At 36.6% G+C, this 144,179-nt stretch overlaps 3 protein-coding genes across 3 annotated transcripts; all 3 read right to left on the bottom strand.

Moving 5' to 3' along the window:
* Positions 1–26,247: 26,247 nt before the first annotated feature.
* Positions 26,248–71,229, bottom strand: LOC140144313 (E3 ubiquitin-protein ligase rnf213-alpha-like). The gene is made up of 51 exons (XM_072166139.1): positions 71,210–71,229; positions 69,939–70,024; positions 69,573–69,674; positions 67,687–67,839; positions 65,022–65,240; positions 64,478–64,635; positions 63,831–64,053; positions 63,049–63,219; positions 62,549–62,718; positions 61,998–62,129; positions 61,620–61,803; positions 60,762–60,838; positions 58,813–58,966; positions 58,360–58,553; positions 57,400–57,612; positions 57,067–57,187; positions 56,446–56,646; positions 54,864–55,000; positions 53,599–53,816; positions 52,669–52,938; positions 51,509–51,688; positions 50,917–51,345; positions 50,068–50,224; positions 49,507–49,889; positions 49,057–49,244; positions 48,362–48,580; positions 46,453–46,658; positions 46,243–46,339; positions 44,657–44,757; positions 44,017–44,214; positions 43,565–43,807; positions 42,928–43,045; positions 42,420–42,653; positions 39,661–39,896; positions 39,356–39,428; positions 39,020–39,145; positions 38,666–38,776; positions 37,922–37,972; positions 37,545–37,742; positions 37,096–37,206; positions 35,981–36,170; positions 34,398–34,501; positions 32,808–33,071; positions 32,042–32,156; positions 30,734–30,823; positions 30,401–30,584; positions 29,976–30,210; positions 28,873–29,073; positions 28,358–28,447; positions 27,055–27,244; positions 26,248–26,548 (listed from the first exon to the last, which is right to left on the bottom strand). The coding sequence occupies exons 2-50, from the start codon at positions 69,951–69,953 to the stop codon at positions 27,182–27,184; spliced, it is 8,307 nt and encodes a 2,768-aa protein (XP_072022240.1). The 5' UTR covers positions 69,954–70,024; positions 71,210–71,229; the 3' UTR covers positions 26,248–26,548; positions 27,055–27,181.
* Positions 71,150–101,408, bottom strand: LOC140144312 (E3 ubiquitin-protein ligase rnf213-alpha-like). Its single transcript, XM_072166138.1, has 26 exons — positions 101,394–101,408; positions 100,633–100,771; positions 99,742–100,041; positions 93,970–94,391; positions 93,139–93,312; positions 92,400–92,568; positions 91,619–91,827; positions 90,370–90,501; positions 89,784–89,957; positions 88,606–89,363; positions 88,207–88,340; positions 87,465–87,539; positions 85,959–86,071; positions 85,078–85,216; positions 84,051–84,246; positions 83,675–83,921; positions 81,269–81,415; positions 79,102–79,297; positions 77,944–78,121; positions 76,172–76,355; positions 75,111–75,499; positions 74,573–74,806; positions 73,467–73,589; positions 72,566–72,701; positions 71,760–72,084; positions 71,150–71,343 (listed from the first exon to the last, which is right to left on the bottom strand). Exons 1-26 carry the CDS (start codon positions 101,406–101,408, stop codon positions 71,150–71,152), a joined length of 5,502 nt encoding a protein of 1,833 aa, XP_072022239.1.
* A 13,770-nt stretch (positions 101,409–115,178) lies between these two features.
* LOC140144311 (uncharacterized) lies at positions 115,179–138,913 on the bottom strand. The gene is made up of 7 exons (XM_072166137.1): positions 138,592–138,913; positions 122,296–122,386; positions 119,858–119,917; positions 118,824–118,988; positions 117,086–117,270; positions 115,818–116,140; positions 115,179–115,421 (listed from the first exon to the last, which is right to left on the bottom strand). The coding sequence occupies exons 2-7, from the start codon at positions 122,358–122,360 to the stop codon at positions 115,179–115,181; spliced, it is 1,041 nt and encodes a 346-aa protein (XP_072022238.1). The 5' UTR covers positions 122,361–122,386; positions 138,592–138,913.
* Between the last annotated feature and the right edge of the window lie 5,266 nt (positions 138,914–144,179).

Below are 144,179 nucleotides of genomic sequence, written 5' to 3'. Positions count from 1 at the left end.
TAGTTCTCCTTGTGAAGGCATTTGAGTCTCTATCGAGTAATTTGGCCCCTCCCAGTCGATGACATGATTTTCTTGCGCTGCGTGGTCATATCAGTAATATTGCCGATTTGTGCTGTTCTGTGGTGGAAAGCTTTCTGCTAGCTCTTGTAAAGTTTTTAGTTGCAAACTTATCTGCTTCTTTCTTAGGCTCCTTCTTCCTTACCCCCAAATGATCTACCAGTCTCTTATATGTAGGATTTATTACATCCTTCGCAAGGGATGTCATACTTCGCTGGTCTGATCAATATCCTATTTCATATTCATATTCATATTTATATTTTATTAACATTTATCAAAAAGTGACCCGAAGGTCAAATTACATGATACATTTACAAAGATAAAAAACAACAATCATCTATTTGTCTTTGGGGTGTACAAGCACACTTTTTAGTGTGTTGGTTGGTTTCAAGGCCGTTGTAAAACCATGTTTCCGGAAGACTCTATGAAGTTTCTCAGTCGTACCCTCCACTAACAACCATGCCTCGTTTGTCTTCTTCTGAGGTGTTGTTGTTGTTTTGTCCTTCATCTATTGTTAATGTCCTGATTACACCCAGTTTCAGGTGTAATGGGTGTTGAGATTTGAAACTTAAATAATGGTCGGTGTGGTGTTTTTTTTCGCACAAGCAGTTTGACCGTGCCATCTTATTTACGAATGAGCAAAGTGTCCAGGAACGGTATTTGACCCTCTTTCTCTTCTTTGTAGGTAAACTGGGTGTTCTCAGATTCATCGGTAGTAGTGTTGAGGTGGTCAGTATGCTTCTTTGTACTGTCTTTGTTGATTATGTCCAAAATGTCATCGACATATCTCCTCCATAGCTTGAGCTTGCAATCTAGCGACGCAGTTGCTATTGCTGCCTGCTCCAACCATTTCACCAAAAACCTGGCGATATATCGACCCACGAAAGCTGAAGTATGTGGTAGTTTTAAATTGTAGAAGCTGTATGATGTCATCTGGAGTGAGATTTGAGTTCCGTGAGTAATAAAGTTTTGATTTGGCTATCAAAATTAACGATTACAAACTTAATTATGATCTCAAGAATCCTACTCAATGAATCTCCTTGCCGTATATAATTTGCTTCCATTGTTTTTATTTGAGCTAATTATTGACCTCTTGTAGTTTAAATGAGATTAGAGTAATATCGGCATGTGAATAGATAATAGTAGTGTCGTCTGCAAACAAAACAAATTCTAGAATAGACTTAGTATTTATGATATCATTGACATACCCTTTCAGCAAAAAGGTTCTAAATATCTTTGAAAAAGCTTTTTTGTCCTCTATATGGCACCAACCGTTGTAGGTTCATTAAAGGGTTCTTTGGCCTTTTGTAGAACCATTTTGGCCTATTTTTTGAACATTTTATAAAACCTTGCTGGTTTGTTACAGAACCATTGAGGGTTCCATAGATGACCAATTTTACAATATGAATGATAATGGGCCTAAAATCGACCTCTGAGGTACACCACGTGAAATGTTCATACAACTAGATTTACATTAATTTTAACATAATACAGTTTCCTATTGGGTAGATAGTCTATAAACCAGTTTAATTCAGTTTTAAGGCATATGTTAGCCCTGGTTTATAGTCAACATCAATATATTGCTTACTTAAAGTAAACATAGACCATGTAGACCCGGACATAGGGCCTATGCCGTTTAAAATTGGTTAGTCGCCCTCATGTGACCACATGCTGCACAGTGTCCTGACCTGAGATGTACAGCATCACCATGCGGTATGAACGCACGAATAAAGGAATAAATGAACGAGCGCAAATTTATTTATTTATTTATTTATTTGTTTATTTATTTATTATTACTTATGTACTATACTTATAATTTTATGAATATTATTTGTTCCCCTTTACGGCTAGGCAAAACCCACCCTCCCCCTTTACACTCATAAATTATTTTTTTTTGCTAAGTTTCCCCTCCCGTGTAAAGTAAAACTTTATAAGCCATTTGAACCAAACTGAACAAAATTGACGTATACAATTACAATATATAATACCATGACAATAATGTGTATGACGATCTAAGGGTGAATAAACCATCCATCACATACGTGATTGTACGTCAAATTGTCATATAACGTATGAGCGTGATGTATAGTATACGAGTCTTCCTCAACATTTTCCAGCCGGGATGATTAGATCATGTACAGTCATCTACGTGTTTATACTCCAAATTGTACGTCAAAGGGTGTACAGATTATCGATTTAGCATGGGGACACAAAAGGTGCTTAAAAACGCATTTTGAATTAGTTTTTTGTCCATTTTGATACTTAATTGAATGTGAACGAGCGAATGAGTAAGTTAGGGTTGAGCAGGTCGGGCGAGGACATCTATCTAGCTTATTTAGTTCGAGAGGGTAATTATTCCGAAAAGGGCTAAAGTTATATAGTTTCGTCAATTTACGTTAAAATGAGAGTTAAAATTAGGGTCAGGGTTATGTTCAGTGGCGGCACTACAGGGGGAGGGAAAATATTTCTCTTGACTCCCAAATAAATAAATCCATGACCCATTCCTTCCGAAGAAAATGACAGCCCCCTAAGTTCCCTAGTATCATCGCGTGCAAAAATGATCAAATAACATCATCGGCAGCTACTCAGTTCTGACCTTAATGCCAGTAAGAATCACATTTCGTCATCAATATGGCCAATTGCCACGCCCATTTAGCACGGAAATAATGAAATATAAGTTTTTAAATCAGCTATATCTAGCTTTTCCGTCATTAATTTTTTTTTCCGTAATGGAAAATCTAAATAAAGAGTTTATGTTTTGGGTCAAATTATTTTGCCCTTTGCAATCAATGCCACTATTTTGCAAAAGCAATTTTCCTTGTAACCTGTCATTTTCGCCTATACTTTTGCGTGTGGAATTTGTGTACATCCGGGTACCTTACATCGTTGAACACGGTATGGCGACTAGTAGGTGTCACGTGCGCATTTATAAAAGCGCATTTATATATACCCGAAGTCCACTGTATTAAAATGGTTCCACTGAGATGAAAGAGATTACGAGAAATCAAGGACACGTTTAAATCAGTCTTCACAAGTTTAATATACATCAAAGTCAATGCATACCGTCAGTTTTTCTATCAAGGATTGTGGCTTATCGTACTAATCGGTACGTTATTGGTGCTGTATTTTGAACGGTTATGTTGATCTCCAACCACTCTGCGGCAACAAAATCCGAGTAATACGCTAGCAAATGCACGGCGATAACGTTGATTAGTGACGCAATAAATCACAGGATTGATGATACTGTTTAAGGTTACAAGACATACCACTAGCCAATCAACGGCTCCCGTTTGACTGGTGGTTAGTTTGAATCCATACTTGCGCTGCGTGAGTGCCAATAACGCTCTATTAAACCGAACTATGTAGAAGGGAGTGTTTAGGAAGAAAAACGCAACTCCGTTGATGATTAGAAGTCGTGCGACTTGATTACGAGCCCGCCGGTTTCTTTCTTGCATCTTGTTGGTAAACCGAGAAACTCGTTTGTGAAGTTTCTTAATAATGAGCCCGTACATGACTGTATTGCAGATAATTACCAGAATAAACGGTATGGCTTGCAGAATATGTGGAATAGTCTGATAGAATGGGTGAATTGGCGTGCCAACCTTAAGCACATTCGGTAAACCTTCATACTGTTCATCATCTGGCCACATTACACACGTTTTAGCCAAGACCCACCATATGGGAGTAATGAATGCACATGAATAGACACAGCCAAAAACCCAGGCAGATATGATCAATGTTAAAGTGCGTCCCTTCCCGATAACCATACGATGTGATAATGGCCTACAAATACATAAATAACGTTCTATCGTCACCAGAAACAGCAGTGCGATCGAGGTAATATGACAAGTGTATTGAATCGTCACATTAACACCATACCCTACAGAAGATTTGTATCCCAAATTTTTTACTCTTGGAGATAAAAAATAAAAGCCTAGAAATTGATAGTCCACGCTACTTATCAATATGAGGTCGGCTACTGCCAGATTACCGAGATAAGCATTTATCACGCTCCTCATTTCGGAGATTTGAAACAAAACCAAGAGAAACAATCCATTTGCTAAGACGCCAAACAGATATGTGATAGGATAAAAGCTCAAGACGACGGAAGTTTCTCCCGTGCTCCAAAAGTAAGGAGCTAATTCTTCTTCATCAAAAGTGCGCAAATCCAGAGTAGAATTGACATCGCAATAACTTGGGAGATCCGGTGAAATCGTTTCAACTTCAGCCATGACTATCAGCTACAAATTTTGTGTCAGTAATTGGCTTCCCACTTATTTTCTGTGACTACTGATGGAAGTGGCGTTATAATGACTATGGGCAAGGATGCAAAACAAGTATTTTGTTCCTTCACTCAGAGCGCATGCGTAAGCGAGGCAGAATTTGTAATAAATGCTACAATCCAGGAAAAAAATAGTTGGCACACTTGCACTAATGGAAATGCGTGCCCTATCAAAACTGGAGAGGCGAGTGAAACATGCATGCAATATATGTGAAGTACAGCCCCCCCCCCCCCCCTATATCTCACCCTTCCCCACTCCCCATCTTTCAATGTTGGAGGGTCTCACGGATCTGTTGACAACATGGCTTGGTCCAACATTGAATTGGGGGAGCGGGGGAAGAGATATACCAAAAGACAGGCAAAGTGTGCCAACCTTTTTTTCCTGGATTGTAGCTGTCTGTGATGTTGATTTTGGATGACTCCACATCGTTAGTGTAATGGTGATGTGTTCGTGCTCATATTTACACCTCCGCATTTCTCCACATTTATCAGTGTTCCCCCAATGCGTATAATATAATTTATATCGAACACAACACAAAAAGTCTTCATTTATGTAATCACAAATCTTAACCTGCTTATGTTTTGACAATTTGATTGATACGGTCGTGTACAGAATCTCTTAAAGCTCCAATTTCATACCACATTTGTGACGTGTAATGTCAAAAGGACACACTTTTGGGCAGGATCGTAAGTGGAGAAATAGCTTCACAATTTGGGTTTGTTGCGAATTTGTGATGTTATTAATTTTTAAAATATTGACTGATACTTTCATATTTTTTGAGACATTGAGACAGTAATTCCTACTCTCAACATTGTCAATAATATCTTTAAAGGCCGATATCTCAATTTCCAATACCATATCTTACGAACTCAATATATTCGCTTAGGAATGTCCGATTTCATTGGGGAAAACGGCGTTGTGGAGCAAAATATCTCTTTATTTAAGATATGTAAAAAGGTGTCTACTTTTGACATGACACGTTACATTTGCTGAAGATTTGACAAAGATAGATACTAGTATATGAAGTTTGATGCATTTGTAAAAGTTGAAAATTAAAAAGGGAGCACGACTAGCTGTAGAGGCAACAGCAAATCATTATAACAATACATGCGTTTTAAATTAACAATTGAATACACCGGGTACTTGGGATATAGTCAACAGGGGCTCGTTGCGGGCAAGCTAGTTTTGCCATGCCTTGAATTGCATTATCGTTTTTTATTTGCAACATTTGAAAATGCACGAAATGTTTGATATATTGTTTCAATCTTTGTCAATTTAGAGCTTTTAGCAGCAAATACGGTACAAAATTGGAGCTAAGAAGATGCTACACACGACCAACATGAAACGGTTTAGATTTATTACGGAGTGTGTAAGTGAGGACTTTCTTTTTGTGTTGTGTTGTGATTCGTCACCAGCAGCAATGACCCTAGCTAGGGGTTGTGGCCCCCAGGTCAAGGATACAAAAAGACCCTCCCCCTTCCTAAAACAATTGCTCGCGGAACACGCGGAACAGGCGAAAAGTTTCATAAATACCACTAATTTGGTTGTAATCAAGTTGAATTGTGATCTTAAAATGGTTGTTCAAGTGACAATTTACTCAACATTGAGCTACGTTGAGTAATTGTTTACTCATTAGTTGAGTTGTGACTTATATGAGCTCAATGTTAAGTAATTTTTTACTCAACTGTTGAGTTGTGACCTTTTTACTTAATGTTGAGTAAAATACTTTTGCAGTGTATTTGGGACAACTTCTTGTTTGACGTTATCAATATCTATGACGTCATCGGAGGTGCATGGGCTATTTTAACGTGCCTCCTGGCACGTTCGTGCAGTGAGATTAAAAATCCGTGCAGTGAGAATTAAAAATCTGTGTTTAAAATATTTCTTTTCCATTCAAATTTAAACTCGTCAAAAGACCATGAAATTAATTTCTTCCGCGAAGTAAGGTCGAGTCCCAAATCCTATGTTCAAATAATATTTAGTAGTTTTCCTCTCAGCAGTAAAAAGTACTTTTCTTATTCGACCAAAAATTGCCTTACAACGCTTCTGGTAAAGTCAAAACTTTCCGGCGACCCCGGCGGTTGCTCTGCTTCTCCCTGCGTTTTTGGTTATGGTATGCCTTACCGATCGGGGGCAGGAGGTGCAAGTTTCCCTGACTCGAAACCCCAGGACAAAATTTACCAACAGTTGATGTGCATCATAGGCGGTGGAAGCGAGTGGGGTGGTACTGGGAGACACGTCCCTAAATTTTCCATGGGGACAGTACCCTCCTAAAAATCCTAATTGAAGTAAAATTCAACCAATAATTGCTCCGAAATAATTAATCCGAAAACAACGTGAGCTGGTAGTAAATTCCAATTTTTTTTTTTCTTTAATTGTTCGGCTCTAAATCAAAAGAGTATATTTCTTTCATTGTTAGCTAATATTTTTAGTTGCAGAGAAAGAAATATTAATCTATTTTATATGAAAATAGATTATAATATGGTTTTAAGTAATTTTAGTACATAATATAGAAGAACTGTATTCACAAGTATAGGCCTGATAATGAGGCAACTTGGTAACCGCTGTGGCTCAATATCGGGTGAAAATCTACAAAAAAATATAGTGCAGTGTATCTGGGCCTCTTCTTTTAGACTCACTTGTAACACAATTTACTTTAATTAAAAATTGGCTTTACAAAACAGGCTTGACAGTGGCGAAAGTGCGCTTTCCTCTGTCCCGTTTTAGGCCAAAATAATTATCCTCGTGTGGCACATTTTAGCATTGAAATTGAATACATGAATCCAAAAGCCACCCAAGTCCATGGGAAGTGATTTTGAGAAAAAAACGTGTGTATCATTTTAATTCCTTCAGTTAGATTTACCTGGTCAATATGGTAAGTTTTACGTGCAAATGGGTGAGTTAAACTGTATTAGGTATGACGATTAGCATTTCAGGGACTTCGTGGGGTTTATTTTAAATTCTGGACTTGGGTGGTTTTTGAATCATATACAAAGACAATAATGTTGGAATGAGATTACCACTAGTAAGATAATACAAAATAAAGCACACAGTTATGTATAATGTTGATAAGCATTCTGCCATGTAATATAAACCACACACTTTCCTTGATTAAACCCATTTTTTTTTCAAAAGTCACTCTCCAGCAATGAATATGTTACAAGTGGACTTTTATACATACTGGATTTCAATCAATGTGTTACAAGACTCAAATCATGGACTTCGGCTGATTCTTTCATACATGCTATTTTTCACATGCTCAATAGACACAGAGGTTGAATTTGAGTTGTTCTTTCATACATATGACAGGCCTATGTATAGCAACACTTTCCCATGCTTAACTCAATTTGGCCAAAGTATGGACTTGGGTGGCTTTTGTATTCATATATTCAATTGTTAATTTGTCCCGATTAAGTATAATTTTAGTAGCGGGCTAGTTTGTGTCACAGTTATCCAGGTATATGAAATATCAAATTGATAATTAAAGTCAGTGATTCCAGCGCAAGTGTAAAAAAAATTAAAATTATTTATAAATTGCTTAAAAGTGAAGGATAAGTCATTCAAATTGTCATTTAGTGTTTTTAAAATGAAAAATTTGGCACAAAAAAAAAGAAAGAAAATAGCAGTATTGACGAAGTTGAAGCCACATTCAAATACATGTATCTAATTTATATATTGTCAGTATATAAATTACAGATTCTTGTAAATGCCTTATTCTGTCTTAAATACACAGCTTTAGGTACCAAAATCTGAATTTTGATGATTTTTACGATCGTCCGTATGAGCAAATCACTGAATGGGCCTTTATTTAGTAACGGATTAGCCAAATAGTCTACATAAGGTAACAAATGTGTCACCAAAATGGGTGAATTCAATATAATAATACAGGGTGTCCAAGAATGATCTATACCGGGAAATTTGAACTTTTTAAAGTATGAAGAGCATTACTATTGGTGGTATTGTTTTAAATCCTAAGATCTACATATATTTAGCTTTCTTAAGAATTTTAGATTTTAGAAATTTGTAATATGTAGAAGTTACAGGATATTGCGTCAAAATGGTGAATTCTAAGTTTTGACAAAACAACCTATTTTGAAACCCTGTCAAATTACTAACCGTTCAGGACAAAGTTATTTGGAATATGTTATGCAGGTGCATTAATTTTGTTGTGCCCCGCTCTTCTACTAAATAGTCGATATATATCGATTATTTATGATATTGCGAAGCAATCCTTGTATGGAATAAAGGATTTGTTACGCTTGAGAAACCATATACTATTGGCAAACCCACAGCTGCGTAACGGAGAAGATTAAAGTTACTGCAGAGGAGCCTTGAGGAAGTTTTATTCTCTGTAATAATGACATTTTTGGGTAAAAATTGTGGTAAAAATCAGCTAAATATATGAAGTCATATTGAAATGTACTTTCAGTTAATCCCATATCAAGAATTATTCAGCGTTGTAAGTTCTGTGCCAAATTTGGTGTACTTCCTATAAAAGAATGTAGGATTTCTCCAATATATTGCACAGTGCGGCTCTACGGATGATGATAAAGCATCCATGTGTTATGATGCCTATGCAAGCAAGTTCACAAGTATAGTGTATTGTATGGGACTATTTTGGAAGCGGGAAGTCCTCAATCGCAGCTGGGTGAATTTCAAAATGCAACAAAATTAAACAAGAAAAAGCAATATCAAAACGCAGATACTGTGAAACAAACTAAATCAGGCGAAACAAACAACATGTGCAAGGTAAAGCTTAAGCAATATCATTTAAAAATACAACAAAATGAAACAAGAAAAAGGCAATATCAACATGCAAGGGACCAAACTGCAGGAGCAAAGATAATTAAAATTCGGAAAGTAACGTCAGTTCATAGAGTTAAATAAAGACTTCAAGGCTCCTATGAATCAGTAAAATCAATTTCGAACAAATATGTTTTGGGCTGACTTTTGCAGTGTGCAAGAGATGAAGATGATTTTAATATGTGAAACCGAAGTTTGTTCCACAGAAGGGGTGTAACATTACAGAGAGCTTGCCATTAAATTTAGTTTTACCTTAGCAATGTCGCACTGAGGAAGGCCAAATATGAAGACTCCAATTACGAAGACGTACAAAAGTATGAACTAACCGCTCTGTTGTGAAGGAGGCAGCCTTAGTAACATTTTTAAGGTGATCTTTCATGTCAAGGCTTCCATCAATGACCACACCACAAGATCATATGCTGCTTTTGATGTACTAATGGCCAAGTCTCCAGTGGCAAGAGGTGGCAAAGAATTAGGGGGTGTATTCCTAAAACGAGAACAAAAATGAATAACTTCCGTCGTTTTAGATTCATTTAGCATTAATTTAACGCGTGATTCAGTTTAAAAATCTTAGAAACTCAAGGGGAAACGCTCGACACCCCCCTCCCCCCAACTTCGGTGCTCACTGCGACAAAAGTAAAAATTATACACTTGCCAACGTGCAATGACTTTTTCTTCGTAAAATCTTCAAAGCAATAACATCCGCTGCAGACATCCGGTTGACACGATGAACGCGCTCCGGTGAGTGTATTTGAGTAGCATAGATAATATTGCTTTAAATTAATCTATATCATTGCTGCACACTGAAAGTCAAAAATGAGATTTCTGCTTACGAGGGTGGTCAAAAAGTTCGTAGCACGGTTTGTCGCACGGTAATGAATTTGATCTCATTTGAAAGCGTGTTTCTTCAAAACATTATTACAAAAATATTTTTGCATCACTGTATATGGCTAGGACACCCTGCAGAAGAAGCCTACCTCCTTGAATTCACATGTATTACCAGAAGTGAACAAATGGTCATCGTGTGATTTGCTCCCGACGGAGGTGAAAACTTAAATTAAATTTAACAAGGTACAGTTGCTGTAAAGAGTAATGAAGTCCTTGATATTCAATGATAGCGAACTTGTGGCAAGCCATCAAGTGAAGAAGATTGGTGGTAGGAATGGGATTGTTCTCGGATTGAATCCTGTACACTATTCTCAGTTTGTCAAGCTGCCATTCAAAACAGAGGGATCAGATAACTAAAGCAACCAGGATGTGGTCCAGGCATGGCCTATAGTTAGGGAAACCTATTTCAGAATTTTAAGTCCTACCTTCATAATATCAGGTTTGCTGGTGATCAATGCTGGTGAGCCTTCACTGAAGAGTGGCTTAAGGAGTAATCGGAAGACTTCCATTTTGTTGACATATAAGGTTTCAAGAGCATTTATGTACGCAGTGACCATGTTAAAGAGTGAGATAGAAAGATTTAGCTAGTACTCTTTCAAGTACCTTGTTCTACAAACTTATTGACCGCCCCTCGTATATAGCTTGTTATGTTCAAGCGATTTTGAGCATTTGTAAGCCGTAGTAATCAATATTATTTTCGTGAACGGGGAATTAGGTATCACGCACATTAGACATGGTGAGAAAGTGCTTTCGACTACTTTGATCGCGGAAGCGACTTTTGTCGAGAGGCACCCGAAAGTAGCTTAGTTTTAGACAAATCGATAAAGGGCCGGACTTCTGATTTTCTAGACAACGGCAAGAGAGATTTGAAGTAGGCTATATCGGATAGAATGAACACTCCTAAATAAGCTCAAAGTAATTTTGAGGAAATAAGGGGACACCCAAATAAAGTGTAATTATATGCATGACGGTTAAGGTTTCCACCTCTTTCCGAACCCGTGCAAACAAATTTATTAGAGAGATTGCGAAGAGGCGTTCACGGCAAACGCCATACGGGTTACGGATTTCTGCATTTGCGGTAGAACGTCATAGTCCCGTTCACATCCAAATTAGCCTCCTGCACAGCCAGTTTGTGTTGGTCCTAACCCTCGTCGTTCCTAGTATGTTCGTGATAGCCGCATAGAGTCTGAACCAAGACTACGTGTAAACGCAATTCCAATCATGATGGCGCTATGCTGAGACAAATAATCTAAAGATAATAGGAAGCACCCATTGATTCACCTTGGGTGCATCGAACCAGAGAAGATTATCTTCTTTCATCGAACTACTTTCCTCGGTATTGATATGCAAATACGACTGGCTGTATATAATGCTCTAAGCATTCAGTCCAGATTAGCGATATTTGAGTTTTGCGGGCTATTGGAAAATGAGTATAGGCCTATGTTCACACGTGTATGCTATTTGTCTAATTAATCTAAACAGAGTTTGATGTTGGATGCCTAGGAAGTCGCCTTGGTGTATATTATTCAAATAAAAAGAAACAAACTCCATTATCATATAAATAATACCCTGTTTACTTTCTAAAGCAAAATAAAATTGGATACTATAATCTAATGTGCCTAGTTCGATTACTACCCAGCAAACACAAATATATTGTAGAAAACGTTAAATGTCGGGTTAAAGGTTATGTGAGGGTCAAGGGCATTAAAAGTTTTAATAACATTCAAAAAACCTTTTGTTCAAAACTTGCTGATAAACATTCTAACACAATGGACACTTAAATATGTTTGCCAAATGATATTTTACTATAGCATTTCGAATTTTGGCTTAAAATGTTGTTGTATTATTTTTTCAGTATAACACGAGTTTTCATGATTTTTATATAAACATACATCGATATGTTATCAAAATGTTTTAACCAAAACCAAAAACACATGCATTATCATGTTTCAAAAACATTTTGGTGTTTGCTGAATAGTATCCATAAGCAAAACACGTTGACAGCTGTTTAATGCACAACGAAAAAGCAAGGCGAAAATAGTGTTGGTTGCACGAACTTCTGTTCCCCGTCCCAAACAGACAATTATACCGCATTTATGCGGTAACACGACACGATCTTGCCTAAAACACCTCTTCGCAAGCTGATTTTTGGACGGCATTTTCCACACACAAATGAATAGGCAATCTGCCCGTTCGAATTCGCGTCGAAAAAAATCGAAATTTCTTCTTGTCTATACGAGATCAATTTTTAACCCCCAAAATGGATTTTATTACATGTCGGACTCTACTTGTTCTATTAGGATACTTTGATTTGCTTCATAACATGATAAACATAACATTTTTCTGCATTTTATAATGCGTTTTTTTGTCATTTTGGAACGTAATTTTTGCTACCAACCGCAACGTAATCGCCTTACGGTAATTCCACGATTGACCAATTCACAATAGATTTCACCCTCTAGAGGGCATACTAACCGATTTTCGACTAATGTAGCTTGCCGTTGGCGTTCCCGTGTCACGTTTCACGTAAATTTCGCAATCTCTCTAGTATTATCGTGTCGGAAGGTTATCCAGACTTAGGTGCCCCTTAGCCTGGGCGCATAGGAGTTACGCCACTGCGTAACAGATGATTTGCTTCCCTAAATGGCGTAACTGTGAAAAAAAATTTGATACCCTATATCCCCTAATTTGATTTAAATTCGGGTAGTTTTTCAGAATCAAGCCGCACATTTCCACCAAACCATAGTTGAGAGGCGTAGAAGATGCTTCACTGCGTCGCTCTTACTGGACCAGATAACCATCAAACTAACCTCTTCTACGAGCTCTTAATACGACGGTTTAATGCTTATTTCAATAGAAGAGATACCCAATAAATGTAGCGTAACATAATATTATTAGGGATGTCTTTTGTCAATACATTGTCTGCTAAAACGGTTTCCTACTGACTGTGGGGGTGCACTCAGCCATGTATTGTCTATGTAAACACATCTCCATGCACCAAGTCCAAGCACTGGTCCAATTTATAGGCCTAAAACGGGGTGTTTTAAGAAATTCCGATTCCACCAGAAAACATTAACAAAACTCTTTCCTGATTGGTCAGTAAATAGAGAGGACCTTCCTTTATCAAGGGATCAACTTTCTTTAAAGCAAAAAATTAATGAGATGAGAACAACAACAGGTTGAAGTGACACCATTCTGTTGTTCTGCAATGTTTTTTTTTCACACAACGTGAATTTTGAGCGTAGCATTTTTGTTGCCCTATTGCAATTTTGACTCACCCTGTATATCTATTAAAATACAAACCTGTCTAGCTAATCAACTGCTGTGACATGCGTGTATGGAAGGGGGAGGATATGGTACTATTTTTACTATTATGTTCTATAAAAGATATGTAATTGACAATACACGAGTTAGAAAGTTATATTTATTTCTTTACTTCGATTTATGAGTCATATGAAAACGTCAGTTCCCTGTCAACTATTTTTAGTTATGACAGGAGACTTTTATAATCAATATTACTATTAGTTATTTGTTCAAACTTATGCAAACTTTTACTAGTTTTATATGAGTAAATTGGCGCCGTATTTAGCGTTAGCTGTGAGTATTTAATTATTTTCTTTATTTCTCACCCTGGTAAGCTGGGTGAGTTTTTGAGTTATGAAGAAAAGTGAGTCGGGTTCTTGAAATGAATTATAAAATGCGCTAAAAAGTTTGACTGAAGTTTTATGTTTATAAATTATACTGTTCGAGGAAATATGATAAAACTTACATTGCTTTACCTTTATGGAACACCGCTGAAGTTTGGAATAAGTAAAATATGTTATACTTAGGGAAAATTGTGTTGTAACAATGCGGTGGTCATATTTACTTGATTAAGTGAAGACTGTGTGAACAAGTTTAGTGATAGTTTAAAATGTATCCATCCGATAGCCCCACCGATAGCATGCATAAAGGTTTATTTGGCTTTAGTAAACTGAACAGAATTATGGTCAAAAACTCTCGGCCATTGGGTATGTCATTATTTAAGGTCTTGGTATACTATTGTAACAATAGGAAGATTTGCAGTCGTATCTCAAAATCAATATTTCCGAGTTCCGACTGATTTTGCTTGATCGCATCACATATGTTGCTTGGGTTAAAAGGATAAAAGAAAAAGCCAAAATCCCAAATTTCAACTCAAATCCTTAATATCTCATGTTTACAGTCTTAGAATGTTATGGAACTATTTTATTTTACCTTCGAATTATATGAAGATATCGGTTAACAAAAATGTGCACCACAAAAAATTGGTAATACATTAAACTGACTAACCATGTGTCCCAAAATGACCAAACTCTATGACTGCCTTTGAAAAAAAGGATGAAATGACACAATGAATCCATGTGTCATTATGGTCATAGTATACAACTTCTAAAACTTCAAAGGGGCTTGTATGTTCATTGAAACATGATGATCAAAAAGTGTACTTGAGTCCAAAATGACGGCCAAAGTCGCAAACGGGTCAATCCATGCTAATTTAATACTTACCGAGTGTACACCCAACCTCTTGGATATTGTTCTGTTGTTTTGATGACAACCAAACCTTTCGACTTTGTAGAAAGTACTAAGAAAGATGATGCTACAAAGTTGAAAGGTTTGGTTGTCATCCCATATGTGGAGGGTGTGTCGGAGCGTATTTCCAGAGTTATTTTAAAAATCGTACAATATCGCCACCGCCATGAAACCACAATGTACCTTGCGCAATCTTCTAGTCTATCCTAAGGATAAGCAAGAGCCCCATAACTCAACAGACGTCATCTATTCCATTCCATGCAAGAACTGTGAATTGTCATATATCGGGGAGACGGACAGGAAGTTCGGAAAGCGTTTGGTTTGGACGAACATAAAACTGAGGCAGAGAAAATCTGTGATAACATAAAAACTAGAGCCACCAGAAAGGCATCTCAGTCAGTTGTCTAAAAGATGGATCAAGGAAGCAATCACCATTAGGAAGCCGGGCAACACCATGAACAGAGACGAGGGGCAATACAACTTAAGTCACGTATTTCTGAAGGAAAATCAACTGGCAACTCCGTTGCTAAGCAGCAGAAAACATCAGCTGTACACAGATCGTCAGTGCAACAATAGCATTGAAAAAGTAAACTGGTAGTTTATGAAACGTCTGCATGTAAGTGTAAACTGGTAGTTTACGAAACGTCTGCATGTAAGTGGAAATTAATTGGACTAGTTGTATGAATTTACAAATAATAATGCACAAAATTGCACATTAGCATTCCCCCTTATACAATGACGGGGGAGGGTGGTGCATGTGCATGCGTTCCCATAAACTCTTGCGCAACTTTAATGTGTATCGAGTTTATTACATAGCATGTAATTTAAAGGAGGAGTAGCATTTTTAAAGATTAAAGATTAAAGATTAAACCCCTATATGACCTTGCCATTTATCTGTGTGTAACTTATATTAAGCTTGGGTCAGTATTTCTTGTCGCCAAGTTTGGTTAAAATCGTTGTAAGCGACTGACACTACAGTAGTAGCATTTTATGGACCTAAGAAAGAAGAGAGATTTTGGAGCTTCACAAGATACAGGCGGTGTACACTGCCTGTATAACACATAATCGATAAATGAATGCAGGGCCTCTATTACATAACTTAACCAGCGTATAGAGGCCCTGCATGAAATTATCGATTGGCTCCAAACAAAGGATTTGAGCCGGTGTCCTTCACCGTAGTTATGGCGGAGTGCAGTCCATTCAATCAAATGTTGTCATTAACCTATTTGATCGTAGTGAAGGATTATGTGTGTGAGACGAACTGTCACGGTAGATTGCAATCATGCTTTTGTTGAATGCATTTGAGTAGTCCGCCATATTTACGGGATGATACGTCACATGCAAGGCCTCTATACGGTTTGATCACGTGATTCTATTGAGCAGGCTATAATAGACTGATACACTAGTTCGATTCCTTTGTTCGGAGACAAGCATGCAGATATGCTCCATTGCTTAGTACTTATTGCACTGGTACCAGGAAAGTTGAAAAAGAAGGAGGGGGAACGGAATTATATCCTTGAGATAATCCCGTAGGTAATCCTGTCGCACCTATTTATAGTCCTTTATTCTCAAGTAGTTACACATCTACTTGAAAGTAGCCTTTGATGTGATGTGTGTTGCCGACTACGGTTGATTAATTTTCACTCCAGAATTGAAACCATATCCAATGTTTCTATAGAGAATATCTTGAAAGTATGACACGTGTGTGTTAAGTACCTGATGTTGCTCTGAAGGGATGCCACACGTGGATACTATAAGAAACAATTGTAGTTTTGTAAAGATTCCAAAAAAATCCGCCCATTTTGGAACATATGTTAATTATTTAGGAGGGTGTTTTAGGATTTTGTTAGAAAAGGGATGATTTTTGATCATCTATATTTTATTGTTTTATGTATTTTCCTGTCATTTCCTGCAAACCTAATAAAGATATTTTGATAATTGAAAATAGGCTGTATCATAAATCGTAGAGGTTGAAAGCGTAACCAAGCGTGCAAAAGTATTATTTGCCATGGAACTTCGGTCATATTTTATTTAAAATAAACTGGATGTTAGGATCTGCATGCACGGTATGCATAGTATTGATGGTATACAGACACTGACCTTTCCCTAAAACTAGTAAGCAGCAACTTGTGTATCACACCCGTCATGGGTTCGAACCCTTTTGTTGTATTTTATTGTTAAACCTAAATAGCGTGATTGCTTTTGCATGAGCGGCAACACACATATTTTGTTTGAGGATAGCTGGATCTATCTCCTTTCTTTACATCTTCTCTGACTGGTACGTTCCCTTTGTATACTTTTGGGCGGAATTTATCACCGTGTCTCAATAAAAGCAGTTTATGACGTTTATAGAAAATACATAATTTAGAAACCACGAGTGAATTTTGACATGTAGTTCGCCTGTTAGTTAGCTCGTACCACTTCTAACATGTCTAATATCATGGCAAAAGTAATCACGCTAATAATGCTATCGAATGAATACACGTTTGAACACATCATCTACGGAAAATACTACATTATTTGAGGAGGACTTAGTAATCGTAAGTAACAATTATATAAAACGACGTAGCGAGTATTCCGATTCCATTTGTGCCAAATTTTATATATACAAGTTGATTGACAAGTTTGTAATCCACTGTTTTATACCAAAAAGCTCTGTAAAAACATTTCGGTTGGTGGATGCTAAATGCAGCAACCCATGTCCTTGGCGCAAGTATTTTGACAGGAAACATGTAACATACACACATGAATTTAGTGTACATGCTTATCTGAATATTCGCAAAAGTGGGATAATTTGTGAAATTAGATTGACAAAATATCAAATGAATATAGACGTTTCCGAGCGTGTAAAATCATGTCGAATTGTCTGCATTAACACGATTCATTAAGGCATATGTTGTGCTCAGAAGTTGGAAATAAGCATCATAATTCTTTCTTTAGAGTTTTCAACACACAAATGTACAAATAAGAGGAAATCGGCCAGCGGGAACTTAATGAAATCGCGTCTCAAAAAAAAGTGCGTGAGCTGAAACGCAACATCACATATACAAGCCTATTTAAATATTTTCCCATGAACTTACATAAGTGGCCATGCTCAAATATAAAACTAGAGAATTTGGTCATTGATGTGCACCATCAATTTTGAACCTGTGATCAATATTGCTAGGCAAAAATTCACAGCAAACATGGCAGATTCCTCTCATTTCTGGGCAATTTAAAAAATATTCCATCACCCCTTAAAATGGTTAATAAAACATTTTATGGTGGGAGGTTTCGAACTTGAACGAAAAATCATGACGTCGCGATATAACAACGTGTGAAAGTGGATTATTTTTTAATATGAGTGTGTGTTGTGGTCCGGAAAGAATAAAAGAATTGTGAAAAAATCTTTTTTGACGAAGGGTCCAGAATTTGTATGTAGGGTATCCAGGAAAATGATACGGTATATTTGAAAGTGAATCTCTAAAAGTAGTGCGACAGTGACTGGCATGTAGGGCTGTAGCAGCGTCGAAAAATTGTAGATATCATTCATATCAGTATGATTTGCCAATAATTTGGCTATGAAATACCGCGTGAAACGAAGCAAGAATGTTTGTTTATTATCAAACAATCGGATTGACTGTAGGATTGGTGTCACTTTTTTGAATTAATGAGTTACACTTGGGACAGTAAAATAAGATTTAGCATGGTTTTAGATATATTTTGTACCCAGCGAGAACAATAGCGGTTACGTGTAAGTGTTACAATGTTACGTGTAAATATAGTCTCGCGGAGCATCTGTTTCTAAGTTGTATTTATCAGTTTTTTTTTTTTAAACTTGCTGCTCTAATAATAATATTATTGATGATATAATATAATATAATATAATATAATATAATATAATATAATATAATATAATATAATATAATATTATTATTATTATTTATATCAGGCTTTTGAGCGATACAACTAAAACTATATATTATTGTATAGTTTTTGCAAAATACCCGGATGCAATACAATATTGTTTTTAATATTGTACGCGTTGCGAGTACGCCATCGCGCGTCACCATGGTCACGGCACCTGGCAGCACAGGCTCACAGGAGATTTTATAAACAAGTAAAAATACCAATTTAATTTGCGGCAATTCTGGATGATGAATAACCTAGGAAATATAATCCACATCTACAAATTCTGCATGTCTATGAAGGGGGGGGTCAAACGTAGGACTAAATGTCATAATAGTTATTCACAGGACACGATGCATTCTAATTTTAATGAAGTCAATCGGCTCAATGTGATGATAAACATCTCGTAGATTCACGCACTCAAATAGACATTTTAGCCATAAGCATGTTCGAAGAATATTTCGATCGTATAGATTAAAATACAGCATCTTCAGTATATTTTTGGAGGAGTATGTTAGTTTATTACAATCGTGTAAAATCAGAAATGTGACAACAAAATGAAGGCGTCCTCCTTTATTATAATAGCAAATGTCCCAGACAAACTAGGGCAAATTTTACAATAATTATTGCTTTCAGCATACAGTTCATTCAAACTCTTACACTTGTATTGTTTTCCGGAGTAGTTAAACAATTGGTCAAAATAATACTTGGTCTTAAAGATTGATCAAAATATTTATTAACATAATACAAAAGACAGTTTTTATGAATTTGCACAGATTCCACTTCGTCATTGCTGCAAAGTTTCTCTTCTCAATGTTTATTAAAAGAGCATGGTCCAATCAGCACTCAGAAGCCCCAACATTAGCTGCATTTTCAACACCAAACTGCATATTTTTTTGTATCAGTGGAAGACCCTTTTTTTTCTTTTGGATTTTGTAAGGCACAATATGTCTAAAGTGGATTATGATATTAAACAAGATACACGATAATTTTATAATTTTGAATTAATTATTTACACGGTAAACATATCACATTTTGGCTCTCATATCAAAAGGTATAAGATATATGGATTGGGTGCTTAAAAAATGATAATAGCATGTTGGGAAATAGGCAAATTGTGTCATCAACAAACTATCGGCAAACCATTGGAGGAGCTATTTCTTAAAGGTACAGTTTATACAACTCTATGTTTGCTATGGTGATTTGTAATTATAAACAATTACGTTATAGCTCCCAAACTACATGAACTACTGTATTTTTCTGAGTAGTATGAAATATAGAATGGTCAGTGGTTATTGGTCCTAAGGCATACATAATTAAAAACAAAGTTAATTATGACGATGAGACCTAAACATTTACGTCTTACGCGCCACTGTGTGTTCAGAATAACAGAATAAAATATATATCGGCACATATTTTTTCATTCATTGTATGTATAGAAAACGTATAGTATAAGGGAAACCTCAACGATTTCAAAACAACCAACAATTCTCATTCTTGTGCAAAATTTGAGGGTGCCCATGCACATTTTGACAACTCTGGCTATATACGAAAGTATAGGCAAAATGGATTTTTGCCGAAAAATTCTACAAAACTGCGATTTTCACCTAAATATAAAAGGAAATTACTATTTCACCCTACAGTAAGTCAGTAAAAAGTCAGTAAGTCTTGGAATAAGTTTACAATAGCGAAATGAAAATCGTTGAGTTTACTGTAGAAACTCATGGTGGGCCTCAGCCCCCCCCCAAAAAAAAACCTCTATGGTCATCTTTGATGGCCGGTCCTTCCCCTGGGTAAGGTGCTGGGGGATAAAACTGTTATCATAATATGAGCGCAAAGGATGGATATACGATTAGCTTAGGTCGTTTGATCGTAAACGCGTGCGTTTTTTTATGACGGATAAAAAATCTCAGGGGACACCCAACCCCTCCCCTTCGTAGTTCTAGGATAACATTGAATTATATGTACAACCCAAGGCCTACAACCAGTGCCTACAACCTAATATTCTGCAATAATATTCTCTAACTTCTAATACTAAGGGCAAATATTATAATATCGACTTCCAAAAACTGTAATGGACTGCGTTTATATATTGTTTTTATCAAATACATAATGACAAAACATTAATATTCTAAATTAGAAGAATTTGTTGACTTCAACAAGGTTCTTTTTCCAGCACATTTACGTTTTCCCAGTCTATTTGATGGGTGTTTTTGCTCCTGGAGATATTCTCATGTACAGCAGATTTGGAACCGGCAGCCTTTGATTTATGTTCAGATAGCCGTTTTTCCAACTTTCTATCTGTTTCACCAACAGGGGCGTAACCAGACCTGACCTTCCGGGGGGGCAAGATTGAAAAATTTCCCAATTCTTGACCAAAAGTCGCGAGCGGCTTGCCGCGAAGCGTTAAATGGGTGGGGTCCAGGGGCCCGCCTTATGGGCCCTGGTGGGGTCCATGGGCAAAGCCCCGGCGGGGGTGAAGGGGCGGAGCACCCTGAAGCTCCTGGTTTTTGGCATATTAGAAGCTAAAAAATCAGTGTTTCAGAGTACAGAGTCGTTTCGATCTTCTTCCCTCTTTCTTTCCCTTTTCTCTTCTCCTTCCCTTTTCTCTTCTCCTTCCCTTTTTCCCTCTTTTTTCTTTTCTTCTTTCCCTTTCTCTTCTTTCCTCTTTCCCCCCCTTTTTCTCTTCTCCTTCCCTTTTTCTTCCCTCTTTTCTCTCCTTCCCCCTTTTCCCCTTCCCAATTTTTTGCTCTTCTTCCCAGTTTTTTTTTGTGTCCGGGGGGGGGGGGGCAGCTTGCCCCCCCCGGCCACCCCACTGGTTACGCCACTGTTCACCAATGTACATAGCATCACCATCTAAACAGGAGATTTCATAGACGGTCCCTGACTGTTTTAATTTGTCTATTTTATCTTTCGGTGACACGAGTGTTTCCTGGAGTGTGCGGTATGGTTTGAAAGCTGTGCGAACACCTGCTGTTTTAAATGCTCGGCGAAGCTGCTCTGAAGTTCTGGGAAAACGTAAATGTGCTGGAAAAAGAACCTAAAGAATTTTTCAGAAGGGTCCTAGAAGCCATTCACATCAGGAAAAAAGTACCGAACTTGAACCGAGACACTGGACTGGACTTAGATCCAGTTTGGGACAACCTACTCATACCCAAGACCACCAGGGGGACGAGGGCAACACCTTTGACGTCATCTTCTAGTGTGACGTCATCAAAGGTTGTCAACAAGCCATAAATCATCAGAGCCATAGCATCCGGCTGAGGACGCAGTTGGTACTGTGAAAGCGCACCCGGTAAGCGATAAAAGTAGTGTTGAAGTCAAAAAATTCTTCTAATTTAATTTATACCACTACGTATGAATATTCAATTTTATACTAATATTCTAAATATGTACTTAATAAAACATGAATTTTTGTAATAATATACACATAATTATATTGAAATGTACTATAATTTATGTATGTACAATATAAATTACACTTATCATTAATTTTACGTATAGGACCTACTGCTTATAACAAAACATACGTCTATGTTCTGCAATAATCTTTATTTTATCATACCCATATGTTAGAAATATGAAATGTCGACGTTCAAGAGCGATACTGTATTTCTATCTTAATTTACCGTGGACACATTATTGTTGGAAAAAAAATCAAACATCCAAAGTATTACTACAGAGGATGATTTAAGGAAGCCCCATCATGCACTGCAAACGTGTTATCACTAGAGTTTCAACTGCCACTTTACTTTTCAAATCCCATTGAATTCTGTGCAAAAGATGTTGTTTAAGAATTGTGCGTGTGTCATTATTACTTGGTCGATTTCAGAACAAAAGTGATGTATGATCATGCATAAAGGATAATTCACACCTTCTGTAGGTAACATAAAATGTGAAATCGACTAGCATTTTGAATGCGTTTTTATTGTAAATATATCAGTCCAAATTCAAATTTAACCATGCCCGTCAATGCAATGTGCGAGCAGTGGTGTCATGTTCACTCACACAGCTGTGCTAACCGCAAGTCAACACAGTGGCGTGGTGGGAAGTGCTTAAATCATCCCCTGGTATTACTACAAGTCTACGTCTAATTCTGTACAACAAAATCATGAACTGATATATTTTGGAAAAAATATGAATACCTATTTGTGACCGTCCACGGCGAATGAGCCGTAAATTCCTCCCCCGGTCAATTTAGTTTTATTTCGTGTTTAAAAATAAACATCATAAACTTAAAAATGGTATATCATTTGACTTCAAACGATATCCAGAAGCGGGATTATGGTTAGTTAAACTTTGCTCCTTCAACAAAATTATAGCTTTTTCGTTTCTACGTGTGTCTCTTTTTCCACATTGCTGGCAATAAATATCAAATAGTCATAATTGGCGGTCATTTCAAATCATCCCCAAGTCAACGAGGTTTAAGAAGGTTCTCTCATTGTTAATTGTTGGTTATGCATACCTATACGAAATACAATGCCTGGTAAACATAGGCGTAGATCCCGGGGGGATGGGGGGATTTATCCCCCCTCCAATATTTTGCCAGGGGGGGATGCTCCATACAATCATCCCCCCCAATGTTGACGCCTGAATATAGGTTTCTGACCAAATTAACCTCATATTTGCCCATTTTAGCCCCAAAAGTGCAAATTTTCGCGCGCTTCGCGCCCATTTATTCCACTTTTGCACCATATTTCATCAGTTTAGCTTCAAAATATTAAATTTTTTGGCGCGCTTCGCGCGCATTTGTAACATCAACTTATTTTGTCGCCAAAAGGTGCTGGATTCACTATTCTTCAAGAATTTTTTCAACACCATCCCCCCCCAATGTCAAAAAGAAATCTACGCCACTGACTTGAAAAGGATTTAGCAAAAGCAAACAAAGACCAGAGCTATTAAACGGTCTATAGTAGCCATCTAGGTAGAAGCTTATTATCCACTTCAATAATAGGATTATTGATTGGTGTTGTGACTATCAAAATAAGACAGATGTCGCGCCAGCTTAAGTGACCGATGAATACGACCTTCGTACACATTTTACACCATAACTCAGAATACAATATAGGGAATTTACGGCTCGTTTGTGCTGCCGGGTCACATTTGACAAAAGCCACTATAATAATATTGTATACGTCTTATATTAATAAGTGGTATATACCTGTATTGTGAAAGACCTATACCTTTAGCATAATACAACTTAAATTCAGTTCCTGAAAACACAAACATTCTGAACAACATTAAATTGGTATTGTACGTACTGGGTGCCTATGTATATGATACATGTACTGGGTATATGACTCCGATACATAATCTAACACTTCACTTCCACGTACATAATTCGAATCGAGACGTATATATCGAACTGAAGTTGCTACACATTTATCTCATGTTTATTGCAAGTAATTATTGAATAGCTCTAATCACGTCATTTACATTTTTGTCTTAACCTCCATTCACATCATAGTGTTAAAATCACCAGTCAAAATTTTCAGTAATATTGAGAACGTCACTACCACGTCATAAATATACAACATAATATAGAAAAGCGCATGTGCTCTTTTCAAGGAGGTGCCCTTTTTCATTTATAGTTTGAGTCAGGTGAAAAAGGGGGAAAACGCATTCTGTATTGGATTTGGCATCTACTATTTTTTGGCCTTAGAAACAAAGTTAAATTCTGACGATCAGACAAAAACATTAACATTCTGTGAGAAGGACCACTGCCTAACCTAACAATATATACATAATAGGAACCTGTTTTTTTTTTCATTGTATATAGGGAAGTAGGAAAACTCCTAATAAACAATTAAACGTCATTTTAAAAATATTAAAGGCCCATTCAGTGAACCTAGCGACGGTGCAAAAAAATAAAATTTTGTATAAATTGCCTAAAGTTGTATTTTTGCAATGAAACCTTTGGCAAAAAAATCGGAAAACAGCAGTATTTATAAATTAAAATATCATTCAAATTGATTTCTCTACTTAAGTAGAGATGCAGAGTTTTACAATTTCAAACGTCAAAGTCTTTAATGCACGGCGTTTGACTTAACCACTAGCACACTATGTTTGCACATTTATGTTACTAAAAAAAGTTACGATGACTTTTACGATTTTCCGGATGAGCCTTTCAAAACAACAAATTTCATTCTTTTGCAGAAATTTTGTTGATGAGTCCACATTCTTTATAGTGTGTTTAATATCTTACTCACAAAAAGTACTTTCTAACAATATATTTAAATGTATATACAATCCAAGGCTAACAACTAGTGGCAACAATATAAATCTATGCAATTAAACCACATTATTGTTCGGAAACATTAAACCTTCAGTATGAATCTCCAAGGCAAAAACTGTTACGACAAGAAATCACACCACTAAATCAAGTCCAACACTAAACACTAACAATTGTGTATCCATTGTTCCATTTGCATACCACATCTGTTTGATCTAAATGGAAACAAAGTTTTGAATGAAGGCAAGAAAATCATGAATTCATGTATTTTGGAAAAAACAAAACAAAAATACGAATACCTGTTTGACAAAAGCCGCTAACATAATATTATATACGTCTTAAATTATCTTATCTTGTATTTCCCAGAGTATTACATATATGATAGTGAAAGACATATAGCTAACTGCATATATCTTTTAAGAAACTTAAATTCTAACGTCCCGGTCCTGACATAAACAAAAACATAAAATCATTATGAAATATTAAAACTGGGTAATGGGTATAAACTCCGATACATAATCTAACACTACACTTCGACATACATAATCTGCAAAGCAACGAATCGGAATATATATAACTAACATTACTACACCTTTATTTTACCTTTGCAAGTACGTATTGTATAGACCTTTTCCGTAATTGCCCACTTTTCGTCGTAGATGGGGTAAACATCGATGTCACGTGACAAAAAGTGTCGAAAGCGAGGGCAAATCTCGACGTAGATGGGGTAATCGTGACAAAAAATGTCGAAAGCGAGGGCAAATTCCATATTTACCCCATCTACGGCGAAAGGTGGGTAATTACTGAAAAGGTCTATAGTTCTTATCATGTTATTCAAAACTTGTGCTAGTTATAATAATTACCATTTACATTTTTATGCTACGATATTGTACATAGAATAATAAAACATTATCTGAAGAATTTGTCCCAATGGTCTGTCTTGAAATCCCTGGAACCTCTTAAGAGATCTAGAATGAGCGTTTATGGCGTTTCGACAGTATTTTTTGTGGGACATGAGAGCACCTCCACGTATCGAATTGCATTCTGAATACGAAGCATGTCTTTCTGATATCAAATAATTTTCATTTTTTGAAATTCACGATAATATAATACACATTTTATGACAAATTATTAAAATTTGATATTTTTCAAATTTTTGATATATAACAGTCATCGAAATAAATTTTATAAATCTAATGATATATTCTTAAAGTGTATGTAGCTGGGAGGAAAAGCCGACGATCAATTGAAAATTTTGACCTTTTATATTGAAGATATAGATTTTTTTTCCAAAAAGACCTATTTTTTTGGGTGTTTTGGGGAAAAAATCCATAGCTTCAATACGAAAGGTCAAAATTTTCAATTGATCGTCGGCTTTTCATCCCACCTACATACACTTTAAGTATAAATCATCAGATTTATAAAGTTTACTTCAAGTACTGTTAAATATCAAAATATCAATTTTAATGATTTGCCATAAAATGTGTATTACATTGCGAATTTCAAAAATCAAAATTATTTGATATCAGAAGGACATTCGTCGTCGATATGTCTGATGTGCTCTAATGTCCCACGATAAATACTGTCCAAACGTTCATACCCCTTCCCTTAACAATTAAATGTTATGTTAATCATTCGCACTTCTGAATTTATAATAAGATCACTTGCACTTCTCAATACTGGACACCTTTATTGACGTCATCTGGTGGATTTCTTTTGTGCAGCGATACACCAGACATCCACTGCTTTTGAAACAGCAAGGTTGTGATTACGCTCGGCCATCCTGTCGAATCCATGTACTCTACGTCCCTTATTCGCTAAGAATGAATTGAATTCAGCCATCAACCTGTAAAGGAAAAAAACGTTTAGTTTCAAGAATATTTGTTTCATACAGTGAGACCCTAAAAGAACTGTGTTCACGTTTAAATTCAAATTTAGTTAATGGCCTAAAATAATTTGAATCTTATTTAAGCTTCAATATTTGACACTGTACTGTTCTTCCATGATGCCCAGGTAGAGTACACAAACAGCCAGACGTTACCCTGATCAGAATTGGCTGTGCGGTTTTCGTCCAATGCATCTGCCCCACAGTTCAAATGCAGCAACGGAGAGAGCGTAAATTTGCCTCCACCAGGAATTGATTTGGGGACCTCTTACACCTAACTGCCCAAGTCAAAGACCGTAATCGCTGCTCTCTGTGTTTTTCAATTTCCCGTTGCTACAGACGGGGATTTTTATAATAATTATTATCATTATTATTGATGTTGTTGTTGCTGTTAATAATAATTTTTGCCGGTCACCGATTCTTCGCAAAGCACCACGTAAAATGCAAGAGTCGTAGTATATGCTTACAGTCTTGGACGCTCTTCTCGTGTGTCTTGCGTTCCCATGGGTATTGTTTTCAATTGGACCGCCATAAACTCAAAGAATTCAGCTAGGAAGTCTTCAACATTGACGTCTCTTAATCCTTTCAGCACACCTACCCTTTCTCTTCGCTTGTTAAGGGTTCTCTGAAGTATTTTCCAACTCCTTCAAATGGATCCTGTAGATAGATTAATAGACAAAAATGAATCTAATTCTGATTGTTTCAGTAACGTTGCGACCCGTTCGCCGGGTCTTCATCAGACTGTGCAGAGAATTGACTGATGGTTTAGTCACGTGATAGTAATCGGCGAGAAAGTTGTTTCACGGTGGGGTCCCAGGCATGCGATAGCTCGAAACGGGGACCTAACTTCTTGTTGAGTGCTGACTGTTCGGCTCTTTCTCGGGTTTGAATTGGTGGACAGATTACCAACTTCCTCGCCGATTACCACCACGTGACTAAACCATCAGTCAATTTGATTCATATTATGTCTATTTTCTACTACTGGATGACTCAAAATATTCATAATCTCGCAAGTAACATTAAGTACTAGACATTTTTACAGTAAGAATGGAATGGTCTTATATTATCTACTTGACTACTTTTCTAATCACATGATTCACATTTAAAGTCACTATCAGTGGTGCTTCTTTGATCAGTGCATTTGCCACAATAAAGATTCATACAAATTCACTTTTCATCGAAATTGAATTATGTCCGGAACATGAAAGAGGGTTACAAAATTAACATAACCTTTGTTCCACATCTGTAGCATGTTCGGATTAAAAGTTATATCTAAGTCTATATTTTAAAATTGATATTGAAATTGAAATGATTTAGGTCTTTTTTTTTTTTAAATGTATAGCTTCAATGCGAAAGTTCAAAATTTTCAAATAATGGTCAGATTTTCCTCCCAGCTACATACACTTTAAATACACATCATTAGATTAAGTTTACATTGAGGACTGGTAAATGTCAAAAATATCAATTCTTGATAATTTGTCATAAAATAATTAAATCGCAAATTTTAAAAATCAGAATTATTGGATATCAGAAGGACATTCCTCGTATTCAAAATGCAATTTGGTGTGTCTCACAAAAGTACTGTGCAGACGTTGCTATCCGATTCCTTTTAAGGCCAATAACACATAAAATGTTTTATAGGGCGTTTTCTGGATTGAACGAATGTAGATGAACTACGTCACCAAAAACGCTACGCTCGAAGCTTTGTATGATTTAACCATCATATGCAATTTATCATGTACAAAGCTTGCAGGGCTACCATGATTGTACCTGTTTCTTTGAAGCAAGTCTTCGCTTAGCTCTTTCTACAGATAGTACTTGCCACAAGGACAATATGTGACGAAGCCTGCAATGATGAGCCTGAAAAATTAAAAAAAAAATTAAAAAAATAATCGGCAATTGTAATCCACTTATGTAAAAAAAATAGTATTTAGTTCGTGAGATCATGCTTCTCTGTGTCACGTCTTTGTTGCTGTTTTGTCTGTATGGTCGATGTGTTTTCAGGCATTTTCCCGTGGCATTCTCCTCGTAAAAAGGAAGGAACAGCAATGTGACTTTTAATCTTTAATCGAAGTTCGAACAATGAGTAACAACTCACTGGATGCCGATATGTTCTCTTGTATGTTTTTCCTTACGAAGAAATGAATCGAACCCTTAACATGTATATTACATTATTTGATTCAGAATGCAATTTGGTTTGTCCGAAGTGCTCTCAGTCCATAAGGCAACAAAAAAACCGTTTCACATAGGTTTTGATAATAGTTTGCCACGTGCATACTGCATACCTTGGGATTGAGTTGCAATTGTTGTTCTTTGGGCAGACTCAACACATTTTCCAGATAATCCTTAATGTACATCTCTGGGTCGCCACCTGTCGAAGAGAGGAATCCAATAACAGTCTCTGACACAGTGAGGCAGTCACGAAGAGCCGTGATGGAAGTGAGCTCGGACAGTATATCCTTCCGAAGAGCGATGGACAATGTTTCCTGTTAAAAATGTTTTGTATACAATATTATTGTGAGTAAAATCTAGGTAGCTGTATGTAAGCATTGGTAAGAGAAAGCCACAAATATAATACAGAATAGTGCCAGTATAAAGGTTAGACTTCTCCGTAGCCCACTTGCCCATTGTGCATACTCTGGCTATTGCATTTAAGCTTACAACTCTGATTCAATTAATTTGTGCACAATAGATTTTCACATCTGATCTTGTTAGTCACCGTACTCCCAAGTGGACTACTTACTTTAGATTGCGGTTAACATGCTCAACACGGTTGTCAATGGATGAGATTGTCGGATTTCTGGCCTACTAACATTGGCCATGATGTAATGCATCTTTAAATGGATCTTGCTTGTGATTGGTCGTCCATATTAAATCATCCGGGCACCATCAATACATGGTACACAACTATGCGGCCCTTTGTGTCGGCGGGTACATTTTGTTCTGTATTCTTCATATTAAACATTGGTTACAGCTCAAAACCCCTACTTGTAATTGTTTATCTTGCTTAAGGTGCCTCTAAAATTGAAATTCAATATTTTTTATCGCAAAGATCTCGAGATTGTTGCAGCTGATATATTAGTTTGACACCATGGACAATATATTTTCTAGGGTATATAAAGGTGCTGTATAACAGGTCTTACAACGAGTACATTGGAGAGTTGGTTTGTGTGTTTACATTAAAATTAAAATTTCAATCGTACTTAGTCGTAGTCTACCCTGCCCTCTACTGAAGTTCAGTGACCTGATCTTGAAAACTTTTTACCAGTCGAAAAAGGCAAATAGCCCAATGTTAACTAGCCAACACTCTTGTGTATCACAAGTGTCATTTAAATGAGCCTCTCGACTATATTTACCTGGGGGTTTACGCTCTTCCTGCTTGGAATACCCTATTGCTGAGAGCCCCTTCTCGGAAAATCAACTCCTCCACTCTCTTGGTAATCAGGGGTCTTCCTCTGACGTAATGATCTTCTATTGCTCGCTCTAAATTATCCAGGTTAAATGTCAATGAACTTTCTTCTAATGTACGGCAGCAATGTGCATGAACAAGCGGTAGGAGTTCCTTGTTCAAATCATAAGCCACGAGATGTGAATTCGTCACACTTCCAGGAGGTATGATTCTCCTATTTGAAAACAAAAGTTTCATTGACATTAATTATAAGAAATGATGTTCTAACATAAATAAACGTATTTTCTGGGTTGCATTTGGGGGTTTAAAAATAAATAAATAAATAAATAAATAAATAAATAAATAAATAAATAAATAAATAAATAAATAAATAAATAAATAAATAAAATTACAAATATACTAGCCTTCCTTGGAATTGTCTCAAATCCTGGTAAAACTGGATGAATGCATTGTGACGTTCAATGAGGAAGTTCACCAATTCAGTAGAGCACATACCATCACCAGTTGATGTAGGAAGAAACACGGCAAGATTGCAATTCTTGAAGTCCAACTTGCCTTTGAATTCATTCGGTATGCTTGCTGAGGCGGCTGTGTGCGTGATGGCATGAAAATTCAATAAGAGGTTTGCCTCTTTGTATTGTTTAGCATAATAAAACAAGTAACAACCATGATAATCGTAGATTTCAAAACTTATATAGAATTTGAAGGCAAAATAATGAAACATACAAGAAATTTACCTAGCTCATTCCCTTCTATTTCAATCACTTGGTTCCATGCAGTTAGAAAGCTTTCCATTAAACGTTGGGTCTTTTCGTCAGCATCAAACGCTACATTTAAAATTAAAACAATGTTCTGGTTGGAACGTTAGTTCACATGACAGCTTCAAGAGGGTACTACACCCCTGGACAATTTTTGCTTATTTTTGTGTTTTTCTCAAAAAATTATAGCGCATTGGTGACAAGTAAGATATGTATATTATAGGGGCAAGGACTAACAACTACTGCACTGAAAATTCAGCAACTCAAGGCATGTAGTTATTGATTTATTGATCAAATATTGGTTTTCCCTCATTTTTGACTGTAACTCCACAACTGTTGTCTGTGCTGAAATAAAATTTCCAGTGTAGCAGTTGTAGTCCTTGCCCCTATAATATACATATCTTACTTGTCACCAATGCTCTATAATTTTTGATAAAAATGCAAAAATAGGCACAAAATTGGGCAGGGGTGTAGTACCCCCTTAAGGCATATTACTGACGAAGGTATATATGACTGCATCCTTGACATTAGTAGCTCTTTCTTACAAGAATAATATTACTTAATCTTCATTTTCTTAGCACAGTCATTATCATTGACCTTAAAACCCGTTTCAATCATGATATTAAGACATGTTATTGAGTACGTAAATCATGAAAGGGTATGCATACAAATGGAGTGGTAGTGGTAGTTAAAGAACAATTTTTGTTTCAACAAAATTCAGTTGATTACTCACTTACTTAAGGAAACAATAACAAAAAGATCTGGTGAAAATAAAATCACAAAAACTTTAAATTTAATAGCACAGGCATTACTATATTAATCTAGTCAAATTGCTGAGTGACAGTGGTACTTAGTGCTGGCAATATTGTAAAATGTTCACAAGAAAGATTTGTTTGTTTTTCCTGTCAGATATGCCTCCTTTTAATTTTGACCCTTAAACAATGCGTGTCACCCGGGCGTATCACTCCGTCGTTCGTGATTGAAGTCAGTCCTTGAGATGTGTTATGATCATCCCGTACGACTAGGTACGTACATTGTACTATGTACTTCACATACGCGTTCGCCGAGTATTTCGAACGTATGAATAAAACGGCTGGACATGTAGTTTACAACACCTAAAGCCATGACTTTTGCATGGTACAATTGCATACAAATCAGAATTTTGAAAAACACTGAGGGCGTCCTCCTCAGTGAATGTTACAATATTGATTCAATGAATCATATTATCCTTGCACCTATTTGTTTATAAATAAAATTAAATAAATAATATGCTTTGTAGTAACTTACTTGCGGAAAGTTTTCTGGCTTCTACCAGGTCGACACATCTATGATACCGTTCAATAAGAAGGCGTTGCAAGCGAATGATATCCGGCAAGTAGATCATTGCTCTCAGTACTGGCTCCTAAAGTTATAAATCATGTAATCACCTTTAGCAGTTCAGACAGCAATAAATGCCAGCAGGCTTCATTTTAGCTTTATTTCATGCTCCATTTTTTGTCAAATGCTACTTCCTAAATTCTAACATACTGAAAATGTCCACCTCATGTTCATGTTTATAAACGTGGCTTATACGCACAAGGGGTAATATAGGAGAAAGAAGGCGTATCTTAAACACGTCCGCCACAAAAATTATTGTCCGGCTCTATCTGACGGTGGAGAAAAGTGTTTAATGCTAAACACCTGTTGATCTAAATACAATATAAAACGTACTAAAAACATTTTGTTTGTTGTGATAGCTGTGTCCTGGAGCTGTACTATGTTGGTGATGTTTTCTCAACATCTAAAACCCCAAAGAGGAAACGTCTCCTAAATTTTTAAATGCAAGGTAAACTATTTACTTTCTAATCACGGGTATATATAAGATGACAACATACCGAATATCTGTGTAAGATCGCAAGATCGTCATTCGATGAACTATTCTGAAAAACCGAACAACTACCCCTTCTCTCTATTTATTAACTGTAGGGCAAGCAGCAAGGAGTTTTCAGCATGAAAAGGTGTTTTCTCTACTTTTAACTAAAAAAAAGGTTTGCATCCTTAATTTCATGTATACCTGTTGAATGAATGCATCCAATAGTTGGTATTGTTTCTGTCCACTTTTCTGCCGTTCACTATCCATGTATTGGTGCAATGTGGCAACACTTATTCGCGGTTGGTATTGCCAAGCTACTGGCAACGTAGCGAGTCGTTGTACATCTCCCACTGTGGCGGCCTCCAGTGATTCAGGTTTGTGAAGAACTTGTAACACTACATCTTTTTCGTCAGCTTGCAGGTCTCGCTCGGCCTTTAAGCAATGTTTAGATACGAGCCCATGGTCCTTGTATTTGGAAATAATAGGAACATTTATTCTGATCAGTCACCAGAAAAAAAATATACCTTTATAGTAGCTTATAGTGCGGTTTATTATTTCTAATATAATACTGAAATTAAACTGTTTATCGTATAACGAGACATAGGAGATTGCAAGATGTGGGTTGAATGAGCAGGAGTTTTGAATTTGAAAAAAAAAGCAAGTGGCATATTATTATTATTATTATTATTATTATTATTATTATTATTATTATTATTATTATTATTATTATTACTATTTACTATTATTATTATTATTATTATTAGGCCTATTATTATTATTATTATTATTATTATTATTATTAGTGTTATTATTATTATTATTATTATTATTATTATTATTATTATTATTATTATTATTATTAGTGTTATTATTATTATTATTATTATTATTATTATTATTATTATTATTATTATTATAAATAATAAATTGTTGTGGTAAATTTACATACTTTTTATATAAATAAATAAGGTTTGTTTCTTCGAATCAATTGGTATATTTGTTTGGCAAAACCAGTAAGTTTTTGCTACTCTAATATTTCTTTGTCCCCCTCTTTCTGATCTCCATCGCTTCCCATGTCGCTGGGAGGACTCCAAGATAATTGGCAAAGAGCATGTCAGAAGGTCCAGAAAAGGAAGAGAAGCGATGGAGATCAGAAAGATGGAGACAAAGACCACGAATAGAGAGGAAGGCACTTATTTCCTAAGTCACGTATATGACCCACTTTTGAAGACTGGAAATATGACCACTCACAACCGGAAGTCACATCTGATGAAGTCCTCCGACGAGTAGAACGAAATATTAGAGTAAGCTAAAACTTTGGTTTAGAAAAACTTTGTATAGGTATAGACATTTTACAAAATTCCGAAGTGTTTTATATATATCGAGGGTTGAAAACCAGAAAGTCATAACTCGTGTGAGGCAAGGCTTAACTGGTTCTCATCCATCGATATGTATTGCATAAATTTGGTTACCATGGACACACCGATTATTTTGGGAGAAGATGCAAGCATGTGAGTGCTAGAGTAATTGTAATGGTTGGCAGAAGAAAAAGAAGAAGAAGAAGAAGAAGAAGAAGAAGAAGAAGAAGAAGAAGAAGAAGAAGAAGAAGAAGAAGAAGAAGAAGAAGAAGAAGAAGAAGAAGAAGAAGAAGAAGAAGAAGAAGAAGAAGAAGAAGAAGAAGAAGAAGAAGAAGAAGAAGAAGAAGAAGAAGAAAGAAAGATCAATTTATTGCAACACATTAGTGTACTTTTTACACTTCTTTGTTTTTGATATGAATTGCATAATACATACTTTTGCAATAGGGCTGATAAAGTTTGTGATGAAGTTCTGCTTCCATGTCTTGTACCGGTAATCTGAGTCCAACACTGCTTCCTGCTGTGTGGGCAACGAAGCTCCTTGGATAAAGAGAAGTGGAAAATATTAAAGTTTAAACAGTGCAAAATTAAAGACGTATGTTTTTTACGTATTGTTATGTATCATATGATAATATGATACTGTCGTTAAGAAATCACAAATTAGTTTTAACCCAGCAAACACAAATCGTTTTTCAACATATTTTACAGGTGGTTATATTTTAGGTTTTGGTTTTGGTAAAAACGTTTTAATGTAGGATTTTATAAAAGTCACGAAAACAATTTAAAACCTGTTGTATGAAAACACAATCCAACAGCATTTTTCAAATGATATCAAAATGTTATTGTCAAATATTTATTTGGTCAACACTTAAATAACATTATGTTAGAATATTTTGGTGAAAGTTTTCAAAAAATGTTTTTGAATGTAATGAAAACGTTTTATACCCTTTATATACCCTTTACATAGCCCGGCATTTATAGTTTTTTCTTCTAGCCTTCTAAGTTCTAAGCGGCAGATAAAAGTGCAAACTATTTTCATTTATTTTCGATATGCATGCCCAAAAGATAAGCATATTTCCTTATGACCTCCTGATAGTGTTCCATACAGCTCTCTGCATTGAAGATGACTTTAAACGCTAAATAAATCAGAAGGATTTAATGATAGGATCTTGCAACCAATCAATGAACGAGGAAATACAAACTAAGTTTAACAATAAACATATAGGCCTATCCATTACCAACATTGGAGGCTCTTGTAGGCCCAAAGGAAATTACTATAATAATAGAGATGGCAAACTAGTGGACAATCTCATTGAAACGATTTATCAATAGGCAAAGGTGTGCTATATAAGGCCATCTTAATTTAATAGTTAGTCTCAAAGCCCTTCCAAAGTTGAAAACCTAATGCGGAATGCGGTTTTGTTTTATTTTTTAGTTATCTGTGGGACCAGCTTTTTAACAAGAATTGACCACCTTCTCATCTGTCAAGGAGTTTTCACTGTGGTCAAGATGAAGAATTTGATTGAGATTAACGATTTAGGTTATTTTGACGTCTGGTGGATTTAGAAACCGCGTGTTAATTTATCATCTGCCGGTATGCGTTCCTTTCGTTATGCTGCCCCTGTAGCTTGGAATTCCCTTCCCAACACCATCCGCAATATCACTTCTCTCGCTCAATTCAAATGTAGTCTTAAAACTCATTTTTTCCAACATGCTTTCCCTGATTCTTACGGTTTTTTGTGTTTCACTGTGTGTCCTTGTTTTTTTGTTTTCGCGCCCTGAGATCCAGTGCGAATAACGCGCAAAAATTGCGCGATTTTACTAATGCGCTCGGAGGCTTTGAGACGAAACTATTAAATTAAGATGGCCTGATGGTTGCCAATATCAATATATGTATATGTAAAACAGTTAGATGCTTGGGATTCTTTTCATTTCTTCATCTTTTTTCATGGATGCATCTAAAAAATCATAAAGATTTGTGTCGGCGACCTTTAATGGTCGGTCTGTAATTTATCCTACCTTCCGTCCTCTTCATTGGTTCAGTTATCAATATCTTGTTCAACACTAAGTGGACCAACAAGACGCATTTCTTGTCAGACATACGAAAGTTAGTTTTCAGACGTCTCACTTTAGAAAGTATGGCTTTCCACATATAATCGCCAAGGTCAACATCTTCAGATTGCCTTCGTGGAAGAATGTTTTGCACCGCCTGTTGATAAACATAAAGCAGCGATTTTTACAACCAGATGCAGAACATTCTGCCGATAATTAAGAATCAGATTTCCTCGTGTACATTTTGAACAATCACATGTACTTCTCAACTTTATCAAATGACCAATACGTTACTCGCTGTTGACGCTTGAGCCACTGGCATAGGTAATACAACAAAAGCTTTTCATGGGTTTGATGAGATGATGAGATGTTTATCAGTTATCGAAGACATTAGAGTTGTTATGATCATGTTGATAAATTTATGTTCCCCGCAACGATGATTTATTCTAGCTTAGGTAAAAAAAAAGTTGTTGTGATGGCCTCGATGCCCTTTTTTTTAAATACATAAAAAAAAGGGTTTTTATTATTTTTAACAAATCATTTTTGTCATAACAAGAGCAACAAAACAAAATTGAGGTGGTAATACTCCATAGCCTATTCTTCGATCCCTCACGTTCGCTAAAAGATTGGATAGTAGCTAGTAAAACTAGCCGGCACTTAACTTGGGCTAGAACCCTGATAGCTAGAACCCTGATATGACCTACTCACTGAATCCCAACAACATATTTTTGTATGGATGTTATATTGGTTACTTCAATAAAAAATATCCAACATTAGGTAGAAAATACAACCAATATTCGTTTTACTCTCTTCACTCATGTTACTGTGAAATAGTAGGTATCAAGTGGTAAAACAAATCCGGCCGGCTGACCCACCCGATTTTAGGCTTTGGAGAGTAACACAACTTTTTTTTTGGCCTCATCAATAACAGAGTGGTGATTTAATGATGAACGCTTATTATGCACATGTGCAATAATTCGGAACAAAGGGAAGGTTCTCAATTTGTCATTTTCCGGCAAAAATGTTGACATTTGAGACAAAATACTAGTATTTTTGTTATAAGTAACATAAATTCGACTTACTCTCGGGTTGTCGACAGAAGCGCCGAGTGCAATAGCGCACACTATCAATTGCAATAAAGAATCCTGAGGATCTTCATCAGTTTTAGCAATACTGGAAAGCAGCTTTGACCACTAAGAGCAGATTAATAAATAATAAAAATGTAAATTAGAATAATTGAGTCAGATAATTTCGGGAGGTGCAATTTGATACTAATAATATAACAAAGAGGACTCCTGGTACTTGTGCGGCCTATACACGATCAATTCTATTGCACAATCGTAGATTTTGTATACCCTCTTTTGTATCTAGGGTTTTGATATTGATCAATCATACGGGCCGCATAACACAGCACGTATCAGTTAATTTCATTCGTCTAAAATGTTTCCAATTTGAGTTCATTTAATAAAACTGGCTTTACATGTTTATCAAAAGGTAATGTTTTGAGCAATGTTTAAAGAATTCCTCATACTTTCATCTCTCGTGGTTCCAGTAGCAACTTCTGCAACGGCTGTCGTAGGTAATCCTTTGGGCAACATTGGATGGATATCAATGAATGAACCACTACTGCAATGATCATCTGATGGTCGTATGACTGCTTGGGTGCCACGACAAGGTTGTAATTCCCTTCTACATGAAGCAGGTTTCGAACTAAACGAAACCCAAATTCCTATAGATTAAAAATGTTAAGAGTATACATTCAAAATAAATTTCATTGTGGCGAAAAACCAATCTCGACACTTATTTACTTATTATTTTCCGACATCTATGGTGATGATGACGAACGACGGGCGTGGTTTTAATCCACATTATTATGACAAGAATCATCATACAAAGCATCATACTAACCTTGTTTTCGTATAGTCCATCCTGGATGACACTCGTTAGGGTTTGCTTCATCTGCAAAGACAGAAACAGACGGACAACAATCAATAATATGCCTAGGTAGTAGGCCTAGTCAATCAAATGGTATAAAACCATACCAAATGTAAGAAGATGTTGGGAACCAACAAAACGGAGGTTGCAGGTAATCACACTCTTTATTTATATATTTAACAAGCTTTTGGATATTTTCCTTCACCAGGTGTACCTGAAAGCAATCCATCAATAAAAACAGTAAATATATAGTATATATTCTTAAGATTGGTATAATATTAGTTGTTTTTCGTGTATGCATTGGTTTCATTGATGAAGAACAATGTTCGAAAGCTTGTCATGTCAACTAAATAAATACTTTAACCTGCAACGTCCGTTTCGTTGGTTCCCAACTACTTTCACTCTTCTTATTGGAAACACCAAGCCCCCCTTGGGGGGGTCTCTCCCTGGTTGAAGAGATTTTGGTATATCGATGGGTGGGTTTTCAGTAAAGATCAAGGCGCATTTTTGCAAAAGTGCCCTTAAAATCTCCCAATGAGTGCAAATTTGGGTGATTTTAGGGTGTTTTGTGTTGAAAATAGAGAAGGTCAGCATCCGAAAGTCTGCGTGGCCTATCCCCGTTCAAATTATTTGACGAACCCCCACCCCAGGATCCAAGCACCAAATATGTTCGGAGAAGTACAAATACCTGTATTGGAATATACACAACACAAATACCTTTTCTGTTGGTCGCATTTCTGTGTCTAACGAAGCATTGGACAGTGTAATCTCTCTAAATATTGCTAGTAACACCACTGCTTCCTTTTGGTTGTCTGGGCACGCCAAAGCCTATACAAACAAAGGGGTAAACACATCTTTATGAAAAGAAAAAAAGGATGTTAAATTCCTTTAAAGTTAATTACTTTACTTAATTCAACGGTATTGACTAAACAGCTTTGTCATCAAGAATAAAACCTGATTTTTATCCTTCAAGCCCAATAGTGATTTCTGCACATTTGTTGTTGATTTCGTTTTGCCGAAAATTATCATTACTTTTAATTGGTAATTATAGAGATCTATTGATGTTCAAACCTGAGCTGCATCAATAAATGGCTGAATGTTCACCAAGTTCACATTTGATGCAGACTGGTAAAGGGCGTCTCTCACGTTCGTGTACGTTGCACCAGTAACAACGAATCCATCGAATACTCGTTGAATCTGTTAAAAGGACAATATGACATAAAGATAACCGTGGATTTTACAAGGAAAAAAAACAAACAAAAACATGCGATTTCTGTGGAGTGGTAAGCAAATCGCACAGGCCTCGTCGCGCGTTAACACAAATCGCTGATAACAAAACATACTCTAACTTTTTAAAGTTAGAGTATATGTTCCCACCCTGAACGGCTGGTTACGCGTCTGACTTACCCGTCCTTTGAGGTCTGCTGTTAGAACCCAACTGAGGCTCGGATGCCAGCTGAGATCACTCAATGTGTTGGTGCTAGTATATGTATGACATTTAAAAAAAAAGATGCGTCTTGAGCATTGCCTTCAAGCTGTCAATAGTTCGGCATATTTCAGAGATAAAGGAGGAATACTGTACCATAATACAGAGGCAGCAACCGCGAAAGACCTCCGTCCGTATGATGTGGATGACTTCGGATGCTTCAGCAGTCGCATGAGAGCTGATCTCAACGAGCTTTATCGCAGCTAAAGTGCACTTAAGGACATACGTCAGATGTCCATGCTTTTTCCTCGTTCCCACCCTGAACGGCTGGTTACGCGCCTGACTTACCCGTCCTTTGAGGTCTGCTGTTAGAACCCAACTGAGGCTCGGATGCCAGCTGAGATCACTCAATGTGTTGGTGCTATATGTATGACATAACTGCTTCAGCAAAAACAGGTGCGCTTCTTGCTGACATATCGATTCCATGCAGAAACTCTGGGCCTCTTCGAGCAAGCTATTGATCTATTTAAAGTGAAAAAAGTATAAGCTATGTTTCGGCTTGTGCAATGTTAAAGACCCATTCAGTGATCCCAGCGCAAGTTTAAAAAAACTAAAATTGTTTTGACTTGAAAGTCAATTTTGAGGGGATGACCACTGACCAACCAACCCTTTTTGTTGATGTGGTTGGAATGACTCCTATGTAAGTAGGCAAACCTAACTGATGCTTTTAATGCAAAGTCATCAAGACCCCAAGCCACTATTTCTCAGAAATTTTGTCCAAGAACATATTTTCAACATACCTAAAGTTGATGGTGGGGCAAAATGTCTGACATTGGTTTTCAAGGGGTCAAAATGTACAAAAAATGTACTATTGGAGTTTTGCATGGGTAATATCTCAGCTAAAATTATTCTAATTGACTCAATATTGGATAAGAGTAATGTCCTACCAAAGGGTTCCAACTGGCAAAAAAATGGACAAAAAATTATTTTTACTTTTGGAGTTCTGACCCCCCCGAAGTTGCTCCTGGATGGACAAAGTTGCATTTTAAGGGCCCTATATCTTTTAAAGTGATGCCAGATTTGAACTCTACACAATTAAGTACCCCAGGATACATACTTTTCAAAGTTGTAGGGGGTTCCCTTTATACATTTATGGACCTCCAAACATCGTCTTTCGCGTTGCGACACATTTTTTACGCTGATCCCCTAAATTTCAAATTGATGCCACGGGAAAACGAAATAGCGAACGAAGCTCAAATTTTCAGGATTTTACTTTCTCATCAATATCTACCACCACACAGAAAAAGAAAAAGATTGAAGAGGTGCTGCGGTGCACATCCCAGGAGTTGACATGGAATGGCTCTATATATTAAAATTTCCCCTCCACAACGCAATATCTCCGTGGTGCAGTGGTTAGCATTGGTACCTGTCACGCAGTTGGTATGGGTTCAATCCCCAGTCCCGGCAAAAAAAATGTTTTTTCTTCTGACATTCATTTTGAATCTTAAATTATTTATTTTCATGTGAAAATGTATACATTGCACTAGGAAATATATTTTGTTCAGTTTTTTCTGTAACGGGGCCAATAAAGCTCAGGGAAAAATAATTGGGTCCATGCAACGTCCAGGCAGTGTTGCCGTCATATTGTCTGTTTTGTTTACGCTATTGGCTGTTGCCGGCATTGAATGGATGTCGGCCACCATCGTCTGCATATAATCATGATTTCCGTACACTGAAGAATACTAGAGTACATACCAGCCGTCCCTTTCCATTGCATTTCAGAAAATATCAGAAGTCTCTTTACAATTTTAAGAAGTCGCTTTACAACTTTACACTGAAATATCTTTTCATTATTGTAAAGACGAAAGTTGTAGAACTATTTTGATACCTAACTTGACCAGTTATCTGTTGACCTTTAGATACGAAATATGAATAAACATTTCATCGTACAATCAGAAAAAAGCAAGAAACAAATAATTCTTCTTCTTATCGTGTCGACACACGCTAGATATTGTGTTTCAGCCAAAGCTGGACACATCTCTTAGCAATATCATTGTTCTCTGCAAGGTCCTCAGCTTTGCTTTCTTGCTCCAATGGAGAACATCGCAAAATAGGTGATCCATGGTTTTTGGTTCAGTTTCACACACGCAGGTCACATCTTCGGTGTTTAGATAACCCCACTTTTTGAGAGTCACTTTGCATCGACCAGTACCCGCTCTCAGACTGTTGAGGCATTTCCATTCAGCCCATTTTGAGTCGGCACCAGGGGGAAGTTTTTCTTTGCCACTTCGGACATGGATATTGTTGGTGGAAGATTGGCAAGCTTCTCTTTCCAGCTCTGGTCCCTTCAGCCAGCTTGCACACTTGGTTAACCTTCGTTTAGGAAGCTTTTCCTAGACTTCAGCCGATTCTTTGCAGGTTTATGGCCGAATAGGGGATGTTGTTCATCTGTGGTCTGGCGATGACGTTTGTATAGGCTGCCTGTTGATGTTGGTCTGAGGTATCCAGTGATAAGGCAATCTTCTTAGCATTGGCTGATCTCTCCCAAACAGGACATGCATACTTTGCAGATAAGTAGCAAAGGGCTAAGGCAGTTGATCGTAGAGTGTTTGGGCTGGCACGCCATCTTGTGAGTTTGCTGACAATAGTGTGTCTTTTACAGACTTTAGCTCTTGTCCTCTTAACATCGTCTGGAATTTGAGGCATCAAACAAATTGCAGCATGTCACGAGTAATGTCTTGCTCCTCCGCTAAAACGCCTTGAACACACTTACATTCTTTCTTTTTACGTTGCTAATTGAACGTTAAAAGCATGGAAATTGGTCAAAATTAAGACAATGTCTAAAACCAAGTAGGAATATGCACATTATACAATTTTTGGTCAATTTTTTCCCATTCTTTCGAACCGGGGTTGGGGCCTCTGAATATTGGTGTTCAGAAACGATGAATGTACTGTTCGTGATTTTATAATGAAATATCATGTTTATAAACAAAACAAAATCAAAAATGTTTTCCTACGGTACGAATAACCTATTCTTCAACTTACTCTTTCATCCTGACGTTTTGGTTTGTATTGCGCCATGTCGTAGATATATTGAGATGCCACGATGAGGCCATATCGCGCCTGTGCTATTGCTCTCAGCAATGCAATGCTGATGACAGGCATCTGTTCAGCATGTATGGTCAGAAACTTCTTTGCACGTCTCAGGTAAGCAGTGGCACCATCCAGAATGTTATCCTTTGATGATATCATCTTAGAATCGTGTGAGAGCAATGAATTCTGTTAAAAAAGATATAATTTGTGGTTTTTTGTTGTTGATGCTGCTGGGTTGGTTGTTGTTGTTGTTTTGTTTTTTGTTTTTTTTTGTTTTTGTTTTTGTATTTTGAATAAAATTATGCCCGGGCTATTATGAGGAATGATTTTCTGATGCTGATGACGATTGTTATGATGTAACAAATTAACACAATATCAAAGTTCAAATGAAAAGGCAAAATACCTTTTTACAAGTATTTGAAATTAAAAATATAGGAATTCCTATAAACATAAACCATACCTCAATTATATACAGATACATGAGGCATACAGTCATTGCTTCTTCTCCTGAATAAGAGGATCTGCCGTGTTGGTATTCTTTTAAGAAGTTATCGATGAAACTGTCCACCTTGTCACCACTTTTTGTAAAAAGTAATCAACAATAAAAATTGTTCATCTCGCATACATGTAAATTGCATCATTTTCTTTATTTTCTTATTATTCAAAAAGATCAAAATAATCAAGGAATATCAATGAATGAATGAATGGTTATTTAGACAGATGGCCTTTGTTACAATGCAATGTAAGACGTAAAATGCTTGCTGATTTGCATTTTCTGCCCGGTACGTGGTAGACCAAGCTGGTCAGGCCAAGTTATGCCACATTATCAAACAGAACTTGTTACATCACGATAATTCTAATCTTGCCGAAAAATACGAAAATGAATGACATCGTCACCAATATAGTAGGCTATAAGTTCGTGTGAAGTAATGTAACTTCGGATGACCGTGGGACATCCACCTTGCCAAAGATCAACAGATGTGATCGCAAAATCATTGACTCCATAAAACAAAAATACTTTAAACAAGAATTTTTTAACAAAGACTTTTTGGGTTCACTAGCAGAATTACTGAATCACAAACACATAATTTGCTTACCATGACTGTAGCATGAGCTGTAGTATCACAGATCGCGTTGTGAAGTCAGGGTCTATTGCGTCTATATCAAATAAGACTTCCTGATGACTGGCTGACACCACTTGTCCGGTGACATACTTGAGCAGCCCATCTACCACTTCGTCATCTGGAGGTTTACTGTCAGCAAAGCACAACTGGGACACGATCTCGAAAAAGAACGTGTTGCGATTTCGTTTGAAAACTTTGAACTTTTTCTGAGCCGCACTAAACAAAAAGTAAATTAGTAATCAAGAAGGTTATCATGATTGTAAGCAGTGACCAATCAGATTATATTGGATCAAATCCATAAGTCTTCTTCATAATTTCTTTAAACCCATCAAAGATTTTGAATAAATATATAGAATGAATAAATTAATAAATTAATCAAATTATATTGAGAGATGAATGCATTACATAAACAAAATTATACGAACTTAATCTTTGGTGTCGATGTCGGTTGGAATTCTTCTGGTATAACTTGAGAACATTTTGGACACGTCCGGTGGCCACCCTCTATCCATTGTCGAATGCATTTTTCACACCACACGTGGTCACATGGAAGGACGACCGGATCGATGATATCAATGCTGGTGTTTGGGTTGCATATGCCGCAAGATTCATGAATTCCATGTCTATAATAAAAGAGCAGGTCAATTGGATTCAATGTCTATAATAATAGATCAAGCCTCCTCATGTCCAAAATCTTGGTATTGTCACATGCCGTGGTGGTTTTGCTACACATGCTCAGCGACTGCTGTCGCGAGATCGGACAGTTTCTTAGAAGACTTCACGATTATGACAAGACTCATTTAAATTATGTTACGTTAGGATATTTTGCAATAAGTTAACATGTTCTTGAATGTTATGAAATCGTTTTATACCCTTTACATACTTTTTATAATTTTAACATTTTCTGCCAACGAAGGGCGAGGATGTTCCAGAACTTGCTACTTTGGAAAAATTACGTAAAATGAGAAAGGAATGGAAAATCATAGTAAATTAGTCCTTCTTTTGGTTACGCCATGCGGGGAAAAGTACTGGAGAAAGAAGACAACAAAATACGACCAAACTTACTTGAAGTCTAGTTTTCCAGCATTTTCGGTTGATAACTTCAAAACATTTTTCAGCCGTTTGAGTTTATCTATGTTCTTCAAATCAGCACCACGGGCAAACGACTGCAAAACAAGCACGTTATCATTAGACTACTGCTTAACAGTCCCCGGGTAACAGTCACAGAAAGTGGTTAAACACATGATGACATCGTTGTGATTTTGCATACTGCCAAATAGCAAATTACTATAGCCAGTTCCTATATACATGATATAACCACAGTCTATGGTATAACACGATAGGGCTTTCATCTAGAATTAGTCAGCGTATGGGGATTAGTCAGTTATGACGAAATGAATCAGGCCGGACGCAAAATGAAAGACAATATTATTTATTTAGAGAATAAACGATCAGAATTGTTGTTTTTGCTATCTTCGGTGTGATGGAGATTATTTGGAGACTAACACTGGGGCCTCCTTTCCTTTCCATCCATGCTGAGTAGCCCCAATGGAACCTACTGGCAGACATGATGTCAGATCCGTATGGGAAGGATTCGATCAATCTTTTGGCGTTAATACGCGCTGTATGTCCTTGATCAGAAGGGGATTTTCTGATCCTCCGAACAAGTCTGGTATATAGATAACATTTCCATCATCAGTGGACATTTCTTCTCTATACTCTGTTCCCATCACCTTCTCAAGCATGCAGGAACTATAATTAGACAATAAAATAAACTTGCTCAAACAATTCAAATGCATGCCATACCAATGAAGAATGAAGTAAGTCTGCCTTGTATTAGAAGTACAGAATCCGTCCTGTATCTCATCCTTCCCCATAGCTATCTAACTAAAATAATTATTAATTACCTTACCCATCCTATGTAGCTGACATGATCTTAGCCCTACCAGAAAAAGCTGACAGAAGACATTTCTTGCTGTATTTATGCATTTGTGTCTTCAGCGAGTTGCTGCAACTTTTAATGACACTGCAGGTTTGCAAATGTCTTATCGCCTAAACTTTCAAATAGTTGGAACTCACTTGGAGTGTTTAGTTGTCGTATGGGGAGTCTCCGGCCTCAGGCCTGCCGGCCCTGCGGCCTTGATGTTTTGTTGATGGTGGGGACAGCGGTCACACTAGCTTTCTTGCCCTGCGGGGCCCTTTTTATATTGGAACTCACTTGGAGCGTTTAGTTGTCGTATGGGAGTCACCGGCCTCGGGCCTCCCGCCCCTGCGGCCTTGATGTTTTTTGTTGATGATGGGGACAGCGGTCACACTAAGTTTCTTGCCCTGCGGTGCCCATTTATATTGGAACTAACTTGGAGTGTTTAGTTGTCATACTAGAGTCTCCGGCCTCGGGCCTGTCGTCTTATCCTCAACAATTCTTTGTATATCGTTTCAATAAACAAACATCATTTTATTTTATATTAATAGATCAAGCAAATCTGTTGTTAATTTTGTATTTAATACGAATTAATGAAAGAAAATACACCTGACACACTTTCATTTGGAAACAATGTTATGATTATGATCACTCGGTAGGCAATGAAGGTTTGCTTCCATAGCCAACGCTTTAATAATGGTTAAGTTATCAACACTTAGTATCAACTTACATTCCATACCATACGACCTCGTAGTGAAAGACGCTCATCAGCAACACACACATGTTCATAAAACAGCTCCAAAACTCGAAGTCGCTGCCAGACAGGTCTATGAGTATAAGAACAAAAAGTATTTTTTCAATTGCCAATCACTCTTAAAGCAATCTTAAAACATGCGACAAGTTTAATGTGTTCAATGTGTTTCGAGACATCAGTCAGTACCTGATTCTTTCGATGATATCCATCGACTCTTCGCCATATGTGTTATCGGTGTTCATAGTCACTGTCGTTATTATGTTTTCCACCAATACTTTGACACGCTGTAATTTACTAAGCCATAATCGTTGCGCTTCATGCTTCGACTTTTCCTCATCTGACGGAACTAAATGTTTTCCGACAAGTATTTCGATAGCCTTGACATCTAGAGTCTGAAAAATATAATTATAATATTAAGCATGTTAAGGGGGGAGATAACCATATATTCCAGAAAATGGTGTCTTTTAGTACTAACATTGAGGTAAACAAGCTAATTTTTCTCTATCATATGCTTTTTGTTCCACTCAAATTGGGCATTGGGTTCCAAAGTTATCGTCAATTTTAGTTCGCCAATTTACGCAAATGCATTTTTAAAAACAATAAAAAACAAAGAAAATAAGATCTTTTAATTTCTTTTGTTTTTTATTGTTTTTCAGCCGGCTATATTTAACATTTTCTCCTTTAAAATTCGATAACTCTTCAAAGGAACACATTACAGGCCTAGAAAAAGTGTCAACATTTAAATAAATTCAAGTACCTTAGGAATCAGTATGCACAATTGTATTGACGCATGAAATAATTTGCATAATATGCAAATAAGGTGTTTCTAGATTTTAAAAGCGTTTTTCTCAAATGGCTGTTTGACGACAAATCCCGGGGGTTTTCTCGGTAACGGAAAGTAGTAGGAGGCTGTAATTCGGCCATGTTCTTCTGGTAACCATACTGCAGTGGGTAACAGAGCCTTTTTTTGCAATTTGTACCCCATTTTTTTTGTGGCGGTACGATATGTTTTGAAATTTTGCCCGATTTTGGCCAAAATTTCAATTTTCGCACGTCAAAATGACAGTTTAAGTGTTCAAATCTCAAAGGGCTCTGTTACGCACTATAACATACTTTATTGTATGTATTGAAGAAAAAAATCATTCAAATAGCTTATCGTTTTCCCAAGAAACTCTGGGATTTACATGTACCCCAAATCCAAGATGGCCACCCATTATTATGCAAATGAGATGACCTTTGACCTTGAAATTTTGTATTTTGTGTCGTCTTCACCAAAATAGGATGTAAAATGCAAAAAAAAAAATTATGGTTTACTCTTCCCCTTAAGTCATTACCTTTAGGGTACTTTTTATATCTAAACTGGCCTCAAAAAGAAACTTATATTTTTTCACAAGGTCATATCTTAAAATCCTCTCCATAAAAACGAACAAAAATTGCACACAGGATTACTTCAATACTCTACTCTAAACACATGTCAGTAACCAAGCAGTTGTCCAATTGACACAACAGCAAAATGCACTGACATGGAACACCTTCCTGGACCACAATTCACATCCCAACAGATTTATTTTGTTGGGTTCCAATTATTCGCCTGTGAATGTGGTCCCGGAAGCTGTTCCGTGTCAGTGCATTTTACTGTTGTGTCAGTTGGACAACTGCTTGGTTACTGACATGTGTTTAGAGTAGAGTATTGAAGTTATTCTGTGTGTTATTTTTTGTTCATGTACAGGGAATAATTGAACTCAACAAAAGAAATCTGTTGGGATGTGACTTTTGGTCCAGGAAGGTGTTCCATGTCAATGCGTTTTGCTGTTGTGTCAGTTGGACAACTGCTTGGTTACTGACATGTGTTTAGAGTAGAGTATTGAAGTAATCTTGTGTGTAATTTTTGTTCATTTTTATGGAGGCAATTTTAAGATATAACCTTGTGAAAAATTATAAGTTTCTTTTTGAGGCCAGTTTAGGTTGTTTGGGCAAAGGTGTAAATCATTCCACAAACTGGGGTCAGCGACGGAGAAAGTACCATGAATATAATTATATGCATTGATAAATACAATGGAAAACTGGTGAGAAACAATCTTTTATACATTATTACCATTTCATTGCCCTGTGTCGTCAATTGGTCACGGTACTCTGCCTGTAGTAATTCTGGGGCAGCTTGCACAAGTTCCGAGAAATCTTCCAATCGTTTCGCCACATCTTCACGATATCGACTATGAAGAAACACCAATCCTTGAATAGGGTCGTCTCCTGTAGAATGTAGCATCACTCGGGATTCTGCTTCAACACACGCTCTCAGGGATTCTTCGACACACTACCATGAAAGCGATAATAACATTGACAGTGATAGAAAAAAAGCAAACAAACAAAAAGACTGTCAGTATCATCACATAAAATGTGATTTTGTAACAATTTTAATTGGACGAGAAATGATCACAAATATTCAACACCTTCTGCGGAACATGTCGGTCCTCCAGGAATAGATAATCTAACCGTACAACTATTTATGGATTTTATGATATTCTTTGGTTTTGAGGACTATAACAATATCAGATATTAAGACTTTTTCCTCCGCGATCGCATACATGTACTTTCACAACTCGTATCGTTTTGAATGACCCGTTACAGAGTCATAGTCAGGATATTTTTCTTATTTAGAACCCGGTACGCCTTATATTTTATAGTTCCGTATAGTGTTTATGAATAACTAACATTTGCAATGTATTTCGACAAAGATAATATTATCTAACAAATCTTTTCTTCTAAAAAAAGTTACGAAACAAAAGGTACCTCTAATTCAAACGAGTTCTTGTCCGAGTCCGATGCAGTGTTATAAGACATTCTGGTGAAGTCGTGAATGTAATCTGCCATGAATTCTGCGTAATTTTCCTTCGGTACAAAATGCCGCAGTGTTTTGCCCATGTCAGATTTGGTGACCAAGTCTTTGACTATATCTTGCATTGGTTGTTTTCTTTTAGCTTGTATAATCATAATACAATAAAAAGGGCATTTAAAACTGATTTCAATGAATTTGTTGCATATAAATTTACATAAGAATATAATTCAAAATTTCATAAATAAACGGACAACAAAGATAATGGTACAATGTGCAATGTGCAATGTGCAAAGACAAACGCTGCGGTACGTGTGCGCTTATTATTGAAAATATATATAAATATTAAGTAAAAATTCATACCTATAAAAATTCATAGTATTTTAAGATTTTAATGTCACGAATACCTGCTTGTTCGGAGGCAGCTGTGCACCACCTGTCGAGGTGCTCCTTGATCAGCCAAGAAAGTGGTATCTTGGCAGCAAAAGACATCCCTCCACTTCCAAATACCCTCACTGGAGCCATTTCACGGACTCGTGGTTGTTTCTGCTGCGATGAACTTGCGCAAAGTTCCAACTCTTGATTGTGTCTACTTCCATTTCCTGGCAAAAATGATTTAAAATGTAGCCGGGATATCTTGGGATTTGCCATAGCTAGCCACAATCTATACTTCCATGAACCCAGTTGATTTGTCTTCAATAAATCCAAGTTGCAGTTGTAATCAAAGAAGGCAAAAATCTCAGCCAAGACTGGGGTAACTTTTGCGACAAGTTGTTGCCACAGTGATCTCCTGGAACAGTATTAGAACATACGAATTTTAACAACTCGTTTAACATGTTTAATTATTTTTAGCAGCTGCTGTTCAGTTCACACATTACACATGGTGTATACTTTGAAAACGCGTTTCAACACCCTTTGTCATATTAACTAGTATCTCATTATCATCGTCATCATTATCAGCATCATACCTGAATGTTCCGCTCTCTTGAATATTTGACACGGCGAGGGCTTTCTCGCTGAGCCACTGGTCATGTGTGCGTGCCATACTATTAATCGTCGGCATATGCTCATCCTGTTCCTTCAATAGTAGCGATAAATGCCGTTTTGTTACCGAGTGAAATGTATCTAATGAAAGAATAATATATTTCAATTTTATATTAACCCTAGAACTACGAAGGGGATGGGAGATTTTTATCTGTTATAAAAATACGCGCCTGTAAATTTTAAGCCCCTTTTACATAAATTTGTGCAATTTGTATACATTTCCAGCATGTTGTATCGGTCACCCCACCTACACATGCGCAGATTGTTGTTTGATTTGCATCAGTTATCATCGTTCTGAGTACTAGCTCTCACATGTGACCAGTCATTATATTTTAATCTGTTTCATTTTGGAGATAATTGAAGTCATTTGTAATACTGCTTTTTCATTTTCGCCATTTTTGCAGAAAAAGAATTGCTTCCCTTCAAAGACGTCCCATTTCCACCCAAGTTTAATGGCAAGTCTTAGATTTTACCACACTATATATACTTTTGCTGTGCTTTGACGTTTTAAACACATGCCTTTGCTGTAATTCAAAAGGATCATAAAGAAATTTCTTCCAAATATTCAATGGGGTCATTACATACAGACCCACCCTCATATGTGACCACTGGTTGTTTATGGCCTTGTTATTTTGGAAATCATCTTTTGAATGGTTGTAAAGCAATACAAAATAAATAGTTTTTGAATTGTACATGTAGTAATAAAAATATTATTATGACCATTATCATATTTTTGTGAAGGCAGAAATGGTAGTTAACAATCAAATATTTACCGAGATTACTCAGCGCTTCCAAGTAGTTCGATTCTTGAATGGTACACTGAACATCAAGTTTCTCTCCAACCTGTTTCTCTAGCTCGTCTGTTACAAAGCACTTCGCCAATTCTCTTGCCAGGTCGCCTGTCTTTGACGCCTTCCAGAACTTTTCTAAGTTCTCCACTGAGTAAAACCGAACTACAAGTTTGATTGAGCAGTTCATGTAACTACTTAGCTCTCCGCCAAAACTCCTGATAATGCGACGTAACATCTCATTCTGCGCCCGATTCTGCTCACGTAACATTTCGTTTTGTTGCTGAAGTTGTATATTCTGATTCAACAAGGGTGTGACTATTTCTTGTTTTAAGCTTTCAAACACCGTCTTCGCAACATCGGGCATCATTTCTCTAGTGGTTTGTTTGACGATGTCAACGACCACAGGAACGTCTACAATTAAAGGATATTGAGTGGAATATTGAACAATTATTACTGAACAACTATAACGGGAGCAAAGGATATATTGATGAATAAGTATCAATTAAATAGACCAACACGTATTGCAGGTATAATGACAGGTTGATTCTCAAAGACCAATTAATTATATTCATACCAAATCTGTTATCCAAGGTAAAGTTGATGGCACTGCATGTTCCTTGAATAATGTTAATATTGTTGTCGCCTACTAAATTATATACCGGTCGGTTTCTGGCCATGTCAATTTCCTGGTCGTCAGGTGAAGCACATTGCACAGGTGATTCGTCTGCCTCAGTGTAACTGTCCATAAGTGCAACTTAGGAATTATAATGAAAAGATTATTAAACATAATTTATCTGTGATACGACACGATGTGACAGGCTAGCTTTTCAGACTGAAAGGGTAATTTAGGAAGTTTGTGAGCATGATAGCCTCAATCTTGAAATGTTGTTGTAGCATTCATTTATGATATGAAAGATAAACGTATGGAAATGTCAAATTGAAAGATATGAAGTTTGATGGGAAGTAGGGTATACAATATAACGCGTTCAGATTTCACACCAACAAATAGAAGGTCGTGCGCCCTGAATGCATTTCTCAGAAAAAAAAACATGGATGTCCTAAAGTAAGCATTAAAATGAGATGGGAGAGATCGAGTATCTTTTAATAATTTTAAGCAGTCTTTTCTGTACAGAAACAGTGGCATGATTTTGCAGGTAAATTACGTAATTCTCAGACATCATAGACTTCGAGCGTCATACTTCGAAGGTCAGTCGTAAAAAATAATGACGGTCAACCTATATTTTTCCCAGACAGAGGGATCACGCTAGGGCTAATTTCAACCATCATAGCTGTCGCTGAGAACTGAGTCGCTCTTGCGAAGAAAAAATGACGTTTTCTTGAGGCGAATTTAGTACATACCGGTATCTCAATGGGGATTTATTCGGTGGTGTGATATTATGCTATTAGTTACATTGAAGACCTTAGTGGAAGAAGGCCATTTTTTTCAAGCTGTAGTTCATGAACTTGTTTGTTTGAAAATGTGATTTTCATTTTTGCCTACATGTATGTTCAAAAGCATAAATGTTTGTAACCTAGAGCACAATATTGGCACATTGGAGTACATTTTTAATAGAACTACTTCTAAATACGTGGGTGCTTCTTCCAAAAGTCTTCAAAATCCCAACATAAGCTTTCATTTTGCCATGTATAGTTCGAAATTACGTGAAACATACTAAATGCAGGATACAGATACTAAAGTGAAGTTCAACGTTAAGTATTTATTATATTCCACACCTTGGTTTCCTTGCCTCATGCGTGGATTAACTACGGAATGCAGAACTGCGATCCGGTCGATTGTCCTGTTGGATGAAGGATCACAATCTTCTATCCTTGATGCAGCAGGATGAAGACTGTCCAACACCAATTGATCGGCAGTGATCTCATCATCTTTCTTTGTTGTACTGAACAATGATGGCATATCTAACCCTATAAGACTACAAATCTCTGGTCGATTTGATCCGGGAGGTCGAACATCATCAATGTGTACCCATTTCCACTTTCCACCTTGGGATATATGGGGTTAAAATGGTATATTAAAAGTTAAGTATGATCAAAGGCCGCGTATATTCTACAATAAAAGATGAAATAAACATTTACTGCATGCCCAAAGATACGACAGTCTGTCCCAAAGATAATGGTGCAATCAAACAGCTAGAAAAGGTTTTGAAAGGGTGGTACAATAATTTTGTCTTTGGGAGGGCTGTACATTGTACGGGAAAGTTTATTTTGACAAGACTCAAATGGCCAACATTAAAATGCATAGGAAAACTAGGAAAACGTCCAAATATGCACACTTTATTGCTCGCTGAGCTAACACTACATATATTCATTAATTTGGTCCATACAAAGGGAAGGCCAAGTAATTCTTGGCAGACAATATTGAGATTTCACCTCCCGGTGATACACATAGCTGTTTTACAGCCCCTAACATCTACGACTATTTCCGTCCAGATTCTAAATTACGAACTCCTCGAAAATAATGACTTTGTTCTAGATCAAAAGTCACTCATCCAATTGTATTGCAAATCTACATCAGTTTAGAATTGGCAAAATCTTAATGACAATGCTGAAAGGTAATGAAACTCATGCTAGTGTTAAATATTACATTACCAAAAAAAATTGATGATAAAACAATGATTCAGAATAACTGGAATAACTTGATACCTGGAGATGTTGCGAAGCCACTACTCATGCGTGCCAAATTAATAATGAAGACGACATATGCGGGTTTCTGTGGTGCACATGCTGCCACGTGCTCAACTTGTTGTTTCTCATCAAGAATACAGTATGACGCGCAGGCAATCAACTGGCTGTTTCGATTTCCATCTTCGCATTGGACAAGCAACAGTCGTTCTTTATCTTGGTGTTCGTTGAAGAATCGTCTGAAAATTTATATTACCATGAATCATTTAAATTTATTCTTTCTAAAGAAGATAATTATTTCTTACATTTATATTCCTCACCAAATGGCCCTGTGAAAATATTACATCTGTATGGTTTATTGAAATGCTCTCTCTCCGCTCCTCTCTTTGCTATCTCTCTCATTCAGCGTATCTTTAATATTATTTTTTATTATACATAATATATACATATATATTGCGTTTTACAAAATAATACTTGGAGACAACAATCCGTGATTGGCTGAAAAATCCCTGAAAAATATGTAATCCAACACAGATTCTTCACGGATTTCCCCTGGTGGATTAGCACAAAGCGCACCTCCAAAGTCAACGGCAGTGCACTGGCGGATGAACAGAGGAGAAGGGAAATGGTGGTCATCCTCAGTCTACCCTGTAGAAGGCTACAGTATTAGCCTAGAGGTAGAGAGTGGTCATGTAGTTTGGTGTGCTAGGCTATAGGAAGGTTGTAAGATCATGAGCTTTCTCATTTATCCTCTATCCCACTCATTGTGGCCCTAAACGTGCAGACACCACAGTGGGTGCAGGGCATGCCGTGGTTCGGAGAGTCACGTAAAATGGTGGTCCCATGTACCAGAAGAGCAATATCTGGACATGTGAAAGTTGCAGGCCTTTTTCGTAAAGAGCAGGGGATCAGCCCGGGCCTGTTGTCTGTTACACTCAGCAGTGAGGTCAACTTGCGCTGCCCTTTGGGGCTTGGCAGCATATCGACCCGTGGCGCGCTTAGAGGAATCTGAGTATTTAGAAAGCGTGGATAAATGCCGTTTTATTATTATTATTATTATTATTATTATTATTATTATTATTATTATTATTATTATTATTATTATTATTACAGATATCAGAATAAGTTCACTTTCTCCAGGATGGCAACCTAGCACCGAGATGCATGCTGGACATCAGATTTGTGACTTTTTAGGGTCTCTGGGGTAGCACTAGTACAACTCTTTTGTCATTGCTAGTATCCTTTTTACTATAATTGTAGTTAATAGCAATGGTAAAAAATAATACCTGATTTCTTCACGGCACTGCTGTTGCGTCTGAAAGCTCTTCAAGTACATGTACCGCAAACAATCTCTATGAAAGCCCAATCGGTCTGCAAGTTTTGGTTGGTCCTCCAGAACCAACAATGTCGAGTGAGTTGTAACCTTCATAAAAGATATAAACAGAAAAAAAAAATGAAACTTTTGACTGTATTTTTTAAATTTCTTGTTTCAAGAATCTGTTTAATACCTGCAATGTGAATAAAAATGGAATTGAGTGTAACTTTCAGTCCAAATTTACAAGAAAAAAAGATATGCATCAAAATTTAAGAAATTTAGATTTAATTTAAATCTTGTTAACCAGACATACCTTTTTTGACGGCCGGACGAACCGACGTTGCGACTGAAACGTTCAGTCTTCAGCTGGGTTGTGATGCAAATGACCTTGAGTACCCGACACTTCCGGTATAGATGACAGAAGTGTCCGGTACTCAAGGTTATTTGCATCACAAACCAGCTTTAGACTGAAGGTTTCAGTCGCAACTTCGGTTCGTCCGTCCAAAATAGGTATGTCTGGTTGACCAGATTTAAATGAAATCTTAACTAATACATAAAGTTTAGAACTACATGTACTCCCTATTCCAGAAAAATACAGAACTATTTTTTGAATAAAAAATATTATCCTGTTTCGCCAAATGAAACGTAGCTAAATCCTAATCCTTTAGTTAGTCCTAACTAGCAATAAAAGTCAAATTTTAATATTCAGCCAATTTTTGGAAATAAAGCCCAAAACCATGCGTTTTTAGGGTATTTTTCGTATGTAGTGACAATCAAGCCCAAAGACTTGTACTAAGACTAATTTCAGTTAATGCATTCTAAATTTTAGAAAAGACATGTTTCATTCTTATAACCATTTAAATAAAGTAACACAAAAAGTGAAAATTAGAGCAAACTTTTGGCATATACTCTAGATTTTGAATACTTGTTCCAAGTCTGTGATATTTGTGACTCGATTGTCAAAAAACATGCCGAAAATGCATGTTTTTGGCTCTTTTTTCAAAAAATCAGTAAAATAGTGAACTTTTTCTGTTATCTCCAGTTAGGACTAAAAGAATGATAAGGATTGAGCTATGTTTCATTTGGCAGAACTTGGTAATATTTTTTTAATCCCAAAAAAATAGTGCTGTATTTTTCTGGAATGGGGAGTAGTATGTGCCCTTGTTTTTAATACATTTACGTGGTACGTGAACGCGTGACGATAATTTGAGGTAATTCTAAAAAAAGGCAAATTGGTTTAGACTGACTCTATCACTCGTCTACACAGGGCATATTAGTGTTATGCTTCGCAGGGACGATTCAGACGTACTAGTATTCTCACGTGTAATGTACCGTTGTAATAAGATCACGCTCTGAAGTTCTAAAAACAACCAACTGGGCCAAATGGTCAATTTGGACACAAGTACGCAGTCGTTTTTTCCACATAGTTTTCTCAGTCGTCAAACCAGACACTTGACGTATAAGGTCATCAGTCTAAAATTGGTTACTTCGGCATATCATTATCATGTGTCGCTTTAGCGTATGAAAAAATAATCATGTCAATTGTATCATACCTGAACAAGAAGGTCTGCCTTTATATTCCTGGCCTTTCGTAGCTCGAAACGAAGGTACTGAAGAAGGCTTTCGTGCTTCTGTTCTTTGAAGTATGTGTCGTGTAAAACTCTATATTCCGCCGCTAATTCGGAATGTGGTAATCTTAGTATAGCCTCTGGCGTAGCACACTGAAGTAATAGTTCCTTTACGCGTCTTTGGACCTGAGCACAACACGTCATTTTACGTAATTACATCAAATTTAAATATATTCTTATTTTTCGAAAAAGAACCGCATGGTCCTCAGTTACTTCCGTACCATTTAAAAGGACAGAAGACAAAAGAACACAATCGTGTGATAAGATTAACATATAATACTACTTGAGCATGTACGTATATAATTAAATACTCAATAAGAGGGAACTCTGTATATTAGTAACCTGAATATAATGGCCTATACCGTAGTCAGCGGTGTAACAAAGGTGTGGTTGGCGTTAGACAAACAAACACTTATTTTCTTGGCCTTAAAATAGCAAGTTTTGTTTTAAAGAAAACAAGTTATATCCTTTACTGGTACTATCTAGAACTACATATATGCATGAAAACAAGTTGGATGCATCCTACTGTTGTGACATAACACGTACCTCATCTTCCCAGCCATCCTCTCCTTCCTTCCTCCGTAGACTTCTTCGGGAGTGAAACACTAGTGATGCCACCACATCGTTATGATACCCAACAAACGCATCTGTGACGTCATACTTGTTGCTACATTATACAAATTCATAATTGTTAAAGGGGACATTAAATGACTTGTACTCATGATATTTGTTAAGAACATTGTTATAAAAAGTAAAAAGACAATGATCTTCAATACCAAGATAATGATGATCATTGTGATGAATAAATATTGAAATAGTTAAAAAATTTTACTACTACTAATTATTATAGCCTTAACCAGAATATTATACAAAACAAACCCGTCATTATCAAGAGGTAGTGTGATCACAGATCCTGGCTCTGGTGTGATCTTGGAAAACCTCTGAATAAAATTGGTCTGAAGATCTTGTACAATTTCTTGTTCAGCTGCCGAAAGCAATGTGCTGGTGGCTAGAAAGTGCTTCTCAAGCCGATTGATAAGTGGGGTCGGGAATCGGCTATAAACCACCTTCTTGTCAGCAATAACTATCAACCTGTGCGATATAAAAGAAAACATATATGCATGAAAGGTTCGACCATTTTACATGCTATGATTTGCTGAGAGATCCCAAAGGAATAATGGATTACAGCAAAAAAATAAACTGTATAATCAACAGGTAAGAAAATATCACTCATAAGAGACCCAGAATATTTTACGCGTAGATGAAAATATAATATGATATGGTTAAATTATAATATAATAGGCATTTTTAACTGTGAGCGGGTTAATTACGACAAGACAATTCAAGAAGATTTGCATAATGTTTGCAATATGTCATGTCATTTGGAGCTCTTTTGTCAATCAAATCTTACAAGATATTAAGTCGCACTGCGACGTATAATAATAGATTCCGTAATACATTATTTGATCGTTGGAAAAAAGGTTAAAGAACATCGGATCTCGACCATCATTGTCCGAAATAGGTAATGGAATTACATGTAAATATTATTGATCCCTTCCTAAATATATAGTGTGGAATCGGTAAGCACGTCAATAATTTGATAACAATAGCTGCACAAAAAATAAAGGTTACTCCAAACAGTTGTGGAACGTATAATAATATTAAAAACGCTTATTTTACACTGTAGAACTACATTTTACAATACTGATAGTATTAAAGCTTTGTACATTCCTCTCCAATGTGTGTAGCACACTAAAATGATGGCTTTTCTTTTCATTAAAAGTAATTGCGCAAAGTTAAAGATGACAATTTTGATTTCAAAACCCAGAAGAAGAATACCTGAAGTCTTGATGGACTTGGCATTTGACTTTGTGCGTTCCAAGACCCAATGCTACGTATCGTTTGTCCTTGAAGTAAGCGTAATACTGATTCAGTGCATCGTAAAGACTACCGTACAGGTTTTCTAAATTCAACAGTACCACTGTGTGCCCTGTTTCCATACAAATCTTGATCCGGTTAATATCTCGACAAATCTGCAAAATCAGACATTTACATTTCAACTTAACTTAGCAAGTGTATGTATGTAAAATAAGTACAAATAACATGGAGTAGAAGGGCGAAAGAAGGTAACGAGAGAAAGGGAAGAAAGAGGGGGGAGCGGGGAGCGAGGGGGCGGAGAGAGGGGAGGGGTGGGTAGAGAAAGAGTGAGCAAAACATCCTATCGAAAGCTTATGAAAAAAGATGAAAGAGAGTGTTTCGAGACTGTATGAGTCTCCAATTGTGACAACTTACCTGAGCGTACTCCTGGTCATTAGGGAAACTACTACCAAAGATGACGACCGTGTTATCAGGAGTGAGTAGGTCTTGTTGCAATAATGGTAATGCAGAGTAATTCTCGGTCAATATCAACAGATAGCGACTATCACTACATGTGTCACGATTAGCTCTGAAAAATAAAAATGAATAATTATTTTTTTAATTATTTTACATTAGTAATAGTTGATTGCCATTCAATATGTTTACCATAAACCATGGGCTGATTGGCTAAAACATTATTAAAATGTCTTTGACACTGGGAAGCATAAGACTTGTCAGAGAAATCCTTGATCAAATGATATTGACCCTTTTCAAATTCTACACTTGTTTGATGTGATCATTTATTAATGTTTGTAATAAAACATTGCATACATAATTTTCAATTCTAGACATTAACAATACCAACAGCTATCACGCTATTATACACACATATATATATATATATTATATTTGTATCTTTAACTTAGATTTTCTTTTCATTGTGAAATTGTTAATCTTTTTCTGCTTTTTTGTGGTAATCTTTATTACGATTTGTGTGCAAGTTGAGGGCGCTATTTTTAGTTAATTTAGCCCAATAATATGAGTTATTCGTTTCATCTCACGATAAAAAGTAGTTTAAAAATGTCTTTCCTATATATTACTCATTTTTATAATGTTTGTTGAATGCCATTATACAAGTGTCTACCCGTCATAAAGATGCTAACAAGATTAAAGATAAATAGCGCCATCAGTGTTCAACTTTGCTTTAAAATGAATATAATTCTACATAAAAACATTTTCCAACACTTCTACAAAAAGGTTGAGTGCGTGGATAAAAAATAATTTATTTGAATTGGATTTTTTTTTTCAGACATATTTAAAGAGGGTAGCCAAGATCAGTGGTCCAGCACTGCTTTACACAAGCAGTGCTGGATGGGATATATTCGTGCGATTATAATTCATAGCCTAGGCCCAGATCTTAGTATGTAAGCTTAACCTAATCCAGGCTATAATCTTATTTGATCAAACAGCTTACATATTTGTGACTGGACGCGGCGAATCAGCCGTAAAGTTGGCCCCGGTCAATTTTGTTTTATTTCTTGTTTAGAAAATATATACCATAAGCTTTAAAATGGTATATCATTTAACTTCAAACGATATCCAAAAGCGGGGTTATGATTTGTTGAACTCTGTTCCTTCGACAAAATTGTATTTTTTATCGGTTCTACATGTGTCTCTTTTTCTACATTTCTGGTAATAAATATCCAACAGTCATAATTGGCGGTCATTTCAAATCAGCCCCAAGTCAACGAGGTTCAGAAATATCCTCTCATTGTTCATTGTTGATTATACATACCTAGACAAAATACAATGCTTTGTTATCTACCACTTGAACAGGATTTAGCCAAAGCAAACAAAGACAAGAACTATTCTATAGAAATAGGTAGAAGCTTATTATCCTCTTCAGCAGTAATATTATTGATTGATTTAAACAACGTTTGATAAGATACTTGTCGCAACGAATTGATACACCTATGAATACGACCTTCACATACATTTTACACTTTAACTCAGAATACAATTTGCCGAGTTTACGGCTGATTCGCCGCGTCCACTCACATTTTAACCAACCAGAGGAGCAGTCTATGTATGAGGAAATAATATTGACTGCTATAACTGTTTTATGAATTCGATTTTGGTTCGAGACTGGATATGACGCAACATGGTATCTGTGTCTAATAAATGTTAATGATCTCCTGCAGTATTTCTCTCACTATTATTAAAACGAATTACAAATTACATGTCAGGAAATATTTGCCAGGCTGAGTGCAATATTTCTTTCAACTCGAACATATAAATTTCAATTAATCACGCAAATTTTCGTAAGACATTCAGGTTGTAGCTTTTTGTGGCTTTCAGAAACGTAACGAAAGTCTTATGCATACCCTGTAAGTTTAGGTTCTCCCAGCATACTCGCTTTTAAAAGTCCAGTTACTGAACAGTCTGGGAAGTCGCCCTCACTCTATTTTGAAGAAAAAAAACAATGACAAAAACAGAAAATACGCTTACAATGCAAAAAAATACAAACATATATGACCGAACACTTGTACATAATGTAACTCTATGAGGAATCCAGAAAATCACTACTCCACCGTACCGTAATTATTATTCAATATTCTCCTACATCGTGTGCTATAGGCCTCTTGACCTACACTCATCATGCTCATACTACAGACAATAGCCATAATTATAAAATGCAAATCAAAAAGTCCCTTCGTTTGTCACACAGTTAAGTGATAAAAATAATGTGAACGAACTTAAAATAAAATTAAACAATAACTAGGATTGGAACAGTTAATTGTCACCGGTGTCAAAATTAGCATAAAGTCTGCTGATCTAAATAGCTACCGGGATACTCTTTCGCATGCGTAAATCCTGGGAGGGAGGTTATAAGGGTAGACGGTTCATACAATCATACCATCTCCAATATTGACGCTTGTATGTGGGTTTCTGACCAATTAACCTCATAGTTGGGCAATTTTAGATTTAAAAGGGGACATTTTTTTTTCACCTTTACACCATTTTTACCATATGATTTTAGCTTCAATATGGCAATAGTTTTCCATTTGTACAACTTATTCTGTCACCAAAAGGTTTTGGATTCACTATACTTCAATAATTTGTTTCCAACACCCCATCCCCCATGCCAAAAGGAAACCACTGTACATGTACATACATTAATTAGCTTCAAAATTTAAATGCAGACAAAATAAAGACATTATAACAGGTTTCAACACTTTTACCTCTTCCAGTCTTGTACGTCTAATATGGTGCTCAAACACGTCCATTGGGTCAATAGGGTCGATTTCACCTGAATCATCATCCTTCACGAGACCACCAAAGTTCCTTTTTACACTGTGTTCCAACTCCTTAACGCTTGGGCATTTTCCAGTTTTCTTCACAAATGTGCAGATCATCTTGACGAGACTAAAATGATTGAAAAGAAAATCACTTACATTTCTCTACCACACTAAATGGTAGAAACATTCTTCGACTATTGTTCGATCATTTGCTGGTATTATTTTTAAGAGTTTAACATAACAATTAACATTATCATCATCATCATTATGTATTTTTATACTTATTATTAAGTTAATCACTATCATTATACGAGTTCTCACCTGTAATAGTCTCGTAAACCAAAGAAATCCTTCTGTCGATTCTGACTTCTGCATATCTCTTGATATGCCCTAGCCAGACATGGTATTATGGGGTCTATTTGCTTCAAAACTTCTTCATCTGAACAGATACCCCTATGAAATTAAAAAGCAATAGTGAATGACTGTGCGCAGTGTAAACAAACCTAGAGCAGGACATAATTATCTCACTCAAATTACATACACTCTGTATTTCTTCACATGCCTCACTGTATCGCGTTGTGTATTCAATCAGACGAAAATGCAGCGTCTGTGTGATTTGGGTTAGAACATAAATTAATACTAATACTTTTAGAATTTCTTAAAAGTTACTCTGGTTTGTTTATGTGGCATTATGTACTTAACAATGATAGAATTAAAAATATTATAGTACAGTAGTATATATTTAAAACAACAGTCACAAGACTTACTATTTGCAGAGTTGTGGTAGCTTGCGACCTGCATCTACAGGTCTTCTTTAGCCACTTGTTGTAAACAACTGGAAGATCATAAAATATTATGCCACAAAAACTAACCTTGCCGTCTCAATGAGATCTGCCTCGGTAAGATCTTCCCTCGACACCATTATACCACGATTCATCTTGGCAGGATCCAGGGACCAATTGGATAGACCGATAAATGCTATTTTCTTTGACTTGTCTTCGTCATCATCTAAAGAACTGGTCTCTAATAATGGGTGCAATGTCTTTTCAAAGTAGCAGAAAATAATATAAGAATTAGACATGATGACGTAAGAATTAACGTGTCTTAAAATTATTATTATTCGTGTTCATAGTTAACATCATGTGATGTTCACAGACCCTAAATTCTAGCATACTAGTGAGTGATAATTATGATACAAATAATATAATTTGAAATCAAATGCTAAAGTAGTTCCGTATAAGATCAATTAACGACATGAACGACAAAATAAAAGATGACGATAACCCCAGACATAATATTACAAAAGCACACTTTTGTCTGAGGTTACGGGCGGGCATTTTCTGAGGTCACGGGCGGGCATTGAAATTTTTACCTTCAGGGGCATTTTGGGAGAGTCTTCAGCAAGACCAACTTCGTCAAGAACTGCTACAGATACAAAGCGATTAATATCTTTGTCTTTCTGGAACTTCACGCAGAGATCAAACACCGCCTTGATATCCGAGGATGTTGATAGAGGACTACACTGGCAGGATCTCATATGTACCTTCATGAAAATGAAAAAAAAAATCAATATCAAGTACAACTTAAATATGTATTCGGAGCTCTTTTATCGTCCCTCTGTCGCCTTTGTAACTAATGATCGAGATGTAAACAAATAGTTTCACTACACGCTTTAACGCTATAACAATGTTAATTAAAGCCATATTGTAACATTTCCATAAATTTTGAGCCGAACAACTAAGGTAAAGCAATGAAAATTGAAATTTACTACCAGCGCCGATGTCGCCAATGCTTGTCACTCAGTCGGTTGTACTACGGCACCATCCTTTGATGTGTGTACCACAGTCCTGCACGCCATGTACGTACTGTGTTATAAACATCGCATATGCGTTCGACTAATAATTGCATCGTAATAACTAATCGACGGTTCCTGCGTTTTATTCAAAATCTCGGATTTGACAAAACTACAGCACCCTTAGTCTTGATTTTTGCAGGGTGTGTTAGTTTAATAAAGTACAATATAGTGTAAAAAACAGAATTTTGAAAAATACTGAGGGCGTCTTCCTCAGCAAATGTTACAATATGGCTTTATGTCAACGACACATTACTTCGTCAAATGCTGTAAGATATTCAATACTTCAGTTTTTAGTTTACCTGTTTCAATTTCCTGTAGAGTTCAGATGTAGCGTAGCCTCCTTGCATTGCTTTAGCCACTATGGACTTAGCTAGTGATTTTGAGCTGCCAGGTTTCCCAACAAGAAACAAAGGTATCCGCAACTCAATACATACAACCATCATGAAGACATTCTCTTTCAGTGCAGCATTTCGAGCGATATTAGGACCTAGATCCAAGTCTTCGAGAAATGCATCTTGACATCTGTTAAAAACAAGATGGATAATAAAGATACCCATTCGTAGATAGAAATCATTCCATATAATTTTATATTAAGATATTTTCCTTCAGGTCTCCAATTATAAAGGGATGGAATTTGCTCTTTTTAAACATGTAATGCCCTTTCTATTAATTGTCGCCCTTCGTTTATAAGATTTGTAAACTGCCCATTTACTGAAGGAAAAACAGAGGGCGTTGATAATTGGTTCATGTGCCCTTACGTTAGGTTTCATTAAGTAATCAAATATGTTCACAAGAGTTACTGTTATGTCGGCATGAAAAGGTGCCAGAATGTTTCGTAAATGTCTCCAAACCAAACTGCAGGAATTAAATTCCTTTCCGTATTGGATACGTCTTTGTAAGGGTTTTATAAATAACAATATTTACAAAACTCCAAATGCCATTAAACCTTGTAATTTCGTCCAGCATCGTGTCACCCCCTTCTGGTAGCTTTAATATGCCTGCGATGAGTTCACGAAATCCTTCCCTTCCTTCTTGTAAACGGGCATGGTAACAAACTCCCAGTGCCAGAAGCAGTGCTTTGGTCAGGGTAGTCATTGGGGTTATCTAAAATAAAACCATGTTTAAGTTTGATTAAATGAATATTACTTGATCCTAGAATCCTCTTTTAATGACATTTTTCAGTTGATTCCGTAGACCACTGTATTGCAATTTTGTTCTGGTATACCTGAACGAAATATAACTTTGACGATATTTTTGCTAAACGAATTAATCTGCAAGATTTTTTTATGTACATAAACATTGTGTAGCCAGAGGCTTCCAGTGGTATAAAAGTCTAAACTTATTTTTGTAAAAAGTGGAGGGATCGGTGGATCACGAATTGTCCGTTTAAAAATAAATTGTTTGAGTTGTTGAAATAAATATTTAAGCTCTATGCATGTCAGAAACATACATTAACAGGAATGTTATATAATACTGCGGATTTCTCTTACCTGTTCCAACATCCATTCCATAGAACTTGCCATCTCTTCATCTGTTTCCAATGCTTTAGGTGTTTCACCCGAAATGTTGCATCGGATGGAGTCGGATGGTTCGGATAAAAAAAGAGACAAGCCAGGGACATCCTGTTGCGTCGCAGGAGGTGTTCTTTCAGCCAGCGAAGTAGCAAAATAATGACGCATGGTACCCAACATGCTGCTTCTTAATGTTTCCTTTTAAACAAAAACAAATGAAATAGATTTATTTTAAAGCTCTTGGATATTAGTGATTTCATAATCGACCAGTTTTGTACGTCCGGTTTTTACGCAGGATTTAGAGTTCGAAGGATATCGGATTTACAGACACGACTGACTGAGTATAAATCCATGCGTACTTACATAAAAAACATTTTGCATGTTTATACACTAATCGACAGGAGTATTTGGGCACCTATAGAACTGGTGTCGAAATCATTCCAGATATCAGAATATTACAATAACATGTCTCTGACATTACTATACATACTAAATACTCCTTTCTCATTAACAATTAATGCATGTTTCCAGCACGCTTTCCATATTATTTCCTTTCCAGAAATAAAAATAAAATACACACCATCTCGAATTGCAATAAAAATTTGTCATAGGGAAAATAATTAGTTAGCGCATTAATCGAGCACGGTTTGTTTACAAGTGTCGTGATGATGACTTGCTGAACGCGGCGGTATAACCGACCGGCTTTTTGTTAATTTTCCACCTTCAAACATACAAGCCATCTCAAAAGTTAGGTCTTTATAGTAGGAAACTTTCTTTTGCGAAGGCACCATGTCAACAATGCCTAGAAAAGTTGCTTTTTGTCTTGTAAAAGTACGTAATTTTTCGCCATTTTTTGCTCTTCCTTTTCTCCGACCGGCACCAGATAAATCGGCATTCCTTTTACGCGCTATTAACCTGTGTAAACCAATCAAGGATCGTAATTGACAGTGACATCAGACGCGATAAAATCTTTTTATCTCTGTCTGTCATTATACAGTTTAAGATATCTAAAAAGCAATAGAGCCCTCTGTTGTTATTGGTTAACTATAATGCGTATGCAATGTTTGAACACATTTTAAATCCATAAAATATAAAAACTAAAAATTAGATAAGTATAATTTTACATGATGTATGGAGAAGGTGAGTGGCGGTATCGGCCGTAAAAAAACAATAGCGCTCAATACAAAGACAATATTGTTCAAGGTTGCTTACTAAAAACAATTAGCGCTCATAAACAAATGCGATCAAACTTACACTATCAATTAGCGCCCGATACAGGACAGGGCTTGAAAAAAAAGGGAAATTATGGGATAAAAAGAAGAAACTAAAAAAGGCAAAAAGAAACAAAGAAGCAAAATATTTATAATTCTTGATACGAAGCGAGTATATGCCCGAAATAAAATTGAGGTCAACCGAGGTCAAAGGTCATCACGGAGGGATCAAGTTTCAAACTTTGTCCGATCGGGCTCAAACTTGGTGGGTGGAATCCTTGCTGTGAGGGGAATATATGCACGAAAGAAAATCGAGGTCAACTGAGGTCAAAGGTCATCACGGAGGGTTCAACTTCCATTCCAAGCTTTGTCTGATCGGGCTCAAACTTGTTATAGTAAAAAGAATCATTCATATGTCAGGAACATGTCATAAAGTCAAAAAGGGTCATCAGGGGTCAAGCAGTATCACTATATCATGCAGCTGGTGCCCTAATAGCTACAGGGCCATTACAGCTGCAGGTGCACTAGTATTAATGATGATTATGACGATGATGATGATGATGATGATGATGATGATGATGATGATGATGATGATGATGATGATGATGATGATGATGATGATGATGACTTTAAAAACGTGACATGATGTTGATAACTAGAGGTTACTCCTTGTTTTCTTGCCCTGAAGACCAGTATATTGGAACTCCATTAGTTACAAGTCCTCTGTATGGGAGTTTCCGGACACAGCCCTACGGGCTTGCGGCCTTGTTTTATGTTTTATAAGCTCTGAAGGGCTGGGGGCTCACTATCAACATAAAAATCAAGGCCGCAAACCCGTAGAGCTGACGCTGGAAACTCCAATAGTGAGGACTTGCAATTAATGGATTTCCAATGGCCCCACAGAGCAAGAAAGTAAGGAGTAATCTTAATGTTGACCAACAGAAGGCGTCATTATAGTCGTCTTAAACTGTTCTGTATAGTCAGTTTAGAGCCATATACGACTATATATATATGACTATATACGGCAGTTTAATTTGGAGACCAGGTTGCATAAATACCTGTGTTATTCAGTGGTAATTTTTTCAAACACAAAACCCTATGATCATGATGATGAAAAGATGACATTCAAAAGCTATTGCAAGAATCTACTCCTCCACTGATGATTGATTCCTAAATATTGATTGTGCCCCATTCCATGGAAATGAGTGACTTTTTACAGAAAACTGCGTTGAAATTATCGATTGTTTCAGCATTATTAAGTCTTCATTTCTAAGGCCCTGTTTTACTCTAATGCCCGGGGACATCTTGCCAAGTAGAGCCATCAGCTATGACGACCAAACACTAAACGGTTAGATATGAGACAGTCACGCCGTGTTCCTATAGTGTCTCCTTATTGTATCACATATGGTGATTAGTAGCATTAATGTACTTACCATGAAATCATGACTTGGTGATAGGAAGGCTCTTTCTGCAGAAGCGTCTGCAGTTTCAATATGCTTATCAGCATGTTCAGTTCGCTCTTCTTCAGGCTCTACATGCTCACTGATAATTCCTTCTACTGGTTCGTCGAACGAGTCCTCGTCGCTCTGATAAAAAAATGTGACGTGCGTTAAATTCTTAAAATGTGTGGCATATAAAAATCCATCCCTTCCATTTAAGAGATACATTGACGATATTTTAGGTATTTTTGCAGGTGACCGCCAGGTCCTCGTGTCATTGATTGGTGATGTCAATGGCTATCACAAGAACATCACCTTATAACCCACAAAGTATCAATCTCTTTCCTGTGCCATTTCAAACTTATTCATTGCATATGCATACTAAATTATACGGCCGAGCGCACACAAGAATACTGGGCGTACTATAGTTTAACTGAGGCAAATTCAATAGACACTCTGGTTTTCCTCATCATCAATATTTCTTCTTATCTAGTTTCTCATTAAGTTTCTGGTACTTAAGTGCCCACTCAAAAAAAGCATCAAAATATTCAAATACTTTCTTAAGTTATATCCAAATTGTGCTAAATTTCTATAATTTTCAAGGATAATGTCCGTCTAGCGTTGAGAATCATTTACAAATGATTTTGACAGCAACTCGCATACAAACGGCCCCTGTGAGGAACACCCTCCGTAAAAATAGCAGCTAAATGGTAGTTCTGACATTGGGCGGAAAGGCTGCATAGTTAGCAATCCTGTGCTGAGTGTATAACTGAATGTGAATGGTCATTTGATTACTTTCTCTAACCTACTGAACTGAAAAACTGTGCAATGTGTTAAGTTTCTTATGCTACAAGCAGACCCACAACAATTGCCTCCGCTTTGAATCTAGCCACCCTCCAGCATGAACGTAGTCCATTCAGAGCAGAACCATTGGAATGATTGGATTCTTCATCAACGACTGTGTTTATCCAAATAACATCACAAAACTAAGTCTGCCCTAGCGCGCGTCAATCATGTCCAACCACTTCTATCGCGCATCGCATCATAACACTTCGGATATGTTCTACGAGGCAAACATTTATGTTCATGGACGTTGTCTATATCCCGTGGATCTCCTTTGGTGACACGTTACGAAGGCTAACCGACCGGTTCACTGAACATTTGCGTTCAAAGAGGAGCAAATTCGACGGTAGCCCACTACTACAATCCACCGAACACATGTACCATCAATGCCATCAGATATTGGGCGCTATATCGGTCGTTATATTTTACTTCTGATAGCAAATTCCCTCAGTACGATGACGAAAAATTGGAGATGAGGCTGTCTGTTGGCTCATACCCCATTAAAATATCAATTTAGTTGATAAATCAGTGCATCGTGTTGGCAAAGTTATATCCAAGTGGCCCAGGTTAAACTGTCTTTGGAATATGTAAATAGCAATTATAATAATGTGCAGGCCAAAAAGACTTATTTCAGTAATTGAACATATTGAGTCAGAAAGCCTCAACTCAGAGTTGAGGTTTTCTGGCTAACTGCAATTGGCTATATTGAGATGTGGCTAAGTAGAATTGTGCATTATCTGCAATATGACGTTTGATTGGGTTAAAGTTTTATGATTGGCAGAATCTGTGAGTGCTGATGATTATTTTGGTCCCAAAATATCATATCAAAATGGCAAAGCAAAAAAGTGAGTTAAGACTTTCTGGTTTTGAACCTTCGACATCATGCAAGACCTTGCAACCTTGCCCTGGGTTAACCAGGGACTACACGTCACACCATTATAATAACACTACGTTTGAATGTCATTAAAATATTTTAACCAAGACCACGACCCGCTTATAACGTTTTAACACATTTTTTGCAAATTTGCTGCGCCTACCTCAGGAACGGTGATTCCCAAAATATCTTGATGTTGAAGAAACCAAACAAGAACATCTAATCCTCGTTTTACATCTCGAAGACTTACAAAACTGCATTCGTTCTGATAAGAAATTGTATAGCGAAACAAAATATTACGATAGTCAAATGATAAAATATCCACATAAACTAACATTCATAATATTTTATACATCAAACCTAGGTCATTTAAGGTGAAAATAATCATGTGCTACAACATGTATATCTCTGGTATCTAATTTATAACTACATACATATAGTATAGGTAGGGATTTTGCGGTAATATCATTTTTTAAATCTTTTAAGTTTTTAACCGTCAGGTAATCATCACAACATGCCATTGATTTACCTTTTGCTGTTTCATAAATTCCTGCGCACTGCATAGAACTGTTGTGATCGTGTTCTTTTGTCCGCTCGAAATTTTTCCGACTCCACCTGTTGATTGGAAACAGATAAATCACAACTGCTCTTCACCGTAGAAGAAGTGATGTAACAGGAATAATTACCATAGCGATAGGTGAAAACAGTTTAGCACTATAAGTACGCTGCATTCAAAAATCCCTGTCATGTCTGTGTGTGCCATATATTGAATGCAATACCGCTCAAAGACACTCATCGTACAGGTGCGAGGGAGACGTACATGGACTCTGCATAATGTAATATAATTGCAATCCAGGCTATAGGCGAATCCAACGAGCCAAGTGATGGTCAGAATTCCCATGGTGGCCATTACTGTTACTGGGTCCCGTCTGCACCAAACTGGTGTTGTTACTGCCCAATTGGGTGGATTAAATCCGTTTAAAACTCGATGTTGAGTTGTATTATGTTGTAAACATTCATCATTCTTTTGTCTACGTGTAGAATGCAGTTTAATATCCCCGCCAAGGCCACGTCATTTCAAATTTCAGGTGGGATAGACCTAAGGGTGACACAGCTATGGCTGCCATTGAGGTGTATGAATGTGTGAAATTGGATTTGTCTATAGGTAATTAATCACGTTACATCACTTTTTCTAGAGTTAAAACTTTACAGACTCTACAGTTAAAACTAAAAGTTTAAAAACCACTTCACATTTTGTTAATTCCCATGATCTTTTACGACCAATGCATATATTGTTGAACTGCTCGATAACCACCAAATAACGATGTGCGCATCTGCGTGCATGACGTATTTAGAATTTCCATTGTAGAGGCTTTCGGGAATTAAAATGGTCAAACTAGAACATTTTTATAGGAAAGCATAGAAAACTGGACGACAATCGACAATATTTTGCTCTTTCCTTTGCTTTCACTGTATCAAATGAACACACATTTTCATTTGTTCAAAGCCTTCTTCGTTAATTCATTGTGAAATGAAAACAATACACACGCTGACATGGCCATTTTGAGCACGTAACCTACATTTTCCACAATATCGAATTGTTGAAAGTCAAGTCGATTTCACTGCTGTATATGCTATTAACTATCTATATAATTGAAACATGTCAATTTATCAACAACTAACACGTACCAATTACATGTTAGAGTCTGAAAATGAAGTATTCTAATATCATCCTGCCTTCTATAGATTGTAGATAAATGAAATAGTAGTATATTGGAAGATGAATGCAAATTTACTCACATATTCATCAACTATTTGTTTTATGTACTTCTTTTCTACTGATGCGCTGAGATGCCCGAAATCCCAAACCAATGGCCTCATACTGGGTGGAAGCGGGTGGACTCTATACACTAATTCTCGCAACGGTATTGATCCTGAGATTGTTTTAAAAAGAATATGCATCATTTTATGGAAGGATAATACTAGACAAGATTACATATTTTATTTTCGAAGCTAATAATTATTAACTCATTATCTTTTCTTCTTTTACCCTTTTCTTGTAAAATTGCTCCTTCTCGCAATCCCTGCTATTCTTAATTGCCGAATATAAAATCATTCAAAGAATGTTGGAATCAAATGTTACACATGACGTGGTTTTGCAGCGGTAGGGACTCATGATCACAAGGTTAATGTACGCCAAGGAAAGATAATTCACCCACATTTCTTCTCTCCATTCTGGTGGCTAATCCAACATTTATAGTTAGGAGTCGGGGCCAAACATTCAAGGAAAAAGACGTGGTCTGATCACTTCTGCCTGTGATCGTATAAAAATTCATAATTTGATAATTACCAAGTCGTTCTTTGACTTCATTCGACTGAACATGATAGCCAAGACCCGTAGATTGCATGCGTTGCAACATTTGCGGTGAATGTCTCCTGTATGGGTTGCACGACGCGATTAATTTCAAAGCACCACTACCAAGTGTACTCATTGGACGTCCTTGAATTCTTCCATCACACATGATCTCCTTTATAAGGCCAATCGCCTCTGTTGTGTTAGCCTCATCAAAGAACAGGACAGTGTCGACATCATACTGTTCTTTGTATCGTCGTGCTGTAACCTCAGCCTCTCTTACTTTGTCTGCTATATCTGTCGCCGTTGTTCCGCCATGAATCTTTACAATACAATCAATATACTAATTGTTACAATCTTTTGTTTTATTAAAATATGTTGAAGTTTGGTCTTTACAATCAAGAAAAAAGTACTTCTGATAATTTGACACACATGGGGAAGGCATAGGCCTGGATAATAGGTTATCATTCTCAGTGCAGTGTTATATATCACTGCCAGTACTATGCCGGCCATGCCAACTGCCTCTGTCAAGTTACATGATGTGGTGGCTAAACTAAGATAATAATAATAATAATAATAATAATAATAATAATAATAATAATGATAATAATAATAATAATAATAATAATAATAATAATAAAAATAAAAATAAAAATAATAATAATAATAATAATAATAATAATAATAATAATAATAATAATAATAATAATAATAATAATAATAATAATAATAATAATAATAAAATAATAATAATAATAATAATAATAATAATAATAATAATAATATTTATTGTCGCGGAATACCTTCATGAGAATCATGTTCTTTATTTCTTCCTCAGTATCCTTGGGTTTCTTTGAAGCAAGAAGCTGACACATAAATCTGATCAAACGAGTTTTGCCGCAGCCAGTTTCTCCCATGATCACTACTGGTATATGACACCTGTCAATTGGAAATGCGCAATGTGTAACTTTAGTTAAGGTATGATATAACGAAAGTCCGAAATGCAGTTTCGTTCAAATTATACGCTTTTGAGGCAAACGTTGCCGACATAATTGAAGAGCTTTGTTTCAAAACCCCTTACATCCACTTGCCCAATTTTGAGAACACATCAAAAATCATCAAAATAATCACTGATATAAGGTGTTTTTCAACAAAAGCAGTTTTGGCAGGATGCTCATCCTACCCAAGCATCCCGCCAAAAACTGCTTTTGTTGCAAACCCCCATATATCAGTGATTTTTTTGATGATTTGTTGATGTGTTCTCAAAAATGGGCAAGTGGATATAAGGTTTTGAAACAAAGCTCTTCAATTATATACATCTAATTCATGAAAAGTTGCGGGCATTTGGCCCTGCGAACCCCACCAAAAACGTTGGCCGTAGTTGTAGTCAATATTGCATATTACAAGTTCACGTCCAGGAAAATGACAATAGGCAATACAAAATGCTCAAAAACGACCCCCAGACACCCGAATCCGTCGTAAAAGCGCGACGCTCACTATTTATAAAACCAATAATATGGGTAAGCTGTGCATCAAATGGCTTCAACTGGGGCTACATTTTGAAAAACGTATTTAACATCCCCCTCTTGTTGTGACATTCGGCGATCATGCGCCAATGTTCAGTTTCCAAATATATATGACCTCTTTGCATTTCAAAATGGATTGACGTTCAAGCATGTAGGCTATGTGAAACCTAAAACTTGCCTGAATCTCATGGTGATGGCCAGAATTTTCATGACATTATCCGCGGTTAACTTGTAGGAGTCGTCTGGATCCTGGACATCGGGTATTCCGAGAACTTTAGCTATTGCCTGTAATCGATCCATTCTAATGAAATACAGTCATAAACTAGAGTTATCAAAGATTCAAACTATGTAACACAAAATCAAAATACAACATCAAAATCATCGCAGTTGTATCCGTAAAATTGTAAGATTCAACAATAACACTATCATTGAATAATAATATGAACCTCATACTTAAAGGAGTATTTGGTATCCAATTTTTTATGACATTTTTCACTAGATATCCGCAAAAAAAGCTTATTCCCAGAATTTCAGTTGATTCCGATTTTGCGTGTGCGAGTTATGCATGATTATGTGTATTGCATTGCTCCATAGACAATGTGTTGTAATTTCGTTCTGGCGTATTTCACCATATTTTTGTTAAATTAAATCTGCAAGAAATATTTTATTCATAAACATTATGTAGCCAGAGGTTTCCAGTGGTATAAAAAATCTTTTTTTTTTTTGAGAAAAGTGGAGGGATGGTGCTGTGGATCACGAAATGCCCTTTTAAGATGATTTTACATAAGTTCATAAACATGACAAATTTAGGGGACACATTTGCTTCGGCCATTCGTTCGTGATATTTTGCTAGCAAGTAAGGGTTTTTATGTTCACAAAAAAAGTAAGTGGTGAAGTACGTCCGAACGTTAAAACTAATGTTCCGTCTCAGACATTATCACAAAATCACTTTATAAGTAATTATTTAAACACACACACACACACATAAGAAAAACAAAGGGGAAGAGATTGTGGCGGGAGGACCTCGGTGAAATAATACATCTATATATGAAGACCTGAGCGCAAGAAGACCATAAGTCCACTTGGCCCCTCAACATGTATACACTAAAGTTGCGTATAGTTTCGTATAGTTTGGTAATGTTTTATACATGTTCAGGGGCCAAAACAAATCTTTCACAATCTTTCAAGATGTTTTCACCCTGTAACATGTATTAAACATTATAAAACCCTAATAAACTATACGTAACTTTAGTGTATACATGTTGAGGGGCCAAGTGGACTTACGGTCTTCTTGCGCTCAGGTTTTCATATACACACCTATCTGTATACATCTGTTCAAATGTTTGATCAAATCTAACTCCTTGGTGTTCCAATGCAACTTTGAGACGAAAATCCATAATTGGAGTGGGATGATACGTTTCTGTTCTGTGGTCTTTCAAACAAAGATTCGAGTCAATCACAAAACCAATGAAGGTAAATGTATGTCGGTCATCGTTGAAAAACAGGTATGGATGCAGGCTGTGAAAATAACATGCAATTATTTTCGGTGAAAATCACGTCACTAACTTCGGTGAAAATCACGTCACTAACTTTTGGTGAAAATCACGGTGTGAAAATTCACACTAACAGCACTCTTACACACTGACTAATTAAATAACAAAAGCAAACACTTGAACATACAAATTCGTTTGGACTATAGTTCGTGTCGTATCGAGTTTAGTCACTGTGATGTCACTGTGTTTTTAAGTTGCGTAACCTTGAAAGAGCATATAGGACTAATTAACAATGATTAAAAATAATCTATTTTGTCAACTTGTATTACCTCTCTTCCCATCTTCGTTTCAAGGTAAACGCTGAAAGATCCTCGTCTTGTGGTTTGCTTGTAGTTTGAGGTACAGAATCCTGCAAGCTGAACATACTTTCGTCGTCATCACGGGAAACCTGTGAGATATGCGGCCTTGCTGGAGGTATTTGATAAAAAACGCCACCTGCTTGCGACTGTATGCTTTGCAATGATGATGGACCTAAGTCTTCCCTTTGTTCATGTGGTTGAATGGTGGCTTGTGGAGGTGTACTACGGTTGGCTTGTAGACTTTCTGGTGGACTACTTTTGTCTGGAGTTGTACTTATAGAATGCTGACTTTTCGTCTTTGTCAGTCGCCGTCCTGTTACAGTTGTCTCTGACACGACCAAAGAAGGTGTAGAAAAATCCTATTCACCAATGAAAAGTTAAGAATATAGAAGGTGTAAGTTGTCTATGCCCTGTCGTTGACTTTACGTAGCAGACGTTACCATGCTTACCTAATTAATTAAGTAAAAGTTCCGTCTAATGATAAAACAAACAAAATAAGACCTGAATTCCGTTATTCCAAAAAAAAATGTTTGTAGGGGTTACAGTAGTAGAAGCATTCGATAGGTTTTGTCTCACATGACCCAATGTAACCATTGGGCGCCAAGATCCAATTTGTGTGTTTTTGAATTACAGAAATCTTCAAATAAGATTAGCAAATTTATAAATCTATTTGTCCACGTTAAAACCTCATTACATGTTTTATGCATCTTCTTTTGAAATATCTTCCCTTTAAAATTTCTGGTAACGGTGTCAAAACACCCAGATTCTTTGAGTCCCCAAAACTCAAAAGACACTTGTTTCTGCTCATTAACTCTTATAAAAACACCACCCATGTTTCAACTTGCGTCGGCATGTTGTAACAGTGCCCCACAACGCGAAGGATAAACATGAAATTTCACCAAGTGACTCTTGATTCAACTTTAATGCCGCACAAGGCTATATACAAACGGGGCTCCAACCAAACCGGCCTAATTAATTAAGAGTCATGATAGGGCGGTAGGTTTAAAAAAGGACTTTAAAGTGCCTCTTACCTTTGCCATTAGCATCATAAATCTGACGACGAATTTCTTGAAAGAGGAAAGTCGAGTATATGCCTGGACTGTCGCTGGGCTGATGAAGTCACAAGTCTCACAATCGAATAATTGCGCACTTAAAAAGCTGGCAAAATGGCACAACTCTGACCAAGACGGATCTTGATTTTCTACACCACAATTTCTATTTAAAATATGGTTAAATCACATCAATCGAGTGCAAAATATCCTCAGGGAATTATTTGAAAGAAATACGAACGGCAGACACTAAGTTACGCGAAACTTTATCTCCACTCACGCATGACTTTTACAACATTTTATTTATGATAAATACAAGATTGTACCTTTTTTTTTTTTTTTTTAACTGTTTTAGTGTCGTTGAATACTTGATTACGTAATAACATTATGATAAACACAATAGCATATGGACTCTGGCTGATTTATGGCGAAAAGTAGTGCAGAAAATAACAAGACAAATTTGGGTATTGTTACATAATTCCAAAAATCTCGAGAATATATGTATGGGATCTGACAGAATTTTGCAGCAGACCGATAACACCTGTTTGACGCTATACTTTTTCGATGTACGTTTTCTTTATGAAACATCATGTTGATCATCTCGATTTTGATTAGAATTCATCACCCAGTGTAAGAGCTAGCAAGTTTAATTTAAAAATATTAACAAATGATACCTGGTTCGATTAGGTAACTACTGATCATTAAAAATGGAGTTACCAGTGGTGAAATCACAAAATGTCTTTCTTATTGAACCCTTTGTACTTACTAGGTCATCAGAGTAGGAATTCTGTTCTGGTTTGAACGGGAAATTTGAATTTCAAATAATTCCTTCAATGTTAGCATGATATTTAGTACCATCAACGCATAACCATATTTCTATTTTTATTCCAATAATTTCAACTGGACTGATTGTGATCACATCATACCATACGAATCAATTTTATAGACATGGTTTCTTTCCATTGTCGTGGAGTATTTTTTAAATGAAAATTTATCAATTTGGCAAGAAAAACGTGTATTTTAGTAAAGTTGAAACCGCATTAAGATACATGAAGCTAATTTTCCCACTTCAGTAGGGAAATTACAGATGCATGTAAAATAATTTGACTTCGGCTGAACCACTAACAGGCTATGTTAGCATGACTCTAACAAAGGTGCCAAAATCTACTTTTGATGATTTTTACGATCATCCCGAATGGGCATTTGATGCTTGTAAAGTAACTAATGGGACTACGCACCAGCACATGGAAATATAAACACAATGGGGAACGATTGCTCGCTACAAGAGGAAACTGGATTCTAATTAATAAAGAAACCAGTTAACCAACCTAAAGTGTTACGATTGAATAAGACAAGAAACAAACCCGAACACAGATACAAGGGTTGTGCAATATCCCCATACAAGTAGATGATGGGGCTGCGCATCCTGCACGTGGCCATATAAACATAATGCGAAAAGATTACTTGTAATCACGTAATATTTGAATGTGTGTTTGTATGCCTCGACTGCCTACAACCACAGTTTAACAGCGGGAGCTGGTGGCCTAATGGTGAAGGCATACTTCTGTAGTGATCGGAAGATCGTGGGTTTGAATCTCAAGTCGGTACATTCTCAGCTTTTTGTCAAGTTGTATTGTATGCTGTCGGAGTTTGTGTTTATTTAGTTGTCTTGTTTAATGGTAACACTTTGAGTTGGTTTACTATTCTAACTGTTCTTATTAACGACTGTACACGACCAAGAGGTTTTGACTTACGCCAGTAACGCTTGCAGAATTTGTACGTTGTCGTCGTAAACGTCCTCATCTTCTTGAAAGTTGTATTCGTTAAGATCGTGGTTGGCATTGAAGTGATATAAGTATCTGAACGCACATTGTATAGCTGGTTCAGAGAACTTGGTCTCGTTGATTCTTGGATCCCAGTCTTGCCAAGCATCTAGCAAATAAATAAATAAATAAATAAATAAATAAATAAATAAATAAATAAATAAATGAATAAATAAATAAATAAATAAATAAATAAAAGAACATCTCAAAAATAAACATCTCAAAAAAAGTAACTAACCCCCTTAAATAATGGCCATTATTCAAACATGGGCTATTGTATTACAAATCTGTAAAATGCTTTGGAAGCAGAATTTATTTCTGAGCATTTTGAGACCTCATTTGATACGATAGCCCAGAAAACAATAAAACACCGGTCAATTAAATGTAGTGAGGCCCAGATTTGAAAGCTGCACTTACATACAAATTTTTACAATACAAAAACACTCAGATATCATTACGCAGATTTCCTTCCATTACACTGAATACAAAATCAATACAATTTACTCCAACTTTCAAATCTTGGGTTTAAATGTAAGTTTAAATATTTAGTCAATTGCTACAAATGAGGTGTCAAAATGTGCAGAAATAAATTCTGCTTCCAACGCATTTTACAGATTTGTAATACAATCACCCGTTTTTTAATAATGGTCATTATTTAAGGGGGGTAGTTACTTTTTTTGATATGTTTACATTACAAATAAAATAAAATAAAACCGCGAAACAGCGAAACCCCACCGAAACGAACCTCAAAAAAGGGATCAATTACCACATTAGAGTAAGTGAACGAGGACGCAAGTGGCACGACGTGCTAAAAAGCATACCAAAACTAAAACTTGCAAATAGTCAAGAGTAAACTGTTAAATACGTTATTAATGTACACTGCAAAACTTCACAGTTTCCAGGCGTGACTTAAACTGAATGTGACTATTTGAGAAACGAACGCTAGCTAAAACAGGGTAAAGTTGTAATGCTGCGGCAGAGCAGAGAATAACCTTTGACCATTCGAAGATCTAAACCTCGCGATAGACGATAGATGTTATCAGTTTAGACATGAATGATTACAATATTATATATAAGAGTTATAATTACCAGTAAACTCTGTTGATGCCCTACTGTCCGGCACATTATTACTTGGCTGTTGTGTCGGATGCTCGAGGATCTCTGATGTATGCGCAGATGCATTCAGAGGATCAAGTCGCAGCTCTTTCAAAACTTCCTTGGGTGAACGACATATGACATGTGGTAGAAGAGTATGGAACCAGGGAAATTCAGATGTAGTTTGAATCTGTAATTAATGGTATTAAATTGTGTACACTACAAGATTCTCGTGAGAGTAGCAGCACTGCTACTACCGAGTACCCACAGTGGCCACCAGTCCATTGTGTCCCACGTCATCATCGGCTTCAACACGAGCGCACCTCGTGGTGTTAGCTACTGCGAAGGTACTCGGTGTACCGACACTGGTACACTCGTCGGTCAGGTACTCGGTAGCTGAGTACCGACTTTGGTACTCTGGCAAGAAAATGAGGCATGCTGGTTGTAATTTCTTTTCGTTTCTGTTGCCAAATTGAGTTATATTAATTATATGATCTTGATTCATGTAAAATATGTTTATATGTTGTATGTGTTCCCCAGACGTATTCACCAGAGAAGTAACCCACATGTATACTTGCCTGAAACTGAAGCTGAAACGGAGTGATAGTTATTCAAATATAGCTCAAGCATAAAAAAGCACTGCGCTCGTTCGAATTTGTGCCCCACTACTCTAGTCCGAGTATTCATTCCGACTAGCGCAGTATTTTTAAAATTCGGACTGGCGCAGTGGTTTTCAGATTCGGAATAGCGCAGTGTCGCTAGATTCCGACTAACCCAGTATATTTTATATACGGACTGACGGTGTCGGACCGAATAAATGTTTCTTCAAATTCGGGCTAGCCACGTGGTTCTCAAAATCGTAGTAAAACGTACAAACAAATTAGCGGCGAGTTTTTCAGAATTAAATTTCGCACTAGCGCAGTGTCGGACTGTTGCATTGGTTTTCATTTCTGGACTATCACATGTTATTTTCGGATAAGCGCAGTGTTTTTCATTTTCGGGCTGACGCACCTCTAAGTATATGAATTTTGAGTTGTCGGACTGAGGTGTCGGACCAATTCTTCAATAGTTAAACAGACTTATCCCGTATTTGATTGAGAGTTGCTGGGCATTTGAGTACACCAAATGTCTCCAAAGATGGCACACACGGAGTGCCACTAATTTGGACCTTTTAGGCGACCATACAGCTGATTTAACCAATGTCAACATGGTACTATCGGGTAAAAAAAGTCCTAACATATTGACTTAACACCTCAGCTACATGGTACTTCAAAATATGATATGATAAATAGAACGAAGAGTGCAAATGTTTCGTCATTTAGATTTTTTCAAAAACAATGACAAAATATGCATATCTCCAAAAGTTAATCTCTTCCACAAGACATTCAACCACACGTTTGAGTACATGTATGTGTGACTGACTTCGCATACGCAAGCAAACATGTTGACTGATTGCATCCAACGTATCAAATTGAATAATTCCATTTCAACGCGTTCGTGTGCAAGCATTGATGAACGCATAGTCGGCTTGGTCAGTCCGCGTTGTTGTACTATGGGAGCGTGCCTTGAAGTCAATTAACTTTACGATCAAAGGTTTTTAGCGACGGAGTACCTCTGCGAGAGAATACTTTCACTGCTACTTCACATGGTACACCATGGATGCGGTAACTGTGCAGGGACTGAAGGATCATCGGAGTACCGCGGACTATAAGTCATTAGCTCGGTGCACCGCTATTGACTCGTATGTGATGCATGGTTAGAGTGCCAATGTAAGTACTCGGCTACGGGGTTATATAAAGTATGGTGGCCGACGCTGGTTTGTTTGGTGCAGTACCAATGTCGGCCAAACATCCAAAACGGGCTAGGGTACTTGGTAGTAATTAACAGCGGGCGTAGCTGAAAAGTACCAGTGCAGCATAGGTACATCGTCGCCAGGAATCCTGTAGTCTAATCAGAATATGTTACGCCTATATTATAAGCAAAAACGGTATTGTAATTAGAAATTGTTACCGACTTGATTCACATGAATATTACTACACTTTTCGCTATTGTTGTGTGAGTCTGACAACTGGAACCCTTTACATTTGGCTTGGCTTTCGGTTTTTCAATCATTAACTCGGATGCCGGAGTTAAAATTGCGTAATAATTTTACCAATTTTACCTGGTCTTGCTGATATTCAAGATTCAGGTCGGTGATTTCAACGATGTACAAGTCTTGCGACCGGGATTTCCAAACATAGCCATGTTTGTTTTTCAGTCCGCCAAGTACCAAAAGATTGAAGAGCAAGTCATCCAATCCATATTGAACCTGAAAGAGTTTGCAAACCATATACTTACAATCTTACAAAACTTGAAATGTAGGTTAAACACAAACTAAGGCACACCCACGTCCCGTCATGATACAAACCCCTTCATATAAGCACGCCCCACCCCCAGAGACACCGCAACTCCCCCAAAACAACAGTTGCCTTACCCACACTGCCACACACAACCGCTAGGGCGTAGCAAGCCACGAGTTTTACCGTGTGAAACTCTAAAATGGCTCAAAACATTGAACATATCGGTTGGGCTCGAATCGGTCGTGTCTTATTGCATTAACGTATTTTGAAACTTCCATTGGTATGCTGGGCTCGAAGCCGTCCGTTGGTAAACACCTTGAGCAAGCTGTAATGCCATAGGCACTTGACCTTTTGTCCAGAATTTTTGTCGACTGAAATTGTTAATTGATCAAAAGGTTTTCAAGGATGCAATTAGTTGATCCCAATTTAAACAGGGGCCACGTGTCCCCCCCCACACACACCCGTCGTTGAAAATGTGATTTGGAATGCCAACTTTTGAGCCCGTTTTTTTTGGTGTGCCCGGTTGGTAACAAATGACATACTCAAATTGCCCCGACCAGTTATCTACGGCGACCCCCTTCCTTCACCAGGTCCCTTGTGCCTGGCCGAAGATTCGTCAGCGTTATCTCCTAGATTTCAGCTGTTAATGCCTAGATATGTTCCACATAAAAAAGACAAACAACCGATGATATACTTCTCCGGTATAGTACAAAGGCATTCCACAGAGGGTACTTACCAACATGCGGCCCCTTTGTAATTGATACTATTAGTAATACTGAGAAGGGCTTAAAGGGAATAATACCCTGATTTTCATCAGTACCCGTCTTCTTTTTTTTCTTGCAAATTTATGAATTACATAAATATGTTCATCACCTCATGTCCTGAACTTATCAAATATCTCTACATACAAAGTGCTTTTAAACCATTTTAGTAAGTCATTTTAGCCCTATATATTTTTTGTTTACTGTATCCTAGTAACCCAGATGTGTATTTCATAACAAACCATAATTTATTCTATTCAACATGTTCAAGTAGCGAACATGAATAGAATACATTAAATCCTGTGTTTTTATACTCTCTATAGAAAATCTAGTGGTGCATACAAAATAACAGTTAATATTAACACTGAATAAATTAAATAAACACTTACACAATGGATGCATAGTCATTAGTCAATTTTGATATTCTGTCTTTAACTGGATATATATCGAGAAGTGCAAGGTGGATATACTAATATACCTTAGGATGTAAATGGTGAGTACAATTTAAAATGCCTAGTTGAGATGGATTTCACAAATAAATATAAAATAGTTACCTAAATCACAAAAGTTAAGCTTACGGAAAACTACCCAATATGGTGGTATAGGTGACAAGAAATAAAAAATTTTTCAACATTGCTGTAGTATGGTTGTGGTAACCTGTTACCTATGGCTTAATTAAGTTTCAGTGAAATAATGTCGCAAGTTAAAAATACAAAATATAGCTCAACATTGAAAATAGAAGCATTTTAACCAGTTCTTTTTTGATAGGTGTGGAGCACCAAGTTCATAAAGTCATAAAAGAAATCAGGAACCACTTATTCCCAACTTTATCAACTTTATTTCCCTAATGTGTTAGCAACACATATCCAAAATTTTACCGAAATCCGTTGATAGTAAGCTTTGCAAAATGAAGTGAATTTAAAACATCAGTGATGTACCACCTTTTGGTTTCTATCTTTAAAAGCATGTAAGCTACATTGATACCGATGCCACCAATAAAACGAGAAGATTTGCCCCTTCATTTTGCATACCACTTTGTCCAATTGTTTTTAATTTCCTCACAAAATGCAAAAAAATGCAAACAACATTCAATGGGTGTAGTACCCCCTTAACCTTGCCAATTGACGTAACTAAAATAATGATTTGGATTCAAGTTCATTACATATTAATTCTATGGTGTCAAAATTATGATTTTAGCCCATTGAGGTGCTCCAATACATTAAAATACAAATTAAAATACACGTCATATTGCGGACTTCAGCTTTACTTTGTAGCCATTTTCTTGAAAAAGAACTATGCTACGAAAAACTATATTCTTTAACGACCCATTTTTGTTGGCGACATTATTTTAAGGTTATGAAATAACATGATTTTCATCAAAGCTGTTTGTTTTATTAAATACTCTGCATTATAAAAATTTATGTTAGATTTATATTATTTTCAACAATGAAATTATCTGTGTCATACCATCGGTGCTACATCTATGTGATATATGTGAGGCACTGAGTCACTGGGCCCTTTCGAATAAGGCAGCAGGGTTTTGACGACATCTTCATTGTTGACGTACACGTCGTGTAAAGGTATAGTAGTGCATATCGAGGTTGACATGGTAGTATCAAGTTGATTTAGCTTCCTCAAATCCTCAGCGTACTGCTGAACTAGTGTTGATTTCCCTGAGCCAGCCCCTTTTGAGATAACTGCTACTGCGGTACTTCTGTGATATTAAAATAAGTTGTCCACAATGTGTTGAGGTTATTTAATCAGTAAAAGATAAACGCAGTAAAAGACAGATTTTAAATTTTTCCAGTATAATGTATCATAAAATATAAAATATAAATCATACCTCAGATCTGTGACGTGTGCGGCTGATCTCTCACTACTACTGGCTCTTCTTTTCAGCTCTTCGAAAATATACTTCGAAACACCGAGTTGCTTGATAATCTCGGTGGGTAAATCTGTTCGGAATTGGTCTAGTTTAGTAACCATGTGGGAATTGTGCTCTTCTTCCCGGCTGCAGATGACTACTAATCGACAGCCACCTGGTAAGAAACAAAGTTGAATTGATGAGGATGGTGACCATGAAGATGATGAAGATAAAGATGATGATAACAAAAACTACGACGTTCGAATTTGAATAGGAAAAACTCAATATAGAACAAGACTATTTGTGCCCATCCACCACAAACTGGTCGTAAAGTCGGCATTTTCCATTTTGAGATACAATCAAAAACAGCAATTGGATTATATGTTGAATATACTTGGAATTTGACCTTTGATGAACTATAACTTCACTTCCAGATGTCTGATGAAGCTGGTTGAGGTGTCATTTTGAAGCTGAAAGTAAATTCTTTCAAAATCTCCAATAAACAGAAAATGATCTAGAGCCGACTTTACTACCACTTCGTGGTGGATGATCACATTTGTGACGTGTCATGTCAAAAGGAGACACTTTTGGGCAGGTCGTAATTGGAAAAATAGCCAAAAATCTGCCCGGGGGTGATTTTTTCACAATTTGGGTTTGTTGCGAATTTGCGAAGTTATTAATGTTAAAATATTGTCTGATAGTTTCAGACCGGAATATAACTCTCATCTTGTATTTTTATGAAATTTTTGAAGGTAATTCCTACTCTCAACATTGTCAATAATATTTTTAAAGGCTGATATCTCAATTTCCAATTTTATAATATTATGAACTTATGAACTCAATATCTTCGCTGAGGAATGTCCGATTTATGGGGAAAACGGCGTTGTGGAGCAAAATCTCTATATTTAAGATATCTAAAAACCTCAAAATTGATAACCTGCTCAAAAGTGTCTACTTTTGACATGACACGTCACATTTAATTACACCGAAATGAGTTTCTAATTACCTGTGCATCTTTGCAATATATCTTGAAGCAAATTACCAGCTTTCTCGCTGATATGGTACTCTAGACGTTCTGCGTTCACTAGACAGAATATTCTTTTTCTACTTGTATCTCCAATAGCTCGTCGCCAAAACAAACAAACCTATATCCAAGAACAGAAACCATTTTAAAATATAAGCACAATATGACAATGATATGAATTAAATATTCGTGATCCTAGCATCTAGATATCCACGAAAAAAGCTTAACCCAAAATTGCAGGTGATTCCGATTTTGCGTTTGCAAGTTATGCATGATTATGTGTATTACACTGTTTCTTAGACTACTGAAACCAAGAAACCAAGTTTTTTGATCGAAAAACGTGTGGTGTTTTTTTTCTTCGAATTATTGGGCATTTAGCTTACCATAGAGGTGGCTACAATATGTTTAACAAAGACACTAGATGAATAATTGTTGGAGTACTTTCACTATTCATTCTCAACATCGATATTTGTGTGTAAGTTTCGTATGTCTTGTGTACAGTGATTGTTTAGTATGAACAAATTAAAGGTCCATTCAGTGCTCACCCGGTTGATCGTAAAAATCATCAAAATTCAGATTTTTGTTCCTTTGTCATTGTCATAGATGTGCCCGAAATCCATGTATTTAAGACAAAATAAGGCATTTACATGAATCTGTAATTTATATACTTAATTTGTGATTATATTGAACTTACTTGAATACTACTATTTTCTTTGTTTTTTTGCCAAATTTTTCATTTCAAAAATACCAAATGACAATTTGAATGACTCATCCTTCACTTTTAAGCAATTTTTGTTTTTGTTTTGGTTTTTTTTACATCTTTGCTGGGTTCACTGAATGGGACTTTAATATTGGTATTTTACCTCTTCAAGTGATGTGGTTTTTGTACAGACCAACACCTCCTCATTTGTCGGCAATGGGCCATTGTCATGATTATCATACATGTATATCGCTAAAACGGTACGTAACACGTCGCCTGTAAGTAAGGTAAATGTACGAAATTGAATGATAGTAGAGACATTGCGATTTTCCAAACGCAGCACGTGGCACGTACGTTTTCGCGTACGTTTTCGCGTACGTTAATACGGTGTTGAATATTGCTAGTTTCGGTTCCAGACTGGATTGTGCTCATTCGTCACGAAGGAGAACAAGAAAGCCAGAATAAAGACTATAATATTTGATCTAATCTAACAGTTTCTAACCTAGGTCGATAGAGGGCATAGTGATTGAAAAAATAACAGTGAGCTGAGTCTGTGCCTATTATTCAAACAGACCGCTTTTGATTTTGATAAACATTTTGACCTACATGCTGATTAAACCTAATTGTTTTTTGTGCTCCCCAAATATTATAGTTGCCCCCAAAACATATATTTTGGTAGATTAAAGATCACTACATACATACATCATGACTTTACTTTCAAAATGAGACTTTTTCGTCCTGAAAATTGGGCGCGTTGCATGGACTTAGACATGAGGTAAAATCAGCATATTTCAACGTAGCATCTGCGTTTTATTCTACGTTGGATCCAAAATGGGAAATCGCAATGTAATTTTTTAACGCAAAGTATCACACACATTTCAATGGGCAATCTCTGCGTGTGAATATTGCGTTTAAATTTAGTCCATTTTTAACACATCGCTGTACCTTTATTATAATGATTAATAAAAAAAAAAAAGGATCATAATAATAATTAGACTTTCCTTCATATGTTCATTATATTTGACTGTCTTTAATATATTGTGAAATGGACAAATTTTGTGCATTTTCAACGATGTATCTACGTCGATTTTGCACGTGGAATATCTTCAAAAATAGCTAAATACGTGACCTCGCTTCGATACAGGAGAGTGGTTTTGAATAGATCAACGTACGTCCGATGTCTACGTTTGGAAATCGCAATGTCTCTAGTCATGCAAAAACGAGACGATATCAACAAAGCCTCATAAAGATGGGACAGGATATTGTTATTACATAAACAAATTAGTATATTATATACGTGTGGGGATATTCCCACAGCGAGGAGTGCCGTCTGGTGTTTTTTAAATGGCCTAAAGTGTGCTGGGGGGTCGTCGGGTGTGTGTGTAAGATTTGAGTGTCCAATTGGTAATTTGGAAACGTCGTCCTCTATAATAGTAGATTAATTATTACCACAAAAACTCTCTCTTTTTTTGTAATAGACACAATGTTGAACAACGAAAAAAAACCATCTGTATTATGCCCAAACACCTAAGGTTGGGAAATAGCAAACAAACATCTTTTTGAGGCCTATGTAGGTGAATATGTTCCTTTGAACTAACTTCTATAATTTGAACCTTTTAACTTAGTTACAACTTAGTCTTTTAACTTAGTTACTTCTACTCATACTTACGCGCAGAGCTCACAACTAGGTTAGGCTGAGTTTCCTTCAGGTACGTTGGTAATTTTCTCTCTGCCGTTACAGAATCTGTCGGGAACACAAGAATTAAAGGAAAATTACTAGTAGCTACTATAACTTTTTTTTCTATATGTAGCATGAGTCAACCTTGGATGTGGGTGGATACTTGATATTTTTAAACAGCTTTGCAACATATGTATAGTTATGAGAGCCGTGTATCAGGTATCTTCTAGCAGTTCTGCAAACAGTTTTCAAGCACTAGAGCAAAGGTGTCATAATATAATGCTTCATGCTGCAATGAACAAAGTAAGAAAAGGTGTACTACAAATTTGCTGCATACCAAAATGTATTTAATTGGACGACTTTAAATAATGTCTAAAAGGACAAGCTATATCATGACTTGATATATTTATAATTAATTTTCCAAGGTCCTATATTGATATTGAAGACATCGGAGTAATCATCCGACAGGCTTTGTTTAAGCCTAGCAAAAGATATCTTGAAGGAGGAAATATCCAAATTGTTCTCTTTTGAAACTCGAACATTTGTCATTCAAATGAGTATAGCTAAGTGTAATAAAAATCGAATACGGTATCAAAGTACGCAGAACAAAATTCTCCATCTATCGACCACTATATTTTGCAATTTAGTTTTAGTGTATTTTAAGCTATTGCTTTTGTTTTAAGTTTTCAGATACTTTTGTGCACACTATATTTAAATAATAGGTATCTCTTACCGATGTCTTCTTTGATAGCCAGATGTTTCAGTATTCGTCCAAGATAATCCAAGCTTAAGTACTCTTCAGAGTCAACGCATTTGGTACTTTCCAGATATTTTTCCCAAAGGATAGTCAGCCGTACATCTAGTGGTCTAACAAAAGGATAATATCTAATGTTATGCCTCTACTTCAAAATGTAAAGTTTCTATGAGAGAGTATGAAATGGGACGAAACTTTTCTATGGAGTAGACAAAGAGACAAGTTAGTACTGAAGAACTTTTTACAAGATCAAAAAACAATGTATGCGTATGTAAAGTTTACCTCATAGAGACATGATGCCGTAAACTAGATTAAAAACCACCATGTGTTTGGATTTGCACGAAAACCATTTAGTCACTGTGAGAACACATTACTTACCTGCTTTCTGTGCCAATCTCTTTCAATAGATCTGTAACAATCTGTTTCCAACTCTGGGTCACACTGTGGATTGGTGCTTCATTCTTCCCTCCAGCTGGATGATCCATACACCAAGTAACGTACTCGGCATCATCCTCCATTTCTGTTCCAAGTTCATGTATTGCTGCTAACACCAATGCTTCACTCAGTCCATTGTCGTCTGCAATCCTTGCAGCCAGCATTGAGCAATTCCGTTTTTCGGCTGCTTGGATGTCCGGATTCTTTGAGCTGTCAGTCATCTGATCCTCGAGAATGTCTTTTGTCGCTGATGCCATCGATGCCTGTAAAGATTGCTGCATGCTGTCCCAGCCAGTTGACGGGCATAGATGAGATAGAAGTGCATAAAGCTGCACCGGCTCGTCTGATGTTTCCATTGTCCTTTGATTAACTCTACCTGCTAAGTCACGACATAGACGAAGAAGCTGCTCTGTGGTGAAATAATTGAGGTAATAATACTTTCCTCGTTTTTCAGTTACACGGTCATGCCATTTTGCAAGACATTTCTCCATGAATTCAAGCAAGCAAGCAAGTTCATCTTTCAGTGGCCTATTTCCATACATTTTGCACCCATCGCCAACTCCGAAATCCATACATACTGTATATTGAACGCCATCATGAGAACCACATACAAACGTAGCTGTCCAATTCAAGAACAGGGTATTACCTGCCGCACAAAGTTGAGTGTACATTTCTGCTAGTCTCTGCATCGCACTGAAAACCTAAACAAATGGTCAGTAACAAATGGTATCTTGTTTCATAAATACTCCGCACAAAAATATCCGAACATTTAAAACAAAAAAACAAGCTTAAGTAATTATTAGATTGGCAATTTTGTCATGCGTCTTTTGATACCTCATTTGGTACGAATGCGACTTTATTTGCTCAAGTTATACCGAATTGAACGGTAAAAGAGAGCACTTTAAAGGTGACAAATTTCCTCTTTCTCTTTCAGGCTAAAATTATTCCTACCGAAATCGGAATTGATTACTTCATTTGGTAAATTAAGCTTAGTGTCTTTAAACTATTGCCTTTGCTGTACGTGTTCGGATACTTTTATGCGCATATCACTGTGGCTGAATTAAAAGGTTTCCAAATGCTAATTTTATTGGCATATATTGGTCATTTTGGCAGCTTTGTACCTGAGTAAAATACTCCAGTTGAACTCTACCACCTTTTGCGTCCTGTTGAGATTTGCCAACGATAAGAGATAATTTGCTCTGCAGATCCTTCAGATCCGGCAATGTGTAAATCTTGTCACCATAGGCAGGGTCTTTAATCTGAAGGACTAGCGTTGAACTTTCTTCATGTTGAATCTATATTAAATGATACGTAAATGTAAATGATACAATGTGCCAAAAACTACGATTACGTTGACATAGATTGATGGTGGCGGAAAGTTTATTCTTTAACGAGGATAAGTGATATAAAAATACCTCTTCTTTTGTGATGCGTTTCGATATATTTTCAGCACAGTTACCACAAAAATATTGTGTCAAAGAATACACTTTATTCAATTGATTCGTATCAGGTTTAACAGCCCATATAACAAGGTCAATTGTTTACAAGTAATGATTAGGTTAGTAAAACGTCAAGATAGTGGGTATTCATATTGGTAATTCTGAATAAAGGTAACAATGATAATAAATGAAGTCCTCCACTTACAAAACAGAATTATACATTTGAACCTGCCTATTGTATTTTTAAATTGTGTGTTTCATTAAGTACCTGATCCGTGTTGTTTAGTTTTCCGATGGAATACACTCCACGTCGGTTGATCATTTCAGCTTGTTGCAATGGAGAGCTGTCCATAGCTTCCTTAACTTGCTTCAAAGTGGAAAGATTCTTCTTGGTATCTTGCTGTTTGAGTATAAAATTTTTATAATCTTCTGAATGGCATAATAATTATATCATTTACGATTTACAAAAAAAAAAAAAAACAGTTTGATTGGACCTTTCGTAGAATCAATACAATCAAATCAATATACACTATAATTGTGCAGGCCAGAAAGACTCAGTGATCTCAGTGTTTGACCAAACTGAACGGTACTCCGTGTTCCTACGATATTCCAGAATGCAACATGTACATTGTACATTGTACAGTATGTGGTACGGTTCTGGTTTACCCGTGTATTAGGTACAATTCTGGTTTACCCTGCGCAACCTGTGTTTTAGGGTTAGGGTTAGGATTACGGATACGGTTAGGGTTAGGATTAGGATTAGGGTTAGGGTTTTATTTGTGACCATCCATCACAACCGCTCGTAAAGTCGACAAATCGTATTCTGAGTAACAGTATAAAATGTGCATAAAGATTGTATTCAGATGTACACCGAGTTGGTGTTACATGTTTCTCATTTTGCTAGTGCCAGTCAAACACCTTTTTAAACCAATCATTAATCCTATTGTTGAATAGGATAAGTAGCTTCTACCTATGTATAGAATTCGTAAATAGCTCTGGTATTTGTTTGCTTTGGCTAAATCCTGTTCAGGTGGTGTGTTAACCAACAATTAACAATGAGAAGACATTCCTGAACCTCGTTGACTTGGGGATGATTTGAAGTGACCGCCAATTACGACCATTTGATTTTATTACCAGCAATGTGGAAAAAGAGACATAATGTAGCACCAAAATAAGGTACCCTTTTGCTGAAGGAGCAAAGTTCAACAAACAATAACTTCGCTTCTGGATATCGTTTGAAGGCAAATAATATATCATTTCAAAGCTTATGATATTTATTTTCTGAACACGAAATAAAACAAAATTGACCGGGCCGACTTTACGAGTGTTTCGCGGTGGACGGTCACATTTGTGCATTCAATGTATAACAATCTAATTCTGTAATGAGCATTTCGAGCAGATAACTTGACCTTCCTTTGAAACAAATAAAACGCGTGTCAATAGTTAGGAGGTAAACATGCAAAAAACTATGAGCAAAGTAAACAGCAAATTAAACTCGCTGAAATACTTAAACTTACCCATTGAGCCAGCAGGTGTTGATCCTTCCGGTTAGCTTCAGAAATCTTTCTGATAACCTCAAGAAAGTTGTTCAGACTCTGGTCTTTATGAAGGTCCCAAATATATGGGGCGTGTCCTCTCACTGCGTGGTGAAACTTCAGAACAGTTTCAAACTCAGGGCTGGTATCCTCAGCGCATAGGTCTACAAATACCTCTAGTTCAAAAATGTCTAGAAAAGAAAGTTTCAGGATGAACAAACAATTAGGCCTACATTTTTAAAAATGTATAGAAAACTGTAAATTGCACTCATTGACAAATGAAACCAATAATTTATAGTGCTTTCTTGTGGCGTTTTGTCTTTTAAACGTACGCTTAATCGACACGCCGAGACAATTCTGATTTTTACCCTTTAATTCCCGTAGTTAAAATGACACTGTTTAAAGAGGAAAAGTTTAAGATTTAAATATTTTCCTTAAACCAGGTACTGACATAAAATTACTTAAACATTTCTTTGGTTTAAAAACGAGGATGGGCAGATTGTTAAAAAACGTCTATTCCGTCGAGTATATAATTTAGCGGATTGGTTTGAAGTTTAATCCGTAGTAAATAGTTGCCAAGTTGAAAGCTTTTGTTGGCTTTTGAAAGCTTTGAAAGCTTTTGGAGCCTTATATTAGAAGGGTGCGTACATTAGGCAATGCAGAGTTAACATAGTTACGGAAGTTTAAAATTATTTTTAAATCATTTTTCTTTAATCGACAAGATGCAATTTATATTCATCAAATAATTGAAGATCCAGTTTACCTCCTATTTCTTGACGAATCCACGTTGTGAGTTCCAAAGAATCTTCTTCACACAATTCTTCCAACCCATCCAAGAGTTTCTCACTTTGAATTTTGTCAAGTATTTGTGCATATTCAATAATGTCTTCATCAATTGACACAAGTGTTTCGTTTCCTACACCGCCAGAACTCTAATGACGAGGAATAAGTTAAATAGAAAGATTTATATGAAAAAGTCATCTTACAAAAACAAGCAGAGATGTTCGTGGATACATGTATGGGTATTAAGTCCACAGAAATATTTCTTCTTCTTCTTAAAATGTTGGCATTTATACAGCCCCTTTCACGTGTTTCAAAGCGCTTAACATTTATTTCGCTGTCGTTAGAACATGTCAGCTGCCATACAATGCCCAGGGCATACGCATACCTTTGGGCGGCGCTCAATGGACAATATTCCTAACAGCTCCCCCCCCATTTCACACCTGGGTAGAGAGAGGCAAGTGAGGTAAAGTACCTTGCCTAAGTGCACAACATGATGGAATCACCGGGGCTCGAACTCGCAACCCTCCGATTGCGAGGTAGAGCCTGTACCGCTGCGCCACCGTGCCTTACTTCTTCTTCTTTTAATATTAATTGTTCTGTTTGCTTGGGACTACCCAAATATTGTTACAAGGGAATAGGGTGTTGACTGAGAAGGAAATACGACTGTTAGTTTTGGCTCAAACATAAACTATAAAGTTATTTTGTATTAATCTCATTACCAGATTACGCAGTCGGTCAAGCAAATAGAAATCTCCAGTGAGTTTGAAAGTCTCCTTCAGACCCAGAATCTTCTTCGCTGTTTCCGATATGTTTGTAAGCGAAAAATATCGCATGATTTGCTGGCTTCTTTCTTCTACGAGGTTTTCTTGATTTATAACGTATAACTTGAAGAGCTGAAAAAATAGGTTAAATAGGCAGAGATGCCACCCAGTTTAACTCAACACCTAAAACTGGTGATAAAAACCTGAAAAATCACATGAAAATAAACAAAAACACGGAAATTTGAACTCTCAAAAAGCCTGAATTAAGGCTTAAACTTGAAATACCTGTATAGGGAATTCAACACTTTTGTCTGATATCACCATTCATGACAGAATCATTATGATCAGCGGAACATTCTAGTCGGCCAAAATGGTATTATTTTACTTTTAAGGGGGTACTACACCCCTGGCCAATTTTGTGCCTATTTTTGCATTTTTCTCAAAAATGATAGCGCATTGGTGACAAGTAAAATATGCATATTATAGGGGCAAGGACTACAACTACTGCACTGGAAATTTTATTTCAATACAGACAACAGTTGTGGGGTTACAGTCACAAATGAGGGAAAACCAATATTTGATCAATAAATCAATAACTACTTGCCTTGAGTTGCTGAAATTTCAGTGCAGTATTTGTAGTCCTTGCCCCTATAATATACATATCTTACTTGTCACCAATGCACTACAATTTTTGAGAAAAATGCAAAAATAGGCACAAAATTGGCCAGGGGTGTAGTACCCCCTTAAAGTGATTAGGATTAGTCATTAGTTTGATAACATCACATTTACCTGTGCTATATCGGCTCTACACTTATCATCTGAATCTCCTCTAGTGTGACCTAGATAGTATTCAAGTTTCTTGAGGCTAACATTTCCGTTTACAATGCCTTCACCAAGCTGGCGCAAATCCATATGAACAGGTTTCCAAATCAATGTAGCCAAATCTGTCAATGAGAGTGTTTCTTTCTTGTGCTCACCCCTCACTGTTTCTACTCGCTTTTGCAAATGATGGCGATACAATGACGTTAGGAAGACGATGAAAAGTGGTTGCAGCATATCTTGAACTTCTTTTGGATGTTGGAAGTAGGTGCATTGTACCTTTGTCGCATCTTGGCTGTTGTAGGTTTCCAACATGGCAGGTTCGCATACATCTTTCAGTGTGATTTCCCTCAATAGGGTTTCAAGCTTCTGTTCAACTTCTGTCACTGAAACTTTAAACATATGCAATTGGCTAAAGATTTAATGACTATATCGCCGGTTGGTTACGGTGTTTTATCATATTCTATCATTATTTCTAAAAATAATTGCATTTATTCTTACCTACATACCATAATGATTTTGCCCTCCACTTATTAAACTTATCGTTCCTACGTACTCTTATTTTCTCGATATAACATTCTTTAACCAAAAGTTATGTGTTGGTTACCAGTCTCAAATTTAAACAAGCAAATGAAATCATGGAAGTAAAAAAGAAGCTAGATGAAATTATTGAAGTAAACTTAAGAAAACTACTGTTACCAGGAGAGAAAAATTGTAAGAAAAAAATTAATAATTAAAATAAGTAATGTTTGCACTACCTTTACGAGCAGCGAAAAAGGAGCAGGATGCAATGTAATGTAATTGATGAGCTATTATGGCTCAGATGATTATGTTAATTTTTAACATATGCTATTTGCTATTACGATATGAAAAGGCATTCGACACTATGGGCGAATTTCTCGACGGGTGGCTTAGCAATTGGCTTGTCTAGCCTCAAGGCTTAAGAGGTCGTAAGACCAGGCTTAACTGAAAACGTATTTCCCGAAGCACGGCTACCATAGCCTCGAGGCTTCGTTAGCCCGTGGGCCAGGCTTGTAGGATTAGCCGCAGGCTTTAGTAAAATTTGCATTTCTCGAAATCAGTCTTCTGTAGCCGTAGTCTTCGCAAGCCTGTTAGACCAGGCTTACAGCGGCTTTTCTTGGCCCTGCCTCAGAGCAGGTCTTAGGTCGTAAGCCTTGGTCTATTTTCAATTTACAAATTATTTAAATTGTAACGCAAAGTGTATCTTTCATATTTTGACGGTCTTTCAATTAACATGAGTAAGCAGTCGCGTAACTAGGGGTGGAGCGGGGAGCTCTTGGTAAATTAGGCTTATACTTCTGAGAGTTATAAAACCTCATATTTGGTCATTTTAACCTTAAAAACTCAATTTTTAAGGTTAAATAAATTACATTTATCCCACTTTTGTACCATTGGCCTATATGTCACCAGCTTTAATAGCTTAAATATGGCATTTGTACCCGGGGGGTCACTGCCATTGTGGCCTGTACACCATCCGCGATAATCAACTTTTGAAAAGCACCCTAAACAAGGATTTAACCCTTGGCTAAAACGACACCCTAAACAAGGATTTCATTCCTAACATCAAATTTCATACCATAAATTTCATTTCCGCGTATTTAGAAATTGCAATTTTGCTACACTTTATTTCCAATTTTTCATGTTTTTGACACCCTAAACGCGATACGCGCGTATCGTGCCTACCCACGAAAAACGACCCTTTTACGCGTTTTCATTATCGCGGATGGTGTACAGGCCACAATGGGAGTGACCCCCAGGCATTTGTACCATTTTTTTCAATCCCACCTCCCCCCCCCCCCACGCCAATGTTCCGGGGACACTTTCCAAGCAGATCCCATAACTCCTCAGACCCACTCCACCCCTTACAAACCCAAACAGCATGAACGATGCCTGCCCCTCATTTATTATGTTTGCCCCCGCTTTCCCCCACCCCACCCCCAAATGAATGATGATTTTTTTAACAACGAATATAATTTTAAAGAAAATCTTTCATCATCATCATGATCATCATGATCATCATCATCATAATCATCATCATCATCATCATCATCATCATCATCATCATCATCATCATCATCATCATCATCATCATCATCATCATGAAGACCTATATGATACCACCTGTCCCTATCCAAGCCTTAATAGTTTGATACTCGTACTTTTCATAAGTAGGCCTATTCAATATTATTTTGGAGTGCCTATATTATACCAGGTTGGACATCAATTTAATACAATAGAAGAACGACAAAATTGGTAAAGATATAGTAAATATTTGACACGAATTAATAATGCATGCAGTATTAAAACTGAATTTACGGATAAGATGCATATAATATTGCTATATCTTCTACTTAAATAATTACAAATATTGTACCAACAGTAACTTCATGTGAGATCTGAGAAGACTACTGATATCAGCAGTAGATAGCACGTTGATTGCTTTCCTTTTAGGGTAATCACAGATTCCTTTCCATTAGGCTTAACAGTTTTACCCTTTTTGTTTTTTTTAATAAAAACCACGAGTATAAAGCATATTCGTAGGCCTATCATTCATACAAGTTGGACTCATAAAAGGTCAAGTGGAAATAAAATAATACATAAAAGACACAAAAACAGACACAATATTCTTGCATCAAGTTGTGTACGGTATAAGCCCAAGCACAAGACCGTGGGTCCAGGCTAGTCTTTGCGCCGGGAACATTGCGATAATGAGACGGCAACCTTGTTAGTACGGTAAACCGTGAGGACCACAGCTTATGTACATCTATACCTCCAACAGCCTATGCAATTAAGTCGCTGGTTGAAAGGGACGAGGTTGTCATGCGTTAAGCCTGCCAGGCCACTAAGACTAGGTTGAATTTGCGTTGAAGAAATCCGGCTAGAGTTAAGACTCGGGCTTCGAGAGCGGGCTAGGCTTAGTAGCCTCAAGGCCACCTTAAGACTACGGCTTAATAAGACTCCTGTCGGGAAACTCGCCCTTAAAGGCTATAATTGCAAGAGTATTATGTATTATTGCTTCAAATCAGGATGACCAGTCTGAACTTGAGAACAAATAAATATTATTTTATTACCTAACTAAAACTATACTCTCCCGACGAAATGTGTTTTCCGCACCCTCTATAACCGCAGAAAATGTTAAATTGTAATTATACTACAAATGGAAAACGTATCAAACCTAATATAACTGTCACTAAAATATAAAGCCTTTAATCAATAATAGTCATAGTTGCAGGAACTTGGAACCCTCATTTATTACAAAAATAAAGAAAGAAAAAACTTTGAGAAAAGTGGCGGCGCTGTTTAATGAGGCTCATTATGACGTCAATACCCTGTTGCTATCAAAAAGTTGTCATGATCGACTTGCACTTATCCCGACTGCACTGCTGGTCATCATCAACATTGTTTGATGCAAACGCTATTTGGGTTCGGTTGTTATTATTATCTTGGTTTTGTTTTTTCGGCCGTCCAGATTTCGGGCGATGGTCCATTGAGCCATGAATCTCCTTTTGTTCTCAAATTATATCGAACAGATCCCTCGTCAATATTCAATAATCTTGCAATTTCACGGTTACATTTTCCTTCACTATGATATGCTTCTATCATTCCCTTCTGGTGATCGGTAATTTTTGGCATTTTGAGCCTGATCTGATTTTAAAACTGAACAATTGTGGAAGTCGAAATTAAAGGCTTAATGTACGATTTCCTTCAAATTTTAAATTTGTCATTATATACTCAAAATGCTGAAATAATACTAGTAATAATGATCGGGAATGGTTTCTGTCCATTTTGAGCTGAAATAACGAGGTAACGTGAAAGAAACACTGCTTGTTATTTTGGCCGTTTAACACGCAGTTCTATGGGCGGACATAAAGTCATAATTTCTTGAATTATGACTTTATGTCGAACTTTGCTCTGTTTACCTACAAACACAACAAATTTGGCTGATTCCATTTAGGTGCAAGTTGTGACATGTGTAAACATTACAAATATGCAAAAAATCAGGTTTGAAAAAAATTAACCAAATTCATATTATAAGATCGTACATTATGACTTTAAACTATAATGCGCTGCTAGGAAATCCCTGCAGTGAGGCTGCATGATATTAACTGAATGGAATTTTTAACAATTAATAATCCGTTGTAATCGGGGGATAGCTTTATTCCTCTAGTATCACAATTCATAACCTTGATCATTTGTTATGCATCACATGTTTTAAAAAAGAGTTCAAATACCCCGGGTGTCATCTGTTGTTATGGTGGTCGTCAAGGACTGACGTCATAATTAGCTAATTAAGCACAGCGCCGCCACTTTTCCTATGGGGATTGTGTACAGGTTTTTCATGAGATCATAAGAAAGTTTGTTTCGTTATTTTTTCCAGCGTTTTGATGTTGAAAAGTTGATTAAAACTGATTAAAGGTATTATAGATGATATTGAAGTAAATAAATAGGTTTCAAGTTAGTATTATTTTCTAAAAATTCAATAATTGTTACTGCGGACAAACATTTCATCGGAAGAGTATGTCCATCAATTTGTGAGCGATCCGCCTTTAAAATATCCTGCGTCCGCCCTCTTATATAATGCACCCCTGGTGACCTCTACATTCTTAAAACGATCTACTCATTTCACAGATTTTAAATGCTCTTTTAAATAGAAACCTATTACATTGATTGAGAAGGTAAACTATTCAGATTGTGACATAACAGATTTCTCTTTTAAATGACTCATCAAAATGACATGTCGAGGTCATTCACCGAGGTCATTCATCAAACTTAAATGAATTCAACATAATAGAGGTTGTGAGCATGTTACAAACACTACCATAGTCAGTCTCCCTTGGGTACACGGATAATCTCTAGAATGAATAGATTCTTGTTACTCACGTTTGAGTAGTTTATCTTCTCAGAGGGGGAGATAACAGAATCTTGTTAAAATTAAACTGGTAATCTTGTCAAATAATGAGTTAAAATAAAACGAAAACTATTCATATTTATAAAAATTGTTGGTTCAAAGTGATAATATACCTAATCAAAATGAACACTATATCTCATCAAAACGAATAATTACGCGATTAAAAATAAATGAGTTGGGATTCTATTTAACAATGAATAGTACAAAATTAGAGTGTACCATAGTTCTAAGCCCTAATACTAATCTCATAATCTTAATCCTAACTTCAGGCAGTCCGGTCCAACTGCCTGGTCAGGAAACATTTCCTGATCAGGTAGCATGTTGCCTGCGTTGGCAAGATGGTACCCCCCCATGAAATAGACCGTTAATAAATAGACCGTTATTTCTTGATTTCGAGTAAAGAAATATGTATACTATAATTATAATATTATCAATATGTGTGGAATCAGTGGTATTTTCATTAAAATAAATGTAATTTGCATAATTAAACCAAATTTCCGAAAAAAAAATATTTTTAAGGCCCGGGGAAAATTTGTCAATAGATGTAGCTCATGTGTGTAAAAGTGAAAATTTTCCCGATCGTTTTTAATATCACCATGAACAATCAGGGCTTCGCGATGAGCTTCGTCTGTCAATTTCCGGAAGTTACCAAATTCTATGTTGCATTCCCTGCGCAGGCAACATGCTGTCTGGCCCGGCAGGCAATCGGACCGGACTGTTTGGAGACACTTGTTAAAAAACGAAAATGGTGGTCTTAATGTGATGATGGTGATTTTCACGTGTAAATCGCAAATATCACAAAATTAGCTTACTGTGTTCTAGGAACCTGCAGACGTTGACCATATTCTCGTTGATTTGTTTTTCATTATCATAAGCCTTCACCTCAAGTAGACGTCTTGCGAGTAATCCCTTCATTTTGTCAGTCATCCCTGGGTTGACTATATCAAACAAAATGAGGAAAGTGTTTTCGTACTTCAAGATGCTCTTCATAGACTCCATATCTATGGCACCGGTGGAACAGTCTGTACATGTGTCCTTGAAGAGTTGAAAAGCAGATGTAAGGCCATGATTAACGTCTTCGTCTAGATGCAGGTTTGACGAGGATGCGATCCCTATCCAAAACAATCCAAAACATCAATGGTACTTAACTTTACACGGCCCCAAAGATATTATAAGGTTATAGGATGTTGACACTTGTACCACATGTATTCGCCGTAGACATGATGATGTAACAGTGTTAATTACAATAGCAAGTTAAACAATTTTTGAATATGTATCGCCCGCACTTCAAGCAGGTAGCACTCAAAACCTGTGTATATCTGCAATTATAGATTGAATACAATACAGTTCTTTTCAAAGATAATAATTTTACAGTTGAGATCCATGTCTTTAGCCCTGTTCTTTGACATCTATGGCTCAATGAAGAGGTACCGCGTGAACGTACTAGTGTAGTGCGACATATTCAAACATTGCTTTAACCTATTGCTACGGTAGTTACTCCTGTTACATCATCACGTCTACGGCGAATAGCAGTAAGTCATCAAGTTTAAGTTCTAGGAAATTAAACTCAAATAACAAGAAAAGTACAAATAATATGTTTTTATCTTATTAAATGTAAATAAATTGAGGAGTACAAGTCAGATTAAATGTATCAGATAAACAATTTATAAAAAGAGATAAAAAGTAATTATTGCAAACATTACGTGGTATTTGGAATAAGATTGCAAATAGACGTGTCTCCAATATGTCCACTATCGTCAGCGTTTTTGGACTGCAAAACAGTTTCTGCTTCAGGACCATGGAAAGTTGGCTTTGAAAGCTCAGCAATTCTTTAGATACCTCCTGTAAGATTTGTTTAAAATGTATTATGATTCGAAAATATTGAAGGGATATATAGAACGTAGTTCCACGTTTTGAGCGCGTTTGATTGTGAAGTGCATACTACATTCTACTGGGCTGTAGAATGTCATATTGTTTAATGCGCGCCATGCACGCAAGTTTCTACATGAGAGAGAGGTCAACTCAAAAGCGGAGGTGTTAAACCTAGCTCGGCTGAGAGTAGACCGTCGACTGGCTGACGCATTTTGTAAATAATAATAATAATAATAATAATAATAATAATAATAATAATAATAATAATAATAATAATAATAATAATAATAATAATAATAATAATAATAATAATAATAATAATAATAATAATAATAATAATAATAATAATAATAATAATAATAATAAGCCGCATTTATTATTGTGCCTTTAACCCAAACAGATTTTCAACATGCTCAAGGCACATTAAGTCTTAAAACAACAAATGTCAAATAGAAATACTGGAGCGACCGATTGCCCCAACCTATTTGATCGTATATATAGTAGTGCATTTGTTATGTGTGTGAGACGAACTGTCGCGGTAGATTGCAATTATGCTTTTGTTGAATGCAATTGAGAAGTCCGCCATATTTACGGTATGATACGTCATTATGCACAGCATCTATAGGCTACTTACATAGCATAGTATGCTTTCAATAGCTGTCCGTGATATCTCGTATAGTGTCTGGTGTATTTCATCTTCATCTTGGAAAGCAGGTGGTGTCATTGTCATCTCACAGTATAATAACACTCTCTCCGCATTTGTTAGCTAGTATGGAAATAAATATATAAAGAGTTAAATATATATTTTTTTTTTTTTTTTTTTTTTTTATGTATTTATTTAGTTAGTTAGTTAGTTAGTTAGTTAGTTAGTTAGTTAGTTAGTTAGTTAGTTAGTTAGTTAGTTAGTTAGTTAGTTAGTTAGTTAGTTAAAGGAAGGTGACCTTATATAGCATTCATGCAAAAAGATCATGTAAATGTTCATTGTAAACGCGACTAATTCTTCATGGAATTACTGACTTTTAATATTGCGTAAAACTGGTGCAAGTCTACAGTGTTTTATTTATGATAATCATCATGATCATGTAATAAATAGATATCAAATGAAAGATCCTATTTTTCTCATTAACATACTGAAATTAGGAGTTCCAAGTCGGTGTATTTCCAAAGAAATCATCAAAAAACTGCTGAATTAGTAAAAAATGTGGAATACCACATTTGAGACTAATTCGACGGTTTCTTCGGAAATATACATATTTGAAACGTCTATTTTCTATTGAAAGTTTTTCACAAAATGACCCCTAATAACCCCTTCGTGACCTTTGACCCCTATCTGAGTAAAACTTATATTAAAGGGTTAAAAGCACATCTGGATTTCTTCATAAAAGTGTTACACAAGCTCAGCATTTTATGGCATAGCATAATTCCTGATAATAAAAGTTTCCAACTCGCCAAGGTCCTGACCATCTAAAAGAACATGGTGATATGTAAGGATAAGGTTACCTGCCCAAATCCTAGTATAAACATTTAGTAATTGTTGGTATTTAGTTCCTGCAAAAACCTGCCAGTTGACCAGGCCAACGCTTATGGACCTTTAAGCTAGGGTAGGTGCTTATTGCGCAAAAGTTTTAGTCAGCCCATATCAAAATATAATAGGTATCGGGATAGTCTCTGATACTAATACCGGAATAGTACCTGCTACCTAGTGGGATATTAGTATCGGTATAGTATCCGGATATGTTTCACATGCAAATTTTTTGTCCATATATGGACATATAGTATCGGGATAGTATCCGATACTGTTACTGGGAGACACTGATAAATAGTATCGGAATAGTGCCCGATACTAGTATCGGGATAGTACCTGATACTAGTATCGGGATAGTATCTGATACTATTTGTTTCGCATGTAAATTGTTTTGCCCAAATATGGTCATAGAGATATGTCCAGAGATTTACATGGTATATGGACAAGGTCACTGGAAAATTTCAAATGATTATAGTTGTACATACATTAAATGTGAAATGTGTAGCAATTGATTATATTGTACATACATGCAGCATTGAAATTTGTGGCAAAAAGCAATTGAAAATGTACATTATGAATGCTACATTGCATGCTAAAAACATATAATATACACATTCACATTTATGGCATGCATTAGCTGATGCATTGAGCACCATGTTGTCTTGGGTGCAGAATTCAACATACTCAGTGGTTTGATATAGCCTACATTGCACGATGTTCTTAAGCTTATATACTAAATTTAGATAAAATAAAAAGTTCTGTTCAAAAACTGTCACCCAATACAATCATACCTGTATTGTGAAGCCCAGAAATAGAACACACTGTACAATTCTTTGTACAACAGTATATATTATCCTTTGAATCAGAGGAACTCATTCCTTGACTGTATAGCAATTTGGCTCCAAACCGATATGGCAGTTATTCTAATTAGTCATGTGACATGGATTGGCGCCAGCTGAAAGCGGGTACTATTCCGATACTATAGTATCAGATACTAGTATCGGGATAGTATCGGAATAGTACCACTATACCGATACTAGTATCCAACTAGTATCTGCTAGCAGATACTTTCGGATAGCTCCAGAATACCTACCGGATACTATCCCGTATAGTAGCCGGAACTATACCGATACCTTTTCTTTTTGCTATGGGAGGCTCTCATTCACGCGTGGATGGGAAATAGTGTTCACTTTATGTTTGATACGGTATCTAGACTAATATATTCTAAGGCCAATAGTGGTAATTTTGGTATCTAAATATATGTTTATGGACATGAGAAAGTCATTTAGACAGTTTATAAAATCCAAAATCGCTTCGTTATGTTCCAAAATTCGAAATGGCGGCCAAAATGGTGTATTTTAGGCAAACTTATTTAAACGGCTTTTTCAGGCCGATTGTAGTGATTTGCGTGTCTAGGTATATATTTATGGACCTGAACAAGTCATTTACATAGTTTATCAAAATCCAAAATGGCTGCCTTATACCCAGCAATCTAAAATGGCCGCCAAAATGGCGAATATTATTCTACCTTATTTGAACAGCATTCTCGGGGCGATGGTACTGATTTAGGTGTAGATATATGTTTGTGGACATGACAAAGTCATGTATATGCATATTATTCGATTCCAGGATGTTCCACAATTATAGTGTTACCTTTTCCAAGCGCTCGCGGAAGAACTTCAGTGTGTTTTTCTCCCAGTCTATCATGCAAAGCTTTGGAAATATATGTCCCACGGAGAGCAACGCTGACATTATCTGTATAAAAAAATACGATGAAGGGTGTTGCTTTTTTTCTGACATATTTATTTAACGGGTCACATGTTGAAAATACCCTATGCATAATTTTTGAATTATTATACAATTAATTGTTGGGTTTGAGCCAAGAGAGGCTTTTTTGCCCCCACAAAACGTTAAGAAAAAAATTAAGAATAGAAAGGTAGAATATGAGAAGAAAAAAGAAGAAAACGAAACATGTGAAAAATGGGCAAAAAGGGAAGGACCAAGCAATTATTTTAGGGCCAAGTTAAATACGTTTTCTTTTACAACTAGATGTTAGAGATGCAAAAAGTGTGCCCGTATTGGGCGTGTGTTTTGGACACCCGTACACCTTTTTGTTTGAAGCAATAATAATAAAAAATGGTGTCATTCTTAATCTTAGGTGGGAACATCAGCCACCAACGCATCCTGCGTATATGGATGCATAAGTGGTCATATTGGTCGTGTATGTCCAACGTCAAGTTGCACTAGGTATGTTGTTAACGCCAGCAAACGGATTTTTAAATCATTTAGAAATTTTGGCGCACTAAAGGCAGATTTTTGATTTTTTGTTTTAAAAAGATGCAAACTAAAGACCTTGCACCAGTTGCAGTTTTCGCATATATGAACATATTGTACGATTTTTGAGACAGGATAAATCGAAAAATATGCAATGAAAATGTAAACTTGTTGCATTATCGTTTAAAGCACATACGTTTTCAAACAAAAACAAATATACACCAGTATGTAAATCTTTTTGCGATATTAAACAAAATGTGTCTCTACTTTATGAAAAGCCAAACTGAAATATAAAAAAAACATTCTTGCTACGAGCTGTTTTTTTGTTTTTGTTTTTTTGTATGTTGTCACAAAACCTTTTGGTCAAAAAGTGTATTTTTATGATTTTTTGTTTAAATCATATGATTTCCCGAATATATAGTTTTATATACTTTAAAATTAAAGACATAATGTGTGATTTGCTCCACACCAACGCCCTCAATATTTTTCAAATTTCCACTTTTTGCACCATTGTAATGGCCATTGGTGTACATAAATGCCCTGTGAAAGGCTAAGCCTGAAGTACTTAAATTACAGTAAAATTTAACATTTATAATAAAACCGGACCTCCCCGGTTTTATTCTGAGTTCACTGAGCGAGTGCTGAATAAACACATCGCGTGCGTGTGTACATTCAATTTTCCTGGTACATTGAATCATGACGTACCGTATACACTGTATGCATTATCGCTATTCGTATTACGTCTTGTTAGTACATCACATCAGCTGTGCTCAGTGACGCGTGAACAGATTTTGATGATTTGTACACATCTTAAAGACAAAACGTCATGGTTCTTGAATCTACAAAAAAGTTTTGATTTTAACATTTTAAGTTACGTTCCCTAATCCACGTGGCCTATTTTTATTGAGACACCCTGTATTGTAAGCGCTGTCCGTCTTGACGTAGAATCTGTGTGCATATCAAAATTCGTCTTACGTCTTGTTTGTTCGTCCTAGCTGTGTAAAACTACGCCAATATTCATGAAAATAATACATTCAGCGAGCTGACACACGCATTGTAGGTGCGGGAATTTAATAGCAATTTTCTTCGTTTTACCTCATTTGTTTGGCTGGAAATGAAAATGGGACAATGTGATCAGTAGCTATCAATGAAAACTAACATTTAAATAGGAATCTATTCTTTATGCAAATCACACATTATTGCTTTAAAGTTCAGAAATAATGAAGTCAGAAAAGGTCCATGTCTCCGCCATTTTACTCTCCCGTTAAAAAAGCTTACAATTGTACTTGCATATGATCCACTGCTAGAACCAAACTGCTTCCGGAAAACAAGGATGCGACAGCTTTTCAACCTGCCTTCCAATCTATATACCTAAATCGATAAATTTCAGCCCATTATATCAATTTCGCCAAATACCATTTTTGCCCCTAAGATAATCAGAGACGACATGATATCTTTATGAAAATACATACACCCTGGAGATCCTTAGGTGCTCTATAAGACACGTCTGCATTCCCAGCTTTTTGTGTCGAAATCTTTTGCAACCAGCAGCTCACGACATTGACTGCATCCGTGAATTGGCCCGTGTTATACGACAAATGCTCAGTGTCAGTATTTTCTAGGCAAGTGGTGGTAGCATTTGCAAACAAAATACATCCTTGGAGAAATATGTCATAGTGGTCATATTCCATTCTGTCTTTCATCACTTTGAGAAACCCGATGTAGGGTAGAAGGTCGGATTCATCCGCACTGAAGCATAAAAGAATTCACACATTAGTAGCCTATGTGAACCAGTTAGAGCATTTCATTTTTAAAACTGCATTTATACCAATCAAATGTATCATCCAGTCCCACTGTGGCCCAAAGAAGTATGATTGAGTTAAGACCAGCAACTCACTTATAATAATACCTTTACTTTCATAGAATGTTCCGGCTTAATTACAATACACTCCGTGCGCCAGTGACCACCCTCTATTGTTATGCGTAGCTGTGCTAAAAGTCGATCGATACAGTCATGTTGAAATCAACATAATTCAGAAATACACCGTTTTGCTTTAAAAAAAAATCCTGGTGTTAAAATTAGGCATGAAATTGTGTCTTTTCGTGTAAGATTTTTGATTTTTATAGGCCTAAACTTAGCCCGTAAGTTTTGGAATTAACTTTTTAGCGTTTCAAACAAATGTGGTTCGCTAAAGAAAGATTTTTCTCATATCTGTATTAAATGCACATCGTGTGGGTCTATATATTTTAGTTTTGTCAGAATATCAGTTTTGATTTCACCTTTTTTCACATGCAACTCAGTACTTCATTTCTAATATAACAGCAGAAATAATCGATATTTCTATTGTGGGTTTCAAGATCATCCATCCATGGGTATATTTGCGAGTTGATTTAGACAAAATTGGCAGCTGGAATTGAAAAATGGTGCAATCAAATCCGAAATTCTGACAAAACTGTGATATATAGCCCTATATGATGTGCTTTAGAAAGTTGAGAGATATCTATCATCAGCGAATTATGTTACTTTGACAAGAAAAAACGTTGCCCCAAAAAAGCTAATGGCACAAGTTGAAGCCCGTAAAAATCGAAAATCTTACACTAGAAGCATAAATTTCATACCTAAGTTTAACACCAGAGTTTGAAAAAAAAAAGCATTATATTTTTTTTTTCTGACATTTACTGAAAAAATGAAAATTTTAGCTTTTCATTGGGCCGAGAAAATTTATTTTACAGTGAAAAGGTGTAACTTTAAATTTTGCTCCTTTCAACGACAAATTTGATCGTTTGTATTGCCTCATTAAATGAATAAGTGAGCCTCGAATAACAACAGCCATCGATCATGTCGATCACCAGCGTTCGGAGTGAATGCATACGAGAACAAAGTAACGAAAAATGATACTGATGTAGTATCTCACAGACTCTTACCCTTGTACTTGTCTTGTCAACATTCCGATGGCTTCTTTCAATCTCTGGAAGCAAAAAACATTAGTTTTAAAGTCACAAAATGGAGCGACACCTAATTAACATGCATATCATTGTAATGTAATTTAATTTGATCATCTCAAACCATTTCATTCCTCTCAATTAACCACAATAACAAAATCAGTCGGAACTATTATTAGAGACTTTGCGGAATGAAGTTACTGGAACTTTAACGGCAACTTCAAAAATATCGATTCGATTTCTTGCTCAAATTCACTTCAACGCGAACGTCAGATTGGTTTCTGTACCAACAGCGTCTTGTTGTTTAAACTGGGGGAAGTGTATCAATGGGTGATCAAAAGAAGGGTATGTAAAAGCGACTGCAACAAATTTCTCTCTTTTGTTTGCTGAAGTGGTTTGTTGGTAACACTTATTACAATAAGCGCCTAGTTTGATATAAAATTGGATCGATTGAGCCCAAATTTATTGGTCAAGCTATGAGTTTTAAAATATTGGACGAGACGTAGTCGAGTCCAATATTTTAAAACTCATAGCGAGACCAATAAATATTGGGCGTAAAGCATCCAATTTTATCATTATTATGTGTTGGATCCAATATTATCACAACTTGGATCCATCAAAACATAATAATGAATAAACATGGATTACATCTCTAGGCGATGACCAATGCAATGGGAATTAGGCCTATGTTGTGAGCTATACGCTAATATTATAATTCTAAACATGTTTCAATTTAATATTCTTGTGATATGCCTGTATTATTGTCCCGGATTATTATAATAAAAGCTCAATTATTATTCCATTAAACGTTAGCTTTGTCAATTTTATATTTCCATCAGGACACAAGCCCATTTTATCTGTTTGCTCTCCCTAGCCCCCCCCCACCACCACCACCACCTCTCCATATCATCCCCTCCTCCATCTATTCATCTATCCCACTCCCCAGTGGCGTTGCCAGGAGTTTTCTTTTAGGAGGGCAAGGACTCCTCTTTGCATTCTGATCGAATTAAATATATCTCCCCGAATGATCCTCATTTTGTTCTTTAAAAACTCCCAGAATTTTGAATTTCAACCAACATATTTCTGGATGCTCCTTTTCTGACATTCTTATTTTTGTAACAAATAGGCCTCCTCTTTTAATAATGAATAATTTGGTTGACATACAATACCCATAGGCCTATATGCCCCAATGTATAACTTTATATGCTTGATGAGTGTGTTTAATTAAAGAGTGTCAGCGTATAGCGTGGCACATGTTAGACCAGCTTTCTGCTGAATTGGGGTACATAATGTAGGCCTAAATGAATAAAATAAATAATTAAACAAAATACCTGAACAGTACAAGCATATTTGGTTATATCTGATATAGAGGTGTAATTATAAGACATGCAACGTTGTAAAAAAATGTTCACAGTAGCTGCAATTCGCAGAAGTTCAGTACACTGCTGGGTCCCGTAAAATCAGGCCATTTTACGGGAACTTAATCCCCTTGGCGTTGAAGTCGAAGCCAAAACTTGGTTCCGCAAGCTGATTTGGTGTACGTCATGAGCACACACAAAAGCATATACCAAGTGTGACGTTTGGAACAAAAAATATTTTGATCTAATTCAATCAGTAATTTTCAGCAACATGTGGCATGTTTTTTACCCAAACCAAATTAGATTTCCAATAATTGGTCTATTAACTAGATAATACATATGTGGTAATTATGTAGTCTTTGAGGAAATATCCAAACTATTGTTCTTAATTATGACGTATTTTTATCATAATTTACGGCACACTATAGATTCTCGCGTTAACTTTGACTTCAAGCGGCTTTAATGGCAGAGTGGTTTTGAATACATAATCCTCTATATTCCTCTAGACGTTAAAGTTTGTGGTTTCTAACTTCATTTCGCAAGGTCTCTATTATCTTGGGATTCACAGATGAGATAACACAGTGTGGTTATTGCATTGCATCATATGAAAAAATTCTGCTGCTAAAATTTATGTGAATGTAAAAGAATGAGTTGTTAATTGAAATATATAGAATTGAACTTTCTAATTTATTAGTGCTGTGAACATGGTGAATGCGAGAAGAAAACTTTTCTTGGCAGATTTATGTAAATGTCACATGTTGGTATGTACGCTCTATGTTTTCTTAAAGATGAGCACTTGCGAACCAAAGTATTTGTTGTGTAGCCAATGCTACTAATTCTGCCACTGAAGATTATTTTGGATTATGCCAAAAGTGCTGATCTTTCCCAATAATGGGGTTTTGTGTTGATTTTGATATGCTGAAGTCTGGTTTATGAAAGGGTACGTCAATATCAGTAAAACAGGAACACCATTTTACCTGTGCAAGGAATTTGTACGCAAAGGGTATATATGTGTGTGTTCAAGTCAACAGCGGACTTGATTTATCTGTCAAGATTTGCATGATTTATTTTGTACACGCATTGTCCATGCATGCAGTACTAACCGTTTTGTTAACTTATACAAACAGTGTAATTTGCTGTACACTGAAGTGAGCTTGTGCGAATGGTCCTTTTGGCTATTGGGTCTTTGGGACCCGTAAAATATTGAAATAAACATTCATATTGTTTAGTCCTCAAAACAGCAAGTTTTATTTTGGGGTGGACGCGTCCAATTGTTTTTGCGTGTTATTACACTATGATACTTCCCTGGTAGGTCACATTATATGAATGTATACAATACGATATAAATGAAGGCCAAAATTACTTCAGTACTGATATATAAGTGAGCATTGAATGCCCGGTTAGATGTTTATTGCATTCATCAGATGCCAACTACTAACCAAAAATACTAATCATACTCGAGATCACACCCGCGCGTGCTCTTTGTTTATATTCACAATAAGTAAATATGATTCGAAAATACTGTAGTGTCCTTTTTAGCCTACAAACCTCTATCTGAGTTTGATTCTCCACATCCATACTTCTGATAGATTCTGCCAAGCCATGACAGAGTAGCGCTACGCTTGCATGCTTGTATATGCGTTCTGTCTTCAAGACATACAGGAAATCACACGGTGTACGAGTGAACATCCAGATCACACTTCGTATTAGCATTGCATCGGCTTCCAGTAGAGATGTGAGTTGTTCAAAGATGGTCATGATGCTTATACATTTGTCATCACCTTGGCTGAAATATCGAAGCATACTTACAGCGATTTCAAAATTATGTATAGCTGCACAATTTTAAAATCGTAACTTTCCATAAAAAAATGTTGGAATGAACATTTTAATCAATATAAGATAAATAAAGATGTGCAATGGCGTACTGACCGGGCAGCATATAAGGGCAATTTTCTTTGGCCAATTGCAGAACAAAATTAGCGTATGTTAATAATTGTTGGTACATTTTAGCAATGAAATCGATTGCAAATTTACACGCACTTCGCTTGTAAATGCAAAAAAGCTGCCCAAATTTGGCAGCCTCTTTAGACATTTTTTCAAAGATCAATCTACGATTAGCATAAGTCGTTTTGGCGTTATCACATGCTGGATCGTAGGACTATATTAAACGTGCATAATTATTGCCTTTAAGAATAACCACTATTTACGAACTAAACATCTATATTGTTTAAGGTTAAGAACTACATGTGTTATACATTAAAGTTATCGAGTATAATTATCTTAATATCAAGCACGCATGTGTTTATTAATTAGTGTATGAGCGTTTATGTGTTTCTTTGAGCGTTAAAACTGTTTAATGTAGTGTTAACCTCCCATACCTTAGTCCCATATTGTGTAAGCAAAGTGTTACATGTAAACAAAGTATTTAAATAAGCGTTAAAACTTAAACATTTGGATTTTTACAGTGTAATGCGTGGCTTCTCGCATGTTGTTTGTTGACATCATTACATTTTGCACTTATGCAAAATATCGAGTATCATTATCTTAATATCAAATACGCATGTGTTTATTAATTAGTGTATGGGCGTTTATGTGTTTCTTTGAGCGTTAAAACTGTTTAATGTAGTGTAAACCTCCCATACCTTAGTCCTATAATTGTGTAAGCAAAGTGTTACATGTAAACAAAGTATTTAAATAAGGGTTAAAACTTAAACATTTGGATTTTTACAGTGTAATGTGTGGTTTCTCACATGTTGCTTGTTGACATAATTACATTTTACACTTATGCAATCTGCCATTGACATAACTTACCGTGTTTCTATCCTTTCTCTTTCCAAGGTTGGAACGCCCCACCATGATTCTACACTTGAAGACCTCTCAGATACTTGAATAGGTCGATACGGTTCAGTAATTTCACTTAAAAAGTGAAAGAGTGGCAGAATCAGCAGCCAATCATAGGTATTCGACGGTATGAACTGTATCAGTTCAGCAAAAGAATTACCGGCATTTCTAGAAAACCAAAGTATTTATTACAAGGCGTTATTACTATCAAAATTACCACAATTATTATTGCGCTAAACAAAAAATATTATTATCGTCTCCCAAACCATTTGCTACTATTGCTATGTGAAGATGAACATGATAAGATGAAAATATACCACAAAGAAAAAACAATGTCGATAATAGCGCTGGAAATGTTTGAATTTCTTCACAATACAAAAGATAAGCAATGATGATAATAATAACACTAATAATAATTATAATAATAATAATTTGGTCAACGTTACATCAAGGTTATTCTTGCTTTAAATGCCTGCCCTGCGAGGTTATTATATATTGCAACTCCATTAGTTGTAAGGCCTCACTATAGAAGTCTCCAGCCTCAGGCCTGCCGGGCTTCCGGCCTTGATGTTTTTTAGCCCTGACAGGGTAGGGGCCCAGTATCAGGAGCCGGAGACTTCCAAAGTGAGGATTTGCAACTAGTGGAGTTCCAATTAAAGAACAAAGGGATTTGTTTTTAGCCGCTGTCGTTAATCTATCGTCTCATATAACACGGGCGACATCATTATTTTAAGTAAAACAACGAGGCGGACCCGAGTTGTTTCATGCCAAAAATAATGATGTCGCCCGTGACAGCGGCTAAAACAATACCTTTATCATGTTTGTTCTCATCCTTAAATAAAAACTAATAATCATAAACAGACCTATACCAAATTTTAATCAAATCAAATCCGACATTTTACAAGGTATTACCTAGTATAGTCCCGTTGTTGCTATGCAACTTCGAGTGGTTCAAATAGCGAGTATCGAGTCGACTCGCACTCGCACTCGCTGAATCGTGTTATACCGTGTCATATCACACGGCTAAAGAACCAATAAGATTGCAGGAGCTTTCTCAAGTGTTTGCGAATATATAATAGCCCCACGGAGCAAGAAATCAACATGTATGCGTAAGCTTAAGGGATGAGCCTATAGGAATAACGACCAAACAATGAAATTATTGTTTATGCCTTAATATTGTAGTCTTTCAAACCTTTCACAACTTCAGCTGTGTAACTTACAAAAATTCCCGCTAAAAAGTGGTTCTTTTAATTTTAGAAAATACATTAATAATCGCATTGGACTTTTCGTACTGATCGTACTATAGTGAACACCAGCCTATAATGTTCTAATCACACTATAGACTGGGATTACATGTGACGTCATTGCCAGGCAATTGTTCTCTATTGTTCCTTGCCCGGAAATATGCCCACGCAGTCAGGGACCGTGCTTTTAAAACGCCCGCCAGATCACAATAAGGCCATTGAACTGTGTAGTGGCCATACGTACTCGATGAAGTATAACGGTAGCACGTTCCCTTACCGACTCAATATTAATGTGTGGAAAGGGTCAGGGACGGTATTCTGATCATTCTAATCCTTTCTTTTGAGGTCAATAGATAAAAGAAAGGCCTTGAACACAGGTGCGGAGTTGTAGATAATATTTAATCATCAAAGCTGCTGGCATAAGAAATTTCGAGGAGGCAGCGCTTATCATTTCTTGTAATCACAATCTAATGTGGTACTCACTACATGTAGAAGGCCGGGCGGGTCTGCAAATTAGTGCATGTAGCTAGTAAAAATATAGCTTCATGTTCAGTTTAATCAATTAAAATACTATGGCTGGATATCAAAAAAATCGCGAGGCATTCTTTCTTGTTATGGACGACAAGTATTAATTTTTATATTATTATGACAAAATTCAGTCCCTTCTCAATTGAATAGGCTCCGAGATTAGACTTTCCTTTCCAAAAATAAATTATATGGCCTAGAGGACATGATATAGGCCTAATCTAAACCCATATTCGGTATCCAGAAACCTTCACAGTCCGAGCGGCGCTTGCACTCGCATCGCATTAAACTAGACAAAGTTCGCTAAACTGAGGCCTGCTTCAATTGCCAACCTTTATCGACGGGCGAGTTTGAGGTTTCATAGTCATCTATTACCTGTACCATTTTTCACCCCGATGTGGCAGTGATGTCAACGCGTTGTGAACAGCTGTTTCGCTCGCGCATCTATGCGGTGTCTTTAAGCGTGTGCGTATGTACACCAGCGCCATCGAACTCCAGCGAGTGATGCCGCGCCTAATAAAATTCGTATTTGCCCCCAGCATACTTTCCTGCAGCTTGCCGCTGCGGCAAGCGGCAGAGCGTTTCAACCAATGACAAGCCTTTATTGTGTCCGATTGTCTGCAATGCGCGTGCGCCACGCCGCTCATTGCAAGCGGCAGGGTAGTATGAAACCAGCTTTATACTGACGTGACCCCGGATGTGACGTCACTGTCACATCAGGGTGAAATGGTATTGAACAACGCAAACCTGCCAAATTTGTCATAAGTTTAAATTAGCCATTAGGAAAACCGTGAATATAGTGTCAGAAAGTCTTACACATCTTAGTATAACCTTGTCGTTAGTGTGATACTGAATGCAGCGCCATGTTTGGAATATATTCGTACACGGTGTGGACAAATAGTTGGTCAAATGTAGGCTAAGTAGGCCTAAATCATGAAAATCGCTTAATCTGAATAATACCAACCAGTAACGGACACTGAGACAACACTACGTGCGAAGTTTGAGGTAAGTAAAGCTTTTCCTTGTTATAAAAAACAAGGAAAAGGCAGTCATTTTTATCACAACGCGATATTTAAAAAAAGTACATTTTGAGAGGGCCTACGCTGGTTCTTTTGATTCTAGTTTATAATCTGTTCATCACATGCAGTCCGATTTGGTATCTATGGTTTCATCAAAGTCTTGAGAACTAATTTGGATGGTATGTTGGTTAACAAAAACGATACTGTTAAAAATAGCGGTATTTATGTAAGCGACGTATCTATAGTGTAAAATGCATTGAAAATTGTCGGCTAAAGAGGGCATAAATTAAAATCGCGAAGAGTAATAGCAACAATAACTATCTACATTCCAAGCGGAAACGCTTTTCAAAAACATACCACCTTTTTCGGGCAATCGCTGAAACCGAAATGTGAAATTCCAGGCCATCTGTAAAAAAGTGCGTGAGCAGAAATGACCATGAACTTGGGTCACCGAAACAAGTGTTTATATTGGTGTCAAGCCTTTTATAGTGATACAATAATTACCCCCAATAATGGCTTTCATTTGAACCATTATTTGTTAAACTGCGATTTTTACTTTTTGAGAAATCAATGAATGTATCAAAAAACTTTTTTAAAGTCGATTTAAAATGGCCTAACCCGTTAACGTTATAGACAAATTAAATAAGATTACATGATGTCATCTCGCAGCCTTTGCAGCAATCCAAGACTTTTTTGTGCCGGGCTATTCACTGGAAACTTCAATCCTAAGCATAGCTTTCGTTGCAACTTTGTCGATAGTCTCAAACGATACTTAATTACAAGTTGTGTGATGGTTACGGCTGATACCAGTTGTTTTTCTCTTTCTTTAAAATCCATGTCGTCTGGATTTCTGTATGATTTTATCTTCTCCGAAAGGAAGAACACTAGTACCTGTTTATTTACAAAATGAATAAATAAGAAATATGGAATATTAAAAACAAATTGCTCACATAATATGCCAAGGATAAGGACTGGTGAATATTGGTGTATATAAACTGAAAGTGAAAGCATATAGATACATTAAGTAGTGTAGTGTAGTTTTCATGTAACATCACAAATGTAAAAAAACGACTCAAATATGACTAGAGATTTTGAGATGACAACCGGGGCGCTGCCAATCAGGTTAATAGGTTTTAGCTCCCACATCGAAGGCCTTGCTCAGTTACCGTGGTAATCAGAGTTTCAAAATATAGGGTGTTTTGTTTTTGTTCATACGACTCGTATATCAGACGTCGGAGTGAACGCTAATCAAACCGACCCCAACATTGCTGTAACCATATTACCAACCTCGTTCAAATTGAATCCAGTAGGCTTCAAATCAAGTGTTCTGTTCAATATGGAAACGTTTATCGTGTTTGTGTGAAATGTCGTTGGTGTATCCAAACATCTCCAGATGTGCCGTACTCTGTTTACGGCTTCTGTGGAACTCATATCTTTCTCTCCAGATGGGCAGAAACCTTCCCATGGCGGCAAGTAGGTTAGCATTACAAATTGGGCATCCACAACTACCTTCGGGATCTTTTCCTTACTTATTAGAGACTTCACCTTCAAATTGGCGCTGTACTCTTCCTTGTCTTTGTGTATGACAAAATCATACTGTCGTAAAATTCCTGCAATTTCACAGATAAAAATGGTAATAATGTTTTCCTTATTTTGTTCAATATTCAAGTTCCTGACAAACATCTAATAATTTCAGCTGTGAAACATTTTGGAAATGTAGATTCGTTAGTCCATAATATCATTCCCAATGCGTTTTTGCAGTAGAGAAATAAGATCCCAAGAAAAGGCCGTTAATCTTCATACTAATGAAGACTCTACTCAAAACATGCCTGCAAGCACTTCCTAATTTTAGGAAACTAAATATCTATAAAAACATATAAACACAATAATAAAGTATGTTCCCAAAGATTTGTCTTTGTCATGTCGCTTATTTGAAATATCAGCAAAAAGATCAAATTTTGGACAAAAATTTTAAAACAAACATGAACCTCCAAAATAAATACACATTCGCATTCGGCGGCCCAGTCACTACCTGCCGCTGTGATTTGGGGTACCTCGTCGCTTCCCCTCTCAAGTTACCTGTACATTAAGTTTACCCATATCCCATGCCTTAATTGTATAGTTCTGTCATTTTAAAGCTGTAATGTACGATTTCTATAAAATCATACATCATATAATTTGGTTGTTCTTTTCTCAAAATGCAGAAATAATATTGATAATAACTATCAATAAAGATGTCTGTCCATTTAAAGCCAAAATACCAAGGTAAATTAATATAAGTCCCATTGCCTTTATTGACCGTTTAATGTGGAATTCTATGGGAGACTTATGTCTGAATTAAACATTATGAACATTACTGTTTACCTGACAAACACACCGGATTTGGTTGATTCGATTTAGATGTAAGTTGTATGTGAAAAAATTACAAATGTGCCAACAAATTAGGTTTGAAAACAATTTACCAATTTCATATTATAAGATCGAAACATTGTGGCTTTAACCTTTCTGACAAAGAATTTTTTTTTTTCATTTTGTAATACCATTTTGTCACGTACCGTCCTCGTCGATGTTGTTTTTCCACTTCCGAACATCTAACTGTCGATACTCATTGGTGCTATTTGGCATAGCCTCTCGAATACCATCAACTCGGTATGAATAGGAAATGAATCCATTGGAGTTTAGGTCGTACTCTGGAACAAATGCGTGTCCTTTAAGCAACACATACTTCTTTTCGATAGGGCTACAGGATTTAAAACCAAACAAACATTGTTAATCCAAAAATACAGTAAATTGTTATTAGATCACATTATACATCATCCTTTACAAATTTAAAACGCTGGGGCAAAAGACCTTTTGACACTTGTCCTCTCTGTAAGGGTAAGGTACCTTACTGCACATACTCAATAATTGCCCAAATATGCTAGATCGATACTTATCGAGACATAATAATGTTATTCGTATATTTCTATCCACATCCACATCGTTTAAGTGTGGCAATCTACAAGTCTATGCCGACATTGAAAATAATATCATCGGTGGCGGTACAATACCGCCCAACATAATTGCCACATCCCAAAAATCCGACATTGTTTTATTTTGGCCTACAGACAATCGAGTCATTCTGTTTGAACTGTCGGTGCCATTTGAGCCGAACATAAAAGCCAACTCTATCAAACATGATCGGGACGCTTCCCTTCCGACATTACCAACGCCGGGTATGATTGCTCGTTAATTGCCATCAAAGTCGGCTATAGAGGCTTGATCGTCACCGACAACAAAAATAGGCCGACTCGTTTGTCAAATCAACTTAAGGGAAGGGGTATGAACGTTTGGACAGTATTTATTGTGGGAGATTAGAGCACATCAGACATATCGAATTGCATTCTGAATACGAAGAATGTCCTTCTGATATCAAATAATTTTGATTTTTGAAATTCGCATAATACACATTTTATGGCAAATCATTAAAATTGATATTTTTGATATTTAACAGTACTTGAAGTAAACTTTATAAATGTGATTATTTATACTTAAGGTGTATGTAGGTGGGATGAAAAGCCGACGATCAATTGAAACTTTTGACCTTTCGTATTGAAGATATGGATTTTTTCCTAAAACACCAAAAAAATAGGTCTTTTGGGGAAAAAATCCATATCTTCAATATAAAAGTCAAAATTTTCAATTGATCGTCGGCTTTTCCTCCCAGCTACATACACTTTAAGAATATATCATTAGATTTATTTCGAGGACTGTTATATATCAACAATTTGAAAAATATCAAATTTTAATAATTTGTCATAAAATGTGTATTATATCGTGAATTTCAAAAATGAAAATTATTTGATATCAGAAAGACATGCTTCGTATTCAGAATGCAATTCGATACGTCTGAGGTGCTCTCATGTCCCACAAAAAATACTCTCGAAACGCCATAAACGCTCATTCTAGATCCCTTAACACCCCAAAAAAATTCAAGGTATTGAAAGACCAAATTACCAAGTCTGTTCTCATGTCATCTTATTCCATCTTCAACTCGAGACATGAGCCAAAGTGGAATGTCCAAGAAGTCATATAACTGTTTTCTCGCGCCATGATGTATTTCCTCATTGCTTACATGGTTTATGTGTATTTTGCTGTTTGTAATTGTGTTTACCCTTGCCTGAGATCGGTATGGATCTCAGTTGATCTTGGGGTTATTCTTCTTCTTTTGGTTAATAAAGATGATTAAATAAATGTATAATATCAATACACAAGGCGTTACATACATTCAGATGTTGATTTGTGCCGACTTACATGATCTTCGTCAGAGGTATTTTACATTTTGTATCCAGCTTTAGATGCACAACTATTACCGGTAACGGTCGTCTCTTTACCAAATCTGGCTCAGCCTCCAGATACCTCGATGATAAAATGACATTGAACTCAATGGTAACAGTCGATATGGGATGCGATTGAGCCCTGTGACATAAAGTAAAGCGCATATTTTGTTAAATCAAACTAGTCAGAAAAGTTAGAACACTCTTCCATTTATGAACAGTCAATTGACCTGAGCGCAAGAAGACCGTAAGTCTATATTTGGCATTTTGAGATATGATAGTTTTGGAAACCAAAAAAGTGAATAATATTGATACTTCTCAGGTACATGGGTATATGCAAGAAGAATCATTTTTTATATCAACCAAGTAAATATCTGTAATATTGATCGATATTGACCGATTTATCATTTTTGGACTTGCGGTCTTCTTGCGCTCGGATTGAAACAAAAGCGTAGAACTCAAAACTGGATGCAGATGTTGGAAATTTTTAACCAAATTGGTAATCTATGTGCAAAGACGAGCAATTTGACACTTTGTTTGTTGAATTTGAAGGTTGTTTTAAAATTTGACCTCAGTTGACCTTTTAACCGGAAGTAACCCTCTAACTCATTAACCGAGCTCAAAATGTATGATAAATTATATATTTTCGTAATCGTTGTGATGAGACAAGTAATTTGACATGAATTACGACATTGGACAATTTTTAATTTTTGACCCCTCTTGACCCCTCACGTGACCCATATGGGGAGGCGCTAAATGTCAAAAAAAATTGTCAAAAAATTTTGACTTCATCCAATATCTTCAAAACCACCTGTAACTCAATTTCGTCAAAAGTTGACTTACAGTCTTCTTGCGCTCGGGTCTTCAATTTTAAAAAGAGTCCATTTCAGAAATAGTATTCCAAATAGATGCAATATATGAACATTGGAAGTGAAATGGGATAAAATTGCTCCAAAAACGCGAAACTAACTTTTTTAAGCCAAACCATTTGGTAACGTAAGTCATATTTACCCCTGCTGTGTAGGCCTGTACGGAACATGTTCTCTGTTGTTGTCCCTTTCGGCGTCACGTCTGTAAAAAGTACAGTATCTCCTGGTTAATTTTAATTAAAAATCCACTAATCACCAAAGATATTTGGATGCAAGAAGTATCCGCTCATTTGTTTTACACGTGCCTTTACTTTTGCTTCAATGTTGACCATTTTGAGTGCAATGACTTGATGCAAATGAGATTACGTAATTAAACGTACTCTGATAAACATTTGTCAAAAAGTAATTACTCCCCTTTATTATGAGGTAATAACTCAAAATCTATGCATTAAAATTAAAAACTGAAAATTGTTTTGCAAATTGTGATGCCTCATTTGTCTTAATAGCCCAAAATTTGTTGCCATGGTGACCTTTTGAATGAAAAATATCCCTATTCAAAAGTTGCACCTAAACCATTGAAAATGTTGCTTTTGTTGCTAGAGTGCCTGTTAGTCACTGGTCACTAGTCATGTACTAACGTAACGGTACACTGACTTGAGTAGACTTTTAGGGCGAGTTTCCCGACAGGAGTCTTAGTAAGCCTTAGTCTTAAGGTGGCCTTGAGGCTACTAAGCCTAGGCCGCTTTCGAAGCCCGAGTCTTAACTCTAGCCGGATTTCTTCAACGCAAATTCAACCTAGTCTTAGTGGCCTTGTAGGCTTAACGCTTGACAACCTCGTCCCTTTCTACCAGCGACTTAATTGTATAGGCTGTTGGAGGGAGATGTGCATAAGCGGTGGTCCTCACATTTTACCGTACTAACAAGGTTGCCGTCTCATTATCGCAATGTTCCCGGCGCAAAGACTAGCCTAGACACGCGGTCTTATGCTTGGGCTTATACCGTACACAACTTGATGCAAGAATATTGTGTATGTTTTTGTGTCTTTTATGTATTATTTTATTTCCACTTGACTTTTTATGAGTCCAACTTGTATGAATGATGCTTTTTACTCGTGATTTTTCTTTGCATCCCAAAAAGGGTAAAACTGTAAGCCTAATGAAAAGGAATCTGTGATTCCCTAAAAGTAAAGCAAAATTGTTTCACACTTCAAACAAATCATTCGAATGTTTGTCAAAAGTAAAACATTATAAAAGGATATTTGTGGTGCAAAAGCATAACCAAGCATTATTTGACAACCAACGTGCTATCTACTGCTGATATTTTGAGTAGTCTTCTCGGATCTCACATGAAGTTATCTGTTGGTACACTATTTATAATTATTTAAGTAGAATATTTAGCAATATTGTATGCATCTTATCCGTAAATTCAGTTATAATATTGCATGCATATATTATTGTTTCGTGTCAAATATTTACTATATCTTTACCAATTTTGTCCTATTGTATTAAATTGATGTCCAACCTGGTATAATATAGGCACTCCAAAATAATACTGTAATACTTATGAAAAGGTCAGATACGAGTATCAAACTAAAGGCTTGGATAGGGACAGGTGGAATCATATAGGTCTTCGTGATGATGATGATGATGATGATGTTGATGATGATGATGATGAAGATGAAGATGAAGATGATGATGAAGATGATGATGATGATGATGATGATGATGATGATGATGAAGATGAAGATGATGATGATGATGATGATGATGATGATGATGATTTTGATGATGATGAGAATGAGGAGGAGTTACGCCACTGCTTACTCATGTTAATTGAAAGACCGTCAAAAATATGAAAGAAAAAATATGCGTTACAATTTGAACAATTTGTAAATTGAAATAGACCAAGGCTTACGACCTAAGACCTGCTCTGAGGCAGGGCCAAGAAAAGCCCATGTAAGCCAGGTCTAACAGGCTTGCGTAGACTACGGCTACAGAAGACTGATTTCGAGAAATGCAAATTTTACTGAAGCCTGCGGCTAATCCTACAAGCCTGGCCCACGGGCTAACGAAGCCTCGAGGCTATGGTAGCCGTGCTTCGGGAAACGCGTTTTCAGTTAAGCCTGGTCTTACGACCTCTTAAGCCTTGAGACTAGACAAGCCAACTGCTAAGCCACCCGTCGAGAAATTCGCCCTTAGTGTAATTTTTGAAAATGCATCTTTTTTATTCAAGGAGTCATCACGGCTACAAACTTCATTATTATGTGTTGGATCCAATATTTTCACACACTTGGGTTAATCAAAACATAATAATGGTTATAATCGGTCAAATAATGAAGGAGCTAGAGCCAATTATATGAAGGTTGACAGAAGAAAGAAAGAAGAAGAAACTGACCAAAAAACAAAAGTCCAGTCGTCGCTCCGCTGGACTAAGAAACTGGCAAATGAAATATATTGGTTTTTGTGTGAATTTTTTCAATAAAAGAGTGATGTGGTATAAAACTGCTCCAAAGAAATTCGCGCGGCCTACAGGAAACAAACATTTTTAGCCTAAGCATTTGGAAACAAAAATCATATTTACCCCTGCTGAGGTGTCATTATTTCCTGAATAAAGACGCCGGGGAGGCCTCCTGTGAACATGGTCATTGTTGTTGTCCCTTTCGGCGTCACGTCTGTAAAAAGAACAGTATCACCTGGTTTTTTTATATTTCAAAAATACACCAAAAGTATTTGTATCATGATGCAGTCATGTCTTGGGTACAGGGCGTTAGTCCGACACGCCGCTAGTCCGACACGCCGCTAGTCCGACAACACAAATTCCCTATACTTAGAGGTGCGTCAGTCCGAAAATGAAAAGCACGGCGCTAGTCCGAAAAAAGCATGCGCTAGTCCGAAAATGAAAACCACTGCAACAGTCCGACACGCCGCTAGTCCGAAATTTAATTATGAAAACCACGCCGCTAGTCCGACAAAAATTCGGACTAGCGGCGTGGTTTACATAATTTTTTAAAAACACGCCGCTAGTCCGAATCTGAAATGCACTTTTTCAGTCCGACACGCCGCTAGTCCGAATCTGAAATACACTGCGCTAGTCCGAATCTGGAAAATACTCCTTCAGTCCGACACTGCGCTAGTCCGAATCTGAAAAACACGGCTCTAGTCCGAAACTGGAAACCATAGCGCTAGTCCGAAACTGAAAAGCAATGCGCTAGTCCGAAATTGAAAACCACTGCACTAGTCCGAATCTGTAAACCACTGCGCCAGTCCGAATCAGAGAAACACTGCGCCAGTCCGAATATTCGGACCAGCGCAGTGTTTCACAGATTCGGACCAGCGCAGTGGTTTTCAATTTCGGACTAGCGCAGTGTTTCACAAATTCGGACTAGCGCAGTGGGTTTCAATTTCGGACTAGCGCCGTGCTATTTAGACTTAAGCATATATGATTAACTGTCTTTAAGCTTCAGTTTAATGTAGGTATTTGCATGTTTTTTTAATGAATTTATAACTTAATTCGTTTTTATTTTTATTGGAGTTACCATGTTTTTGCAAGCAAATGTAAAACTATGAGGGGCAAATCTTTTTAACGTATATCAAAATATATATACTTTAAGATAGTATCTTAGGCTTTATCTAATTGGGCTCTGTTGTTTTAGGACGCCATTGGTGACTTTTAGCTCGTACTCTGCTCGTAGCAATAGTTATTATCCGCTGGTTGATCTGGGTAAACATGGTCAAGAATAAAATTTGTTTATGTGCCGTTGAGAACATGTTGCCAAAATGTATGTAAAAGTTGAATATTTTAAGAGTATCTACTATTCAAGTTTTGTCTGTAGCGAGCGCTACATGACCCGTGCTGGGTGTGACCGAGGAGACGCCACTCAATCAGGGCCGTCGCTATAGACGATTTTCTCGGAGGTGGGGTGGGGGTCTTGGGTGGTTGTCGAGAAATAAATTTTGCTGGTATATCATGGCCGGATTTACCCTTTGCTGGCCCCTGCGCAACATGATTGCCACCCATCTTCAGTGGCGTACTGTGGCCGCTCCTACCCCGGGGGGCTGAAGGAAATTCAATTTTGCCGCCCCTTCCTCAACAGCCCGAAAAGGTTGACCCAATTTTTTTTCGGTGGTTTGAAAAAGTGAAGAGCAAAAAAAAAGGGATTATAAGCGCTGGCGTCCTAAAAGCAACACATTTTGATGTATAGTACCATTTTTTCAAAATATTTGATACTTTTCAAATTTTTTCCGACCTTTTTCTTTACTAATTCTTTTTGCCGCCCTTCTTCTTCCACCGCCCCTTCGTTTGGCGCCCTTCTTCTTCCGCTGCTCCTTCTTCCAAAGCCCCCCAAAAAAAATACGCGCATGCATCTTCGGATAGAAGACTTCCCTCCCCCACACTGTAATCAAAGCTGTCCTCAGAACTCCTTCACTAGAAAAACGCACAGAATGTTGATACAAATGTGCGAAAATTTGCTATTTCCGTGCTAAAATTAAAGGGGGATGTACCGGAGTCACCGAGCCAGTGGGCAAAGTTCCCTAATCATCCCACGCATCTGCTACTAAAAGAACATTAATGGGACAAATGCGCAAGTGCAATTTCGATGCTAAAATGATCACAATTGTCCTAAATGAACACAATTGAGGACAATTGTGTCCTAAAATCAAATCGTGCCAGATGAAAATGCATAGGCCTTTTACAACTACCTTTGGTTAATTTAGTCCCGGTATTTTTATCCAGCTCACGAGTTTTATACTTATTCCAGGCATCATATTATGATTTAGATAATAGAAAGGATGGAATTATAACTCTCATTTTTCAAATTCGTGATCGTGTTCAAGTTTGAGATGGAAAAAAGAAGGACTTTTTTCAACGGGGCGTCTCGCAGATACTCACAGAATGGGTTTGCCGAGATAAATGTGCACGAAGCGCGTGGCAATTTGGCACTTTAATACTAAATGTTCCAAAATTGGCTGCATTTTGGGTCTAATATAGACCAAAAGGAAGATGCAAATCGTAAATTTTGTCACAACATTTCTGTCGATTGAGCAGGGTAGGGGACTTGCCACCCTACCCTATGGTCAGTGGCGTAGATTTCTTTTTAACTTTGGGGGACTGGGGTTGGAAAGTACAGTGAAGCACCTAATGATGAGAAAATCAATTTATGGTACAAATGCGCGCAAACTAAACTAAATTGGTGACGTATGGTACAAAAGTGGAATAAATTCGTTAATTGGAACTTCTTTAATTCTGTACTTGGATTAAATATAGGTTCCCAAAACTATGGTGTATATCGCTCATGTATGACTTTGATGACTGTTACTTACGATAAATACAAGTTTTTACTTTTGTCTTTCAAAACAAATATGCATTAGCGATTTTGAATACTTGATTATGTAATGACATTAGCATAAACACAATGGCGTATGGACTGATTTATGGTTAAAAGTAGTCAAGAAAATCTCACGCCAAAATTGAGGTATTGTTACATAATTCAAAATATTTCGAGAATAAAAGTATAGAATCTGGGGCGATTTTGCAACTTTGTAGACCTATAACATAGGGTTGAGGCTATACTCTTTTTAGACACTAGTGCACCTGCAGCTGTGAGAGCCCTGATGCTGTGAGAGCACTGGCATGATAGCGATACTGTTTGACCCCAGATGACCTTTGACCTCGGATGACCTCTGTAATTTTTTTTTTTTTTCCTCATACAAAGGATTCCACCTATCAAGTTTAAGCCCACTAGGGCAAAGTTTAAATTTGGCCCCTACATGACCTTTGACCTTGGTTGACCTCAATTTTGTTGTGCGTATATATTCCGCTCACATCAAGGATTCCACCCACCAAGTTTGAGCCCGATAGGACAAAGTTTGAAATCCATGACCTTTGACCTTTGACCTCGGATGACCTCCATATAATGTTTTTCATGCTCCCCTCATACGAAGGTTTCGACCCACCAAGTTTGAGCCCGATCGGACAAAGTTTGAAATTTGACCCCCACCGTAATGACCTTTGACCTCGGTTGACCTCGATTTTATTTCGCGCATTATATTCCCCTCCTATCAAGGATTCTACCCACCAAGTTTGGGCCCGATCGGACAAAGTTTGAAATTTTGACCTTTGACCTTGACCTCCAATGACCTTCAAAACCACGCGGTCAACATGCTTTTCCCGGCATCTACCCGTGGCCCAAATTTCGGCTCGATGCGTCGAAGCGCGGCGGAACGCATAGCCGGACACACAGACAGATAGAGACCGCTCATTATTTTATTAGTATAGATATACCATTTGTATTAAAAATAAAGGAATCATGTTGAATATCTTCGATTTTTAGCAGGGTTTTTTCACCTGTTGTTCTTTACATAATAAGAGATAGCAAGATTAATCGAAAATCTTTCTATATGCTGGCTGCTCCGATTAAAGAATAAAATTTGTTCATCCTAACAACCCAGAAAACTAAATAATTTTCAACCACCTTGGTAAACGCTCTTGTAACACAGGGTTGTACCATATATATTAAAATCAGTTTTGAAACCAACAATACTCAAATTTGCAAATAGCACATTTGAGATAAGGTGAATATATTTTTGCTATCTTCACACTTTGGGGATCTGCCCAGAGGTGAACTACAGAAGTGAAAATCTAATCACGTCCCTAACAATCGTCTTCTTGAAAATCTATCTTGTGTTTGTGAGCTGCGAGTGGGCTTTGAAGTGCATGATCGAGGGGCGGTCAATAAGTTTGTTGTACAAAGTACAAATTACTTAAATTAACACCCGCTAAATTCTTTGCATCTCACTTTACTTTTTAGCATGATCATTGCATAACTTAATGAACCTGTCCCTACTACCCTTGAGAACTTGAGAACTTTCTGCCAGTAAATCTGCACTGTGAAGGCTCACCAACAATGATCACAATAAAGGTCTCTTTTCTTGTTCATTAGGCCTAAGGTATCTCTTCTTTGCTTTTTACGGGCCCTCCGAGGTCTCTTTTTTTTCCTTTTTATGGGTCCATTAAGGGCTGGGGTATGAACGTTTGGACAGTATTTATTTTGGGACATTAGAGCACATCAGACATATCGAATTGCATTCTGAATACGAAGAATGTCATTCTGATATCAAATAATTTTGATTTTTGAAATTCGCAATTTAATACACATTTTATGGCAAATCATTAAAATTGATATTTTTGATATTTAACAGTACTTGAAGTAAACTTTATAAATCTGATGATTTATACTTAAAGTGTATGTAGATGGGATGAAAAGCCGACGATCAATTGAAAATTTTGACCTTTCGTATTGAAGATATGGATTTTTTTCCCAAAACACAAAAAAAAAAATTAGGTCTTTTTGGGAAAAAATCCATATCTTCAATATGAAAGGTCAAAATTTTCAATTGACCGTCGGCTTTTCCTTCCTGCTACATACACTTTAAGAATATATCATTAGATTTATATAATTTACTTCGAGGACTGTTATATATCAAAATTAGAAAAATATCAAATTTTTATAATTTGTCATAAAATTTGTATTATATTGTAATTATCAAAAATGAAAATTATTTGATATCAGAAAGACATGCTTCGTATTCAGAATGCAATTGATAGGTCTGAGGTGCTCTCATGTCCCACAAAAATACTGTCGAAACGCAATAAACGCTCATTTTAGCTCCCTTAAGGTATCTTTTCTTTGCTTATTAAGCTTTTTTACATACTCACTAAGGTCTCTTTCCTTTCCTTTACGGGCCTATGGTATCTTTTCTTTGCTCTTTACAGGCCCACTTCCATACTGTCTCTTTTCTTTGCCTTTACGGGTCTATTATAAGGTCTGTTTTTTTGCTCTTTTACGGCCCATAAAAAGCAAACAAAAGTAGCGGGCCCGTAAAAAACAAAGAAAGGAGACGTGCATTTAAAAAAACCAAGATAGCCTTTGAAGTACGCACTCTAATAAGTAAGTTTCACTTGAATTTACTGTTTGCTTTTGCCAAAATGATCATCCTCGATATACAGGGTGTCCCAGAAAAAATTACCGAGTGAATAAACTTGAACGTAAGTCGAGAAGTAGACATCAGAATCAAAAAATTAAAAATGTAGCGCATAGCCTTTTTTTTTATTGTGCATCACTTTTTTCAATTTTAGTTGATTCGGTTGACTGGTTGCGAAGAAATTAACGATTACATGATGCCCGCATCAGTGCACTTCATTCCAAGTTTGATCACAGACGCTTTTTTCATACTCGCTCACCGTTTCCTAAAGTTTGTGTATCTCATTAAATTTATTCCACATTATCTATTTTATAATCCGAAGGTGTTATGTTATTCATGCTTTCACTGAAGATGAATTACATTTTGTCCGAAAAAAACTTTGATTTCTGCAATTGGAAGCTTTCCAACTTTAATTCTTTAGGTTGTGCAAATATGTTATATTTTACATTTCCAAAGAACATTTGGGCCAAGAATGACAATGATCTAGTGCTTACAGTTTACGTGTGATTTTGATACCATGCAACATTAAATTTGAAGTTTTACAAGATTTAAACTTTGCATTACAATTTCTACGAAAGATTCCAAAAACTTAAATGTCTGTGAGAATTTTTTAAAGCCAGCTGGGATTCTTTTATGCAATAATTCTTAATGCAACATTTATATCAACATTAACGAAACATATATTTACAAATACCGAGCATCATCTTATGCAAGCTTTCATTTATTGTTTTCAAATTTGAACAAAACCTAATTGAATGTTTTGAAAGAAACAGATTATTTAAAAAGAACGAAAAGGATTTCACAGAACAAAACATGAAGCCCATTGACATTTTAGTGCGCATTGTGTTGAATGATCTTTCTTAAACTTTTAAACTTGGAATGAAGTGAATTGACGCATGCGTTATGTAATTGCCAATTTCATCGCAATCAGTCAACCGATTCCAGTAAAATTGACATATATGATGGAGAATAAGATGGGCTATACGCTGATGTTTAGATTTATGGATTCTGATGTCTATTTCTCGACTTACGTCCAAATTCATTTGCTCGGTAATTTTTTCTGGGACACCCTGTACTAGTAATGAAATCTTCGAGAAATCGGGGGAGTGCAGCTTAATCGTGGGAACACAAAATACAACTTTTCGCGAGATTCGCGTGCATTATGCCCTATTATTGATCATTTACCTTAAAATTGGCAATTTTCCCGCGCTCCGCACGGAGTTTGTTTCAATAAGTTCAATATGGGAGCAAAAGTCGCTAATTCGAATTGCAAATTTTCGCGCGTATTTGACCAGGTCAACGGTTCATACTTGGATCATTTTAGCTTAAAATTGGCTTAAAATTGGCAAATTTTTGCACTTTGCGTGGAAGTTATTAAGGGAGCAAAATGCCACTTTCAAATTGTAATGTGTGCGCGCTTAACGCGCATTTGTCTCCTTCAATGTTCATATTTGATTATTGGCAGCTAAACATGCTACTTTCACTCCGCTTCAACATATGTTCAATGATTTTACACCAACCTCCCTCCCCATGTCACAAAAGAAATTTACACCACTGCTACCCCTACCCCCCCTACCCCAACCCGAACGCACACACTTATGGTCCTGCAAATTGCAAATTATTTACAGATGATGGTGATTTTTTGGGTCATTTCTAAAAATATAAAAAAATAAAAACAAAAAGCCCGACCGACCCAACTTGAAAGGTCCGTGCTCCCGCAGTTTTCGTCGCCTGATGGATGAGGCGCAGCCGGCCGAACCCATTATTTAAACGTTTTTACTGCCGAGGATACAATATTTGCGTGTAAAGGATAATACTGCACCATTTATTTCTATTCTAGTATACTCGGGGAGCTAGCACCACTTTCTATGATCGTGCGATTTAAAGAGAAAATATCACGTTTTGCCCAAATATTTGAAGCAAATAATCCCGGCAAATAATATACTGTGCATCGCGCTTGGGGTCATTCGGTGAGCGCAAAATGTACACCATATGGGGTCATTAGGTGAGAGACGGACCGTTTGGATCTAAATTCGGGGGGCATTGGGTGAGAATAAATTATGACCTCTTTTAAAATGGGGTCTTTGGGTGAGAGCCAAATGAAGCCTCGAAAATTGAATTTCTAGTTCTAAATGGCTTTTATCCAAAGAAGTAACAAAATCAGTGATAGATGACATATGTTAATGTTCAAATGGAAATCTTTGGGTGACAGATCGAAAGGAAAAATATGGGGTCTTTGAGTGACAGAGCATGTGCTCATAAAAATATGGGGTCCTTGGGTTACAGCCCTACATACGCGTCACCTCCAAATTCGGAGTTCCCCCTGGTCCTTAAGAAGTCGAGAAACCAAAATACTCTCAAACAAACTGGGGACTGGTATAGTACATGTGAACTACTTCATAACGTTATTTTTGAGGTCCCCACTTTTAAAAGGTCTTTTTCTCTCTCTCTCTCCCTTGCCAAACCGCAGAAGTGGGGACATGGCCAAAATTCGGGTCCCCAGAACGCGCTAACCATACGTCCTAGCATTATTTTCATGCCACTAGTCGATAGAGCGCCCCCTATTTCTATTTGACATACGCCACTCTTACCCCCGATATAATGATAATGCTTCCTTAAAAATTGAGAGATCAAAATGCTCAAACTGGGGACTAGTGCTTTTGACCCACACAATGGGGTCATTTTTGGGGGTCCCCACTTTTTAAAACTCCCTCTCAACTCCATACCCTATACACCCCCCTTTCTCTCTCTCTCTCTCTCTCTCTCTCTCTCTCTCTCTCTCTCTCTCTCTCTCTCTCTCTCTCTTTGACGACTTGGGCTAGCAACAACCCTGATTAGGAAAAAACATATTCAGATGTTATGTCTAAAAGTCCATGGCAGTTTCAAAAACGAATGCGAAATGAGGTGTTTTTTTTCAGATTTTTATTTTCTAAGAACTTTTATATAAACTAAATTTTCAATTCAGATATCATTTTCGAGTGTTCAAAAGTACACAGCATAAAATTGCGGTTGATTTACACAATACAAATATCAATTGTGTTAAACCTGTAGACCAATTCAGTGATCCCAGCGCATGTGTAAAAAATAAAATTGTTTATAAATTGCTTAAAAGTGAAGGATAAGTCATTCAAATTGTCATTTGGTATTTTTGAAATGACAAATTTGGCAAAAAACGAAGAAAACAGCAGTACTGACGAAGTTGAAGCCCCATTCAAATACATGTAGCTAATTTAGATACCGTCAGTATCTAAATTACAGATTCGTTAAATACACAGCTTTCGGCTGAATCACTCGCCAGCTATGTTAGCACATCTATGACAATGACAAAGATACCAAAATCTGAATTTTAATGATGAGCAAATCACTGAATGGGCCTTTAACCGTGCGAGTATCGAGCCAAGCAATTTTTTTCCAAATTTGTCTCAGAATTTAATGATTTTACGTCAAAAAACTATATAAAAAAAGGAAATAAAAACATATTTTGCCGTTTCAGCTGACATGGACGCGCTAAGAAAAACGAACGCGAGCGGCGGCTTTGAGACATAACAATTTTAAGCCTTCTCGCAAAATTATGTCCGCTGCGCCGGTCACGTCACCAACATTACTAACATCGTTTGCGACTGGGTGTTGAGACTAGTGGATGTCCCTGAATTATGAATAATGATACTTTAGACAGGATGTCGATTTCAAACACAAACATGATGATAGCCGACAATTGTCATTCGTCATTTTGATGCACATGAACGCATAATGGTTGCCGATTTGCCATTTTCATGTAGATATAAATTGATGTTAAGAGTAAACGTTTTTTGAACATCTTTTACAAGTGCATAACTTCAAAATTCAAACATTCTCAGTACGTGCAGAAAATTTTAAAAAATACGAGAAATGTCAATTACCGTTCAGTTATGTTCAATGCCGTTTTGTCCAAAAAGCAAATGTAACGAATGGTTATTTGCAATTAAATATTAATATAAATTAAACTTTGAATGTTATAACAATTTACAATACTGAACAGTGGTATAAATAAATAAAGCAAAATAGAAAATTGAAGGTCCAAACTTGAGTTTAAATGACAAAAAAATTAGTTAAAAAAGAACAATGAAATTGAAAAACCCCTTTGTAATTTAAACACCGATAAACAATGTTTTCAATATTTTGAAACTCTTCTTTATTCATATCAAAAGGTTTCAAACTTGTATCAAAATAGGAACTTTTACATGTATTAGCTCAAAAAATCAGAAATCTGCTCTTGTATGTATTGTATGAATTTAACTCTGTGTGGTGTGTGTCAATCAATTCTATAGATACAACGAGAGAGTGCAATCTTCAATTATCCTGGATTAAATGGAATCTCTAGAGGTGAATTTTATTAATTCAGTTTATTTTTTGATCCAGCGCCTGATCATGCTGATGGTGCGTTTACATTTCCATGTGATTTCGTTTGTACAAATGTAATTATTGACCTCATGATGATGCTGTGTGCCCCCCCCCCAAAAAAAAAAAATCATGCGTACTGGCCTGGTTTCATATATCTTGTCTGTTGTTAAAGCCATAATGTCAGTATGATTTGCTTCACAGCGACGCCCTCAATTTTACTCGGATTTCCACTCTTTGCATAGTTATAATGCCCAGTTGTGTACTAAAATACCACGTAAAAGACTATAGCCTGAAGTGCTTTAATAACAATAAAATTTAACTTTTTAGATTAAAACCGGGGAGACCCGGTTTTATTCAGAGTTCACCGATCGAGTGCTTGCTAACATGTCCCGTGGGTGTCACGTCAGCTTATATGTACACACGTCAAGCGCGATGCTCCGTGCAGTATTACATGTAGTACACGCAAATTATGTAGGCGCTGGAATGAAATCTCAATTTTCTTCGTATACCTCATTTGTTTGGCTTGAAATTAAAAGGGATAATGTGATCAGTGAAAACAAAAATTTAAATAGGAATCTATTCTTTATGCTTATTATTGCTTTAAATCTGGTTTGAAACGAATACCATGTGTTTGTTGATTTTCTCCAAGTAAAATGTACTGTAAGCCAGTGATTTGTATATGTTTTGAGACTAGTAAAAAAATCTTAGTCCGAATTTGAAAAAGCACTTCGTTAGTCGAATCTGAAAGCACTTCGCTAGTCCGAATTGAAGAAACCCTGCGCTAGCCCGAATCTGATAAACACTGCGCTAGGCCGAATTGCGGACTAGCGCAGTGTTTTTCATATTCTGACTAGCGCAGTGCTTTTCAGATTCGGACCAGCGCAGTGCTTTTCAGATTCGGACTAGCGCAATGGTTTTCAGTTTCGGACTAGCGGTATGCTTTTAAATTCGGACTAGCGCAGTGTCGGACTAGCGCCGTGTTTTTCAGTTTCGGACTAGCCCAGTGCTTTTCATATTCGGACTAGCGGAGTGTCGGACTGAAAAGTGTTTTCAGATTCGGACTAGCGGTGTGTCGGACTAGCGCATTGCATTTCACATTCGGACTAGCGGCGTGTCGGACTGGCAGAGTGTATTTTAAATTCGGACTAGCGGAGTGTCGGACTAAAAAAGTGTTTTTCAGATTCGGACTAGCGGCGTGTCGGACTAGCGGCGTGTCGGACTAGCAGCGTGTCGGACTGAGCGGTGCACCCCGAATTCACCACGACCTTTGCAGGACTTAAACCCCATTAAAAGCTATTAAACCAAGATAACACTCATTGAAAACAACTCAGCTATGTTAAATCAGATCTTCTCTGGTTAAATCCACACTACACATGTTTCTGTTTTACCTGTGCAATGAGCAATGAGCTGGTAGTATATAGTTTCAGTTAAGTGAACGATTATAAAGCAAACGCAAGGTAACAATACTGTGTGTGCCTTTGTTTACGAAATGAGACAATGGTCTGCATATTGTTAACTAGCATTCTTGAAAATGAGAAACATAATGGTTGTAGACTGAACACGGTTTGGAAATAATTTCTTCATATTTTTTGGTGTTATCTGTCGTTTACATATCCTTCCTAAAACACCAAAGTGCGAATATTTCCAAACAACTAAATTAGCTAAAAATTTAGGACATGTTACAAAACTATATTTTCTAGAATTTCAGAGTGAACTTTAAATATTGGCCTGTTATTTTTCACACAGCGACGTTAACTAGGCAATGCCCATTACCTATAACATACACTAAAGCACCAAAGTGCGAATATTTCCAAACATCTAAATTAGCTAAAAATTGAGGACATGTTACAAAACTATATTTTCTAGAATTTCAGAGAGTACTTTAAATATTGGCCGGTTATTTTTCACACAGTGACGTTAACTAGGCAATGCCCGATACCCATAATATACACAGTTTGTAGAGGTCACGCGTCAATGGTGAGAGTACGGTGTATTATGTATAGGAAAATGGACAGTAACTGCAGTATGTTCCAAATATCCAAATATTAAAATAATAGTTCAATGTGCTTTAAAGGGGCATTTCGTGATCCACAGCCTCATCCCCCCACTTTTCTCAAAAAAAGTTGAGATTTTTATATCACTGGAAACCTCTGGCTACATAATGTTCATGTACAAAATATTTCTTGCAGATTAATTCGTTTTGCAAAGATATCGTGAAATTTGAATTTCGTTCTGGTGCACCAGAACGAAATTACAACGCATTGTCTATGGAGCAGTGTAATACACATAATCATGCATAACTCGCAAACGCAAAATCGGAATCAACTGAAATTTTGGGAATAGGCTTTTTCGTGGATATGTACTAAAAAATGCCATAAAAAGAGGATGCTAGGATCACGAAATACTCCTTTAACATTAGAGAATGAATTTGGAGAAAACCTGATAATTACAAACACTCGCGCGCTGAGCAGCAAGACCTTCCCTCTAAGCTTTTAATCCAATAAGCTGATTATATATTTGCTTTCATGAATTGGAAGACATTATTTGATGTATTACTGAGCTCAATCATCTGAAATTACTGGAGCCACCCAGGCTGGTGGATAAGCATAGTATTTTATTAACAGAAGGTTTTCTCCAAATCCGTTTCCTAATGAATATTTGTACTGAATAGTCAGTCCTTTGACATGTTTGATACATTTATGTATTCATTAATTCCAGCATGGTTTCTTTATTTCCTTTTCAAAAATAGAAAATTCTATACTTAACTGCCACAGGAGAAATTTCATGAGTAATTAAATAATTAATACACATTACTCAGTCAATTCGCCTTGAACTGGTCATAGACATAAATTACATAAATTACACGCAAATCGATAGAGAACAAATTAATTGTGCACATTTCAAATCACATTATTAAGTATTATTGAGTATCGATTCGCGTGTAACACCTTTATTTTGACAAACTAAAAAATATTGTCACGTGTTCCTATGTAATAGCATGGTAATATTCGTATTGCGCGGACTTGGATGTCGACCTTTTCCCATGATACATCACGATTACATCGCAAACCGCTGGCGGCGCCCTTATTGTAGGTATCCATTGATATGCAACATGATATGAACAGGTCACAAATAATCTGAGATATAGATGCTTGAAAAAACTTTCCAAACTTTCGTTGAGGAGTTTAGATAAGGTCTATGCCCTAAGTTGAGAATGGACCGTCCCACTCGATTTGTGAAAAGTTCGCGAACCCTTTTGGTGGACCCAAGTAACTGCCTAAAATGAGGCAAAATTGAAAAGAAATGGGGTTTTAAATTGAACTTTGGAATTTGAAAAGTTAAAATCACATTGGGTCTAAGGCTGTGCTAACACTTTTCTTTGATGACCCAATTTTTTTATTTTTTCAAATATCTTAAAAATACAAGAATCTAAGCTAATTGAACAGACAGTAGCATATAAAGTGATGCGATCAAGCAAACTCAGTCGGAACTCGGAAATATTGATTTTAAGATATAGCCAAACAAAGGAAATACTTCCTTTTGTTTCCTGATGTTTTGGAAAGTCTTAAATTGGCCAATGGACCAATGGGACAGTACACATTAACAAAAATATTCTGCATTTTCGAAACACATTGAAGTTTGAAGTTCACGCCTTTCTCACTTAAACAATTATATTACCAATATATGAATATATCTTCTACAAATAAATAACAAAAGTCTGGCATTGAGTTCACTGCCATATAGGAGGGTGACCCATTGTCATGTAGGTCTGTGTTTGTTATCAAAACAATACAATCATTTATATCGTAAGGGTAAAGTTCATGTAATTATTTGTATTTATTTAACTTTAAAGGGTTTTGAGAGACTTTTCAGGAATAAATCGAATGAGAAACATATAAAGATCGATTTGCATTTTGAACACAGATTACATGCATGTTTTTAAACAATTGGACTTTGACCAAAATCGAGGGCGCAATTTTTACGACTATTCACTATATCCCTTTCAAAGGATATCAGTCCATGTACATACAATTCTTGATTATCAAATGCTATTTGTACCTTGTTCCTTTACACAAAATTAGATATTATGAACAAAAAATATGCAGTGCGTAAAATGTGTCCCGCGAGAAGGGCGGTTCTGAAACCAAAATGGCGGACCATGGGGATTATCAAACTGTAGCAGTTGTAAGACAAACAATATGTAAAAATAAAACAAAGTTGGGGAAACAAAACTAAGTTTATACCAATTTAAGAGGCTTTCGTGGTTCGTAAGATACAAAAATAGAAAAAGAAATTATTCGTTTATACTTGCCCTCAAGTTACCCATAGGTCATTGTGTAAATGTCCCATTAAAATCCATCAAAGCATATGGGAAAAGTCAACAAAAGAAACCAAGGGTTGACACTTTTGGTCAATGTTTTTAAACATTTTGTGCGCAGACATACAGTCACACGTAGACATGAAAGATATACATAATATATCGGAATCCGGGATCGGAATTCATATTTTACAAGGCCCTAAACTTCGTTTGGTGGTGTCCATTTTCTTCCTTCGTGTATGCGTGGTTGATTATCTTTTCAAAGGAAGGTCAGTGATTGGGGTTGGTACTTTAATATATAAATCCCATTTCGTGTACACATACTTAAAGCTTTTGAAGGCAGATTTTGACAGCTAGAATTTTTATCGGTGTATTCATACCCGAATTCATACCATATGTCATTATTGACCAGTTAGCAACAAGTTGACTTGGGTCTGTTATGAGCATACCACCCCCTCTGGTAATTTTTATGGTCTGGCTCTTGTCTGGATCACTGAGTGTTGGTTTATGCTCCAACAGTGAAATCGTATAAATAATTTTGCCCGGGGGCACTCTACTTTGGAAGCGACGGGGATGTGCGGACAGCAGTTCGACACCAGGGGTCTTTCGGTGAGAGCCTAGACACCGAAAAAGGGGGGTCTTTCAGTGAGACTGGGGAAAATCTTACCAAAAAAGGGATCATTCAGTGAGACTGGGAAAATTTTTGGGTCAAAATATGAAAGTTGATACCAAAATTGAACAATTTGAACAATTATGAAAAATTTGAAGAAAGATAATGTAAAAATGGTCATTCAGTGAGAGACTATCAGAAATTTTCCCACAATTTGCATATGAAAAGGTTGTCTCTTTTGCTATCATGTTTAATTGAATGCCCGCATTACACAGTAAAATGTGATGTTTTCTGATCTAATTTGACTTCATGACATCGTCATGATAAACGTGAAAGACGTTATTTCTTCCATTCACTCTCTATTCCATTCCTTGTTATGTTCTCTTAATCATGTGTAAGCTTTATTAGTATGCAATGCTAAATCTAGTCGTTATGAAAGACAAACCAATGCATGATCTGAGTAGAAAGTACATTAATATAACACCATTTGGCATTTTTACACACAAATATGTCTGTCACGGAAGCCCATAGAAGTTTGGAATGATTATAACTTCCAAACAAAAGAAGCTATAAAATTCGCTCAAATTGTATTCTGTGTGTTATATTATCAGCTGTTTTGGTTCTGAAAAATAGTGTGATTGGTATGTAGCCGTTATGAAAGAGAAACAATGCTCACCCAGTGTAGGGAATAATCAATAACATTTACAATACACTAACAATAGGAGTTATTGATCTGGAACGTTTATGACACTATCTGGTCTAAACCTTTCCATATGTGAAACAAAGGGGTCTTTTGGTGAGAGGAAAACAAAAGGGGGTCATTGGGTGAGAGGGATTTCAGTAAAATAAAAAGTGGGTCATTGAGTGGGAGAGAGTCGAAAAAATAGTGGTCAATATGGCCGCATATCCCCGACGCCTATTTGAGTGAGTACCCCCCCCACACGGAATGTTTGCAGCAAGCTATGTTCACTATAAGTTTACTATTAAATTACGTGTTTGCAATAAAAAAAACAGCTTAAATTAGTTTCATATATTTTGCACATTTGGTTGCAGCTCTCTCCTGGTGTTATATGAAAATGATTTTTAAGGACGTGTTGACAATATACCGGGCGCCGAATCGACGAATTCAGCACCGCCTATATCGATTCTGTGCCCGCTCCAAGTGGTAAAAGTTAAAAAAAATCCACGCGCTTCGCTGTATTTCAGCATAATTGAAAACCGTTATGAGATCGAAATTCAACTTCATTATAATTAGTCGTACTTGAGCACATTTTTGCGGGCAACGCGCAATTGTTTCAGAAATTGGAGAAACGCCATTCTGTATCATTTCCCCCTAGCCATAACCCCTACACTTTGATCAACTCGTAATCGACGGGCCTTATAACATCGCGCATTAATATCCACATATTTTATTTTGATAATAATTTATTGTCTTGTGACAACTCACCAAAATATTAGACCAGACAGGTCAACTTATAGCACTCTTTAACGTGGGTCTACTTTTTGGTGTACGGTAAAAGCCTAACATTTCCCGCCTGTTACGAGCTGAACAAACTATAGCTACGCCACTGATCCCGGGAGCTTACCTTTGATTGTAGCGTTTTGATACGGTGGTATATGTATATACACTGCCTAATTCAAAGACCTAGATATATCCGGATCACCTCACCAGTTAGCTTCCACGTCCAGGGTTCATAATATACGCCATGTTTTTTTCATCATCGTTCTTTATGTTGTAATTATAGGACTCTTTGCCAAACTACTACCGTTTTATACACGTGTCCTGTATTATACTGTAAACAAACGCAAATTAGTCCTTAACATCAACTCGACCGAATCGACCATTTTTGTCCACTACGTCCATTTTTGTCCCCATTTTGTGTCATCTGTGTACACACCCCTAGACCCTGCAGCACATTATATATAGTTGTTATCAGTCGCTAACATTTCATATCGTATGCCATCATTGCTGGAGTAACATAATGTCGCCCAATGAAGTATAGTTTCGGTCCCAGCTGGTTTGTGCGTCACTAAACAAACCGTCTGGCGACAAGCAAAACTATACGTCATTTCTGATTGGCCCAACCAATGTGATAATTAAGTATATAATTTTGCCGTAGCATTATAGAGCAGGTATAATATAGTTAGCTAGCCCTGTTATCTGGCAATACCGTATCAGAGTGATTGCCTTAGTCCGGGATTTTTCCCATTGACGCAATAGCAACTGCCTACTGGGAATTGTTTTTTCTTGAATAGTGCAGTCCAGGATGTAGCCTCATACGATAATCACAATATGCAAATGACTACCCTAAACTATAAACATCAGACTTGTAGAACCTGTAACCGTACTTATGCCAGCACTATACATAACTACATTATTTATCATGAAATACACGCACCCCACCCCCATGATACCCCCCCTACATACTACACCCACTACCATCCATATAGGGAACTGTTGCTGCTTCTTCTGGATTTTGTAATTAGAGAAATGTAACTCGTTAACCGGGATTTTCATAATGATAGTATTTAAACTAGGGAAGTTGAACCATGGGGCTTCGGTAGTGAAGAGTGTCACCCCAGGTTGGGAAAATTCTTTAGTTCTCTCTTTCATTTGACTCAATTAGGGAGTCATGCCTTCTTGGCAATTCGAGATATGAAAAGGACCCATATGAATATTGACCGAAGTCTTGTGATGAGTGTCACCCCAGGGTAGTGAAATATCTTGTTATATTCTTTACTTTATTCTCTTTAATTTGACACCACCTGGGTAGTACTATGGTCTTACCTTTGGCATTTGCAGATATGTCTTTTTAAGACCAAAAGGTTGCTGACTAAGGAAGGGAGTAAGGAAGTAAGTTACACTAATGATACCATTTCATCGGTCAGTAAAAAGTCAATTTTGACCTAACAAGAAGGCAGGGTTGCCAAGCCCGCAATATGGTAGCCCAATTTGGCGTCTGGACTAAAGTGTTTGCGAATATAAGCAGTAGCGTAGCCAGCTGGGGGGGGGGCAGATGGGGCAGAGTGCCCCCCTGACAAGAAAATGAAAGAAAAAAGTGCCCCTCTGACAAAAAATAAAAGAGAAAATCAGGAGGGCACAGGAAAAGAAAAAGGGCAAGAAGCCCTTTTTCTACCAAAATTTCATGGGCCAATATAGTGTAAAATACAAAATTTTTGCGCACATTGTTAAGATAAAGCCCTTTCAATCCTGATAATGGGCGAAAATAGTGTAAAATACCAATGAAGCCTTTTTTGGAAGTACGAAGACATACATTCTCTATTTATTGTATGATGCAACTGTATTTTTTTCCGTCTGTGCCGCCCAAATTTTATTTTGCCCCCCCCCCCCCGACCAAAAAAGCTGGCTACGCCACTGAATATAAGGCAAACAAAATGAGATACAATTATATCGACACAACAGTTAGGACGCTGGACAACCGATTGTTATTGTTCTGCAAGGCTCACTCAGTCATTTAATAAGGCAATACAAACGATCGAATTTGGTATTCAAATGAACAAAATTTTGAGTTACACCTTTTCAGTGTAAAATTTTTTTCTCGGCCAAATGAAAAGCAATAATTTTCATTTTTTAGTAAATGTCAGGAAAAACTGTAATGCTTGATACTGTATTTTTTTTTCAAATCTTAGTGTTAAACTTAGTCGTGAAATTCAGTCATTTAGTGTAAGATTTTCGATTTTGATAGGCTTCAACTCTGCCCGTGAGCCTTTTTTTGGATCAACCTTTTAGCTTTTCAAAGTAATATAGTTCGCTAAAGAAGGATTTTTCCCAACTTTCTAACGCACATCACCGTGAGCGATATATCATAGTTTTGTCAGAATTTCCGTTTTGATTCCATAATTTTTGACTACCAGCTGAAAAAATTTCAAATCCACAAGTGAAATACTAGCATTGTGGATCGATATCTCTGGGTGCCCGGCCTGGATACAGTTTTGCCAGAACTTCAATATAGCAAAGAAATTACCTAGTGTTTCGGTATAGTGCCTTTTGTTTGTGTTTGTTTGAAATTGCTTAAACCCACCGAAAGTCACAATGAAGCAGCCAAAACAATACAAGGTTAAACACGGAAGTTTATAACAACCTATTATAATGACCTAAAGGAAAAATCATTTATGGTAACAATGAGCCTTGCATTGTAAGTCATGGTTAAAATGTGTTGAGTACCCACCCCACCCCCATAGGCCTACATAATATTACATACCGGTACCTTATAATATTTATATAGCACGGCTATAGCTATACATTTAGAAAGTAGGTCCTATAACGCTAAATTATGACAAATAGGCCTACACAAACCCGAACGCAAGTCTGAAGGGTGTAATGAAAATGCCAACCCGCGATGGGGGGGGGTCATTCAAAATTCACCTGGAGATAGGAGGGACAGAAAATTAAAATCCCCTCTAATAACACGCGAATTTTTCTAGGTTTGGACAGTGGATTTTCCCATGGACCTCATCCTAGGTAAATAAATAAACAAACAAACAAACAAACAGACAAAATGGTTTTCATAATCATGGAATCCATAGCCCCTATAAATTGAAATTGCAGGCTATCACGGGAGCAAATTTCCAAAATCCACCTCATTTACCAGAATTGGGGATTTGGGCTACCAAATCGCTGGTCAGGCAATCCTGGTTTTCAATGGAAAAGGGACCTGGGTTGACAACAATTGAAATATCGATTATTTTTGCTGGTTGTTCTCGAGGTAAAGTACTAAGTTTGACATTTTTGGAGCATAAAGGGAAAAGGGTAAAATAAAACGGAAATTCTGACAAAACTATAATATATAGACCCACACGATGTGCTTTACAGAGGTGGGAAATATCTTTCTTTAGCAAACTATATTAGTTTGAGACGCTAAAAATGAATTCTGTAAAAAGCTCACGGGCGAACTAAAGGCCTATAAAAATCAAAAATATCACACTAAAAGACACAATTTGATGCTTAATTTTAACACCAGGATTTTAAAAAAATGTTCATCCAAGCACTATGTTTTTATTTGACATTACTGAAGAAAAAAAAATTTTGCTTTATATTTGACCGAGAAAATAAATTTCATAGCAAAAAGGTATATCTCGGAATTGTGTTGATTTTAACATGTATCGATCGACTTTTAGCGCGACTAAGCAGAACAAAAGATCGGTTGTCCTGCGTTTAGACTGACAAATTGATCACAAAACCCCTTTAACATGTTTTTTTTCCTTCTGAATTTTTAATCATTTACATAGACATTCTATACCTTTTCCTGTGTGATAAATATCACTTATTTTACCCTCTTCAATTATTTAATACAATCACTTTAAATAGGAATCCGCTGGCGTAGTGCACGTTGTAATATGACCGTAGGTCAACTGGCTCACGCTTTCTTTATTACGAACCGCTGATCAAAACACAAAGCCTATGGTAAATATCATAATTCGGAACAGGTATCTGAACCCAGGCTTGAACCAGTAACCAATGATTTCTAACTCGCACTACGATAGCGAATACTAACAATGTTAATGTCATATGGATAAGTCCGACTTGTGGCATCATTGCCAGGCAGTTTGTCGCCACTTCCCATTGTTTCTTGCCTGGCAGTACCTGTGCTTTTAAAAGTCCCACCACATCACAAGAAGGGTATTGAATAGTGTAGTGGTTGTTTGCAGTTCGCTCAAGCATATTGATATACCAGTCTCTCAACCCATCTTTACTACTTAATACCAATTGACTACAGTTCAAACCTCTCCTTTGATATCGCAAACAGTCACATGCCACGTTGCATAGGCTGTCCTTTTCCTTTTTAAAGGGGTTTTTATTTGGTGTGATAGAAACGCATGATTCAAATAGAACTACACGTGGACAACGTAACTTTTCGTCACTTTTATTCAATTTAGCATAATTTTTAATAAATTTTTCTTAAATTTCTTTACCACTTAAAGAAAGTAGGTCTATCGTTACACTTGAAAAAGTTGCCATGATTTAAAAACCAGAAAGGTATTGAGCAAATCAATAAACTAGCTGAATGCAGCATACTGTGAATTTTAACACCTCGTTTGTTGCTCTGCGTTCTTACGTTTGTGAAGATTATCATTCATCCAGGTAGTAAACAGTATTAATATTAAACTATAATCTAGTCAACTGGACTTACTATTTTTGAGTGGGAAATTTTCACGCCAGATGATCAGTAGGGCTGATGATGCGTTCAGGATTGGACGTGAAAATTTCCCACTCAAAAATAGTAAGTCCAGTTGACTAGATTATAGTTTAATATTAATACTGCTCTGCGTTCTTGTTGAAAAAAGTTACTTGGTAAAGGGTTGGATCACAAAAGTTGCAAAAGTACCTATGCAATGCAATTAGGAAAACCAGTGATCAGTTTTGGGAAAGAAGTAACCGGAGTACCTGCAGGTTTGAACCTTAATTATCAAATACACAAAGCCATAATAGCTATAACATTGGGGTTCGAACCCTGCTGCTGGCAACTCTCTTGTCATTGTTAGGAGCTCGCAAGCATGTTGGTGACAGGGTCTTTTCTATCGTTGCAACCCCACCTTTGGAGCCATCAGGAACAACAACCCACCTCTTCCCCAGTTTCTTCTTGTCCCATTTTTCTCCTCTTCCTAACCCCTTTTCTTTGGGGCTTTATAATTACCTTTAATTATTTAATTTACTCCAATTATGATTTCGTGAAGTTATACCTGGGTATCTCTCAAATGGGGACCACCAAGAAGAAAAATTCAAAAGACCATCATGATGTTACACGTATCAGGAGATTGTTTAAACGGGACCCCTAGAGGAATTGTTTTTGGGATAGTTGTTTTGGCGTAAGACAACTTGGCGACAATAATGTCGCCCGTATTATATTATATTCTCTAATTGTCATCGTCCAGTTTAATATCCTCGTTTAGTATACCCTTAAATATTACGGCCCAAATTTTCCACATTTCATAATACATTTCTGACAGGGAAGGGGTCGGACGAGAAACGAAACTAGTTATAGGACATCATCGATCTTTTGGTTTGTTCCCTTACATCACTACTTCTATGGCAAATTTACAGTTGTGAAAACCGGAATGAGAGCTACTGTATTCAACCCGGTCAATGAATCGCAACAATAAAATCAACCACCTGATGTTAAAGTTAATGAATTAGAAAAAAATCTTTAATTTT

The sequence above is a fragment of the Amphiura filiformis genome, unplaced genomic scaffold (assembly GCF_039555335.1).
Source record: "Amphiura filiformis unplaced genomic scaffold, Afil_fr2py scaffold_49, whole genome shotgun sequence".
NCBI lineage: Eukaryota > Metazoa > Echinodermata > Ophiuroidea > Amphilepidida > Amphiuridae > Amphiura > Amphiura filiformis.
This window is presented reverse-complemented; position numbering and strand designations above follow the sequence as displayed.

Coding starts and splice junctions, on each gene's coding strand:
- LOC140144312 (XM_072166138.1), bottom strand. Junction 85,217..85,958: donor AAACCACATCACTTGAAGAG/GTAAAATACCAA, acceptor TCTTGGATATAG/GTTTGTTTGTTTTGGCGACG. Junction 79,298..81,268: donor TTGAATATCAGCAAGACCAG/GTAAAATTGGTA, acceptor CATTAATTACAG/ATTCAAACTACATCTGAATT.
- LOC140144313 (XM_072166139.1), bottom strand. Junction 62,719..63,048: donor CTCCCAAAATGCCCCTGAAG/GTAAAAATTTCA, acceptor TACTTTGAAAAG/ACATTGCACCCATTATTAGA. Junction 55,001..56,445: donor AGGCAGACCTTCTTGTTCAG/GTATGATACAAT, acceptor TCTTTTATGAAG/GTTACAACTCACTCGACATT.
- LOC140144311 (XM_072166137.1), bottom strand. CDS start 122,360: ATGACCATGTTCACAGGAGGCCTCCCCGGCGTCTTTATTCAGGAAATA. Junction 117,271..118,823: donor ATACCTCTGACGAAGATCAT/GTAAGTCGGCAC, acceptor TAAATCCTGTAG/CCCTATCGAAAAGAAGTATG. Junction 116,141..117,085: donor AAACAACATCGACGAGGACG/GTACGTGACAAA, acceptor GTGAAATTGCAG/GAATTTTACGACAGTATGAT.